Here is a 137,466-nt window from a genome sequence, read left to right as displayed (position 1 = left end):
TGTTCCTGTGGGTTTGTTGGGTTTGGGTCTCGGATATAGGTGTATGTCTATGTTGGTCTCTGGTTGTGAGTTGGGTACGTCTCTTCTTGACGGGGTGCTTTGGTGTGGTATCATTTTCTGCGGTGCACGCTTAGGTGAGTGGTCTTTTGGCCTTACGCTCTGGATGACCGGGTTTTGTGGATTTAGCTCCTGAGGCTTGTTCCTTATTTTGAATCGGTGGCACCCAGTTACGGTTTTGTTTCTTTTGGTTTTCTCCCCCTTTGTTTGGTGTTTCTCTCCGTCACTAGTTGTAGTCCCTCTCCGCTGCTCTGTTTGTCCTAGTGTATTGTCTGATGTTTTCTCCTGTTTTGCTCCCGATCTTTGGTAGGCATGGGACTCCTGTATGTCGTGCTGGGTGCTTTAGCTGATGTGGCGGTGGGTAGGTTTCGCTTTGAGTCTCAGTTTGTCTTTCCTCGTGGGTTCTTTTGTTTGTGGTGGTTTTCCGGAGGGGGATTCTCCTGTGCTCTACGCTTGTTGGGGTGTGGTTTGTTGCAGTCTTCCGCATGCCGCGTTGGCGTTGGTCTGCAGTTTTCCTGTGGACAGGGAGTGATTGCGTTTTCTCTGCTTTGGTTTCCTCGGGGCTCGCTAGGTGCCCCTGTTCCGGTCCTTGCTGGTTTACTGTAAGTTCCGCATGGAATATGGTTCTGGGCGGAGTTTTTTCCTGCAGGTTGTCTTTGGCCGCCGAGGGTGTCTGGTATTTGGGCCCCCGCATATGTGCCCCTGGTACGCTTTGGGCTGACATTTCGGTTGGTTGGGGTTTTTCAAGGGTCATGCGGTGGCCTGGCCTGCTTTCAGTTCCCTGCACGGGGAGCTCGCTTTGTTCTCGGATGTGGCTGGTTTGGTCGGTTGTTGGTGTGGTGTTTGGTTTTCCAATGGTGCTGTGGGGTGGTTTACCCCTGGGTCTTGGTAGTCAGTGGGTTTCTGCCATGCTTGGGGTTTTGTTTGTGCTTCTCCCTTGGTGTTGGTTGTGGGACTTTGGGTGCTTGCTTCGGCAGCTCATGTTCTAGGCTTGTAACGTTACTGTGTGGGTTGCAAGTCCCCTGCGCTTGGTTGCGCGCTAATTTTGTGATGCTTTTCTTCTTTTCTAGTGTGTGATTTGAGTGATCACGGGGCGTGTTTTCTTCCTGTGCTCTGTCTGTTGCATCTAGTGCTTCGCTGTTTGGAGTTACAATTTGTTTCAGGGCTATGCTCCCTGGGTCGGTATTGGGTGTTGATGCTTTGTCCTGTTTTCTCTGGCTGTAGTTCCGGAGGGTTGCTTGTGTGGCCGGCCCGTGGGTCATCGGGGAGAGTGGTGTAATTTGTGGTCCGCTTTGGTGGCTCCTGCGACTTGGTCGCACTCACGGTACGGTACTTGCGAGTGGTTGGTGTTGGTGTGGAGGCCGGGATGTCTATCTACAGTCGAGGAGGGTCCCGGAGGTTCTAAAGGGTCTGTGGACAGGGGATAAAAACATAAAGGAAAAAAAAAAAAAAAAAAGTAATAAATAAATATTGGTTTCGGTACCTGGAATGCCCTTTGAAGTGACCTTACGAGGCTAATGTTTGATTTCCTGTTTCGTTTTAATAGGATGTGATAACGGAAGTTATCTGCTGTGTCACCTCTCCAAGGAGGTTCGAGATTTGGGCAGTGTTCTCAGTGTATCCAAATAACATTCTGAGTATGTGATGTGGGATCTTCACCTGTTCATGTGAATCAGCTAAAAATAAAAATAAAATAAAAATAATAAATAATCTAAAAAAATAAATAAATAAAAAGTTGGGTGGCTTTCCCGCTGTGCTGCACGGCACATGGCAGGGGGTGATTTTCTTTCTGCTTTGCGGGTGGTGTATACCTAGGGGCTGGGCCCGCGAGTGGGTGGCCTTGCTGTCGGCGACCGGTTTTTCCTATCTGTTTTTGGGTCGCTTAGTGGCGGCTGCAGGTTTTTGGTTGTCGCTTTTGCGTAGTTTTTCTGATCCGAGTTTTTGCGCTAGCTTTTTTCAGGGCTATGTGGATGGGGCACTTTTTCTTTCTCCTCGTCTCCTTCCATGGGACTTGGGTGTCTGTGTTTTTGGGTGCCTATTTTGTGCGTTTCATGGTAAAAGTTTAAAAAAATAAAATAAAAAATAAAACTAATAAAGGCCCGTCGGTCCGAGACTGTTTAGGCGATCCGGGACACGCAGCTCGTGCTCCATGAGGGTCCGCGAATGACTGTTTTGTGAGTTCTGGATTTGCTCTCTTTTTGTATCGGGGCCGGCGGAGGTGGCTGGGTTTCCGGAGAGGGTAGCGCTGCACGACGGCCGCGGGCGATCTGCATGTTGTGTTGCTATATTCGCCCAGTTTGATGTTTCCCATGTGTGTTTTTGTTTTGAGAGCGGCTTTCAAGGTGGTGCGAGTGCTGCAGCACTCTTCGGTGTATGGGCGAGTCTGAGAGATGAGTTCACACGGGTTATAAAAAAATAAATAAATAAATTTAACAAATTGGTCCTGGTGGCAGGTACCCGGATTTCCTGGAGAGGAAAAGTGTTGAGCGGATTTCCTGGAGAGGAAAAGCGCTGAGCGGATTTCCTGGAGAGGAAATGTGTTGGGTGTGCTGGGGGGCTGGAGGTGGCCCCAGGTGTTGGCTATCCACTATCTCTTGGGTGGGGGTCGGAGCCCAGTGTAGGGCTAACTGGTCTCCTCTGTGGCGGTAAGAAGACGGTGAAAGCGGGGTCAACCCGGGGTAGACCTCCACACAGGACGGTGTGGCAGCACCTCTCGGGTTGGTAAGAAGCCAATCGGTGTCTTTGTTACAGTTAAATTGTTATTTATATAAGTAATTTTATAAATAAAGCTGTGGCCGATCCCCACCCACGGAAAAGTTAAATTGTTGTTGTGTCAGTTATTATTTAAGTATTTATTGTAGTAAGGGGGAGGGGTAGTTATAGCCTGCTAGGAGCTAATTGTGTCTCAGCAGTCTGGAGGGGCAAGCTGTGCATAACTAGCTTGCCCCCTGACTGGTGAGCAGTAAGAGGTTAAGAAATATACAGGCAAGGTTTTTAGCCCCCTCCCCCGCCTGTAAAACTTGCAAATGGCTACAGTGGTATGTCCCATGGGTGGGGGGGAAGGAGTGCACCAATCAGGGGTTTAATAGTTTCCCGGGCTTTCAGAGGCCCTCCCCTGGGTATTTATAGCTGTGGTGCCTCCCTTCCCCCCTCAATCTGCCCAGGACCCGGAGTTTTGCCCTCCCTCCCTCCCTTTTTGTATCTCTGTTTATTGTAAGTCACAGCTTGGCGGTAAGAAGACGGTGAAAGCGGGGTCAACCCGGGGTAGACCTCCACACAGGACGGTGTGGCAGCACCTCTCGGGTTGGTAAGAAGCCAATCGGTGTCTTTGTTACAGTTAAATTGTTATTTATATAAGTAATTTTATAAATAAAGCTGTGGCCGATCCCCACCCACGGAAAAGTTAAATTGTTGTTGTGTCAGTTATTATTTAAGTATTTATTGTAGTAAGGGGGAGGGGTAGTTATAGCCTGCTAGGAGCTAATTGTGTCTCAGCAGTCTGTTCACACTGCGGAATTCCCCGCGGAATTCCGCAGTGTGAACTTGACATTAGTGTGAATGGGTTTCCGCGAGACCCGTTCACACTGTGGAATTTCAGCGGCGGACAATTCCGCTGCTGAAATTGTTCAGCGCAAAGAAAGAACATGTTCATTCTTTGCGCGGAAATCCGCGAGCACTGCATAGCCGTCAATGGTGACGGCGCTGTGCCACGCGGTCCTTCCGCCGCCTGCCAGTCTGAATCTCCAGTCGGAATCTCTGATTCCATTCACACTCTGTAGTGCGAACATACCCTTATACACCTCCTCTCTATCTCTTTCTGTATACTGCTGCTATCTCAATGGAATCAGGATATATAGTCATTATACACCTCCCCTCCAGCTCTATCTGTATACTGCTCCTGCTATTTCTATGGGGAAAAGGATATATACACCTTTCAGCTCTATTTGTATACTGCTGCTGATCAATTCACTTAAGTGAACTCCAGCAACGGTAGCCTAATTAGATGACCAGGTGCCACTGCAGACTCCACACCCTCTCTCTGCACAGCAAGGGATTTTTTGAATTGTAGGCAACATAAGGAAATAAATTCAGTGATGGAATTGCATCCAGTATGAAGCCAAACCCATGCCTGCTACATCAGTTAAAACAGGTAAGCACAAGACATACACAAGGACCTCTACATTATTCTTTAATAATGGCCTATGCTGTGTTATATTAGTAAATAAACTCGCTCGAGTACTTCTTTTTACTTCTTCTATAATACATACACCAGTGTTATCCTCTGACTTACAACCTGATAGTTTACCAAGAGCTTTCAGACATATATTAATATATATTAAGATATCATCTTCCTTCCTTCCTGTTAATACATGTTAGTGCTATATAAAGGGTGTGATAAAGAAAGTACTGATATTTCTAATGCTATGAAAGTAGGTATGGTATAGTTACCCTAAGGTTATACATTTTGACCCTTGATTGCAAGGGGGACCAGGACAGCACCACAATATGCCAATCTATTCAGGGCTGAGCTAGAACAACGATTTCTAGATACACAACTACACAAACCCTACAGATACTACTGCTACATCGATGATATTTTCATTGTCTGGACAGACCGAATACTCCAAACTGCTGTACATGAGACATTTATAAAGACCTAGATTTAACGCTGAATTTAATGCTGACCCCTCGGTGACAGGTGACACAGTCTCAAATGGTGGTTGTACATTCATCATCATAGAAGTGAAAGCAATGAATGTGTCACTCATGCTCTTTTGTCCTCTGGTAATGTACATGTGGTGCCGGGGTGTGTGGTGCAAGAAAGATGTTGTTACCCTAGGGGCAGATGGCATTAACCCTTTGTATTCGTGACACCAGGACATGGTTTAGCCTATAACCACCCAAAGGTATACCGCTGGATCCTGGGCTAGGCACGGGGGCAATAAAGACTCTGACACCAAGTTACAGACAACGGTGGCTTTACTGAGGGTAGACAGATGGTAAAGTCTATACAGTTCAGCCAGGGCCCAAGGAGGTGACCAGTGACACAGAGACCTTAAGGGCTTGCTGGGACTTGTAGTAGGACTAGACCATTTGGTGCAGGCCACGTTGCTTGACAATTTGACAGAGACTGACTTGACTGATGACGGACAAAGCTGCAGGTTTACTTGCACTTGACTGTGGCTGCAGGACTTGAGGCCTCCAATACTCTGGACACACACACTAGGCACGACTGCACTGGACCTCAGCAAAGACTTGGTGCAAAAGAGAGAGAAGCTAAAATAGAGAGATTCACATGGTTTATCACATGGTACAACTCTTAAGGTGATAACACATGTTATACAGTAAAACATATTTACAATGGGGAAACAAATACAGGGGGTCTTGGGGACACTGAAGGAGGCTGCCCGACAGGTCAGTGGAGGTAGGGGGGGGAACACCTTCCGTACTGAGCCACCACATAGACTTGCACGACGGATGATCTCATGCACATTACAGAACTGAAATATCTAATTGAGTTTTTCCTTTGGAGACATGCCAGATCAATGCAGGTCAGCTGCACACGACGTACAGCAGGGCTTCTCAACCAGTATGCCTCCATCTGTTGCAGAACTACAATTTCCAGCATGCCCGGACAGCCAACGGTACACTGGTTGGAAAACACTGAATTATGTGTACGATGGCTTCTCGATTCTCTATTGACTCTGCATGTCAGAAGAGAGAAAGGTTGAGCAAATGGCCCCCTGCAGAGTACATGTACTTGTGTATGCGGGGATGGAGAGTGCATGCTGGGAGTTTTAGTTTTGCAACAGCCAAAGGCACAATAGTTGGGAAACAATGATCTATCTGTACAATGGCCTCTCGATTCTCTGTTGACTTTGGATGTCAGAAGAGAGAAAGGTTGAGCAATTGTCCCTCTGCAGAACACATGTGCTAGTGTATGCAGAGATGGGGAGTGCATGCTGGGAGTTGTAGTTTTGCAACAGCTGAAGGCACACTAGTTGGGAAACGCTGCCTTTCAGAACTATGCTGTGGGATCTTGCAAGAAGCAATATATCCTTCTATCTGATGCTGTAGTAATCCTAATATTTAGTATAATTGTATGGTTTTAAATCTAAAACTTCTATACATATACAAGGTGCAAGTGGAAAAAAACAGGAGAACAAAAGACCAAAAATTTCTCTCTGATGAGCAGACAAAGAAACAAACAAATAAATGATAAAAGTGAATACCGTATATACTCGAGTATAAGCCGAGATTTTCAGCACGATTTTTCGTGCTGAAAACACCCCCCTCGGCTTATACTCGAGTGAACTCTCCGCCCTCAGTGGTCTTCAACCTGCAGACCTCCAGATGTTTCATAACTACAACTCCCAGCAAGCCCGGACAGCCATCGGCTGGAGGTCTGCAGGTTGAAGACCACTGCGGCCTTCGACATCATCCAGACCCCCCACCCCCTTTAGTTTTGTACTCACCTCCGCTCGGCGGGACGTTAGGGTGCACTGCTCTGGTGCTGCAGGACTGTCCGGTGGGGAGGTCGTCCGGTGGAATAGTCGTTCCGGGCTGTCAGTCTTCACCGGGGGCCTCTTCTCCGCGCTTCGGGCCGGGCCCCGGAATAGTCACGTTGCCTTGACGACGACGCACAGGGACGTTCATTAGCAACGTCCCTCTGCGTCGTCACCAAGGCAACGCCTCTATTCCGGGCCCGAAGCACGGAGAAGAGGCCCCCCGGTGAAGATGGCAGCCCGGAACGACTATCCCACCGGACGACCTCCCCACCGGACAGTCCTGCAGCACCGGACCAGCGCACCCTAACGTCCCGCCGAGCGGAGGTGAGTACAAAACTAAAGGGGGTGAGAGGGTGGGGGGGCTGGATGATGTCGAAGGCCGCAGTGGTCTTCAACCTGCGGACCTCCAGATGTTTCAAAACTACAACTCCCAGCAAGCCCGGACAGCCGTTGGCTGCCCGGGCTTGCTGGGAGTTGTGGTTTTGAAACATCTGGAGGTCCGCAGGTTGAAGACCACTGTATCAGACATTGACAAGCGGTGATGATGAAGGGGGGGGGGGCTGATGACATGTGGTGATGATGACAAGGGGATGATGAAGGGGGGGTGGGGATGATGAAGGGGGGGTGGGATGATGACAAGGGGATGATGAAGGCGGGTGTGGGATGATGACAGGGGGATGATGAAGGGGGGTGTGGGATGATGACAGGGGGATGATGACAGGGTGATGATGATGAGGGTGTTAATGACGGGGGTCTGGATGATGACATGGGGGGGATGATTACAGGGGGGATGATGTATTTCCCATCCTAGGCTTATACTTGAGTCAATAACTTTTCCTGGGATTTTGGGGTGAAATTAGGGGCCTCGGCTTATATTCGGGTCGGCTTATACTCGAGTAAATTCTATAAAAAAAAAAAAAAATAATAATAATAATAAAAAGTCATCTAAAAACCAGTCCAGATATAATAAAAGAGGATTTTATGCAAAAATAGAAACAAAAACTAGCACTATCTGACAGAAGGAACTGAAGTTAGTGGTAGTAGTTGTTCACCTGAGGTCGTAGTAGTACAAACTCAACACATATTATAGTAACTACTTGCAGTTCACTTTAACACAGACATAAATATTTAGTCTAACACATGCAGAGGTTGGTGGTAGTAGTCCAATGGTGGTAGTAGTAAATCACAATCGATTCCTAAAAATAAATCATATGTATCTCCTATATAGATGTATAAATGCTGATGTTACAGTATAAAAATAAAAAATAAATAAAATAAAATGCTGAATGCTCATGTAAAAAGTCATTAGAAAACAAAAGACTAGCAGTGTATACAAAAAAAACTGTTGCCATGAAATGTGCCGGATACTTACTACTACCACCATCAGATAAACAACTACTATCACCAACTTTAATTGCTTCTGGGAGATAAGAATATACACTGCTCAAAACAATAAAGGGAACACTAAGATAACACATCCTAGATCTGAATAAATGAACTAATCGTATGAAATACTTTCCTCTTTACATAGTTGAATGCGCTGACAACAAAATCACACAAAAATTATAAATGGAAATCAAATGTATCAACCCATGGAGGTCTGGATATGGAGTCACACTCAAAATCACAGTGGAAAACCCCACTACAGGCTGATCCAACTTTATGTAATGTCCTTAAAACAAGTCACAAAGAGGCTCAATAGTGTGTGTGGCCTCCACGTGCCCGTATGACCTCCCTACAATGCCTGGGCATGATCCTGATGAGGTGGTGGATGGTCTCCTGAGGGATGTCCTCCCAGACCTGGACTAAAGCATCCGCCAACTCCTGGGCAGTCTGTGGTGCAATGTGGCATTGGTGGATGGAGCGAGACATGATGTCCCAGATGTACTCAATTGGATTCAGGTCTGGGGAACGGGCGGCCAGTCCATAGCATCAATGTCTTCCTCTTGCAGGAACTGCTGACACACTCCAGCCACATGAGGTCTAGCATTGTCTTGCATTAGGAGGAACCCAGGGCCAACCGCACCAGCATATGGTCTCACAAGGGGTCTGAGGATCTCATCTCGGTACCTAATGGCAGTCAGGCTACCTCTGGCAATCACATGGGCTGTTTACCCCCCCCCCCCCCCCCCCAAAGATGAACTTTATAGCAAGTATACCAGTGTAATTTGATAGAAGCAGCAGAAGGGAGGGATCAATATTCGAGAATATTCGCATATGTGAATATTCGCCCGGTGGTCTCACACAGTAGTATTAGAGTCTTCTTTAGACCACACAAGCTGGAAGCAGAGAGGGATGGTCACTGTGATGTGTACTGTGGGAAAAAAAAGCAAATATTCGTAATTTCGAATATATAGTGCCATATGTGCGAATATGCGATGTTCGCGAATAAAATTTGAATTGTGAATATTCGTGAGCAACACTACTCTACAACTCTCCAGTAAGTCTACAAGTCTATGTCTGCTGTCACTGAAGTTAGTCAAGTCCTGCACATAGTACAAGTCAAGTATAAATTACAAGTCAAGTTTATTACAAGTATTAGTCCAGCAAGCTGCGTGGTCCTCTGGGTCCTGGTCACCTCTCTGGGAATTCTGGCCATAGCTGTGAAGATAATTACACCTGTCTTCTATTCAGTAAAGCCTCCGGTTACCCTCAACTGGTTGTGGACTCTTTATTCACTACTAGCCTGTGGGATAGCATGGAATCCGGGCGTGTGGTGTTCCAGAACCCGAAAACCCCACTGGCGTCACGAACACATAGGGGTTCATACCATCCGACCCCCGGCGTTAATAACATCTGATTCCAACACTCATCATCGCAACACCCGTGGCCCTGCCACTCACCCTAGTGGCGCACCACATATTTTGGCATCCCACGAACAGGATACGGGTGTGTGCCTTAACCATTCAGTCATCAAGTCAAGTCCGGCCACCCATCTACAGTATGCGGGTGTGGGCAAAAGGCAAGTTGCCGCAAGTCCTACTACCCCCCACGTCTGAACTGTGTCTAATACCAAGTCGCATGTCTTTGCAGAAAGGTGTGCACCAGCCAAGTGTACGGGGCTGTGTCATTGAAATCAGTTTAAGTGCTAGTGCTGAAGAAATAGTGGGGGAGGTGAAGTTTACAGTATTGTCAGTGACGAGAAAGTTAACAAAAAGTGGATTTACAATGTGCAAGATAAGAATGGAAATGATGTTGAGCGCCAAAATGTCTGTTGTACCTGAAAAAGTTAAAGATCCGCTGGAAAAGCGCGCCAAATATTCCCACCAAGGCCAGGGTCCCGCCCCCTGGCATGGAAACAATGTTGTGGTGTCCAGCCCCAAGTGGAACTTGAAAGGTCCGCCCCCTGTTGCCAGGGGGGTGGATGAAGAGAATGCACCGCTGTGCCGCTACCAGTCCGAGGCCCCGCTGATGACGTCCTTCTGGCTGGCGGCCATCTTGTTGGAGACCAATATAAAAGGCAAGCCGGAGTTTGACCTCTTCAGTCTACAGGAAGTGCGGGAGAAGAGCAGCAAGATGGCAGAGGTCCAGCGATCCACGTGTACCGAGAGTCCCAAGATGGAACCGGAGCCTGCCCCCGAGGAGTCTAAAGATGGAAGATTCCCAGGTGAAGCTGTGCCACGAGTACCGGTGACGGCGCCCGGCTCCGGAGATCCAGATTGAGGACCCACTGCTGCGCAGACTCTGCCAATACTTCTATCAAGTAAGTTGTTGCTAGTGGAAGTCCCCGGTAGTCATCCTTTAGTGTCCAGCAGTCCGCCAAAAGACTTACACCCTAGGGGAAGAGCACTAGAAGGAGGATCCCACCTAGTCCAGCACAGGCCGCTGCAGCCTCAGCAATGCCATTCACAACCACCCTACCTCAGGCCCCGGAAGAGGTCAGCAACCTATAGGGGCACAAGAGAGGTAGTCCCCAAAAGAAAATGGTGGGCCAAAGTTAAAGTACATGCTGCCGCGCCGATGGCGGATGGCTACACCCTCTGTCTCAGTTATGCTGCCTCCTTAAAAAATTACACCATCCAAGGCAAAAAGACTGTCCCTTCCTCCCCTCAACAAGTCTGTCTGGTTTGCCGAAAAATGGTGGAGGCTCTGACCCGAGAGGTGCAACCAAGGGACCTAAAGGAGCTGGTCCACAAGCTGATTCCAGGCAGCATTAGTCAAAATGTCATGAGGGCCTGCCACAACATATGCCCCCTAGAGACTGTATACTTTAAAAGAATCAAATTAATCATCCAAGTCCCTGGGGGCCTGACCTGGCCCACTCCAGCAGCTACGGAGCTGAGGCCGGGTCTACAGGCCTCCGGGGGCGCTTGAAAGGGGCCAACTATGGCCCCACTTTACCTGTCCAAGTCAACAGGACCCGTTGGTCTCCTCCCTCCAAGTGTTGAAGGAGCCATAACCAAGGAGGAGCACCCTGATCTCTCAGTGATGGATCCCAAGCATCAAAGTCGTTCCAGTCAAGGTTCTTGTACAGATGTGCCCAGGCCTACTCCTGGGAGCGAGGAAGTTTGGCCTGACCACCGGGCACCAACTAATGTACCCAGGCCTACTCCAGCTGTCAAGGAGGTTTGGCCTAACCAACCGGGAACCCACGACAGTGCCTAGGCCCCCTCCAGTTGTCAAGGCGTGAGGAGCAGGCACCAACAAGTAATCCTTTTGTAGCGAAAGCCGCAGCAGTGCAAGTGGTGGTTACAGTCAATCCCACCATCACTAATTCCAGTCTGTTCCACGTGTCCTGGGACACCCACATTGACTCCATGCAAGGGGCCCAGTCTTGCAACCCTAGGTTCATCTCACAGCCTGGGACCCCACATGGTAGGCGAGACTGGGAGAGAAAGAAGGCTGTATAATTCACTTTGTGTACAGTAAAAATACCAGACTTGGTCGTCAAGACTAACTGACTGTCGTGCAGTAGCACCTTTTGTTGTTTCAGGTTTCCAGCAACAGTTCAAGAAATGTGCCTGACAAGACTGTGTTAAGAAAAGTTCTTCAAATTGCAACCAATCTCGTAAGTCATGTGCCCGGCTTCGGCCGAGAGACTACTTGCTGTAGGAGGTTCTATTAAGTAATGTTCCCGGCATAAGCCGAGAGGCTCCTTGCTTTAGGGGATTCTATTAAGCTGCATACCGGTCTTCTCAGGTTAGGGGACCCTGAGTTGGCTGAAAGATGAACTCCTTATGTCCATGAACTACTGAGCAGTACATGAAGCAATGTAATGTATTTTGGTTTGGTGCAAAGAGGGTCAAGGAGGTATACTGAGTTGTTGTGGTTGAAAAGTGACCTGTCTGTCTTGTATTGTTAATGTCAGTAATAAGAAAAAATGTATACCAAAAGTTGTACACCAAAAGTAATTGTGTACAGTCATGTATGATGTTTGGTTGTCTTCTTGCAGGGGTTTATCCTGACACAGTCGGGAGGAGCACATATTACCCCATCGCCAGCATCTAGTACAAACAAATGTAAATAGTATGTGTGTTACGCCGAGCGCTCCGGGTCCCCGCTCCTCCCCGGAGCGCTCGCTACACTTCCCTCACTGCAGCGCCCCGGTCGGTTCCACGGACCCGGGGCGCTGCGTTACTACCTCCGGCCGGGATGCGATTCGCGATGCGGGTAGCGCCCGCTCGCGATGCGCACCCCGGCTCCCGTACCTTACTCGCTCCCCGTCAGTTCTGTCCCGGCGCGCGCGGCCCCGCTCCCTAGGGCGCGCGCGCGCCGGGTCTTTGCGATTTAAAGGGCCACTGCACCGCTGATTGGTGCAGTGGTTCCAATTAGTGTTTACACCTGTGCACTTCCCTATATCACCTCACTTCCCCTTCACTCCCTCGCCGGATCTTGTTGCCCTAGTGCCAGTGAAAGCGTTCCTTGTGTGTTCCTTGCCTGTGATTCCAGACCTTCTGCCGTTGCCCCTGACTACGATCCTTGCTGCCTGCCCCGACCTTCTGCTACGTCCGACCTTGCTTCTGTCTACTCCCTTGTACCGCGCCTATCTTCAGCAGCCAGAGAGGTTGAGCCGTTGCTAGGGGATACGACCTGGTCACTACCGCCGCAGCAAGACCATCCCGCTTTGCGGCGGGCTCTGGTGAAAACCAGTAGTGACTTAGAACCGATCCTCTAGCACGGTCCACGCCAATCCCTCTCTGGCACAGAGGATCCACTACCTGCCAGCCGGCATCGTGACAGTAGATCCGGCCATGGATCCCGCTGAAGTTCCTCTGCCAGTTGTCGCTGACCTCACCACGGTGGTCGCCCAGCAGTCACAACAGATTGCGCAACAAGGCCAACAGCTGTCTCAACTGACTGTTATGCTACAACAGTTACTACCACAGCTCCAGCAATCATCTCCTCCGCCAGCTCCTGTACCTCCTCCGCAGCGAGTGGCCGCTTCTGGAATACGACTATCCTTGCCGGATAAATTTGATGGGGACTCTAAGTTTTGCCGTGGCTTTCTTTCCCAATGTTCATTACACTTGGAGATGATGTCGGACCAGTTCCCCACTGAAAGGTCTAAGGTGGCTTTCGTAGTCAGCCTGCTGTCTGGAAAAGCCCTGGCTTGGGCCACACCGCTCTGGGACCGCAATGACCCCGTCACTGCCTCTGTACACTCCTTCTTCTCGGAAATTCGAAGTGTCTTTGAGGAACCTGCCCGAGCCTCTTCTGCTGAGACTGCCCTGTTGAACCTGGTCCAGGGTAATTCTTCCGTTGGCGAGTATGCCGTACAGTTCCGTACCCTTGCTTCAGAATTATCCTGGAATAATGAGGCACTCTGCGCGACCTTTAAAAAAGGCCTATCCAGCAACATTAAAGATGTTCTGGCCGCACGAGAAATCCCTGCTAACCTACATGAACTCATCCATCTTGCCACTCGCATTGACATGCGTTTTTCCGAACGGCGTCAGGAGCTCCGCCAGGATATGGACTCTGTTCGCACGAGGCGTTTCTTCTCCCCGGCTCCTCTCTCCTCTGGTCCCCTGCAATCTGTTCCTGTGCCTCCCGCCGTGGAGGCTATGCAGGTCGACCGGTCTCGCCTGACACCCCAAGAGAGGACACGACGCCGCATGGAGAATCTCTGCCTGTACTGTGCTAGTACCGAACACTTCCTGAAGGATTGTCCTATCCGTCCTCCCCGCCTGGAAAGACGTCCGCTGACTCCGCACAAAGGTGAGACAGTCCTTGATGTCTACTCTGCTTCTCCACGTCTTACTGTGCCTGTGCGGATGTCTGCCTCTGCCTTCTCCTTCTCTGCTGTGGCCTTCTTGGACTCTGGATCTGCAGGAAATTTCATCTTAGCCTCTCTCGTCAACAGGTTCAACATCCCGGTGACCAGTCTCGCCAGACCCCTCTACATCAATTGTGTAAACAATGAAAGATTGGACTGTACTATACGTTTCCGCACGGAGCCCCTTCTAATGTGCATCGGATCTCATCACGAGAGGATTGAACTGTTGGTCCTCCCCAATTGCACTTCTGAAATCCTTCTTGGACTTCCCTGGCTTCAACTCCATTCCCCAATCCTGGATTGGTCCACTGGGGAGATCAAGAGTTGGGGGCCCTCTTGTTCCAAGGACTGCTTAAAACCGGTTCCCAGTAAACCTTGCCGTGTCCCTGTGCTTCCTCATGTAACCGGTCTCCCTAAGGCCTATATGGACTTTGCGGACGTTTTTTGCAAAAAACAAGCTGAGACTCTACCTCCTCACAGGCCTTATGATTGTCCCATTGACCTCCTCCCGGGCACTACTCCACCCCGGGGCAGAATCTATCCTCTGTCCGTCCCAGAGACTCTTGCCATGTCTGAATACGTCCAAGAAAATTTAAAAAAGGGCTTTATCCGTAAATCCTCCTCTCCTGCCGGAGCCGGATTTTTCTTTGTGTCCAAAAAAGATGGCTCTCTACGTCCTTGCATTGACTACCGCGGTCTTAATAAAATCACGGTTAAGAACCGCTACCCCCTACCCCTCATCTCTGAACTCTTTGATCGTCTCCAAGGTGCCCATATTTTTACCAAACTGGACTTAAGAGGTGCTTATAATCTCATCCGCATCAGAGAGGGGGATGAATGGAAAACGGCATTTAACACCAGAGATGGACACTTTGAGTATCTGGTCATGCCCTTTGGTCTATGCAACGCCCCTGCCGTCTTCCAAGACTTTGTTAATGAAATTTTTCGTGATCTACTATACTCCTGTGTTGTTGTATATCTGGACGATATCCTGATTTTTTCTGCCAATCTTGAAGAACACCGCCAGCATGTCCGCATGGTTCTTCAGAGACTTCGTGATAATCAACTCTATGCCAAAATAGAGAAATGTCTGTTTGAATGCCAATCTCTTCCTTTTCTAGGATACTTGGTCTCTGGCCAGGGACTACAAATGGACCCAGATAAACTCTCTGCCGTCTTAGATTGGCCACGCCCCTCCGGACTCCGTGCCATCCAACGTTTTTTGGGGTTCGCCAATTATTACAGGCAATTTATTCCACATTTTTCTACCATTGTGGCTCCTATTGTGGCTTTAACAAAAAAAAATGCCGATCCCAAGTCTTGGCCTCCTCAAGCGGAAGACGCCTTTAAACGACTCAAGTCTGCCTTTTCTTCGGCTCCCGTGCTCTCCAGACCTGACCCATCTAAACCCTTCTCTTCGTATCCCTAATGCCTTTCACGTCTCTCTTCTTAAACCTCTCATCCTCAACCGTTTTTCTCCTAAATCTGTTCCTCCCACTCCTGTTTCCGGCTCCTCGGACATCTTCTCTGTCAAAGAGATTTTGGCCTCTAAAAAGGTCAGGGGAAGAACTTTTTTTTTAGTGGATTGGGAGGGTTGTGGTCCAGAAGAGAGGTCCTGGGAACCTGAGGACAATATCCTGGACAAAAGTCTGATCCTCAGGTTCTCAGGCCCCAAGAAGAGGGGGAGACCCAAGGGGGGGGGTACTGTTACGCCGAGCGCTCCGGGTCCCCGCTCCTCCCCGGAGCGCTCGCTACACTTCCCTCACTGCAGCGCCCCGGTCGGTTCCACGGACCCGGGGCGCTGCGTTACTACCTCCGGCCGGGATGCGATTCGCGATGCGGGTAGCGCCCGCTCGCGATGCGCACCCCGGCTCCCGTACCTTACTCGCTCCCCGTCAGTTCTGTCCCGGCGCGCGCGGCCCCGCTCCCTAGGGCGCGCGCGCGCCGGGTCTTTGCGATTTAAAGGGCCACTGCACCGCTGATTGGTGCAGTGGTTCCAATTAGTGTTTACACCTGTGCACTTCCCTATATCACCTCACTTCCCCTTCACTCCCTCGCCGGATCTTGTTGCCCTAGTGCCAGTGAAAGCGTTCCTTGTGTGTTCCTTGCCTGTGATTCCAGACCTTCTGCCGTTGCCCCTGACTACGATCCTTGCTGCCTGCCCCGACCTTCTGCTACGTCCGACCTTGCTTCTGTCTACTCCCTTGTACCGCGCCTATCTTCAGCAGCCAGAGAGGTTGAGCCGTTGCTAGGGGATACGACCTGGTCACTACCGCCGCAGCAAGACCATCCCGCTTTGCGGCGGGCTCTGGTGAAAACCAGTAGTGACTTAGAACCGATCCTCTAGCACGGTCCACGCCAATCCCTCTCTGGCACAGAGGATCCACTACCTGCCAGCCGGCATCGTGACAATGTGTAAGTACACTACAGTACACCTAGTCCAGTATACACAAGTCAAGTATACTTCAGTCACATAAAGTAGAGCTGTATCACTCACATTACACAGTCTACTAACAGTAACATGTCTAATGTATCTAATGTCATATATCATCCTGTTCCTGTACAGGAAACTAACCTAAAGCACGTAAACAGTAAAGTTAACATGAATGTCAAAGTGTTATCTGTATCAAATGTCTAGCATAGAAATGTCTAGCATAAACTAAAAATAGTGTTCTGAGGAGAAGTCTTTTATGCCAAGGGACCCCAGTAGCCAAGGCATTGGGCAGAAAGCCTCCGGCAACCCATTCCTCAACTATAAGTCTACAGTCATAAGTCTAGTCATGTAAATAATGTCTAGACGTGTACAGTATGTCACATGCATAGTATGTCACGTCATGTCATGTCTAGTAACCAGTTATGCATAGTCCAGATATAAAGTGCATAGAAAAGGTCCTTACAAGTAAATGTATAAATGTACAAGTTATCTATAAACAACAATCCTGTTCATAGTCCCATTCATAAATCCTGTTCGCAATCCTGGTCAACTACAAAAGAGTGTATAGACTATAATACAAGGACTCTAATATTATCTGTTATTTCACAAGCCTGAAATGGATGTTTGTGCATAAAATGCCTCATGACTGCATATGGCCATGGGAGCCACTTCATTCCTCAAGCCTGACAGAACCTTATGTCGAGGACGACTTTTGTTAAGCGAGGGGGTTTATGATGTCCCACTACAGGTACATGGTACTGTACTACCTGTAGGCCCTGTCAGGTTGAGTCCCTCAGTGACCTGGGGGCTCCCCTGCAGGGACTCCCCGAGTTCTCTTGTTAATTTATTAAATGTGGTATGTGTATCTTTAAGAGCATAGACAGGATCCTTATGTCTAGATAGTAAACAGGGCCTGTGGAGGACTCAAGGACCTGTGTGAGTAATCTTGTCTCATGTTATGTTATGCAGTTATATGATTTGTTACATGTACTCCCAGAGAGCACCAGCTTTAACCTATGACCCACAGCTTGACTAATGGGCTATAGTCCAGCCCAGTGGCGTAGCTATACAGGTCGCAACGGTCGCCATGGCCGGGCCCATTAGCCAGGGGGGCCCACAGGGCACCCCTTGCCACAATCACATTATGGCCGGCACCGCCATCAATTAAGGCCAGCACCGCCATTAATTAATCAGTATGACTGCAGCCGCTGCTACCAGACCTGTCCGTCTGGCAGCAGCGCAGTCTACATGAGGAGGACCTGGGGTGGGACCTGAGTGACTATCCCACCCCTGCCTTTCCGCCGCATTAAGTGAGTGGAGGAGGAGGGGCATGGCATGTACGGCACCAACAGGAAGCCCTGCCGCTCTCCTTCCGCAGTGACTGCCCGTAATCTCACCTAGTCACACCGCCTGCAGGACCGTCAGTCACAGCCCGGTAATCTGCCAGCAGGACCGTCTGTCTGACTGCTTCCCTTTCCTCCGCCCGGTATGAGTAAACCCCGCGCATTATAAATGAACGGCGCTGCAGCGCGCAGCGCCGTTCATTTATGGCAGTGTTCTTCAACCTGCGGACCTCCAGATGTTGCAAAACTACAACTCCCAGCATGCCCGGACAGCCGTTGGCGGTCCAGGCATGCTGGGAATTGTAGTTTTGCAACATCTAGAGGTCCACAGGTTGGAGACCACTGATTTAAGGCATGCCTATGAAATTAGCGCAGGAACTCCTGCGCTCACTTCATAGTAGTTGCGCATAGTGACATCCTCTGATGTCAGAAGCCAGTGTTTTCCAACCATGGAGCCTTCAGCTGTTGTAAAACTACATCTCCCAGCATGCCCAGACAGTCTTTGGCTTTCCAAGCATGCTGGGAGTTGTAGTTTTGCAACAGCAGGAGACACAAAATTACAAATCCCAGCATGCCCAAACAACCTTTGGCTGTTTGGGCATGATGGGATTTGTAGTTTTGTGTCTCCTGCTGTTGCAAAACTACAACTCAAGCCAAAGGCTGTCTGGGCATGCTGGGAGTTGTAGTTTTGCAACAGCTGGAGGTGCCATGGTTGGAAAACACTGGCTTACAGTAAATGTCTTAAAGGAGTACTCCAGGATGCAAAAATTGTCATTCAGACTGCCAGCAGTAAAATAATAAATATACATACCTGCTGTCACTCCCCCGGTGCCTCCAGTAACCCACTCTGGCCTCCGCCCCGATCCTTTTCCTGGTTGCCGGTGGTCGGTGAGTCACACTGCCGCTCAGCCTATCGCTGGCCGAGGCAGGGCTTGGCTGAGTGCAGTATGACTCACCGACCACCGGCAACCAGGAAAAGGATCGGGGCGGAGGCCAGAGCGGGTTACTGGAGGCACCAGGGGAGCGACAGCAGGTATGTATATTTATTATTTTACTGCTGGCAGTCTGAATGGCAATTTTTGCATCCTGGAGTACTCCTTTAAGTTAGAGAAATATATATTGTGAAAACCCCTCTTATCATAAATCATCCTGTACAGATTAACATTAGGGTAGAGTTACATGTAACAGATCCGCAGCCTATTTTACGCTGCGGATCCACCGATGACTTGACTCTATAGCGTGCCTCCTGCTGTTTTCCCCCTTGTGTGCTGCTCACAACAGCAATCTGCCACTAACAAGCAGCCACACAGGGATCTGCGGGTCACCGCGGGCACATGCTGTGTACTCGGAAACATCATGGAGCGGATTGCTGCTGTAAGCAGGACATGGGGGAAAACAGCTGGAGGCACACTATAGGGTCAAGTCATTGATGGATCAGCAGAGTAACATACACTACTGATCTGTTACATGTGACCCTACCCTAAGGGTGCATTCACATGTGCATATTTTTGCTGCAGATTTGCTTCAGCAGATTTTGCTGCCCATTGACTTCAATGGGTAGCAAAATCTACCACAGCAAATCTGCAGCAGAAAATTTCTTGAATCTGTGGGGGGAGGGGGGGGGGCGATTTGTGGCCTGCACTCGTTCAGCCATCCTGAATAATGGTATCTGCTTGTTCATGAGGTGATCATAGAATTTGGGGTCCGGAGGCAGCGTGTGTATGTACTGTATGTATGATGTATGAATGATGTGTGTGTATAAATGATGTGTGGGTGTGTACTGTATCTATGATGTATGAATGATGTGTGTGTATGTACTGTATGTATGATGTATGAATGATGTGTGTGTATAAATGTGTGTGTATGTACTGTATGTATGATGTATGAATGATGTGTGTATGAATGATAGTTGTGTGTAAACAAGATGTATGTATAATGTGTGGAGATGTATTATGCGGGGGGATCTGGAGGCGGCGGGTGTATATATGATATGTGTATGCATGATGTGTGTGTATGTATGTATTATGCATGTGTGGGGTGGGGGGCGGAGGCGGCGTGTCTATGATGTGTGTGTATGTACTATATGTATGAATGGTGTGTTTGTGTATGTACTGTATGAGGCAGTATTATATTCAGAGGGTACATTGGGTGGCAGGATTATATTCAGGGGGTACATTGGGTGGCAGGATTATATTCAGGGGGTGCAGTAGGGAGCAGGATTCTATTCAGGGGGTACAGTGGGGGGCAGGATTATATTCAGGGGGTACAGTAGGTGGCAGAATTATATTCAGGGGGTACAGTAGGAGGCAGTATTATATTCAGGGGGTACATTGGGTGGCAAGATTTTATTCAGGGGGTACAGTAGGGAGCAGGATTCTATTCAGGGGGTACAGTGGGTGGCAGAATTATATTCAGGGGGTACAGTAGGTGGCAGTATTATATTCAGGGGGTACAGTAGGAGGCAGTATTATATTCAGGGGGTACAGTGGGTGGCAGTATTATATTCAGGGGGTACAGTGGGTGGCAGTATTATATTTGGGGGGTACAGTGGGTGGTAGTATATGCAGGAGGTACAGTGGATGGTAGTTTTATATTCAGGGGGTACAGTGGGTGGCAGTATTATATTTGGGGGTACAGTGGGTGGTAGTATATGCAGGAGGTACAGTGGATGGTAGTTTTATATTCAGGGGGTACAGTATTTAGCAGAATAATAATGATTATTGTCTTCATACAGAGGATGAGGAGCCTATGATGCCCGGGCGTCAGACTCTGCAGAGAAGACGGAGCTGGAAGACGTCCTGACGTCTGAACCAGATGAAGAAGAAAAGGAAAGACAACAGAGAAGACGTCACTCAGGTCAGTGATATCATTGTGTTTTCTCCTGACTGTCCTATCAGCTGGAGTCACTTATAAGTTCCACAGTGATGATGGGTGATGCTGTACCCTAATCTGGGGCTCTCCAGCTGTTGCAAAACTACAATTCCTATAATGCCGGAAGCTCTCCAGACATGATGGGAGTTATAGCTTTATAACAGCTGGAGAGCAACTGGAACCAGGGTGATTGGATGATTGGTGGGGGTTCCAGCAGTTGGACCCCCTCTAGAAAAATGGGCTGCTTATTCTTAAATTCCTGTTTTGTCTGTCTGGCCCTGCCTGTTAGTCACTTATATTGTTGTGTATTCTCCTGACTGTGTCCCATCAGTGCTGTAGTCACTGATATGTTTGTGTGGCCGAGTAAGGGGTCGTCCAAGATTGGGGAAGCGGGTCGTCAGGTGGTAGGGGGGCCCAAGGCAATTTTTCGCACCGGGGCCCCCTGGGTTTCTAGCTACGCCCCTGGTCCAGCCCCCTCACTATATAAAGGGGTGGCCATCTTTAATTAGCTCTCTTAGCTACCAGCTCTCTTAGCTTTACCACCGGGTGCGGAGAACAAGTCTTTGCTGAAGCAGCTACCAGAGACCAGAGTTCAACATCTGGAGGACCACAACTCTACAAGTCTCCAGTAAGTCTACAAGTCTATGTCTACTGTCACTGAAGTTAGTCAAGTCCTGCACATAGTACAAGTCAAGTATAAATTACAAGTCAAAGTCAAGTTTATTACAAGTATTGGTCCAGCAAGCTGCGAGGTCCTCTGGGTCCTGGTCACCTCTCTGGGAATTCTGGCCATAGCTGTAAAGATAATTACACCTGTCTTCTATTCAGTAAAGCCTCCATTTACCCTCAACTGGTTGTGGACTCTTTATTCAGTACTAGCCTGTGGGATAGCATGGAATCCGGGCGTGTGGTGTTCCGGAACCCGAAAAACCACACTGGCATCACGAACACATAGGGGTTAATACCATCCAACCCCCGGGGTTAATAACATCTGATCCCAACACCCATCACCGCAACACCCGTGGCCCTGCCACTCACCCTAGTGGCGCACTACACTATCATCTATTTATCTCTCTTTATCATATCTATTTATCTATCTATCACCCTTATCTACCTATCTCATATCTATCTATCTATTTATCTCATACCTATCTATATCATATCTATCTATCTCATATCTATCTATCTATCTATCTCACATCTATATACTGTATTTATCGGGGTATACCACACACCGGCCTATAACACGCACCCTCATTTTACCAAGGATATTTGGGTAAAAAAAGCTTTTTACTCAAATATCCTTGGTAAAATGAGGGTGCGTGTGTGTGCATGTGTATTCCCCGATACACTGTTTCTGACCCCGCAGAAGCCCCCAGGAAAGGCAGGGGGAGAGGGGCTGTCGCTGCCGGCTTCTCTCCCCCTGCCTTTCCTGGGGTCTAGAGCCCTGCTGCCGCCGCTTCTCTCTCCCTGGCTATCAGCGCCGCTGCCCCATTGCCTCCCCCCATCCCCGGTTGTATAATTACCTGTTGCCGGGGTCGGGTCCGCGCTGCTTCTGGCTCCGGTGCTGGTCTCTTGCGTCGTTGCTATGCGCGGCGGAGCGTAATGACGAATGACGTCTTCAATGCGATGTCACTCGTCATTACGCCGTGCCGCGCATAGCAACGACGCAAGAGACCAGCACTGGAGCCAGAAGCAGCGCGGACCCCACCCCGGCAACAGGTAATTATACAACCGGGGATTGGGGAGGCAATGGGGCAGCGGCGCCGGCAGTCTCTGGACCCCAGGACAGGCAGGGGCAGAGGTCTCTGGACCTGCAAAAGCCGCTGCAGTTCATTGATTTAAATCGCCCACTTTAACTCATTGAACTGCAGCGGTTTATCGGCGTATAACACGCTGGTAGACTTTAGGCTAAAAATTTTAGCCTAAAAAATGCGTGTTATACGCCGATAAATACGGAATCTACTTTAGTGAACATTCTCTTTAGTTTTGAAGCCATTTTTCCATGAAGGCGTCCCCTACCATGAATTAGGCTACTGAAAATGCTCTGGTGGTTTAAATACTGTGTATATATATATATATATATATATATATATATATAGCTAGCAGGTGGAGCAGCACTCAAAGGCTAGTAGGTGGGTGCAGGCTGTGGTTGGACCCTGGTCCTAGGTCCCTCTGGATCCAGCAACAACGAACACGGCAGCACTCCAGAAGTATTGGTGATAGTGGATAGTGAAAATATTATCACCAAAAAATGTACAGCGACGTTTCGGCCACCTCATGTGGCCATCATCAAGCACGTGACCCCGTGAGGTGGCCGAAACGTCACTGTACATTTTTTGGTGATAAAAAAGCCACTATTCACCAATACTTCTGGAGTGCTGCCGTGTGCATTGTTGCTATATATATATATATATATATATATATATATATATATATATATATATATATATACTTGTCTCTACAAAATCCTGTCAGTCCAATAAAAAAGGTATTACAAGATTCTGCAACATTTTTAAATTTTTTGATTTGCATCTATATTTATGTATCATGGTCTCTAGAATAAAAATCGTCCTGCGTTAAAATAAAAGTGACATAAAAATATTTTCACATATCTGAACATCCTGCACCAAAAATAGCTTTATTGTTTATCGCTGACGCCCCTCACAAATATCTTGCCAGAGTCAACTATAAAGCGGAAAGGCGATTGTATGTCGGACGCTGTTTGTGAGGAAAATGCTCTGATCTAATCTGAGGCTTTTCCTAGTGAACAAATATTGTTATAGGGAACTTTCCTTTCTGTCTCCTGAGCCGTCAATGTAGTATGTACAGTACTTCTATTCCCCATAAATAAGCATTTTCGTAGGATTTGGTGTTCTGCTGTCCCAGGCAATGCTGCCAATATCTTTAGGACAATGTTCCTGAACCAGGGAGCCTCCAGCTGTTGAAAAACTCCCAGCACACAACACTACAATTGGTGCCAGAAAGTTAAACAGATTTGTAAATGACTTCTATTTAAAAATCTTAACCCTTCCAGTACGTATCAGCTGCTGTATGCTACAGAGGAAGTTGTGTAGTTCTTTCCAGTCTGACCACAGTGCTCTCTGCTGCCACCTCTGTCTGTGTCAGGAACCGTCCAGAGCAGGATAGGTTTCTAGGGGGATTTGCTTCTACGCTTGACAGTTCCTGACACAGACAGAGGTGTCAGCAGAGAGCACTGTGGTCAGACAGAAAAGAACTACACAACTTCCTCTGGAGCATACAGCATCTGATAAGTACTGGAAGGATTAAGATTTTTAAATAGAGGGATTTACAAATTTGTATAACTTTCTGGCACCAGTTGATTTGAAAAAATGTGTTTACCACCAGAGTACCCCTTTAAGAAGTATAATAGACAAACTATATAAATTAGGTATCGTTTTAATCGTATTGAACTACAGAATAAATAGAACATGTCATTCTTACAATAAAGGGCACTGCAAAAGACCAAATCCCCTAAAAGTTGAATAAATGAAAATGTCCTGTGTCCTTAAAGGGGTACTCCGCTAAAAACATCTTCCATGTTCCCATAGACGTGAATGGAGGGGGCGTGGTGGCTGGTATCGCCATTCATTGGGCACGGAGCAGAGTTCGCACCAAATGACAGGGGTGCCGCAGCGGAGATTGCAGGACTCCCCAGCGGCGGGACCCCCGCGATCTAACATTTTATCCCCAATCTTTTGGATAGGGGATAATATGTTTTCAGAGGCGTACCCCTTTAAGGCAAAAATGGGCTGAGTCCTTAAAGGAGTAGTCCAGTGGTGACTCAGTGGTTTACAACTTATCCCCTATCTTAAGGATAGGGGATAAGTTTGAGATCGCGGGGGTCCGACCCCTGGGGCCCCCCGCGATCTCCTGTACGGAGCCCCGACAGCCTGCGGGAAGGGGGCGTGTCGACCTCCGCACCAAGCGGCGGCCGACACGCCCCCTCAATACAACTCTATGGCAGAGCCGAAGCGCTGCCTTCGGCAATCTCCGGCTCTGCCATAGAGATGTATTGAGGGGGCGTGTCGGCCGCCGCCTCGTGCGGGGGTCGACACCCGCTATCTCGGCGGAGAGCCGGGGCCCCGTACAGAGAGATCGCGGGGGGCCCCAGCGGTCGGACCCCCCGCGATCTCAAACGTATCCCCTATCCTTAGGATAGGGGATACGTTTTTCACCACTGGACTACCCCTTTAAGGGGTTAAGTGCAACATATAAAACACAGCCGAAAAAGTATTCCGATTGGTCAGGCCAACATCTCAATACTATGAATGGTTACATATGGTCCAAGCCAAAAACATACCCCCTCCCCCCCCCCCCCCCCTTTCTCTTTATCTTACTTTTTTTCTTACTTATCAAACTTTTTGTTCCCTTTTGAAGTTTTCGTAGACATTTGCTGTGTTCTCCGCCTACACCTCACCGCAGAACCTTTTCCTTTTGGTAACATATCTACTCTATCTGCTGACACGTCACATTGTTTGTAACTCTTGTGGCTGAATAAACAGGAAATGAGAATGTCGTAACACGTAATGTGCAGATAAGTGCGGCTATAAGAGAACCTTCTCACCGATATATAGGACACATTGGATACTTATCATTACTATTTGTTAGAACACAATCAATTTCTGTAGATTTATGAATGAATGTAGTGTAAGAGGTTACAGGTGGAGCCACCAGATTTAAAGGGGTACTACGGGATACTTTTTTTTAAAGCAAATTTACCATTCTGTCAGGTATAAAAAAAATAAACATCTACATACATACTCGCTGCTCGTCTGATGCCTCCGTTTTCCTGCTGCGGTCCCCGGTGAGCTCCTCTTCCAGGTTCCCTGTGGTCAACACTCCATGTCCTGCGATGTCCTGCCTCGGCCAGTGATTGCTGTGCGGCATTCTGACATATTAAGCCCGGGCCCCGGACTTCTTCCTGGTGCTGGGGCTCAATATGTCAGATTGCCGCTCAGGAATCACTGGCCAAGGTGGGACAAGGGAGGCATCGAGGGAGCGGCAGAAAGTAAGTAGATGTTTATCTGTTAATACAAAGCACCAACCAAGAAAAACAGGGGAATAACGAATCGGCAACTGGATATTAGGCTGTATCTAATGGATGGACAGCTAATATAAGGATATGCTGCTCCCGGACCAGAATAAGGGAGGGGCTTCACCATAAATAGAGATACTCCAAATGCAATAGTAACCAAGAAATTGAGGAACAGAGCACTCACCCGGTATGTCTCCTTGATATCTACCTCCTCCCTGCTGAAGTTGTATGGTACGCCGTTGACGATCTGGATATCAAGGAGACATACCGGGTGAGTGCTCTGTTCCTCAATTTCTTGGTGCTTATTTGTTTATCCCCAACAGAATAATAATAATAATAATAATAATAATAAAAACTATCCCAGAGTACTTCTTTAAGGAATTGCTGGACTGCAGACTTAGGTCTAGATTTAAGGAAAGGGTATGAGGAGGCCTCCATAGATATGAGATAGATATAGATAGAAAGATAGATAGATAGATAGATAGATAGATAGGAGATAGATTAATAGATAGATACATGTGAGATTGATAGATAGATAGATAGATAGATATGAGATAGATAAATAGATATGAGATAGATAGATAGATAGATAGATAGATATGAGATAGATAGATATGAGATAGATAGATAGATAGATAAATATATATGAGATAGATATGAGATAGATAGATAGATAGATATGAGATAGATAGATATGAGATAGATAGATAACTTAGGAAAAGAAGCAGCACATCCACAAGGTGCAGCAAAAAAAATGAGAAAGATGCACGCCGTCACAGGGGCACTGGTTAGGAGTCCCAACTTAAGCAGTACTGGAAAAAGACCGCAGCACACGCGATGTGTTCAATGTGATTAAGTGGATTTATTCCATAAAAACAGCAAGCAAAAAAAGAAAGATACGTTTCGGTAGTCTCACACCACCATCTTCAGGATGGTGGTGTGAGACTACCGAAACGTATCTTTCTTTTTTTGTTTGCTGTTTTTATGGAATAAATCCACTTAATCACATTGAACACATCGTGTGTGCTGCGGTCTTTTTCCAGTACTAGATAGATAGATAGATATGAGATAGATAGATATGAGATAGATAGATATGAGATAGATAGATAGATATGAGATAGATAGATAGATATGAGATAGATAGATAGGAGATAGATAGATAGATATGAGATAGATAGATATGAGATAGATATGAGATTGATAGATAGATAAATAGATATGAGATAGATATGAGATAGATAGATAGATAGATAGATATGAGATAGATAGATAGATAGATAGATAGATATTTCCAAAATACCAACAGAGCAGCACATCCAAAAAGGTAGATAAGTAAAACGGTGCCAGCGGCGAAATAGCCCGGTCAAGGTGGTCACACATCCAAGGTAGTAATCCGCAGCACTCCAGGAGTAGGTGCAAAAATAAAGTGCTTTATTCCATACTAATACAGAGCAACGTTTCAGCTGCCATGCAGCCTTTCTCAAGCATGCTTGAGAAAGGCTGCATGGCAGCTGAAACGTTGCTCTGAATTAGTATGGAATAAAGCACTTTATTTTTGCACCTACTCCTGGAGTGCTGCGGATTACTACCTTAGATAGATAGATAGATATGAGATAGATAGATATGATATAGATAGATATGAGATAGATATGAGATAGATAGATATATAGATAGATAGATATGAGATAGATATGAGATAGATAGATATGAGATAGATAGATAGATATGAGATAGATAGATATGAGATAGATATGAGATAAATAGATATGAGATAGATAGATAGATATGAGATAGATAGATATGAGATAGATATGAGATAAATAGATATGAGATAGATAGATAGATAGATAGATAGATAGATAGATATGAGATAGACGTATAGTGTAAACATGACTTCCATTTTATTTTTTAGCATAAAACAAAATACAGCCTTTATCTTTAGGCATAAAATGCTAAATAAATCCTGCTTGTGAAAGTGCGAACTATACAGAATCTTTCCTGACTATACAGGTGACTTTGTACCAGATACCTGACTAAACAGTAAACATCAGGATGTGTTACTCACATATTCAAGTGCCCCACAAGAGACTAGTTACACCTTGTTTTATAGCCCAGTAACCAGCTGTCTTCAGTACCTGTGCTGATTTAAGCCACACTGAGAACCTGGACTGGCCGGGAAAGGAATGAAAGGACCCACTACCAACCTGCTTTTTATTCCATAAAAATCCAGGCCCGAAAATTAACTTTACCAAAAATCCCTTATCCAGGGATTTAAACTATTCCTGGAATCCCCATATCTTACCCAGCTGTTACTAGAAGAGATATACGTTTTCTGAAACCTGCTTAACTACATGACAGGTATTTTGGGAAAATATAGTGATCCCTGACTACCCCTGTTTCACACCACCTAAAATTTTTTTTTTTTTTTTTTTAAAGCTGAACAGAATTTTAACAGTTAACAGGCGACTCTGTGACATCGGTGACCCCTCGGTGACATATGACGTAGTCTGGTATTGTGGTTTTACATTCGTCATCTTAGAAGAGGAAGCAGCGCTTGTGTGTGACAAGGTCGTGTTCGTGTGTCCTCTGGTAATGTAGACATGCACGGCGGATGATCTCATACACTTTACAGAATGGTAATGTCTAATTGAGTTTTTATTTGGAGAAATGCCAGATCAGTGCCAGCTGCACTTGACTTCTATAATACAGTGGCGCCGCCATCAGGGTTGGTGTAATTGGACCTAAAAAGAATGTACATTTTTTAGGATTTTTTTGTTTTATTTTTACTTTTTTTCATTCCAGCTCCTCCTAATGCAATTTTGTATCCACTGTTGTGTAAATATTTTGGCCTGTTTATATGTATTAAAGGGGTTATAAGATGTCTGAACGCGGGGGGCCCGCCGATGGGACCCCCGCGATCTCTTCATTCTATGCGGGGCTGTGTCTTCAGTCTTGGTTGTTTCCGGGACTGAAGACGTGATGTAACACCACTCCCCCACCATTCATGTCTATGAGAGGGGGCATGACAGCCGTTACGCCCCCTCCCATAGACATGAATGGAGGGGTGTGGTAAGACATCACGAGGGGGCATGGTATTATGTCACGTCGCCAGTCCTGGGAACAAAGGAGAGATATCGGGGGAGATCGCAGGGGGTTCCCTTTGAATAGGGGATGAGATGCCTTTGGCCAGATAACCCCTTTAAAAGCTTTTTTATATAGTCATCGTTGTTTGAACAAACTTTTTATAAATTTGCATATTAGAAACCTTTTAACATATCGTGCACCCCCCACATAAACTCATCATTCATAAACTGCACAAGCCTTTTTTACTAAGAGGCAAGACAAAATAGCAGCTCACTCTGGGATCAGTTTATATCTGTCCACATAGGTCTACAGAGACGGGAGGGGGTCAAAGAGTTAGAGGAGAGTAGCTGTAGAGTGATAGAAGTGAAACAGAAAGACCACAGGAGCTTACAGGGAATATTACATTTCACTCCAGTGCTAAATTCACAGCTTACACTGCTCAGCACTGCTCTATAATGTCCTCCATTCTGCTGCTGTTTCGCAGGGGGTGGTATGGAGATTTAGGGACCTCTTATTTGTGTGCAGTTTATAGAGACATCATAGCAGGTAAATTAAATAGCAACCCTTTAGGGGTTACTTATGGATGTTAAAATGTGGCCTCATTATTGCCATCTAAAACAGACCCTGAATACATTTAGAAATGAATTTCACAAGGGCAAGTGTTTCTCTGTTATTATGTTTCCTTTTTTAGTCAAAATCATGGCTAAACCTTAGCTGTGGACCATGACATGAAGAAATGACACAGCAACATCTCCTGTCCAGATAACAAAGCCGCACACCGCCCCGAGGGAGAGCAAAGTACAAGTTATAGAGTCACAAGCCGACATTGCAGAATATGTATTTCACAATAGGTATTAGGTATGGGAGGGGAATAATTATATTCTTCTATCAATCTACTACAGAGAAAACAAAGCCCCTGTCTATTACTAATGTAACAATAACTATAATTATTTCTAATCTGCTGATGAACGACACATTGTATTATCATTATTACTTCGTACAGGTGGAGTATGATATACAGGGGGGGGGGGGGGGGGGGGCATTTCTATGGATACACCTTAATACAATGGGAATGGTTGGTGATATTAACTTCCTGTTTGTGGCACATTAGTATATGTGAGGGGGGAAACTTTTCAAGATGGGTGGTGACCATGGCGGCCATTTTGAATCCAACTTTTGTTTTTTCAATAGGAAGAGGGTCATGTGACATCAAACCTATTGGGAATTTCCCAAGAAAAACAATGATGTGCTTGGTTTTAATGTAACTTTATTCTTTCATGAGTTATTTACAAGTTTCTGACCACTTATAAAATGTATTCAATGTGCTGCCCATTGTGTTGGATTGTCAATGCAACCCTCTTCTCTATATACTGCTATATACTACTATATACACCGCAGGAGAAATGCTAGCACAGGCTTCCAGTATCCGTATACACTGCTATATACTACTATATACACCGCAGGAGAAATGCTAGCACAGGCTTCCAGTATCCGTATACACTGCTATATACTACTATATACACCGCAGGAGAAATGCTAGCACAGACTTCCAGTATCCGTATACACTGCTATATACTACTATATACACGGCAGGAGAAATGCTAGCACAGGCTTCCAGTATCCGTATACACTGCTATATACTACTATATACACCGCAGGAGAAATGCTAGCACAGGCTTCCAGTATCCGTATACACTGCTATATACTACTATATACACCACAGGAGAAATGCTAGCACAGGCTTCCAGTATCCATATATACTGCTATATACTACTATATACACCGCAGGAGAAATGCTAGCACAGGCTTCCAGTATCCGTATACACTGCTATATAATACTATATACACCGCAGGAGAAATGCTAGCACAGGCTTCCAGTATCCGTATACACTGCTATATACTACTATATACACCGCAGGAGAAATGCTAGCACAGGCTTCCAGTATCCGTATATACTGCTATATACTACTATATACACCGCAGGAGAAAGAAACAAAACCACCGCTATTGGTCTGACACTAACCCACATTGGATAGATCCCTCCACTGTTGGAACACAATTGATGGTATGGTGTGGTATATGGGGTACAAAGATAGTGGGGCCATTCTTCATCAATGGAAACGTCAAGGCCACTGGATATGCGAAATTGCTACATGATGATGTGTTTCCCTCTTTATGCACTGAAGCTGACACGTTCCCTGAGTTTTTCCAGCAAGATGGTGACCACCACATTATGGGTGTACGGTCCGAGCATTCCTAGATGAACAGTTTCCTGGAAAGTGGATTGGTCGTCGTGGACCAGTTGAATGACCCCCAAGGTCTCCTGATCAGACCCCCTTAGACATTTATCTTTGGGGTCATCTGAAGGCAATTGTCTATGCTGTGAAGATACGAGATGTTCAGCACCTGAAACGGATACCTGAAGCCTGTGCTAGCATTCCTCCTGCGGTGTATATAGTAGTATATAGCAGTGTATACGGATACTGGAAGCCTGTGTTAGCATTTCTCCTGCGGGGTATATAGTAGTATATATCAGTTTATACGGATACTGGAAGCTTGTGCTAGCATTTCTCCTGCGGTGTATATAGTAGTATATAGCAGTGTATACAGATACTGGAAGCCTGTGCTAGAATTTCTCCTGCAGTGTATATAGTAGTATATAGCAGTGTATACAGATACTGGAAGCCTGTGCTAGCATTTCTCCTGCGGTGTATATAGTAGTATATAGCAGTGTATACAGATACTGGAAGCCTGTGCTAGCATTTCTCCTGCGGTGTATATAGTAGTATATAGCAGTGTATACGGATACTGGAAGCCTGTGCTAGCATTTCTCCTGCGGTGTATATAGTAGTATATAGCAGTGTATACGGATACTGGAAGCCTGTGCTAGCATTTCTCCTGCGGTGTATATAGTAGTATATAGCAGTGTATACGGATACTGGAAGCCTGTGCTAGCATTTCTCCTGCGGTGTATATAGTAGTATATAGCAGTGTATACGGATACTGGAAGCCTGTGCTAGCATTTCTCCTGCGGTGTATATAGTAGTATATAGCAGTGTATACTGGAAGCCTGTGCTAGCATTTCTCCTGCGGTGTCTATAGTAGTATATAGCAGTGTATACGGATACTGGAAGCCTGTGCTAGCATTTCTCCTGTGGTGTATATAGTAGTATATAGCAGTGTATACTGGAAGCCTGTGCTAGCATTTCTCCTGCGGTGTATATAGTAGTATATAGCAGTGTATACGGATACCGGAAGCCTGTGCTAGCATTTCTCCTGCGGTGTATATAGTAGTATATAGCAGTGTATACAGATACTGGAAGCCTGTGCTAGCATTTCTCCTGCGGTGTATATAGTAGTATATAGCAGTATATAGAGAAGAGGGTTGCATTGACAATCCAACACAATGGGCAGCACATTGAACACATTTTATAAGTGGTCAGAAACTTGTAAATAACTCATGAAAGAATAAAGTTACGTTAAAACCAAGAACATCTTTGTTTCTCTTGGGAAATTCCCAATAAGTTTCATGTGTCACATGACCCTCTTCCTATTGAAAAAACAAAAGTTGGATTCAAAATGGCCGACACGGTCACCACCCAACTTGAAAAGTTTCCCCCCTCACATATACTAATGTGCCACAAACAGGAAGTTAATACCACCAACCATTCCCATTGTTTTTTTTAAAGGTGTATCCATATAAATGACCCACCCTGTACTATAGAACAGTGGTCTCCAACCTGCGGACCTCCAGATGTTGCAAAACTACAACTCCCAGCATGCCCGGACAGCCTTTGGCTGTCCGGGCATGCTGGGAGTTGTAGTTTTGCAACATCTGGAGGTCCGCAGGTTGGAGACCACTGCTATAGAATATCATACAGCTGCAGATGATTGTACATTATCAGGTGTGTAAATTATCATTAATGTGATTTCAATGCTCTGTGAATGTAGAGAAATGTATTTCCTATCAATCAGTTGTGATGTAATAGGCTGTAATGTCCTGTCCGGCTGGATGTGACGGGTGTGACCCCAGCTCTGTATACATTATAAATAGAGCCACTGGTGTAACCTGTTATTTCTCATGGTTACACGAGACAGAAGCTTGTCAATCACTCTGTGTCTTTACATTTACTAAAGAAATGTCCCTGTGTAAACATAAAATACTGTTCACTATTGCTAAAGAATGCTTAAGGGGGTATTCCAGAAAAAAAAAAAAAAAAACTTTTTTGTTCTATATCAACTGGCTCCAGAAAGTTAAACAGATTTGTAAATTGCTTCTATAAAAAAAAAAAAAATCTTAATCCTTCCAATAATTATCAGCTGCTGAAGTTGAGTTGTTGTTTTCTGTCTGGCAACAGTGCTCTCTGCTGACATCTCTGCTTGTCTCGGGAACTGCACAGAGTAGAAGAGGTTTGCTATGGGGATTTGCTTCTAAACTGGGCGGTTCCCGAGACAGGTGTCATCAGAGAGCACTTAGACAGAAAAGGACAACTCAACTTCAGCAGCTCATAAGTACTGAAAGGATTAAGATTTTTTTAATAGAAGTAATTTACAAATCTGTTTAACTTTCTGGAGCCTGTTGATATATATAGATATATAGGGGCCTATATAAAGGGGAAGAGGAAAGCACCTACAAGAGTCTCTACAGCAGTGTTTCCCATATTTTTTCTAGCTCAGACACACCTTGCTGTAAAATATATGCTGCGGGGTACATCAACAAACCCTATGCAGTTTTTCCCCCAGAATAAGTACCCCCCATGTAAAACGGGCTCCCCTGTAGTTAGCTTCCCCCTGTAGGAACGACTCTCCCTCTACAGACTGCTACCACTGACTCCTCCCCCTGCAGGCTGCTACCACTGACTCCTCCCCCTACAGGCTGCTACCACTGACTCCTCCCCCTACAGGCTGCTACCACTGACTCCTTTCCCTATAGACTGCTACCACTGACTCCTCCCCCTACAGGCTGCTACCACTGACTCCTCCCCCTACAGGCTGCTACCACTGACTCCTCCCCCTACAGGCTGCTACCACTGACTCCTCCCCTTGCAGGCTGCTACCACTGAATCCTCGCCCTACAGGCTGCTACCACTGACTCCTCCCCCTACAGGCTGCTACCACTGACTCCTCCCCCTACAGGCTGCTACCACTGACTCCTCCCCATACAGGCTGTTACCACTGACTCCTACCCCTGCAGGCTGCTACCACTGACTCCTCCCCTTGCAGGCTGCTTCCACCGACTTCTCCCCCTACAGGCTGCTACCACTGACTCCTCCCCTTGCAGGCTGCTACCACTGACTCCTCCCCCTGCCAGCTGCTACCACTGACTCCTCCTCCCCCTACAGGCTGCTACCACTGACTCCTCCTCCCCCTACAAGCTGCTACCCTACTCCTTTCCCTATAGACTGCTACCACTGACTCCTCCCCCTGCAGGTTGCTACCACTGACTCCTCCCCCTGCAGGCTGCTACCACTGACTCCTCCCCCTGCAGGCTGCTACCACTGACTCCTCCCCCTACAGGCTGCTACCACTGACCCCTCCCCCTACAGGCTGCTACCACTGACTCCTTTCCCTATAGACTGCTACCACTAACTTCTCCCCCTACAGGTTGCTACCACTGACTCCTCCCCCTACAGGCTGCTACCACTGACTCGTTTCCCTACAGGTTGCTACCACTGACTCCTCCCCTTGCAGGCTGCTACCACTGACTCCTCCCCCTACAGGCTGCTACCACTGACTCCTCCCCCTGCAGGCTGCTACCACTGACCCTTCCCCCTACAGGCTGCTACCACTGACTCCTCCCCATACAGGCTGCTACTACTGACTCGTTTCCCTACAGGTTGCTACCACTGACTCCTCCCCTTGCAGGCTGCTACCACTGACTCCTCCCCCCTGCAGGCTGTTACCACTGACTCCTCCCCCTGCAGGCTGCTACCACTGACTCCTCCCCTTGCAGGCTGCTTCCACTGACTTCTCCCCCTACAGGCTGCTACCACTGACTCCTCCCCTTGCAGGCTGCTACCACTGACTCCTCCCCTTGCAGGCTGCTACCACTGACTCCTCCCCTGGCAGGCTCCTACCACTGACTCCTCCCCCAGCAGGCTGCTACCACTGACTCCTCCCGCTACAGGCTGATACCACTGACTCCTCCCCCTGCCGGCTGATACCATTGACTCCTCCTCCCCCCTACAGGCTGCTACCACTGACTCCTCCTCCCCCTACAAGCTGCTACCCTACTCCTTTCCCTATAGACTGCTACCACTGACTCCTCCCCCTGCAGGCTGCTACCATTGACTCCTCCCCCTGCAGGCTGCTACCACTGACTCCTCCCCCTACAGGCTGCTACCAATGACTCCTCCCCCTGCAGGCTGCTACCACTGACCCCTCCCCCCTACAGGCTGCTACCACTGACTCCTTTCCCTATAGACTGCTACCACTGACTCCTCCCCCTACAGGCTGCTACCACTGACTCCTCCCCCTACAGGCTGCTACCACTGACTCCTCCCCCTGCAGGCTGCTACCACTGACTCCTCGCCCTACAGGCTGCTACCACTGACTCCTTCCCCTGCAGGCTGCTACCACTGACCCCTCCCCCCTACAGGCTGCTACCACTGACTCCTTTCCCTATAAACTGCTACCACTGACTCCTCCCCCTACAGGCTGCTACCACTGACTCCTCCCCCTACAGGCTGCTACCACTGTCTCCTCCCCCTACAGGCTGCTACCACTGACTCGTTTCCCCACAGGCTGCTACCACTGACTCCTCCCCTTGCAGGCTGCTACCACTGAATACTCCCACTACAGGCTGCTACCACTGACTCCTCCCCCTACAGGCTGCTACCACTGACTCCTCCCCCTACAGGCTGCTACCACTGAATCCTCCCCCTACAGGCTGCTACTACTGACTCCTTTCCCTATAGACTGCTACCACTGACTCCTCCCCCTGCAGGCTGTTACCACTGACTCCTCCCCCTGCAGGCTGCTACCACTGACTCCTGCCCCTGCAAGCTGCTACCACTGACTTCTCCCCCTACAGGCTGCTACCACTGACTCCTCCCCGGCAGGCTGCTACCACTGACTCCTCCCCCTACAGGCTGCTACCACTGACTCGTTTCCCTACAGGTTGCTACCACTGACTCCTCCCCTTGCAGGCTGCTACCACTGACTCCTCCCCCTACAGGCTGCTACCACTGACTCCTCCCCCTGCAGGCTGCTACCACTGACCCTTCCCCCTACAGGCTGCTACCACTGACTCCTCCCCATACAGGCTGCTACTACTGACTCGTTTCCCTACAGGTTGCTACCACTGACTCCTCCCCTTGCAGGCTGCTACCACTGACTCCTCCCCCCTGCAGGCTGTTACCACTGACTCCTCCCCCTGCAGGCTGCTACCACTGACTCCTCCCCTTGCAGGCTGCTTCCACTGACTTCTCCCCCTACAGGCTGCTACCACTGACTCCTCCCCTTGCAGGCTGCTACCACTGACTCCTCCCCTTGCAGGCTGCTACCACTGACTCCTCCCCTGGCAGGCTCCTACCACTGACTCCTCCCCCAGCAGGCTGCTACCACTGACTCCTCCCGCTACAGGCTGATACCACTGACTCCTCCCCCTGCCGGCTGATACCATTGACTCCTCCTCCCCCCTACAGGCTGCTACCACTGACTCCTCCTCCCCCTACAAGCTGCTACCCTACTCCTTTCCCTATAGACTGCTACCACTGACTCCTCCCCCTGCAGGCTGCTACCATTGACTCCTCCCCCTGCAGGCTGCTACCACTGACTCCTCCCCCTACAGGCTGCTACCAATGACTCCTCCCCCTGCAGGCTGCTACCACTGACCCCTCCCCCCTACAGGCTGCTACCACTGACTCCTTTCCCTATAGACTGCTACCACTGACTCCTCCCCCTACAGGCTGCTACCACTGACTCCTCCCCCTACAGGCTGCTACCACTGACTCCTCCCCCTGCAGGCTGCTACCACTGACTCCTCGCCCTACAGGCTGCTACCACTGACTCCTTCCCCTGCAGGCTGCTACCACTGACCCCTCCCCCCTACAGGCTGCTACCACTGACTCCTTTCCCTATAAACTGCTACCACTGACTCCTCCCCCTACAGGCTGCTACCACTGACTCCTCCCCCTACAGGCTGCTACCACTGTCTCCTCCCCCTACAGGCTGCTACCACTGACTCGTTTCCCCACAGGCTGCTACCACTGACTCCTCCCCTTGCAGGCTGCTACCACTGAATACTCCCACTACAGGCTGCTACCACTGACTCCTCCCCCTACAGGCTGCTACCACTGACTCCTCCCCCTACAGGCTGCTACCACTGAATCCTCCCCCTACAGGCTGCTACTACTGACTCCTTTCCCTATAGACTGCTACCACTGACTCCTCCCCCTGCAGGCTGTTACCACTGACTCCTCCCCCTGCAGGCTGCTACCACTGACTCCTGCCCCTGCAAGCTGCTACCACTGACTTCTCCCCCTACAGGCTGCTACCACTGACTCCTCCCCGGCAGGCTGCTACCACTGACTCCTCCCCCTACAGGCTGCTACCACTGACTCCTCCCCCTGCCGGCTGCTACCACTGACTCCTCCTCCCCCTACAGGCTGCTACCACTGACTCCTCCTCCCCCTACAGGCTGCTACCACTGTCTCCTCCCCCTACAGGCTGCTACCACTGACTCCTCCCCCTACAGGCTGCTACCACTGACTCCTCCCCCTACAGGCTGCTACCACTGACTCCTCCCCCTGCCGGCTGCTACCACTGACTCCTCCTCCCCCTGCCGGCTGCTACCACTGACTCCTCCTCCCCCTACAGGCTGCTACCACTGTCTCCTCCCCCTACAGGCTGCTACCACTGACTCGTTTCCCCACAGGCTGCTACCACTGACTCCTCCCCTTGCAGGCTGCTACCACTAAATCCTCCCCCTACAGGCTGCTACCACTGACTCCTCCCCCTACAGGCTGCTACCACTGACTCCTCCCCCTGCAGGCTGCTACTACTGACTCCTTTCCCTATAGACTGCTACCACTGACTCCTCCCCCTGAAGGCTGTTACCACTGACTCCTCCCCCTGCAGGCTGCTGCCACTGACTCCTCCCCCTACAGGCTGCTACCACTGACTCCTCCCCCTGCAGGCTGCTACCACTGACTCCTCCCCCTACAGGCTGCTACCACTGACTCCTCCCCCTGCAGGCTGTTACCACTGACTCCTCCCCCTGCAGGCTGCTACCACTGACTCCTGCCCCTTGTAGGCTGCTACCACTGACTCCTCCCCCTACAGGCTGCTACCACTGACTCCTCCCCCTTGCAGGCTGCTACCACTGACTCCTCCCCCTACAGGCTGCTACCACTGACTCCTCCCCCTGCCGACTGCTACCACTGACTCCTCCTCCCCCTACAGGCAGCTACCACTGACTCCTCCTCCCCCTACAGGCTGCTACCACTGACCCCTCCCCCCTACAGGCTGCTACCCTACTCCTTTCCCTATAGACTGCTACCACTGACTCCACCTCCCCCTACAGGCTGCTACCACTGACTCCTCCCCCCCTACAGGCTGCTACCCTACTCCTTTCCCTATAGACTGCTACCACTGACTCCTCCCCCCTACAGGCTGCTACCACTGACTCCTCCTCCCCCTATTGTCTCACACCAAGAGCTGCAGATTATACTATGGGCCAGGCTTATGTAAGTAACAACTTAAAGGGGAGTAAATGGAGTGTCATGTGTGTAGGCATGTTATACTGTGTTTCTTTGTGTATGTACTTGTTGACGTGTGCCATATATGTCTGTTGGCAGTGTATACATAGTGGGAGATTCATCAAAACCTGTCAAGAGGAGAAGTTGATCAGTTGCCCATAGCAACCAATCAGATCACTTCTTTCACTTTTGAAAAAGGCCTCTGAAAAATGTAAGCGATCTGATTGGTTTCCAGGGCAACTGGTCAACTGGATTTGCATGTGTCCAGCATGTGTGTATATGTACAGTCAGGTGTGTGGTGTGTTTGTATACTGTATGTTTGTGTATATAAATGTAGTGTGTGTGTATATACAGTATATGTGTGTGCAGTCCAGTATACACATGTGTAGTATGTGTGTATAAATGCAGTGTGTATGAGTATATGTATTTGTGTGTGTAGTCTGGTATACATGTGTGAAGTATGAGTTTATATAATGTATACAGTGTTTATATGTGTATCTATGTGTGTGTGTGCAGTCTGGTATACATGTGTAGTATATGAGCATATATCATGCGTACTGGGCCACCACATATATCTATGTGTGTGTGCAGTCTGGTATACATGTGTTGTATGAGCATATAGTATGTATGTGTGTATAAATCCAGTGTGTATTTGTATATCTATTTGTGTGTGCAGTCTTGTATACATGTGTGTAGTATGAGCATATAATGTGTATGTATAAATCCAGTGTGTATATGTAGACTGCCCAGACTATGAAACCTGAGTAACTATCCCCTGACCCCTCATGAAATAATGACAGGACAACATTTTAACTTATAAATGGGTGGGGGGGGGGGGGGGGGGTAGGCCACAGCATTTATTTAAATAAATATAAATAACTCAGATAAGGTACTCAAACTGTAAACATAGGGTAATTGCTGTATGCTCCCCCAACTCCGGTGAACACGAATGCACTAAAAACCCATCCATTGTGCTAATAGCCTTTTAAAACCGCCATGAAGGAGCCCGTCTACTCCTACACCGGGCTCCGACTCCCACCCAGCAGAAACAGGGCCTGCTCCACACCGTCCTGCAGGCCGGACATGAATATGTCGAGCTCTATGTTCGTCAGGTGAATGCCATCGGACTTCAGCAAAGTTCTGTTGTCCCTTTCCAACTGGCGGTGCCTAACTACCACCTCGTACCGCAAACGGAAAAAACGCGAAACCCTCGCATTGACTGTTCGACAAGCCCGCTCAACCGCCACAGCATCCCGAGCACCAGTCCAGACTAACTGGGGCACTATCTCGGACCAAACTATAATCAGCTCGGGGAAAAAACAATAAAGGTGGTCCAAGTCGTAGTACATTTGGGTCAGCAATTCCGCCAGGTGCAAATAGCAAAGGTCGTTGCCACCAGTGTGAACTACCAGAACCACGGGCCCTGAAGACGCCGGCTCATGTCAACAACCTCGGGAAGGACCCGGGCCTACCGCAACCCACCAATACCCCACCAAGAAACCTCGATCCCGAGGAATCCCAGATTACAACCTCCTGGGTGAACTTCTGCATGTTGTGCCGCCCCAGCCACGTAAGAGTGACCCACAATCCACACAGCAGGCTGGGGAAAACCTAAGAGTGATTAAAATCCAACAGTAAGCCAGGTCTCATATAACGCATGTAGCAATTAGAGCGCCATCTACCCAACCGTTGAACCAAATCCTCTGAGAGGCCTGCACGCCGCTTCCATTGCAACGCCAATTTGGAACGAGTGAGTACCGAACTCCCCCAGAACCAGCCCCAGCTCCCACAAGCAATGCCTGAAAACAGCCAAAAACTGGAAGTGAGTTAATGGTGTAGAGTCCTCATATACCAAAAATTGCGAGCCCGCCCGTCAAGTGACAAATAGTCCAGGACAAGTCAGTCCACTCACACAGGACCCTCCACCGGAAGCAAGGGAATCCAAGACCCCCAGCTGGACTGGTCCGTCTTTGAGCGAGAAACTAGCAAACGAACGAGACTTGGCCCTGTAAAAACATCAGAAAACAAAAGACCCCGGGTTTGAATTTGGAGGGAGGGAGGAGTTCCCCGACCCTAAGGGCGGCAAAAAAGGAGAGAGCAAAGGCCGCCGAAAACAAGGCGGCCTAAAAAGCGGAGGAACACACCAACCTTGCGCACTCAACCAGGCAGCAAAGCAGGGCATAAGACACCGGATGCCTGGTGTCCGCCGTGGAGCTCTTGCGATGCCAACCGTTCAAGGCCTGGGAAATCAAAAAAGTCTTTGGGACATCGGGCCAATTGAGCATGCGAAAATAAAAGGCAACCCGGACATGCGCAGCTGCACCACAGAAGCCGACACACTACGCAAGTGCAAAGACTGCAGGTAGTCCAGCGTGACCTCCAAGCGAGCCGAGCCTGCTGTTAACACATCCCGGCCACCCACCAACTGCCTCCACTCTGTCCATGCTTTACCATGATGAGCCCAAGTAGCTGGTGCCACCGATGCAGGAACCAAATCCATCAGTTGCTCCCCACGATGTCCCACAACTGAGTCCTACAAGGGTACCCCTCCGGATCTGCCAGTGGATGAAGCAGACGAAATTCCTGCCAACGAAAACGGGACAAAGCATCAGCCACCTGATTCTGAACACCGGACACATGCTGCGCCCAAAACCAAACATTAAAACGAAGGCAAAGCAATGCCAAATGTCACAGCAGGGAGAGAACCAGGGGGGGGGGGGGGGTGAGTTGGCAGACAGGCTGTTAATGCACTGAACTAAACCTAGATTATCGGACCAAAAACAAATACGCCTGCCAGCCAACTCCTGACCTCAGATGTCTACCGCCACAACAATAGGGAACAGTTCAAGGTGAGTAAAATTCATGCACAATCCCGCCCTCTGCCAAGATTCCGGCCAAGAGTCAGTGCACCAACGAGAACCAAGAACAGCACCAAAACCCACGGACCCAGCTGCGTCCGTGAACAGGGACAACTCACTGCTGGTAACCAAATCAGTCTGAAAACAAGTCCGACCATTGAAAGACCAAAAAATTTTAGCCACATGGCCATATCAGCCTTGATACCCCATGTGACACCAATGCGATGGTCAGGACGCTTCGCACCCCTGGTTGCAAGAGACAGCCTACGGGCAAAAACACGGCCCATGGGCATGACCATGCAAGCAAAATTGAGGAGCCCCAGCAATGACTGGAACTGCGCCAAAGTAGCCTTGGAGGCAGCTACAAAGCCAGAGAGCATATCCCTCAACCGCTCAATTTTGTCAGCAGGAAGCCGGAAGACCATGGCATCAGTATCGATTTCAATGTCCAGGAAGGACAACACAGAGCAAAGGCCTACAGTCTTGTCCTGTGTCAGGGAAATGCCAAAGCGTGCCATGAGAAAACGGAAGGTATACAGCAAGAATCGACACTGACCCGTGCCATGGGCACCCACAAAAAGGAAATCGTCCAAATAATGTGTGACTGCCGATGAGACGTTCTTGTAACGGACAACCCACTCCAAAAAGGAACCAAACAACTCAAAATAATGGCATGAGATAGAACAGCCCATCGGCAGGCACACATCATAATAGTAGTTACCTTCAAAGAAACACCCATGTAAATGGTGACAATCAGGGTGAACCAGGAGTAGCCGGAAGGCCAACTCAATATCCAACTTGGCCAACAGCGCTCCACGGCCGGCATTCCTGACTAATTCCACCGCCCTGTCAACGAACACTTAAGTGACTGAAGCGTCCTCGACGAGAATGCCATCATTCTGAAGAACCTCCGATAACTCCCGAGCAGACTTTAAATTGGGCGAGAAAAAGTGGAAACTGATAAATTGAAACAGGATAAAGAAACCAAACATAAAACCAAAAGAAAGCTGACCAGCGACAGCCTTATTAGGATACTGGTCTAGCCACAGCCCCATCTCTGCCACTCTCACCAGGGTCCCACTGATCCCCTCAGCCGCCAGGCTTAACTGGCAGCTTGGAGGAGGGGTGGGGACACTTAACGACTGCGAGTGCTTCGCCTCAGGCGGAACACTCGTGTTTGTACTTACAGAGGCCAAAGAACCGGCAATGGCCTTTGTTGTACAACCAACACGCTCCTGAGCTGCGGACCGCCTTGCCCTGAAGTTGTAGCTGTGGCAGCGGCCCCGGACTAAAAGGGTGATGGCTTCTGCGACAGCATCAACCGGAGCCGTATGTCAGTCACCTTGACCCCCCCACCACATTTCCGGATGGAGAGGCAAGCGATGACGAAATTCCTTGTCATAGCGCCACCAAGCTGTGCCGCCATGAGATTTTTACGAGGAATAGATAATGTCCTGATACACAAACAACTCCGAACACAGTCGGGATGTTTCTTTCCCATAACACAACCTAAAACACAGAAAGCCTGCAACCAGTTTGAGATTGTCCTAGCTACCTGGGGCTTCCTGTCATATGGCTTATCACCAATCCTGCGCTCCCGATCAACGGTATGCTGAGCAGCTGAAATCAATGACCAGATGTCAACATAACAAGCACATTTTTTCCTTAGTCTCCTGATCCAAGTGGGCACCCAGCGGGCTAACCCCACAGAAATAAGACTCCATATGAGCCCCCTGCTAAACTAGGGACAGGTGGACGGAGGGGAATACTCATGCACTTCTTAGACAAGTGGTTGACCAAGGCCTTAAGGGCTGGGACCAAACCAGAACCCGCATCTGCCCCCAAGACCCAGAATAAACACACCAGGTCCAGACGGAGGCACAACAGGAGGATGAGCCACATCACCACCGCCAGAGGCATGGGGAACCAGAGGGCTAGCGGCCTGGTAAGATCCACAATGACGATGATGCCGACTCTGACTGCTGCGGCCCGCAGAGGAACGGTGGTGGCTATGCCTGCATGCCCGCGAGTAAGCAGAAGGGGGTGAGGACCGGGCACTATAAAATGACCCTTCCCTTACCACCCTAGGGGCAGCAGGAGGAAGGGGTGCACCAGGAGCAGACTGTGGCATAGAACCAGCAGTAGCTGGAGCCAGAGGAGCAGGAGGTAGGGACCAGGCTGCTCCAAGACCCCATGAACTACAGGAGAGTCAGGGAAGAGGAGAGGTGAAGCAGCAGCTGCAGCCACTGCAGGGGGAACAGGGAGGGCTGGAGGAGCGGGGGCTGGGGTAGGCTGGTGAGAGAGGAGATCCACCGACTCCTCACCAGAAGAAGCACTGCTCTGTCGAGACCCCATGGCTGCCATCTCCCGACGCACTCCGGAGTAAAGTAGACCACGTGCAAAGGCAGAAGGAGTGGAGCCCGCACGTCCGGTCGGCGGAGTCAACACGCTCCCTCCACCCTCTGCCCCCGGTGCTCCGGACAGGCCCCGAGCCTGGGTTACTAAGCCTGTCAGGAGGCTGGGAGGTCCGCGAGGACCACCAGCCGCAGGTGGCATACTTGGAGCAAGCCATCCCTCCCCCTCATGCCGCATCCGATCACGCAAAAGCTCCGCTAGATCCATAGGCACCCACCGGACAGCTCGGCGACAACCTCCGAGACCCTGTGTGCGGGTAGAATGGCGGTAAAATCTACAGGAGCCCATTATAAGGTAGGGGGAGGGGAGCCAAAGAACCCGGGAAAAACACCCTCCGTGATAGGCTGCCTGTGCTCTGGGGAACCCTTCCTCAAAAAGGTTGGGGGGGGGGAGAGGAAAGAGAGGGGAAGGGAAAGTACCAAACTAGCAGCATGAAGAGGGGGGCTCAGGGGGAGAAGTATGGCCGAATACCTGAGATACTGAGCAGTCAGAGGGTCCTGGGCGACAGCCATCGCTGGACCCTGACATATCTATGTGTGTGTGTATTCTGATATACATGTCTAGTTTGAGCATATAATATGTATGAGGGACATGTGTATTCCCCATGCTGCTGCTCTGAACATACTAACTGGGCATCTGCGTCTCTGTAAATCTTATAATAATAGAAATCACCTCATACCTTCTCCGTAGCTCTGATATGTACGTGTCCTCTGAGCTGGTGTATATTTACGCATATAAAAGGCCAGTTGTGCATTATTTGTGTGCTGAAAGTCCGCAATTAATAAATCGCTGTCCACGGTAAAAAGAGCTCTATGGCACACCTGCACGTACACAACAGAATGAAAAGTTCCACCAAACCCGCCGCACAGAAAAAAATCCCAAATACGACCACTGCACAAATTTTTGTGGAGAAAAATACATAGAAAAAACGTCTACAACCAATGATAAATTCCCCCCGATGTGTGTAGAAATGCCTGGACAGCCAATGGCTTTCGGAGCAAGCTGGTAGTTGTAGTTTTGCAACAGCTGGAGGCACACAGTTTGGAAAACACTGATCTAAAGTAAGTTACAGAAGAAACTCAGTGACCTCCAGAGGGAATCAGCAATGATGTCATTAACCATCGCTTGTTCATAGAGAGCAGAACGGAGGGGAGGGAGCAGAAGAGGCGGCTGTGTATATAGAAGTATAGGCGGAGTTCCAGATATGACAGCGTGCGTGACAACAATATTACTGCATATCTCCAGTAAATATTAACACTGTAGCAGCTCCCAGTCATCAGAGGATGAGGAGGGACCCGAGGCCGCCCAAACCATATCAGGAGAATAAGTGAGATTTTATTGGCTTCAGGGAGGAGGGACTGAGCACGTTTTCTCCATTAGCTTTGTTCTCTCTGCCTCTATTCCACAGTCCTCCTCCACATTGTAACATCAGGACTATACAAGGTCCCTCCTGGAAATACTTCTGCAAGTTATCCTATAGGAACCGCGCCGGTGAGTACAAACACCGCAGAGCCTAGAGATGAGTTTGTTATATGGCAAACACACTGGGATCTTATGTAGGACTGCGGTGCACTCAAATAACCCAATCAGCTCTGCTACATCTGATTACGGCTAGGTTCACATATACACGGCATCCGGCATAGGTGAACTCAGCCTATATCTCCACGCAACTGATGCCACAACTGATGACAAGTCCATTGTTTCTGGACGACGGACAGGGGAACGCAGGAAGTTGCGTTCCCCTGTCCTGTGCCCTCTGGTGTTTCCAACCATCCGGCATCAAAATTGAGACACTGGATGATTGTGAACTGTCCCATTCACATGAATGGGATCAGTTCTAGCATCAGTTTCCCTCCGGTGGACGCCGAAGGAAACTATGCCGGGCGCTGGATATATGTGAACTAGAGATGAGCGAACTTACAGTAAATTCGATTCGTCACGAACTTCTCGGCTCAGCAGTTGATGTCTTTTCCTGCATAAATTAGTTCAGCTTTTAGGTGCTCCCGTAGGCTGGAAAAGGTGGATACATTCCTAGGAAAGATTCTCCTAATACTGTATCCACCTTTTCCAGCCCACGGGAGCACCTGAAAGCTGAACTAATTCATGCAGGATAAGTCATCAACTGCCGAGCCGAGAAGTTCATGACAAATCGAATTTACTGTAAGTTCAATCATCTCTAATGTGAACCCAGCCTAACCATCCTCCAGTGCTCAAAGTAGGGATATAACACGTTTCCATGTATTTAATTTAAGGGTGAGTTCACACAGCGTTTTTGTCACCATCAGGCAAATTTTTTGGGGAGGTGGGGGTTTTTTTCGTCCTGAAAAAAGTACAAAATGACTGTGCAGTTTTTTGTTTTTTTTCGGACAAAAAACACCAGAAAAAACAAAACAAGTGGGAACTTATCCCGACGGAGACCAATATAGTGGATTTTAGTCTTAGGCGTTTTTTTTATTTTATTTTTTATGATTTTTCCCAATGCGTTTTTATCGTGACAAGTCACGTACTTCTTTTATCATGTGGCTCTCGGATTTCTATTGAAGAAATGGGGAATTTTTTTTTTTTTTTGCTTTCACATACTTCTATGGGAGAGGAATGCCAAGATTTTGTCCCAAAAAAAAAAAAAACCCACCATAGTCTCAACATGCTGCAATTTTGGAAAACTGTTGCTGAGACCAAAACCGCAAAAAACGCCAAAGATGAGCCAACAATTCCTTATTGACTTTCAGCTAATCTCTGTCCACAGTGTATCTGGTCACAGCTAATATCTGGGCACAGTGGGGGGGGGGGGGGGGGGGTATGTATGAAGGATTTTACCCTGTTTTTTTGACTGTGATTTGTCTCAAATTTCCTTTTATGTCACTTTTTGTGACAAACAATTGCGCCAAATGGTTTAGAACAAAATCACTGATTTCACTTTGTTAGTCGTGATTTCAGTTACAATCAATTCATTAATTGTGACTTTTCAATTTGGCGCAAGTTTAGGGGCAAATACCTTCATTTAGGCGCAAATCTACACCATGAATAAAGTGACAGAGAAAATAGCTACAACAATAGAACGTCCCAAAGTCAGATTTACTGCCTGGAATACTGGGGTCTGCACCTTTTGTAGGGCTACATTTGTGCCAAAACTACAAACTTGCGTACGACAATTAATAATTTTGGCGCAAATATGCTCCATTTGACGCAAAAAAAAAACATACATAAAATCACACATCGCTACACCATTATTGATACATGTCCCTCAGTGTATATGGTCGCAGCTCATTTCTGGCCACAGTGTTGTTTTCAGCCCCCCCCAAAAAAAATGTGTTCGGCTGGGTTCACACTACATTTTTGCCATACTGTTTTCAATCCGTTTTTCTAAAGAAAACCGTGTGGCAAAAAAACGGATGGAACAGTATGGAAAAAAGTAAACGGTATGGGTTTTTAAACTGTATACTGTTTTTATAAGTGCATACTGTTCCGTCAGTTTTTATAGAAAAAAAACCCATACGTTTTTGAAAATTTTGTCCATTTTTAATGTGATGGGTCTTGGGTGGGGACTTTAGGATTCAAATGCACATGTGCAAAGTAAAAACGTATACGTTTTTTCCGTATGGAACCGTATACATGTGCGTTTCTCATTGACGTCCATGTTAAAAAAAAAACATATGCGGTTACAGTACGGTTTTTAAACCGGAGTCAAAACTGTGGTTGACCACGATTTTGTCTCTGGTTTAAAAACCGTACTGCAGCCGCATACGTTTTTTTTAACATGGACGTCAATGGGAAACGCACATGTATACGGTTCCATACGGTAAAAACTTATACGTTTTTACTTTGCACATGCGCATTTGAATCTTAAAGTCCCCACAAAATTTTCAAAAACGTATGGGTTTATTTCTACAAAAACGGACGGAACAGTATGCACTTATAAAAACAGTATACAGTTTAAAAACCCATACGGTTTACTTTTTCCCATACTGTTCCATCCGTTTTTTTGCCATACGGTTTTCTTTAGAAAAACGGATTGAAAACAGTATGGCAAAAAACGTAGTGTGAACCCAGCCTTATGGTGTTTTTGCAAATAAACAAAAATAAAAACAAAAAAACAAGTGGAAATCTAGCCTTAGAGTAAGTATAAGTTTGCTGTATAGGAAAAAGTAGTCTATACAAAGGCATATATATATATATATATATATATATATATATATATATATATGTTGCAATCCGTTATTTATAAAAATTTTTTTTTTTTTATAATGTAAGTCAATGGGAAATTGATTCTGATGTATGACATACAGCAACATGCGATGTAGCATCCATTAACGTATACAGTTTTCTCCTTTTCAAATGTGTATAGAACAGCATATCCCAACCAGGGTGCCTCCTGCTTTTGCAAAACTACAACTCCCAGCATGCCCGGACAGCCGAAGGCTGTCCGGGCATGCTGGGAGTTGTAGTTTTGCAGTTTTGCAACAGCTGGAGGCCCACCGTTTGGAGACCACCACCATATATGAAGAATTTGTTACTGGGATCCTTTTCTTACCTGCTATGTATCTCTTTCTCATCTATAATTATTATTATAATTTTTTTCATTTATTTATTTTTAGTAATAAAACATGTCAAGCATCCGGAATAATGTCGCCAATGGGGTCGAGGAGAAAAGCCAAGCAAACGGCATGGAAGTGGAAGTGGATATCGCAGACCCCAGCACAACGAAAAGGTGACTTGAATATTTGGATTATTTTGCGGAAAAATGAGTGAATAAAGAAATAAAATAAATATTTCAATTAATAATAATAAAAAAATAAAATTAAAATAAACGTGAGTAGATAATAGAGGGCAATAGTGCGCTTCACTCCCTGGCTCGCAGCAGTATCCCTCCTGCTCCATCGGAGGTCGCTGTTAGCCAGGTAAAGTAAAATGTGCTGGTGACCTCTCACCCCTACCCGTTCTCCATATTCGCCATATTCGCCTTTGCGGCAAAGTGGCGCAGTAAATAACCATTTAAGAATATTTTCCCAGAGAGGGGGCGATGACAACGACACATATTTTGTCAACATCGCATTTTGTCGCACCAATTTAAATTTCTCATAAATTCTGGCGCAAAAAATGCAAATCGTGTCTCATGAGATTTTTAGATATTATTATTGCCTTCTTTAGAGACCTCGTACAGGTTTATGGTTCAAACATGGCTTGGGCTGTGTTCGTGGCATTTTATTAGCGGTACTGTCGCGGTAGAGCGTGCGTTTTTGGTTCATTGTTACGGAAAAATGACCTCAATTTACATCATCACTGTAAAATTGCGCATGATTACTAAGCTTCTACTTGTTGAGGAGGTAAATGAAATATTTGCCTATTCTTAGGCTGCGTTCACACATTGCATTCGATTTTCAGTACTGTTTCACTGCCGTGTTTTTATAACAATATTTTCTGAAATCCCAGTAAGAGATTTTTTTATACTGCGCCATTTTTACTGTCATTTCCTGCCAAAAACACATGCGGTACTGTGAAGGTACAGCGCACCAGGGGGTCTCAGACCCCATTCAAAAATAAATTAATATTGTGTAAAAATACTTATAGTAGACATTTTGCAATGTTAGGTTTAAAATGCAAGATGTTTAATATTGGAAAAAATATATGAATAATAATAATAATTATAAATATAAATAAATATATATATATATATATATATATAGTTAAGACTGATTTATCAGCCTGTGTTTGTGGGAGGGGCCAAGGCTCACCATAAATATGCTTCTGCTTCTCATCTCCGTCGCAGGTCTCCGGTCTGTGACCCACCCTCCCTCCCCTTTATTCTCACACTCCACCGTAGGGGATAAAGGTGCCCCCTTATAGGTTTTCCCCTCGATGATGGTTTGGGCAAACCGTCAACCATCCTAGTTAAGTACACGTATTTAGGGGTCATCATCGGCATACTGCTGTAGCCATGACCAATATATATATATATAGTGCGTGCAAGAGAAAACTTTAAACGCCAAAATTGAATTGAATATGTGTAGATAGGATCCAAGTAGTAAAATATAGTAACGTTGCGGTCTTAATCTTGGACCTTCATCAGACCGGTTGCTGCGGAGGTTAGAAATGGATCAGATGGCCTCATGCCATGAGAGAGGTATGGAGGATAATGCGACCTATAGTCGCTGATGTGGAGCATTATCCTCCATACCTCTCTCATGGCATGAGACCATCTGATCCATTTCTAACCTCCGCAGCAATCGGTCTGATGAAGGTCCATTATTAGGACCGAAACGTTACTATATTTTACTACTTGGATTGTTAATAAAATATCTACATGTAGTCAATTCAATTCTGGCGTTCAAAGTTTTCTCTTGCATGAGTACGGATTGGGATTCCTACTTCAGCGCCGACACGTTTAAGAGTGTGACGTATTATCGATAAATAAATAAATAAATATATATATATATATATATTTGAAGAAAAGTCGGTGGCACTCCAATACGGTGAAAAATAGGTGATCTTTTTTTCACTCCCAAGTGAAGCTACGTTTCGGCAACCTCACGCTGCCATTGAAAATGGCAGCGTGAGGTTGCCGCAACGTAGCTTCACTTGGGAGTGAATAAAAGATCACCTATTTTTCACCGTATTGGAGTGCCACCGACTTTTCTTCAAATATATTCCTTGGCTCCCTGACCAGGATCAACGGCGGCAGGCACCCATTCACCTTAGTTGGGAGTGCTACCTTCTCTATTACTATAGATATATATATATATATATATATATATATATATATATATGCAGTATATATAGTTTAAAATTACTTATTGTAATAGGCTTTTGCCATGTGAAGTTTGAAAATGCAATATATAATGTTGGAAAAGAAAAGAAAAAACATCCCATCCCATTTTCTTGTAAACAGGAATATAAGAAAAAATGTTCTGTAATCTAGACCAGTGTTTTCCAACTAGTGTGCCTCCAGCTGTTGCAAAACTACAATTTCCAGCATGCCCAGACAGCCATAGGCTGTCCATGCATGCTGAGAGTTGTAGTTTTGCAACAACAAGAGTAACGCTGTTTGGTAAACACTGATCTAGACACTATGTCTACTTTTGCAAAACTGGCGCCACGTGGTGTAAACTTTTTCTTTTCTCGTGTAAGCTTCTTTAAAAAATGTAGCGTGATTTTCATGTTATTTTTTATTACGTTTCTGGAAAAATATTCGGCTTGAAATGTGGTCAAAAGTGGCATGGAAAATCACTCTAAGTTTTGATTCTGTCCCCCAATGTGTTTATTTTAAAAGTTCGTTTTCTAAGGATATACACCGATTTTTCAGCTTCAACATACATGGGGGGAATTTCATCATTTGCTCAACTTCCTGTGTTTTGAGTATGTGGTTAAAGCTATTTTTAGACTGGTTTTCCCAGGGTGTGATTTATCATTCCTCAGACGTCTCCACTTTTTGGTAGGCAGGGCACAGTTTGCTGCGTGAGGCTTTTTTAAAGAATTGTTGCATCTTTTTCATTTTTTCACCTACAACGTCATATAGGAGGGTTTGTTTTGTACTCGAGCAAATGTACTTTGTAATGACTTCACTCAATTTACCCAAAAATTTATGACAAGGCCAAATATATATATATATATATATATATATATATATGTATATATATATATCTCAACAGAAGAAAACAGCAGCACACTGCTAGCAAAATGATACAGATAAAACATGAACTGCTATACAGCTATAGTGCAAAAAATGAAAAAAGAAATGAAAAAGTGAGGTACTTAGCTCGCAATTTGGCGGCCAAATAGTTTGGACCATCCCACCACGATAAGGTGACCTGATTGGGATGGACCCTACACTGTGAATGTGCCTCTGTGTAATCAGTTCAACAGGCATTGCAAGGTCTGAGACGTCCAAGCACCTTATATACATCTACTAGAGGTGGGTGGGGTGCAAGAGCCAACATGGAGGTAGCCACTCCTCCGTATGTATAACACAAACAAGGATAAGTTAGCCAGCACTACTGACACCAAACTACTATATGGACCTGGCATACAAGTGCACTCTGCTAGGCTAAATATACAGAAACAGAAGAATACAGCAGAACACTGCTAGCACAATGATACAGATAAAACTTTAACTGCTTTACAGCTATAGTGCATAAAATGAAAAAAATGAAAAAGTGAGCTAAATACCTCACTTTTTCATTTTTTGCACTATAACTGTATAGCAGTTCGAGTTTTATCTGTATCACTGTGCTAGCAGTGTTCTGCTGTATTCTTCTGTTTCTGTATATTTAGCCTAGCAGCGTGCACCTGTACGCCAGGTCCATATAGTAGTTTGGAGTCAGTAGTGCTGGCTAACTTATCCTTTTTTTTGTTTTATATATATATATATATATATATATATATATATATATATACATACATATATAAAATATTAAAAAAGTTTTTTATTTTTCGGTATACAGGCTGTATTAGAGTCATTTTTTGACCTGTACTTTTTATTGGCGCCATTTCTGTTTTGATGGGACTTTTTGATTGCTTTTTATTTATTTTTTTCTGGTATATGAAGTGACCAAAAATTATAAATTCTGGAATTTGGTATTTATATATATTTAGGCCATTCACCGCGCAGTTTTATTAACATTATATTTTAATAGATCGGACATTTACGCACGCAGTTATACCACATATGTTCATGCTTATTTTTGTTTACATTATTTTATTTGAAAAATTGTATAATGTTGGTGACTTAAACTTTTATTATGTAAGGGGCTTATTCACATTTATTACATTTTTTTATATTTAATACACAATTTTTTAGTCCCATAGGGGACTATTACATGCATTATTTCGAGTGCAAACACTGCTCAATACTATACCATAGCATAGCATTGATTAGAGTTATCGGTGCTCTGCTTCTCCAGCCTGTCGAGGCTGTCTGTATATTTAGAGCTGCCAATCCAACTACATAAAGTCAGGTGAGGGACCTTTGGCTGTCATGTCAGCAGGTCCCTATCAGCCCCCTGAGCTAGCCTGCACATGTATTTTTGCATTTTTTCCCCTGAAGTGTTAATGTATAGAGGTGGCCATCTTGTTACTAAGAGTCAGTCTGATGCCGTCACAGAGAAATTGAACAAGGTCAGTTGTGGCACCTGATCCAAAACATTGGTGCAGACCCATTATCAGTATAAGCGCCATACAATAACGTATATAAGGGCCACTTCACTGCACCACATTGTCTGCTGTTGGGGTTAACAGGGTAAAATAGAAACATAGAATGTGTTGGCAGATAAGAACCAGTCGGTCCATCTCGTCTACCCAATATCCTGAATCCCATGAATAGTCCCTGGCCCTGTCTTATATGAAGGATAGCCTTTTGCCTATCCCTATCTTATATGAAGGATAGCCTTATGCCTATCCCTATCTTATATGAAGGATATCCTTTTGCCTATCCCTATCTTATATGAAGGATAGCCTTATGCCTATCCCTATCTTATATGATGGATAGCCTTATGCCTATCCCTATCTTATATGATGGATAGCCTTATGCCGATCCCTATCTTATATGAAGGATAGCCTTATGCATATCCCTATCTTATATGAAGGATAGCCTTATACCTATCCCTATCTTATATGATGGATAGCCTTATGCCGATCCCTATCTTATATGAAGGATAGCCTTATACCTATCCCTATCTTATATGAAGGATAGCCTTATGCATATCCCTATCTTATATGAAGGATAACCTTATGCCTATCTCTATCTTATATGAAGGATAACCTTATGCCTATCCCTATCTTATATGAAGGATAGCCTTATGCATATCCCTATCTTATATGATGGATAGCCTTATGCCTATCTCTATCTTATATGAAGGATAACCTTATGCCTATCTCTATCTTATATGAAGGATAACCTTATGCCTATCCCTATCTTATATGAAGGATAGCCTTATACCTATCCCTATCTTATGTGAAGGATAGCCTTATGCCTATCCCTATCTTATAAGAAGGATAACCTTATGTCTATCCCTATCTTATATGAAGGATAGCCTTATACCTATCCCTATCTTATATGAAGGATAGCCTTATGTCTATCCCTATCTTATATGAAGGATAACCTTATGTCTATCCCTATCTTATATGAAGGATAGCCTTAAAGAAGCACCAAACGGTGCGATACGGCTGTGGCCTGACGCTGCAGGGCCCTGACGGGGAGCGGCGAGGTGGCAGATGTAATGGGGGAAACAGTCATCGGGCCATAGCCGTATCACAATCCCTTCTTTTCGTTTTTGTCAATGCTCCCTGTCTCTCGCAAAACTCCGGCAAGGGTATTGGTATCTTTTTTCCTGATGACAGCAAGGACAGTAGTGCCGAGGCCAAGGAAAAATATGCAGCCCCCTTCCATGTCGGAGTGGTACACTGAGATAATGTGTCTTCAGAGGATGGAGGAACTAATGGCTGATGCCATGTCATATCACCATTTGGCAGCCATGGATAAATCTGGATATGACCTATATTAGTCATCGAGATGGCTCCGCTTATTCCTACTAGTCATTGATGCTTTCTTGATGTGCTGTTTCTGGTGCCGCGGCTGTTTTACGTGCTATGTCCCGATGTTTACAGATTCCGGCTTTCTATTAATTTCAAGCTCTTACGTCCGACGTGATGCTGGTCTCAGGGACCGTTCATTCTCTGTTTTAGCTCTTCTGATAAAGGTGAATATCACTTAATATTCCATGTACACATGAGCATCTATCTCATATCTATCCATCTATCTCATATCTATCCATCTATCTCATATCTATCTATCTCATATCTATCTATCTATCTCATATCTATCCATCTATCTCATATCTATCCATCTATCTCATATCTATCCATCTATCTCATATCTATCTCATATCTATCTATCTATCTGTCTATCTCATATCTATCTATCTCATATCTATCTATCTCATATCCATCTATCTCATATCTATCTATCGATATATCCTTCAAAGAAGTCGCAGCACACCCAAACGGTATAAAGTGCAAAATAGTTGAGCTTTATTTGCCCATGTTTATATGTATGTATAAATATGTATGTATAAACATTTATTTGCCCATGTGTTGTATGTATAAACATGGGCAAATAAAGCTCAACTATTTTGCACTTTATACCGTTTGGGTGTGCTGCGACTTCTTTGAAGGATATATCGATGGACACGGTCTGCGATTGGGACCACAGTCATCGCTTGCACCCCTCTTACTTCATCTGTACTCCTGAGGTTGTGCTGCCTACCTTGTGTTTGTGTATCTATCTATCTCATATCTATCTCATATCTATCTATCTATCTCATATCTATCTCATATCTATCTATCTCATATATATCTGTCTATCTATCTATCTATCTATCTCATATATATCTATCTCTTATATCTATCTATCTATCTATCTATCTATCTCATATCTATCTATCTATCTCATATCTATCTATCTATCTCATATCTATCTATCTATCTATCTATCTATCTCATATCTATCTCATATCTATCTATCTATCTATCTCATATCTATCTCATATCTATCTATCTATCTCATATCTATCTATCTATCTCATATATATCTGTCTATCTATCTCATATATATCTATCTCTTATATCTATCTATCTATCTATCTTTCTATCTCATATATATCTATCTATCTGTGGTGGCCCAGTACAGGAGGTGTTACCCCGTACCCTTGCTGCCGTGTCCGGCAGCCTCCCTACAGTGTCACCTGGACTCCCTTGTACTTGTTTCCCCCCTTGTATATATGTTCTGCATTGTAATGTACTATAAAATGTTTTGGTGCTTTAAGAGTTGTCCCATGTGATATGTCATGTGATTGTCACCCAGGAGGTATCAGTGACCAGGTGACCCCAAGAGTGACCTATGGGCCCCTGCTAGTCTCCCCATATAAGCCCTGGGTGGAGCTTCTCTCTCTTTCTGCTGAGGTCCAGTGCAGTCTTGTCTAGTGTGTGTGTCCAGAGTGTTGGAGACCTCAAAGTCCAGTCCTGCAGCCGCCATCAAGTCAAGTAAGATAAAGTCACAGCTTTACGAGTCTAGTCAGTCCCTGTCATCTGTCAAGTCAGCGTGGTCTGCATTCAATTGTCCAGTACTACTACAATTCCCAGCAAGCCCTTAAGGTCTCTGAGTCACTGGTCACCTCCTTGGGCCCTGGCTGAACTGTATAGACTTTACCATCTGTCTACCCTCAGTAAAGCTACCATTGTCCGTAACATGGCGGTGGAGTCATTATTGCCCCCGTGCCAAGACCAGGATCCAGCGGTATAACTTCGGGTGATTATAGGCTAAACCATGTCCTGGCGTCACGAATACAAGGGGTTAATGCCATCTGCCCCTAGGGTAACAACATCTGCCCTCATCACACCCCGCTACCACATATCTACCTATCTATCTATCTATCTATCTATCCATGTACTGTCTATGGGATTGGTAGAAATACTCAAGTACAGTGCTTGTGTATTTCCAGCTCTCCTATAGAAAATTCATTGAGTAATAGCCAACATGTCATGAGACAGGGCCCTGTTCTGGAGATCATTGGGTGTCTCAGCAGTCGGACCCCCGCAATCAGACACTTATTGTGATCCTGCATATAGGGGATAAGTTTTAAAGTAGTGGCCTACCCTCTTAAAGTTATTCTTCTATTAAATTTCTGTGGACATGCATGAACGGTTCATTTGGACAGTGTTACTGAGTTTTTGGATTTGGATTGAGACTGGATTGAACCCCTCTGAAGATATTGCAACATTTCTCAGAATGTTGCCTTAGATCAGTGTTTCCCAACCAGGGTGCCTCCATCTGAGGCCAAACTACAACTCCCAGCATACCCGGACAGCCAAAGGCTGTCCGGGCATGCTGGGAGTTGTAGTTTGGCCACAGCTGGGGGCACCCTGGTTTGGAAACACTCTCTTAGATTATTAGGTGTTAGGTTATTCCAGGAAGAAAGGATATGCAAAGCAACCCTCACACCACTTTCTTCAAGTGGCTTTCCCTTAAAGGGGTTATCCAGGAAAAAATTTTTTTTTTACATATCAACTGGCTCCAGAAAGTTAAACAAATTTGTAAATTACTTCTATTAAAAAATCTTAATCCTTTCAGTACTAATGAGCTGCTGAAGTTGAGTTGTTCTTTTCTGTCTAAGTGCTCTCTGATGACACCTGTGTCTCGGGAACTGTCCAGAGTAGAAGCAAATCCCCATAGCAAACCTCTTCTATTCTACTCTGTGCAGTTCCCGAGACAAGCAGAGATGTCAGCGGAGAGCACAGTTGCCAGACAGAAAAGGACAACTCAACTTCAGCAGCTGATAATTATTGAAAGGATTAAGATTTTTTAATAGAAGTAATTTACAAATTACTGTTTAACTTTCTGGAGCCAGTTGATATAAATTATTATTATTCTTTTTTCCTGGAATACCCCTTTAACCTCTTAAGGACGCAGGGCTTATGGATACGCCCTGCATCCCGAGTCCTTAAGGACGCAGGGCGTATCCATACGCCCGTGGGAATTCCGGTCCCCACCGCTAGCCGGTTGGGGACCGGAGCCGGATGCCTGCTGAAATCGTTCAGCAGGCATCGGGGCATATCGCCCAGGGGGGTCATTATGCCCCCCCATGTCGGCTCAATCGGGTCTCCAGTGACCCGGTGACCCAGAATTACTGGCTGTTCGGGGCCGTCTTAGACGGCCCCGAACAGCAAGAGCCTGCAGGGGTGAGGTGGCACTGATGCCACCTCACGATCGCCCTGATTTGTCGGCCGGTCTTCCGGAGGGCGTGAGCGGGTGCGGTAAGACGACCCCGGGTGCTGGGGACCCCGATCCCCGGTGTCCATGTTGGGATCGGGGCCCCAGGAGCGACGGCGGCGGCGAGGGACTTTCCTGCGATGGAGCAGCAGCAGGAGGTGAGTTACAGCCTCCTGCTGTTGCTTAGCAACAGCTCCCAGCATGCGAAAAGGGCATGCTGGGAGCTGTAGTTATGCAACAGCAGGAGGCAGACCACCACAACTCCCAGCATTCCCTTATGGGCATGCTGGGACTTATGGTTTTGCAACAGCTGGAGGCACATTTCTTCTATGGAAAAGTGTACCTTCAGCTGTTGTATAACTACAACTCCCAGCTTGCACAAACAGCTAAAGTGCTTGCTGGGAGTTGTAGTGGTGCATCTGCTGGTTGCATAACTACAACTCCCAGCATGCCCGTTGGCTGTCGGTGACTGCTGAGAGTTGTAGTTTTGCAATAGCTGAAGGCACACTGGTTGTGAAACTTAGAGTTTTTTTTTTTCCCTAACTCAGTGTTTCACGACCGGTGTGCCTCCAGCTGTTGCAAACTACAACACCCAGCACCTTACACCATGCACCGTACATGCTGGGAGTTGTAGTTTTGCAACAGCTGGAGGCACACTGGTTTTGAAACACTGAGTAAGGTCACAAACTCAGTGATACATAACCAGTGTGCCTACAGCTGTTGCAAAACTAAAACTCTCAGCATGTACAGTCTGTCAGCGCATGCTGGGAGTTGTAGTTTTGCAACAGCTGGATGTCCCCCCCAATGTGAATGTACAGGGTACACTCACATGGGCGGAGGCTTACAGTAAGTATCCGGCTGCAAGTTTGAGCTGCAGCAAATTTTCTGCAACAGCTCAAACTGCCAGCGAGAAACTACTGTGAACCCCCGCCCGTGCGACTGTACCCTAAAAACACTACACTACACTAACACAAAAAATAAAATAAAAAGTAAAAAACACAACATATACACATACCCCTACACAGCCCCCCTCCCCTGCCCAATAAAAATGAAAAACGTCTGGTACGCCACGGTTTCCAAAACGGAGCCTCCAGCTGTTGCAAAACAACAACTCCCAGTATTGTCGGACAGCCGTTGTCTGTCCAGGCATGCTGGGAGTTTTACAACAGCTGGAGGCCCCCTGTTTGGGAATCACTGGCGTAGAATACCCCTATGTCCACCCCTATGCAATCCCTAATTTAGGCCTCAAATGCGCATGGCGCTCTCACTTTGGAGCCCTGTCGTATTTCAAGGCAACAGTTAAGGGTCACATATGGGGTATCGCCGTACTCGGGAGAAATTGGGTTACAAATTTTGGGGGGTATTTTCTGCTTTTACCCTTTTTAAAAATGTAAAGTTTTTGGGAAAAGAAGCATTTTAGGTAAAATGTATATATATTTTTTTTACATATGCAATAGTCGTGAAACGCCTGTGGGGTATTAAGGTTCACTTAACCCCTTGTTACATTCCCCGAGGGCTCTAGTTTCCAAAATGGTATGCCATGTGGGGTTTTTTTTGCGGTCCTGGCACCATAGGGGCTTCCTAAATGCGGCATGCCCCCAGAGCAAAATTTGCTTTCAAAAAGCCAAATGTGACTCCTTCTCTTCTGAGACCTGTAGTGCACCAACAGAGCACTTTTCACCCCCATATGGGGTGTTTTCTGAATCGGGAGAAATTGGGCTTCAAATTTTGTGGGGTATTTTCTGCTTTAACCCTTTGTATAAATGTAAATTTTTTGGGAAACCAAGCATTTTAGGTAAATTTTTTTTTTTTTTTTTACATATGCAAAAGTCGTGAAACACCTGTAGGGTATTAAGGTTCACTTTACCCCTTGTTACGTTCCCCGAGGGGTCTAGTTTCCAAAATGGTATGCCATGTGTTTTTTTTTTGCTGTCCTGGCACCATAGGGGCTTCCTAAATGCGGCATGCCCCCAGAGCAAAATTTCCTTAAAAAAAGCCAAATGTGACTCCTTCTCTTCTGAGACCTGTAGTGCGCCAGCAGAGCACTTTTCACCCCCATATGGGGTGTTTTCTGAATCGGAAGAAATTGGGCTTCAAATTTTGGGGGGTATTTTCTGCTATTACCCTTTTTAAAAATGTAAAACTTTAGGGAAACCAAGCATTTTTTTTTTACATATGCAAAAGTCGTGAATCACCTGTGGGGTATTAAGGTTTACATTACCCCTTGTTACGTTCCCCGAGGGGTCTAGTTTCCAAAATGGTATGCCATGTGTTTTTTTTTGCTGTTCTGGCACCATAGGGACTTCCTAAAGGTGACATGCCCCCCAAAAACCATTTGACGCTCCTTCCCTTCTGAGCCCTCTACTGCGCCCGCTGAACAATTAACATAGACATATGAGGTATGTCCTTACTCGAGAGAAATTGGGCTACAAATATAACTATACATTTTCTCCTTTTACCCCTTGTAAAAATTCAAAAATTGGGTCTACAAGAACATGCGAGTGTAAAAAATGAAGATTGTGAATTTTCTCCTTCACTTTGCTGCTATTCCTGTGAAACCCGTAAAGGGTTAAAACGCTTACTGAATGTCATTTTGAATACTTTGGGGGTGCAGTTTTTATACTGGGGTCATTTATGGGGTATTTCTAATATGAAGACCCTTCAAGTCCACTTCAAACCTGAACTGGTCCCTGAAAAAAAGCGAGTTTCAAAATTTTGTGAAAAATTGGAAAATTGCTGCGGAACTTTGAAGCCCTCTGGTGTCTTCCAAAAGTAAAAACTCATCAATTTTATGATGCAAACATGAAGTAGACATATTGTATATGTGAATAAAAAAAAATTATTTGGAATATCCATTTTCCTTACAAGCAGAGAGCTTCAAAGTTAGAAAAATGCAAAATTTTCAAATTTTTCATCAAATTTGGGGATTTTTCACCAAGAAAGGATGCAAGTTACCCAAAAATTTTACCACTAAGTTAAAGTAGAATATGTCACGAAAAAACAGTCTCGGAATCAGAATGATAACTAAAAGCATTCCAGAGTTATTAATGTTTAAAGTGACAGTGGTCAGATTTGCAAAAAATGGCCGAGTCCTTATGGTGAAAAAGGGCTCAGTCCTTAAGGGGTTAATCTCAGTGTTTCACTTCAAGTAGAAGTCTTGGAAACTGACTGGGAACGTATGCCAAGCCAAAGATCTCTCCAGAGGATAAGAATACCCATCTACAATCAGCAGCTTCAGGATTTTGCCCGTCATCAGTACAGAGAAGAGTGCTGGTTAGTGAGAGGCTTTTTGTTGTGGGACTAAAGAGGATATGTTTCTCCTTTCTCCATGTTCATGGTCACATAATCATAACCATAGATCTGTCAAGGCATTCTTTATCTCTATGTTTTCTGTATTTACAAGGCCTCGGGTAGGGACTTTATGACATCACGTGGTCGTTTATTATTGCAGAGTAAACAGCGTTTAGTGTTGGTTTCATTAGTTTTTCCACCACCTTACTGAATGTTTGCTTTTCTGCTATTAAAATAACATTACATTATCTGCTTTATAGAACCGAGACCATTATATCATAAATATTTATAATGATGGAGAAATATGTGGTCATTAACCCCTTGCCGCAAAACGCCATTTATAAACGGTGCTGCGGCACGGCAGGGTTATGATATCATACCCGCACGGTCCCAGCTGCTATCAGTAGCCAGGACCTGTGGCTAATGCCGGACATTGCAGTTCAGGCAGATGTCCGGCATTATCTCTTTAGACGGCCGCGGCGATCAACTTTGATCTAAAGTGAAATTGAAAGCTTCCAGGCAGCTCAGTCGGGCTGATCGGGACCATCGCGGTGAGGGTCATCAGGAGGGTGCCTTACCTGCCTCCTGCGCATCTGATCGGTGATTGATTACTCCAAGCCTGAAATTTAGCAATCGACTTGAGCAATCGACCGCCGATAACACTGATCAATGCAATGCAATGCAATGGCAGTGATCACTGTTTCCTGTTATTTTGAAAGTGTAAATGATGGAAATAAAATCTAACTTTTGTTGACATATTATAAGAATGTCTAATCTGTAATTTGATGCATTTTGGAGATTTTTCCATCTTTCCTTGGCTTCTTTATGCACATTAATACAAATTTTTAGATCTGTAAAGGCATTTCTTCCAAGAGTGTTCTTATTCACTGACAGCAAACAGAGATCTTGAAAATGGCGAAGGAATGGGAACAGAATGGATATTGGAAAATATTAGCTCTTCTCCTTTACACAGTGCTAAAGCTTTATCAGACCTTGAACATATATTATTAGATGTGTGGTGACCCATGGTGTATTGCGGGACCACGGGGTGTAGCGGTGTAGGGGCAAGATGGTATTAACCCCCGGGGCAAGGTGTTGTTAACCCCTAATGTTCATGACGCCAGAGTGGTTTTTGGGTACCGGAACCACACGAACGGTATCTCCGCTATTCCAATGACTAGGCAGTGAAAGGAGAGTCCACAACCAAGTTATGGTTTAACGGAGGCTTTACTGAGTTTAGATAGATGGAATTATCTTCACAGCTAGGTCAGATTCCCAGAGAGGTGACCAGGAACACAGAAGGACCTCGCAGCTTGCTGGGACCAATTAGACTGGTAATAGACTTTAGATAATTATCTTGAGGCTTGACTTTAGACTGGACTGGACTATTTGTAGTGACAGCAGACACAGACTTTTGACTTACTGGAATGGCTGTAGCTTTGCGGCCTTCCAGGTGCTGGTCACTAGCACTGAGGTATCTGTACTGGCTGGTCTCAGTAAAGAAGAGTCTGAGAGAATTGTAATGGCTGCCCCCTTATATAGAGGGGGCTGAGCCAAAGCCCATTGGTCAAGCTGCGGGTCATAGGTTAAGCTGGTGCCCTCTGGGTAACATGTGACAACATAAACATTACATGTGACATTTCACAGGTCCTTTAGACAACTGCTGGAGTCCTCCAAAGGTCCTTTATACTGACTATACATTAGGACACTGACTACCCATAAAATAAAATAGAGAACAGTACAGTAACAGCAGCGGAGACACTGCAGGAGAGCCCCCAGGTCACTGAGGGACTCAACCTGACAGATATTGAAAGAGCTTTATTCGTCATTCGGTCGTCATTACAAATCATACAACCTGACAGGGCCTAAGGGTAGTACAGAACCATGTTCTGTACTGGGACATTACAAACCCCCCTACTTAACACAAGTCGCCCTCAATGGAGGTTCTGTCAGAGTTGAGGGTAGTAATGGCCCTGGGGCCGGATGCAGTCCTGAGGCATTTTTGCACACAATTGTCCATTCCAGGCTGGTAAATTTCCTTTAATAAAACTGATAACATAAGAGTCTCTGTAATATTGACCATACATGCTCTGATATTTTTGGTTGCTCAACCGAGAAAACAATTAATAATGACTAGGACCAATACCTATAACTTCACTTTAAGGACTTTGACTAGGTATTTGATGATTTGACTATGCAAAACAGTGAATTAAAGGGGTACTCCGCCCCTAGACATCTTATCCCCTATCCAAAGGATAGGGGATATGATGTCAGATCGCGGGGGTCCCTCCGCTGAGAACACCCGGGATCTCGGCTTCGGCACCCCGCTTTCATTACTGCACAGAGCGAGTTCGCTCCGTGCGTAATGATGGGCGATGCTGGGGCCGGAGCATCGTGACATCACGGCTCCGCCCCTCGTGACATCACAGCCCGGAGATTGCCGAAGGCAGCGCTCCAGCTCTGCCATAGAGTTGTATTGAGGGGGGCGTGTCAGCCGCCGCTTCGTGCGGTGGTCAACACGCCCCCCTTCCCGCGGGCTGTTGGGGCCCCATACAGGAGATCGTGGGGGGCCCCAGCGGTTGGACCCCCCGCGATCTGCAACTTATCCCCTATCCTTAGGATGGGGATAAGTTGTTTACCACTGGATATCTCCTTTAATACTTTATACTAGACATTGGGTTGGGTTGCCTGAGGCTTTCTGCCCAATGGCTTGGCTACTGGGGTCCCTTGGCATTTAAAACACTTCTCCCCAGAACACTATATTAAGTTTATTCTAGACACTTTTATGCTACACAACTGATATAGATAACATATTGACATTTCTGTTACCTCATATTGACTACGTGCATTACTTTAGTATCAGGAATACCTTCTGGCCAGGAAAGTATCCTGTGCACGAACATAAGAATACATATGACATTAGACATTTGACATGGGACATTACAGATGTGTAGAGGAAAGCAGTGTTTGCTGTACATTCTTATAGATCAGACATACACAACATGGGGCCCGACAGGAGAGACAGTCCCAACGTGAATTTCCTGCATTGTTCTAAGGACTTTTACCAGTAAAAATAAGGGAGGCTGCTTGTTTTACATTACTTAGGGGGAGATTTATCAAAACCTGTGCCGAGGAAGAGTGGTGCAGTTGCCCATAGCAACCAATCAGATTGTTTCTTTCATTTTTAAAGAGGCCTGTGAAAAATGAAAGAAGCGATCTGATTGGTTGCTATGGGCAACTGCACCACTCTTTTTCTCTACAGGTTTAGATACATCTCCCCCAAAATGGCTACTGGGTAAAAAGCACCAACGCCAAGGCTGCACTACTGAGATATTGATTTGACTGTCTCCATGACAACACTAAACCTGTCAGGCTTCAGGCCTGCAACTTCAAGTTATCATATCACAGCAGAGATATAAGATATTGGGAAACTCTAAAAGGGTCTTCACTAATGTAAGGCTCAGTGACATATAAAGTGTTTTCTTGTGGTACATACAATACTATAGGGCAGTGGTCTCCAACCTGCGGACCTCCAGATGTTGCAAAACTACAACTCCCAGCATGCCCGGACAGCCGTTGGCTGTCCGGGCATGCTGGGAGTTGTAGTTTTGCAACATCTGGAGGTCCGCAGGTTGGAGACCACTGCTCTAGGGCATTGTTTTACAGCATCACTCACCCATTTTGTCATAGCCCCATGGTACCTCCTGTGTTTGCAGTTACATGTGGATCAAAGGCTACAACAACATGTGGCAGCATTGTATCCCATGTCACCATTTAGCTCCAGAATCTCCCAGAACTCAAAAAACAGACTAAGGCCTCATTCAAACGGCGGAATTCTGCTCGGAAAATCTGATGTAGTAGAGTCCCATAGTTTTCAATGGGATTCTGTTGCCCCATGTGCGGAATTTCTGTGGCGGCAACATCTGCTGCGGAAATTCCTAATTAATATAGAAATAATTGACATGCAGAATCCACTTGGAAATACATTGCCGTCTATGGAGATGGCGCATTTCCGGGTGGTCTTAGTGCCAGCATGTTCTGCTGGTGCTTGCCGTCTATGGAATGTCTGCCCGGAGATTTCCCCGGTGATCATTCCACCATGTGACCATAGCCTTTTAGGGGTATTCCAACTAAACACATTTATGGAATATCCCTAGACCAGTGTTTTCCAAAAACACTGCTGGGAGTTGTAGTTTTGCAACAGCTGGAGGCACACTGTTTGGAAAACACTGCACTAGTGTGGTGGCCCAGTACGGGAGTTGTTACCCCGTAACCTTGTTGCCCTGTCAGGCAGCCTCCCGTCAGTGTCCCCTGGGTCCCCCCTGCATCTATTCTACTGTAATTGTATATTATCCCCTATGTTATGTATATAAGAATGTTGTATCCTTAAGAAAGGTTAACATGTGATCACCAGTTGTCATGTGAGTTGTCATGTGATTATTACCCAGGAAGTATCAGTGACCATGTGACCTATGGGTGACCAATGGGACCCCACCAGAGTCTCCCCCATAAAAGCCCTGGGAGGAGTCTCTTCTCTCTCTTAGTTCCTGAGTCTTTGCTGAGGTGCAGTCGAGCCTAAGAGTCTGGAGTCATAGGAGCCTCAAGTCAAGTCTGCAGCCACAAGTTACAAGTCTACAGCTAAAAGTCACAGCTTAGTCTCCAGTCATGTCAGTCACTGTCATCTATTGTCAAGTCAACGTGGCCTGCACTAAATTGTCCAAAACCACTGCAAGTCCCAGCGAGCCCTTAAGGTCTCTGAAGTCACTGGTCACCTCCGTGGGCCCTGGCTACACTGTATAGACTTTACCATCTGTCACTCAGTAAAGCTACCGTTGTCCGTGACTTGGCGTCGGAGTCATTATTGCCCCCGTGCCTAGCCCAAGATTCAGCGTTATACCTTCGGATGGTATTGAGGATAAACCACGCCCTGGCGTCTCAAATAAAAGGGGTTAAGGCCATCTGCCCCTCGGGTAATTCCATCTGCCCTGCATCACACCCCATACCACAACTAGACAATGAGGAGGAGAAGAGGTGAGTACTGGAGGAGTCGGCATTTACAGTATGTGACTTTCTTCATTGTGGTCCCAGCAGGTTACGGAATCAGCTTTGGTCATCTTGAGAACTGGGGTCCTAAGTCTCCCATTGTAATGGAGTGGTGGTCACGAGCGTGCTGCCACTACTGTCATTGTCTATGGGACCCAGTGGAGGTGACCGAATGCCGTATTAGGCGACTGAGCGACAGTGTGCACGTGTAATTTCTGAGTAGACACTCAGGACCCCCGTTCTCAAGATGGCGGGTGACCCCAAGTGGTCAGCTTCCCACTATCATACACTTATCCCCTATGTGTGGATAGGATATAAATGTTGATATAAAGGCCCCTTAAAGTGGCTTCCATCGGGATAGCAGGGAACAAGCAAAAATATTTTCTAGAAATTATTGTAATTTTTCTCTGTCTCTTCCTGTTTTCCATTTATTCTCTGATGTGGATTTTATCAGAAATAAAACCTCCATCCTGAACCTCGGGGGTCCGATTGTTGTGGAAAAAAATGAGTCAACACAATAGTGGGCAGCACCTGGTGGTCTGTGAAGGTCATCTGTCTCAGGGACATTAAAAGGTTTTTTAAATTGCAATATTGAGGCCTATCCTGATGGAAGGTAAACAATAAAGGGTATAGGTTAGAGAGTCACGGCTGCATCCACCCAACTGATCAAAAGGATGATGGGAGTTGGACCCCCTACCACCACCATTTTGTAGCTTGTCCCTTTCATTTTATTCTTGCAAATGTAAAAAATGTATGCATCCTTCTGACAAAGGGTTATCAGCTTCTAAAAGTAAGCAATGCTTTCAGTCAGTGACAGCAAGCAGAGGTGTTGAGAATGTTGAGCAATTTAAACTTAAATGGGCGCTCTCATTTGCAAAAACTTTTTTATGTCATGTAGATAATAACATTATATGTATATTTGTACTATAAGTTGGGGAAAAAAAATTGTATATTTTTGGGTGAAAAAATGCTCCTTACTTCTTACTGTGGTAGTTTTGGGTGTTGCGGTGATAGTGTATGGTATATTGGTGTTAAGTTAACCCTTAATTGTCGTGACGCCAGGGTGAGGTTTCCTCAATGTAATGGTCCTACCGCCAACCGTCCCACAAACGTCAGGGAGAAATAACGGAATGTCCACAGCAGATTTTATGAAGTAAACTTGAAGTAACTTTACTGTATAATTTATGCAAGGGCATGTAACATAACAGTCTTTGAGAGAGAGAACCGTGGTACAGGTTCCTCACAGGTTTGCTGGGACTCCTTGATCAATGAGCTTTGATATTAGCCACCGTGCTACTATTTTTGGGAGATTTGAGTTTCTAGTAGTCACACAGGATTTGTAGGATTGAGCTTGGATAACTCACGGTTTTGTGGCTGCTGGACTTTAGGCTTGAGGCCTAGCTTGATTTGATATTTGTGCTGAGATGTGCTTGGCTTTATAATCCGGAACTAAGAGAGCGAATTTAGTGGCTACAGCTACTTATATATTAAGGGGGCGGGACAAAGCTCATTGGTCAGCAGAAGCTGTCAGTCCTGACCAAGTGAACTCTGGGTATCACATGACCCAAAGGTCCTTAAAGGACAACTGCAGCAGCATTACACTTATCCCCTATCCACAGGGGATAAGTGTTTGATCGCGGGGGGTCCGACCGCTGGGACCCCCCCCCCCCGATCTCCCTAACGGGGCGCCGCCATAAGCGCTCATGGTGACGTAGCATCGACCTAGAGGTCGACGGTGACACCCCGTCTCCTCCCCGTCTCCTCCCCGTCTCCTCCCCGTCCCCATACAGTTCTATGGGGGATGCGGGGAGGCATGAATGCTGCCTCCCCACCTCTCCCATAGAGATGTATGGAGGAGGCGTGCCGGCCACAACGTCATGCTGCGGCTGGCACGCCCCCTGCATGGGAGAGCAGCGGCCCCGTACAGGAGATCGCCGGGGATAGGGGATAAGTGTTTGTAATGCTGCAGATAACCTTTAAACCATAATACAATTTAATTAAAGGCACGTGACCTCTAAGGTCCTATACAGAGGTATTCCTATATAACATATTAAATATATATATATATATATATATATATATATATATATATACATTAAATACCATTTATATGAGGCGACAAGGGGTTAGCCCTACAGGAGAGCCCTATTGACATGGAGGGACTCTGGCTGAGGGGACTTTAGACAAAGGGACTGGACCAGGTCCTGTACCGGGACACCACATTACCACTAGGGGCCCGTTCACTGTCCAGGACACTGTCTCTGCAGCTATTGCCTTTGTGTCTCCATACCTAGACAAAATACAGGAAGTGTGGGCGGGACAAGCAGGGCTCAGGCCGCAAGGGTCTCAAAATCGCGGCCCGCGGAACAAAATTTTGCTGCCCGCTGTACAGTGGCGTAGTAAGGGGGGCATACTCTAGCATGGTGGAGCGGAAGCTGTAAGCTCCCTCTCTTCCATTCACTAACCTTCCTCACACACTGTGACTATGTGAGGGGCGCATGATGGGGGCATTATATATGAGGGGCACATGATGGAGGCATTATATGTGAGGGGCGCATGATGGGGGCATTATATGTGAGGGGCACATGATGGGGGCATTATATGTGAGGGGCACATGATGAAGACATTATATGTGAGGGGCGCATGATGAAGACATTATATGTGAGGGGTGCATGATGGGGGCATTATATGTGAGGGGTGCATGATGAAGACATTATATGTGAGGGGTGCATGATGAAGACATTATATGTGAGGGGTGCATGATGGGGGCATTATATGTGAGGGGTGCATGATGAAGACATTATATGTGAGGGGCACATGATGAGGGCATTATATGTGAGGGGTGCATGATGAAGACATTATATGTGAGGGGCTCATGATGAAGGCATTATATGTGAGGGGCACATGATGGGGGCATTATATATGAGGGGCACATGATGGGGGCATTATATGTGAGGGGTGCATGATGGGGGCATTATATGTGAGGGGCGCATGATGGGGGCATTATATGTGAGGGGCACATGATGAGGGCATTATATGTGAGGGGCACATGGTGGGGGCATTATATGTGAGGGGCGCATGATGAAGACATTATATGTGAGGGGCACATGATGTGGGCATTATATGTGAGGGGCGCATGATGGGGACATTATATGTGAGGGGCGCATGATGAAGACATTATATGTGAGGGGCACATGATGTGGGCATTATATGTGAGGGGCGCATGATGGGGACATTATATGTGAGGGGCACATGATGTGGGCATTATATGTGAGGGGCGCATGATGGGGACATTATATGTGAGGGGCACATGATGGGGGCATTATATGTGAAGGGCGCATGATGAAGACATTATATGTGAGGGGCACATGATGGGGGCATTATATGTGAGGGGTGCATGATGGGGGCATTATATGTGAGGGGTGCATGATGGGGGCATTATATGTGAGGGGTGCATGATGAAGACATTATATGTGAGGGGTGCATGATGGGGGCATTATATGTGAGGGGTGCATGATGAAGACATTATATGTGAGGGGCACATGATGAGGGCATTATATGTGAGGGGTGCATGATGAAGACATTATATGTGAGGGGTGCATGATGGGGGCATTAAATGTGAGGGGCACATGATGGGGGCATTATATGTGAGGGGCACATGATGAAGACATTATATGTGAGGGGCACATGATGAAGACATTATATGTGAGGGGCGCATGATGAAGACATTATATGTGAGGGGTGCATGATGGGGGCATTAAATGTGAGGGGCACATGATGGGGGCATTATATGTGAGGGGCACATGATGAAGACATTATATGTGAGGGGCACATGATGAAGACATTATATGTGAGGGGCGCATGATGAAGACATTATATGTGAGGGGCGCATGATGGGGGCATTATATGTGAGGGGTGCATGATGGGGGCATTATATGTGAGGGGTGCATGATGAAGACATTATATGTGAGGGGCACATGATGAGGGCATTATATGTGAGGGGCGCATGATGGGGACATTATATGTGAGGGGTGCGTGATGGGGGCATTATATGTGAGGGGCACATGATGAGGGCATTATATGTGAGGGGCACATGATGGGGGCATTATATGTGAGGGGCACATGATGAGGGCATTATATGTGAGGGGCGCATGATGGGGGCATTATATGTGAGGGGTGCGTGATGAGGGCATTATATGTGAGGGGTGCATGATGAGGGCATTATATGTGAGGGGTGCGTGATGGGGGCATTATATGTGAGGGGTGCATGATGAAGGCATTATATGTGAGGGGCGCATAATGGGGGCATTATATGTATGGGGCACATGATGAGGGCATTATATGTATGGGGCACATGATGAGGGCATTATATGTGAGGGGCACATGATGAGGGCATTATATGTGAGGGGCACATGATGAAGGCATTATATGTGAGGGGCGCATGATGGGGGCATTATATGTGAGGGGCACATGATGGGGACATTATATGTGAGGGGCACATGATGGGGACATTATATGTGAGGGGCACATGATGAGGGCATTATATGTGAGGGGCACATGATGAGGGCATTATATGTGAGGGGCACATGATGAGGGCATTATATGTGAGGGGCACATGATGAGGGCATTATATGTGAGGGGCACATGATGAGGGCATTATATGTATGGGGCACATGATGAGGGCATTATATGTGAGGGGTGCATGATGGGGGCATTATATGTGAGGGGCACATGATGAGGGCATTATATGTGAGGGGCACATGATGAGGGCATTATATGTGAGGGGCGCATGATGGGGGCATTATATGTGAGGGGCACATGATGAGACATTATATGTGAGGGGCGCATGATGGGGGCATTATATGTGAGGGGAGCATGATGGGGGCATTATATGTGAGGGGCGCATGATGGGGGCATTATATGTGAGGGGCACATGATGGGGGCATTATATGTGAGGGGCACATGATGAGGCATTATATGTGAGGGGCGCATGATGGGGGCATTATATGTATGGGGCACATGATGAGGGCATTATATGAGAGGGGCGCATGATGGGGGAATTATATGTGAGGGGCACATGATGAGGGCATTATATGTGAGGGGCGCATGATGGGGGCATTATATGTGAGGGGCACATGATGAGGGCATTATATGAGAGGGGCGCATGATGGGGGCATGTGACAGAGCCTCACTGCACAGAGCAGACAGTTGTCAGCTCTGAAGAGTGAGAGGGAGAAAGTTTCCACATGAGATGTGAGGGCAAGAGGGGAACGCCCCCTCCTCATCAGTGAACTGCATGCAGAGTGAGCAACATAAACAAGGGGATTAAGAGCCATAAAAGGATGAAAACCAGGGACAGGCACACTTAAATACTCAATATACATAAAGTTACTGAACTTTTGCTTTAGACTAAGATCTAAATATTAGTGGTTTCCTAACTGAGAAGTATAAATATCATTTTAGAAGGCTTTTAAAATGTCATAGAGACTGTCTGGGCATGCTGGGAGTTGTAGTTGGTGGTGCACTGGTTGGGAAACACTACTCTACACCGTCCAGAATAGGACAAAGGTCTGTACTTCTCCGGGACAGTAACCTGTATCTTATCAACCACGTAGTATACACATGTGTCCAAACATTTCTTAAAATAGCTGTAGTAAATCTTGTAACTATTTCACTTGTGTAATGGAATGTGTGTAGTGATATGAACTAGAAATTAAATAAGCACTACAGAATGTTTTTATTTTTTCTTATACAGTGCAGCATAGGCTTTTATTAGAGAATAATGTAGAGGTTCTCGTGCATGCCTGGCGTTTACCTGTTTTAGCTCATGTGGCAGGCACGAGATCAGCTCCATACTGGATACAAATACATCATTGATATGGATTCTTCATGCTGCCTACTTTTTCCATGAATCCTTTGACTTTGCAGAGAGAAAAGTAGAGAGAGGGGGGCTAGCAATCCACTGAGGTTTTGTCCCTGCTTTTTTTTTTAGGCTTAAAAATGCCAGAAAAACTGCCACTGACTTTCCCTGCATTTACGCTTTCTTTGGGCGTTCTTGACTGAAAAACCTTAGTGGAATTCCAGCCAGATAGAGAAAGAGAGGGTGTGGTGTTTGATCACCACATCTGGTCATCTAATCAAGCTTCTGGTGCTTGAGTTTACCCAGGGGAACTAATTAGACTCATAAGTAGGTTAGGGTTAGTTCGCATTATGTGAAGTTTTGATTTATTTATTTATTTAGCTGCTTTATGAAGATTTGATGCCTTTAGGTAGTGTTCACATGTTAAATCTCAACTGCATGTTTCACTCTTTACTACATTTACTGCACTTTTTACTGCATTTCGGCTGTCTTTGCTGCTATTTCCCAAAATTGCAGCACAAAATGAAAAATTGTTTCTTATTTGCGCAATTGCTGTAAAATGGCACAATTTTTGCCACAAATTTTTGGAAAATCATGTCAAAAACTGAAATAATGCAGAAAGAAATATAACACAGCCTCGGGGGAGGGGTGTAACTACTATATATCTTGATCCCATAGAGATAGCAGCAACAGTATACAGATAGAGCTGGAGGGGAGGTGTATAAATGCTATATGTTCTGATCCTATAGAAATAGCAGCAGCAGTATACAGATAGAGCTGGGATAGGAGGTGTATAACTACTATGTATCCTGATCCTATAGAAATAGCAGCAGCAGTATACAGATAGAGCTGGAGGGGAGGTGTATAACTACTATATATCCTGATCCCATAGAGATGGCAGTAGCAGTATACAGATAGAGCTGGAGGGGAGGTGTATAACTACTATGTATCCTGATCCCATAGAGATTGCAACAGCAGTATACAGATAGAACTGAAGGGAAGGTGTATAACTACTTTATATGCTTATCATATAAAGATAGCAGCAGCAGTATATAGATAGAGCTCGAGAGGAGGTGTAATTACTACTATACTTCCTGATCCCATAGAGATAACAGCAGCAGTATACAGAGAGAGCTGGGAGGGGAATAGTTGGGATGGGTCTGAGAATTAGCAGTAGCAATTTAACAGATGATTATGGTAATGCCCAGATGTTAGTTTATTCATGCATTTCCAATAGGAATAACAGAGGAATGGCACAGGTCAGCGTTCCAAAGACAGAGGGGGAGAGTTATTAAAACCTGTGCAGAGGAAGAATGGCGCAGTTGCCCATAGCAACCAATCAGATCGCTTCTTTCATAAAAAAAAAAAAGTCCTCTGAAAAATATAAGAAGCGATCTGATTGGTTGCTATGGGCAACTGCCCCACTTTTCCTCTGCACAGGTTTGGACAAATCTCCCCCAGAGGCTCCAGAATTGTAATTTAATGGGAAATATAAGTATGTTTTCTAAAACTTTACAGGAAAGTAGACAGATCCTCTTTGTGGGATCATAAAAATCAAGTACGGGAGTCCTTTATTCACTGTGAATTAAAGGGGTACTCCCCTGGAAAACATATATATATATATATATATATATATATATATATATATATATATATATAATTGTATTTTTATTTTTTTAATCAACTGGTGCCAAAAAGTTAAACAGATTTGTAAATTACTTCTATTAAGAAATCTTAATCCTTCCAGTACTTATCAGCTGCTGTATGTTCCAGAGGAAGTTCTTTTCTTTTTGAAGAATTTCCTTTCTGTCTGACCACAGTGCTCTCTGCTGACACCACTGTCCATTTTAGGAACTGTAAGGAGCAGGATAGGTTTGCTTCTACTCTGGACAGTTCCTATAATGCACAGAGGTGTCAGCAGAGAGCACTGTGGTCAGACAGAAAGGAAATACAAAAAGAAAAAGAACTTCCTCTGTAGCATACAGAAGCTGACAAGTACTGGAAGGATTAAGATTTTTAAATAGAAATAATTTACAAATCTGTTTAACTTTCTGCCACCAGATGATTGAAAAAAAAAAAGTACCCCTTTAAGACGCCATTATTTTCTACAATACCCTGCTGACTTCCTGACTGGTAATTCCACTGACGGCCCAGCTGCCCATCACTCTCCTCAATCTGCAGGCCTTTATACCCTACAACAGTGTTTCCCAACCAGGGTGCCTCCAGCTGTTGCAAAACTACAACTCCCAGCATGCCTGGACAGCCGAAGGCTGTCCAGGCATGCTGGAAGTTGTAGTTTTGCAACAGCTGGAGGCACCCTGGTTGGGAAACACTGCCCTATAATCTAATAGTGCCTTCCTTTACTGAGGCCTGAGCTATTCCAGTATCACTTAGCTATGATTTTATTACGTCTGACATCACGTGATGCTATGATCTGACCAGATTATGTCATTTTCCATTCCAGCAAGAAAAAAAAATTTGGCTGGTCAAAGAAAAAAGAAAAAGAGGAAAAACCGAAGATGGTCAGCCCCTTCACAATGGTAAGAAGCTTTATGGATCTACCACAGAATGGCGTCCACCATTGCACCGTCCAATCATCATTATCATCATCTCATACACAAGTTATAGGCCGGGTTCACACTACGGAATTTGCTGGCAATGGGATTCCGCTGCATAGTGCACACTACGGAATTTCATCGGTGGACGTTCCACCGCCAAAAGAATGAACTTGTTCACTCTTCAGGCGGAATCCGTCCGATCCTAGCTGGCCGCACCCGGAATCTCCGACCGGAATTTTTCCGGTCGCGGATTCTGTAATGTGAACCCAGCCTTAAAGGGGTACTCCGGTGGAAAACATTTTTTTTTTTTTTTTTTTTAAATCAACTGGTGCCAGAAAGTTAAACAGATTTGTAAATGACTTCTATTAAAAAATCTTTACCCTTCCAGTACTTTTTAGCAGCTGTATGCTACAGAGGAAATTCTTTTCTTTTTGAATTTCTTTTTTGTCTTGTCCACAGTGCTCTCTGCTGACACCTCTGTCCATGTCAGGAATTGTCCAGAGCAGCATAGGTTTGCAATGGGGATTTTCTCCTGCTCTGGACAGTTCCTGATAGGGGCATCAGGTGTCAGCAGAGAGCACTGTGGACAAGACAGAAAAGAAATAAAAAAAAAAAAGAATTTCCTCTGTAGCATACAGCTGCTAAAAAGTACTGGAAGGGTAAAGATTTTTTAATAGAAGAGATTTACAAATCTGTTCAACTTTCTGGCACCGGTTGGTTTAAAAAAAAAAAAATTTCCACTGGAGTACCCTTTTAAAGGAGTTGTCCCACGAAGGAAAATTTTACCCCTATCCAAAGAGTATGGCAAAAGTGTCTGATCGTTGAGGGTCCGACCGCTGGGACCCCTCACTTATTGAGTGGCTGTTAGCAAGAATCCTCTAGTCATTTCTATCGGAGAGCCAAAAATTAATGAGCGCTGTACTCATGTATCTCTGGCTCTCCCATAGTAATGAATGGAGGACTTGTGCTGATCCCCGCTCAGTCCATGAACAAAGCCAGAGCACCGTACTGGAGATTGAGGGGGTTCCGATTGGTTGTGGTGTCCCAGCACCAAAGGCTGTCCTGTGGCTTCGGACTTCCTCAGGTAGACCTGCGGCACAGGTGTTGGGCCCACTAAGGGACTGGTTGTCATGTTGAAGCACTTTATCGAATGGTTAATCTATTTTCATATGTATTATATTGTCTGTTATTTATGTGTATTTCTATATATGTGTTGTACCTATAAGAGAGGAGCTGTGTAAGCCCCCGTGACCCTGCCTGCCATTGGGAACCCCTAAATTATTGGCCATATAGTGCCCATGCCCTGGCAATTCATGCCCTAGCGGAGAAAGCTACAGGACCTTCACAGAACCCTAGTTATCTGGAACAATCTTCAGTCTCCTTACAAGTCAGTATCAAATCTATTGGGTGAAAAGCACCACAAGTCCCAGCAAGGCAACAGGGCTCCCAAGGGGTTATGCTGCATCCTCTCCACTCTGTACCATACTGTTGGCGTGTTTTAACATCTGCACCTGCTTAGTAAAAGACAGTTATCCGTAACCCGATGTCGGTGTGTTTCTTTACTCTCCGTGTCTGGCCCAGGAGAAGCTGTCTCCATCCTCGGACCGTGTATAGGCTAACGGTGCCCTGGTGTCACGAAGTGATAAGGCATTTTCTAGCACCCCCATGGCTACCATAGTCGCACCACCCGTGATTAGTCACTTATCCCCTATGCTTTAGATAGGGGATACATTTTCCTACGTGGGACTTCTCCTTTAATATAAAGACGTAGAAAAGCCTAAATCTGCATAGTGGAGATGAGTTTGTCATTTGGTGACTGACATTGCAATTTATTATGTGTTTTTTTTTCATGGTACTGATGGTAGATCTGCATTATTTTAAAAGAGTTTTCTTTGTTTATTTCTGACCACAGACTTGTGTATCGGTGCTCGCTTATTGGGCCCTTGCGCGGCTTGATTAGGAATGCAAACAATCCATGAATCATTTGCGTGGCAAATAACAATGATTTTTGGCGCCGCACAAAAGATGCGATCAGCCAACGAACAAGTGTTTTTCTCTGGCACTTTTATATATAAACTGGCTCCAGAAAGTTAAACAGGTTTGTAAATTACTTCTATTAAAAAAATATTAATCCTTTCAGTACTTATGAGCTGCTAAATTTGAGTTGTTCTTTTCTGTCTAAGTGCTCTCTGATGACACCTGTCTTGGGAACTGTCCAGAGTAGAAGCAAATGCCCATAGCAAACCTCTTCTACTCTGTGCAATTCCCGAGACAAGCAGAGATGTCAGCAGAGAGCACTGTTGCCAGACAAAAAAGAACAACTTAACTTCAGCAGCTGAAAATGATTGGAAGGATTAAGATTTTTTAATAGAAGTAATTTACAAATCTGTTTAACTTTCTGGAGCCAGTATATATATATATATATATATATATATATATATATATATAAGTTTTTTCCTGGAATACCCCTTTAATAACCTAGTACAGAGTTTCCCTGGTTGTCTTAGTAGAAAAAGTTGATAAAGCCCCTCATCTAATATTCTGTCAAAGAGATTTTCTCTCTTATTCATTTCAATGGGTAACATGGTGGCTCAGTGGCTTGAGTAGTTTGTATGTTTTCCCTGTGTTTTGTGTGTGGTTCCTCACATACTGATAGAATTTGGAATTTAGATTGCGGGGGCCCGGGTGATGACAGGCTCTGTACAGTGCTGCAGAATAAGTTTGTGCTTTATAAATAAAGGAATTATTAATGGACGTGTAATACTTAATTTGCCCTGTGGTGGTGCTGTAGGGAATTTGAACACTTTCAGGCCGGGATCCCACCTCAGGTGATCAGTGGGATCGCCCCTTGATAATCACATTTTTGGAGGTTCTCCTAAGCAGACCATGCCTGTAGCTCAGGGATATTACGGTATTATTGAAAAATGTTGCTCTATTACACCTGTACTTATGCTCTACCTCTCATCCATTTACTTCTAGGGTGAGGCTGGGTTCACACCACGTCTTGCAATACAGTTCCCATGTACGTTTTCAGTTTGAAAACCGTACGGAACCGTATTGAAAACCGTATGCATTGACTCTCCATTGAAAACCGTATGCCAAAAGATGCATCAGTTTGTGTCCGTTTTGCATCCTGTACGGCCTTGTCAGTTTTTTCCCATACCCAAAACTGTAGCCTACCACGGTTTTTGGTCCAGGTGAAAAACCGTATTGAAACGTATAAAACATTTTTTTTAAACATGGCAGTCAATGGGAACCGTATGTGCGTACGGTTCCATCCGGTTTGCACCATACAGTTTTTGACTTTGCACAGTTTTTTTCTTGGAATTTCAATCAAACAAGTGAAACTTTATTCATAATGGAATGAAAAGTTAAAAACGTTAACGTTTTTTTTTTCTTAAAAAACGGATGCAGCCGGACATCATTTTACGGTTTTGAACTGTATACGGATTAAAATTTGTACAAACATTTTGATACAGTTTAGTCAGGTTTTGAGGAATCCTTTTTCTTTTTTCTCAAAAACCCGATAAGGAAACTGTATTGCAAAAACGTGGTGTGAACCCAGCCTGACACTTTTGTACAATGCAAGAAATAGAGAAAACAGGTTTTATATATATATATATATATATATATAACAGTATATATAATTCGAAAGTCTTCTAAACTTAACTTCTGGGTATTACAGTGGGGATCAAAAGTTTGGGCACCCCAGGTAAAAATTTGTATTAAAGGGGTTCTCCCTTGTTTATACTGTTTTTTGTTGTTATGTTTGTGTGTTATGTGTGTATAAGTATGTGTTTTTTTATGTGTGTTGTGATTATGTATATATGTATTTTCTTACCTTTTGTGAAGATCCGGAAGCTGGCCCCTTTTTCTTCCAGTGGCTTGCTGTGTAAACTCGGCCTCCACCATGTTGTGTTCGGTAAGTGGGATGTCGGGGGGGGTGTTCTTGCTTCTGTCCTTCCTATCTTCTGACGTCCAAGGCGAATCTTTTCTTCCTGTTTCTTCCGTGGCTCAGCGACGAATCTGCGGCCTCTTCCGGCGCATGCGCAGGTATTTTTATTTTTTTTTACCAATAAAGATTTTTTTGTCTAATTGACAAACTGTCTGCGCATGCGCGAGTACGCAAGTGCTACGCTAACAGCGTAGCATACGTTAGGTCTACGCTAATAGCGTAGCTTCGCGCAAGCGCAGACAATTTGTCAATTAGACAAAAAAAACTTTATTGTTAAAAAAAAAAACTACCTGTGCATGCGCCGGAATAGGCCGCAGATTCGTCGCTGAGCCACGGAAGAAACAGGAAGAGAAATTTGCCTCGGACGTCAGAAGATAGGAAGGACAGAAGCAAGAACACACTCCCCGACATCCCACTTACCGAACACAACACGGCGGAGGCCGAGGTTACACAGCAAGCCACTGGAAGAAAAAGGGGCCAGCTTCTGGATCTTCACAAAAGGTAAGAAAATACATATATACATAATCACAACACACATAAAAAACACATACTTATACACACATAACACACAAACATAACAACATAAAACAGTATAAGCAAGGGAGAACCCCTTTAATGTGCATAAAGAAGCCAAGGAAAGATGGAAAAATCTCCAAAAGGCATCAAATTACTGATTAGATATTTTTATAATATGTCAACAAAGGTTAGATTTCATTTACACTTTCTAAATAACAGAAAACTAAAAAATGGTGTCTGCAAAAGTTTGGACACCCTGCTAAATTTATAGCATGCACTGCCCTCTTTGCAAAGCTGAGACCTGCCAGTGTCATGGATTGTTCTCAATCATCATCTGGGAAGAACAGATGATGTCAATCTCAAAGGTTTTAAAGGGGTATTCCAGGCCAACTAGCTCCGGAAAGTTAAACAGATTTGTAAATTACTTCTATTAAAAAATCTTAATCCTTCCAATAGTTATTAGCTTCTGAAGTTGAGTTGTTTTCTGTCTAACTGCTCTCTGATGACTCACGTCCCAGGAGCTGTGCAGTTCCTATCGGGATATTCTCCCATCATGCACAGCTCCCGGGACGTGACATCATCATTGAGAAGTTAGACAGAAAACTTCAGAAGCTAATAACTATTGGAAGGATTAAGATTTTTTAATAGAAGTAATTTACAAATCTGTTTAACTTTCCAGAGCCAGTTGATATATATATATATATATATATATATATATATATATATATATATAAAAAGTTTTGCCTGGAATACCCCTTTAAATGCCTAGACTCATCTGACCTTGTCCCAACAATCAGCACCATGGGTTCTTCTAATCAGATGTCTTGAAATCTGAAACTGAAAAGAGTTGACGCTCACAAAGCTGGAGAAGGCTATAAGAAGATAGCAAACCGTTTTCAAATGTCAATATCCTCTGTTCGGAATGTAATTAAGAAATGGCAGTCATCAGGAACAGTGGAAGTTAAAGCAAGATCTGGAAGACCAAGAAAAATATCAGACAGAACAGCTCGCAGGATTGTGAGAAAAACAATACAAAACCCACATTTGACTGCACAATCCCTCCAGAAAGATCTGGCAGACACTGGAGTTGTGGTACACTATTCCACTATAAAGAGATACTTGTACAAATATGGTCTTCATGGAAGAGTCATCAGTAGAAAACCTCTTCTACGTCCTCACCACAAAAATCAGCGTTTGAACTTTGCAAATGAACATATAGACAAGCCTGATGCATTTTGGAAACAAGTTCTGAGGTTAAAATTGAACTTTTTGGCCAGAATGAGCAAAGGTACGTTTGGAGAAGGGGAACAGAATTTAATGAAAAGAACCTCTGTCCAACTGTTAAGCATGGGGGTGGATCAATCATGCTTTCGAGTTGTATTGCAGCCAGTGGCACAGGGAACATCTCACGAATAGAAGGAAAAATGGATTCAATAAAATTTCAGCAAATTTTGGATGCTATCTTGATGCCATCTGTGAAAAAGCTGAAGTTAAAGAGAGGATGGCTTCTACAAATGGATAATGATCCTAAACACAGCTCGAAATCCACGGGGGATTACATCAAGAGGCGTAAACTGAAGGTTTTGCCATGGCCTTCACAATCTGCTGACCTCAACATAATTGAAAATCTATGGATAGACCTTAAAAGAGCAGTGCATGACAGACAGCCCAGAAATCTCAAAGAACTGGAAGACTTTTGTAAGGAAGAATGGGCAAAGATACCTCAAACAAGAATTGAAAGACTCTTGGCTGGCTACAAAAAGCGTTTACAAGATATTAACTCTGCAGGGTGCCCAAACTTTTGCAGACGCCATTTTTTTGTTTTCTGTTATTTTGAAAGTGTAAATGATAGAAATAAAATCTAACCTTTGTTGACACAATGTCTAATCTGTAATTTGATGCCTTTTGGAGATTTTTCCATCTTTCCTTGGCTTCTTAATGCACATTACGGTAATACAAATTTTTACCTGGAGTGCCCAAACTTTTGATCCCCACTGTATTTGGTTGGCACTCATTACGTGTTTCCTCCCAGGACGTCTTGAATTGCTCGGGCCTAATGTCTGATTGAATTAGTTTAATTGCTGCTAATGTCCTTTTATCACTAATGATTCAGGCTTAGATCTCTAATGGGCGCACACTGCTACAGGCGCCGTCCATTTCCTGGCGGGGTAGAATTGCAGGTCATTATTTTAGAACAGAATGTAGAATGTTATTGTATCTGATACTCGCTCATGTTTATATAACCATAAATCATAGGACAGTGTTTCCCAAACAGGGTGCCTCCAGCTGTGGCAAAACAACAACTCCCAGCATGCCTAAGGCCCAACTGCGAACCCAACTGGGAACATCCTATGTTATTCGGCATTAGATGCAGAATTGGCCAATGTTCTTGAAGATCCTTTTAGTGATATTGCAACTTTTTTTTTTCCAGTTCCGATATTCCGGAGGAGTCGACAAACTTCTAATGTTGGGTGGAACAATAGCAGCGATGGCGCATGGTGCCGGCCTACCGCTCATGATGCTGGTCTTTGGAGAGATGACAGACAGCTTTGTGGATGCCGGGAAAAATATGACTAGTGAGTATATATATATAATAATAGTATACTGTAAATAAGTGTTTCCCAACCAGTGTACCTCCAGCTGTTGCAAAACTACAACTCCCAGCATGCCCGGACAGCCTTTGGCTGTCCGGGCATGCTGGGAGTTGTCGTTTTGCAACAGCTGGAGGCACACTGGTTGGGAAACACTGCTATAAATGATGTCATAATTCACATTGCATGTCTAGTATACCAAAACTGCCTCTGGTGAGGTGACCTTGCCACCCATAGGAAACAGTCAGCAATCAGGCTTCTTTATATGAAACATTGATCATCATTGACCAATATTAAAGAAGAGAAAAACGGGGCACACACCTGTAGGTGCTGCTGTGTTGGTTTATTCAATGTTCATATGTTGAACAGAGACATCCCTTCACCCCGTGATCCGAGCAGAGCTGGAGTAGCAGGAGCTTGCACCCGGACAACAGCTGCTGTTTCACGCCGTAAGGTCACTGGTGACCTGATGAAACGCCTTACGGCATGAAACAGCAGCTGTTGTCCGGGTGCAAGCTCCTGCTACCCCAGCTCTGCTTGGATCACGGGGTGAAGGGATGTCTATGTTCAACATATGAATGTAATGTCCCAGTACAGGACATGGTCCTGCACTACCTTAGGCCATGTCAGGTTGAGTCCCTCAGTGACCTGGGGGCTCTCCTTTAGTGTCACCCCTGCTGTTTATAGACTGTCATTTGTTGTCATAGGATTATAGTCAGTACATTAATGTATAGTTAGTCTACAGGACCTGTGAGAGGTCTGAAGGACCTGTGGAGTGTCACATGTTATGTTGTGTTGTCACGTGATGTTCCCCAGAGAACACCAGCTTAACCTATGACCCGCAGCTTGACCAATGGGCTTTGATCACTATAAAAGGGGCGGCCATTACAATTCTAAGATCCTTTTCTTAGCACCTACTACTGAGAACAGCAACCACCAGAGATCTCAGTGCTAGTGACCAGCATCTGGAAGACCACAAAGCTACAGTCATTCCAGTAAGTCAAAAGTCTATGTCTGCTTTCACTGCAAATAGTCAAGTCCAGTCTTTAGTCAAGCCTGAAGTCAAATCTCTAAAGTCTATTACCAGTCTAATTGGTCCCAGAAAGCCGCGAGATCCTTCTGGGCTCCTGGCCACCTCTCTGGGAATCTGGCCTAGCTGTGAAGATAATTCCATCTCTCTTAACTCAGTAAAGCCTCCGTTAAACCATAACTTGGTTGTGGACTCTTTCCTTAACTAGCCATTGGAATAGCGGAGATACCGTTCGTGTGGTTCCGGTACCAAAAACCACTCTGGCGTCACGAACACTAGGGGTTAAAAACATCTTGTTAATACCATCTGGCCCCACCACCTACACCGCTACACCCGTGGTCCCGCCATACACCCGTGGGTCACCACATGAACATTGAATAAACCAACCCAGCAGGACCTACAGGGGTGTGCCCCGTTTGGTTATTGTTCACACACACACTTCTATTTCCGTGTAGCACCACTATATTGGGCCACCATTTGACACACACCCCAGTTTTGAATATAGCCCAATCACCTCTTCTTTTGGACTGGTATTGGTCATCATTGGTTGATAGGGGCAATAAGCTTGTTTCTTATTTAATTTTTTTTATATTTGGAGATATGTTGTCAAATGAGAAATACAATTTTTATGTTCTCTACAGTTGAAGCCTTGATAAACGCATCCAACCAGCTCCAAGATCAAATGACAACGTAAGTGCAGTTTTACTTCAACCCACTTGGCGGTAAAGATAGTAAAAAACGTATTATCGGCTGATTGTTTTGCGGCCATTATAACACAATATTAGACAAGTGCATAAATAGCAACTCCATAAGATGATGTTACTACAGTGATCCCTCAACATACAATAGTTTCGACATACAATGGTCTTTTCTGGACCATTGTAACTTGAAACCAGACTCAACATACAATGCTACGGACAGTTCAGATCTGTGAAACGCGTCAATGGCTGACAAATCAGAATGGACATCACTGGTAAACCCCTGTATTACTGAAGTGCATGCACTGACTGGTGTCTAGTAGCGCCCCCTACAGTATAGGGAGGTATTACATGTTCTGTACTACTCTTTACCTATTTTTTTAGGACACTGGGGGAGATTTATCAAAACCTGTGCAGAGGAAACGTTGCCCAGTTTCCCATAGCAGCCAATCAGATCGCTTCTTTCATTTTGCAGAGGCCTTGTTACAAATGAAAGAAGTGATCTGATTGGTTGCTATGGGCAACTGGGCAATTTTTGATAAATCTCCCCCATTGCGTGTACTGTACAGGACCCTGAAGAAGCTCCTGTCCTCTACATAGACAGTGATTTACAGCTCCCAGCAGATCTTTATTACTTTTATATATAAGGACTTGCTTTATCTATATTAGTTATCTACTTATTTTTCTTTAAAGGGGTTATCCAGGAAAAAACTTTATATATATTATATGTATATATATATCAACTGGCTCCAGAAAGTTAAACAGATTTGTAAATTACTTCTATTAAATCTTAATCTTAAACCTTTTAGTACTTATGAGCCGCTGAAGTTGAGATGTTCTTTTCTGTCTAAGTGCTCTCTGATGAATTCACTGTCCAGAACTGTCCAGAGTAGAAGCAAATCCCCATCGCAAAACTCTTCTACTCTGTGCAGTTCCCGTAACAAACAGAGATGTCAGCAGAGAGCACTGTTGCCAGACAGAAAAGAACAACTCAACTTCAGCAGCTGATAATTATTGGAAGGATTAATGTTTTTTTTTATAGAAGTAATTTACAAATCTGTTTAACTTTCTGCAGCCAGTTGATATAAAAAAAAAAAAAGTTTTTTCCTGGAGCACCCCTTTAATCCTCACTATTTTTGGATGACATTTTGGGGCTTCAGAACCAATTGCCAGGTTTCCATAGAGTTCTGGTCTCAACATACAATGGTTTCAACATACAATGGTCGTCCTGGAACCAATTCATATTGTAACTTGAGGGACCACAGTATAAGACAATGGTGATACAATAATAATCTTAATTGCCGTGTGGGATATCAAGGTTTTTTTTTCTTCTATTATCTTACAGTAGGTATAAAACCAATAGCTTTAGCTCTATCACATGTTATCAAATGACTGGACCATGCAGAGAGCGATCATGGAGGCTTATCTCCTGCCGGAACGTGCTAAAATTCAACATTTACTGTAAGGTGGAGACGGCGCATTTCTGAGCAGTCCGCCTGCTGTAGACAAAATTTTCCAGCCAGACAAATGTGGTGAGCCACGGGGTGGGAAGGTGAGGTGTATGGGGCAGATGTTATAGCCCAGGGGCAGGTGTTATTAACCCCTAAATGTTTGTGACGCCAGGGCGTGGTTTTCCTAAGTAACCACCCGAAGGTAGCTAAGCTATCCCAAGGTTAGGCAGGGCAATAATAGTCCAAGACCAGGTTAGGGTTAACGGTAGCTTTACTGAGGTAGACAGATGGAAATAGTCTTTACAGCTAGGTCAGGATTCCATAGAGGTGGCCAGTAACACAGCAGGACCTCATAGCTTGCTGGGACTTGTAGTGACTTTGACAGACTTTAGGACAGCCACGCTGACTATAATAGACTTGACTATAGACTTGACTTGACTGTAGGTAGAGACAGCAGGCATAGATGACTTGACACACTGACATGTGGCTACTGGTTAGGCTTGAGACCTCCAGATGTGCTGGACACTTGTTCTGAGATGTCTTGTCTTTACTGTACCCCAGCAGAAAAAGAAAGATTGTAATGGCTGCCCCTCTCATAAAGGGGGGCTGATCCAGAAGTCCATAGGTCAAGCTGCAGGTCACCTGGTTAGCTGGTGCTCTCTGGGTAACAAACACGTCATGTGGACACATTATCATGTGACTAACCCAAAGGTCCTTTATACATAACACACATAACACTATAGATAATATATATTCCTATGGGGGAGATGCTGCAGGAGAGCCCCTAGGACACAGAGGGACTCAACCTGACAGGGCCTGAGCACTGTACGGGACTATATCCCGTACTGGGACATCACACACAAAATGATGGCAAAAAATTACCCCGTGCACATATAGCCCAACTCTGCAGCTGTTGTGAAACTACGATGCTGGGATCTGCAGCTTTACAACAGCTGAAGACACCCTTGTTGCTGATTCTCTGACCTGTAAAGACACGTTATGAAACAGAATTCTGTATTTATTATCATTTGAAAATACTGTATGTGAACATATCCTCTAAGGGAAGTGCAGGAGTCGGCTTCCTTATGAGCTCGGAGAGTGGTGGTGGGTGGGGGACTTCCTTTCATTCTTCTTTTTTGTTTATTTGAAAGTTTTTTCTAGGCCAGGATCCCAGAGAGGTGACCAGTAACACAGAAGGTCCTTGCAGCTTGCTGGGACTTTTAGTGACTTTGACAGACTTTAGGACAGCCACGCTGACTATAATAGACTTGACTATAGACTTGACTGTAGGTAGAGACAGCAGACATAGATGACTTGACTTACTGGCATGTGGCTGTAGGTTAGGCTTGAGGCCTCCAGATGTGCTGGACACTAGTCTGGTCTTTACTGTGCCTCAGTAGGAAGTGTGGTAGAATAGCAAAAAGAGGCAGATTGCAGCTCCTCCCTTCCTTATAATGGGGGGCTGAGCAAGGAGTCCATAGGTCAAGCTGCATTGAGGGGCGGAGGCATGACGTCACACGCCGTCGGCCCTGTGGTTGCCGGTAATCAGACCCGGAGCGAACATGCTCCGGGAACTGATTTTAACTGGGGTGCTGCGTGTAAGATCACGGGGGTCCCCAGCGGCAGGACCCCCGCGATCAGGCATCTTATCCCCTATCCTTTGGATAGGGGATAAGATGTCTAAGCGCCGGAGTACCCCTTTAAGTGTCTTACCTATGTCTTAAATACTGTACAGTATGACCAAGGGATCGCCTGAGGTGAGATGCTCATCTCACCTCATTTTTTGTGCCCTAATGTAATAGGGGATTGGTCTTCCAACCTACCATAGTTCATTACTGATCCATAGACATAAGATCAAATAAGTTATTTTCTTGTTTTTCATCTGCCACTTTAAATATGGTTTATTGGGTATCTCAAGGTACAAAGTACAAGCATTATAGGTTCCAGGTTATCTATTAACAATAAAATATTTCCACAATACATCTACAGGATTAGCCGCCTTGACTATACAGAGAGATGAGCAGAACAAACTTAGTTACATGGCCGTAAAAGCAAAAGGCAAAGGTCATTGCTGAATGGTAACATGATAAAGAGCGTTCTTACATGCTGAAAACATGTCGGATTTTGAAGCCTGTATTACTGCTGAGGATTTTAATAAAGACCCACACATTTCTACTCACAAAGATGGATTTCTGGATTTCTATACTATCTGTATAATATTTTTTGTATAGTATTTAATTAAGACAATTACACTTTATTATAGCACAAAATGGAAAAATATTGTGAAAGGGTCTAAATATTTTCCAAATGCAACGAACCCCGTATAGTATAATGGCTACTATCCATCTTTACAGTACTTATCATTACAACAGTTGGCTCATGAACATCATCATGTTTGTGTATGTGTAATGGGAAAAGGATAGTACGGTATGTGTTCTTTTTAACACCGTATTTCCCTGTTGCAGGTATGCCTATTATTACTCGGGGTTAGGATTTGCTGTGCTTCTTGCTGGTTATGTCCAGATCTCGTTTTGGACACTGGCTGCTGCCCGACAGATCAAGAAGATAAGAAGGAATTTCTTCCATGCGGTGCTGAGGCAGGAGATCGGCTGGTTTGATGTCAATGATGCTGGAGAGCTGAACACCAGGCTGACCGAGTGAGTCCTCATTGCCACTATTACTATCACTGTTTACAGCTAAGCTGTTATATACATCGATCAGTGTTACAGCTTGGCTCCAAAATGGCATAAGTAGTAGCTCCACCTTGGACATTAGGGAATTGCTTGGGTCAACCCTCAGTGACTATCCGGGGATTAAATTGGGACAACTGTTCAGGGGTCATTTTTTGACAGCTTGTAAAGATGTCATTACCATTCCTTCAGAAATTGACTAATAAAAGCACCCCCCCCCCCCCCCCTTGCATAGACGGAAGAACTGTATGGAGGAGGTCAGGGAAACAGGTCAAGACACGAAGGTTAAACAAGCAAGAACAAACAAAAAGGGAACCAAGGTAATATATAACAGCAGGTATATAAAGTATAAACTAACAGGTTCAGGACTAAAGTAATACGGCAGGTATAAGAGAAATGACAAGCAGGTTACGAGGAAGATATAACGGCAGGTTTATCAGGAATGAAGGTGAGTGAACAGGTAACTGAAATCGGGACACTATACAGATGAGAATTAACAGGTTCAGGATTAAACAAGGCTAAACAGAGGTACAGAACACCAGGCTAGGGGAAAAGCAGAAAGCAATAGATCAGGACCTATACCATGGAGTACAAAGCACAAGTCAAAATACAGGTTTAGGTTCAAACAAAGAAAAGCAGAAGTACTACACACAAGGATAGGGACAAAGCAAGAGAAGCAAATCATCAGGACCTTTACAGTGGTGGAGTACAGAACATAAACAAGTCAGAATACAAGTGAAGATTTAAGTAACAGACAAGAATGAACAGAAGTACGATACACAAGACTAGGAACCAAGCAAGAGAAGCAATGGATCAGGACCTATACCGAGTACAAACAGGTCTGAATACAAGTCAGGATACAGGCTCAGGTAACAGATACAAACTAGCCATTAGTACAGACAGATCACGAGAAAAGGCTAAAAACTAGACGAACTGGTCAGAAATACAAAGGCCATGGCAAATTCAAACTAAGACGTCAAAACTGAAACAGACAAGACTAAAAATCAGGAGAAAGCTAAAATCAGAGCCAGAAAGGGTAGGGAGAAATACAATACCCCTTCGCAGCTGCTAAATGGCCCAGGCCTGTAACTTCTTGTTGACCATAGCGCAGCATGCAAAGCCTGGCCAGGTGCTATCGTTACATTAAGGCTGTGTTCACGTGATGCAGTTTTGATGCATTTTCCAGTGATTCTGGCAAAAAATGCAGCAATTACAGAAATTAGGCAAATTCCAGTAAATAATGCCCTTATTGCCTCAATTTCGCCAAAGCACAGCAAAATTGCTGGAAAAACACACAAAAAAATGTGGAAAAACTGCACCGTGTGAACAAAGCCTTATACAGAGATGTTGTGTTGGTTGGTAGTATGAGTTCTGAGTATTTATGATCATTATTGAAATAAAAAATATATATATTTCATTATTTTCATAATGATAATTCAGTTCAGTTCATTATATATGCACAGGTAGCAGAGACACTATGGCAGTGTTTCCTAAACAGTGCACCTCCAACTGCTGCAAAACTACAACTCCCAGCATGCCCGGACAGCCAAAGGCTAGGAGTTGTAGTTTTTGCTACAGCTGGAGATACACTGGTTGGTAAACACTGTACTATGGTGATCTGTCTCATCGTTGAAGCGCCTTGTACATAATTACCTCATTTGTTTCTATGGTTACCTTTGGAGGATGTGATTATCTCTCATTCATCTAACTTAAAATAGATCCTGCACGTTGTATACAAGGCAGAGCAAGCGGTAATAAGAAAACATGGACAGTTCATCAGCATTATAAAAAATAAAAATGTTTAAATAAATAAAAATAAAAATGAATGTATAACACAACTAACTATAAATAATATCATTATTAATCATTTTTATAATAATAACAAAAAACTAAAATTATTATATACATTACATAGTTTTAGACTAGAGACTGTTTGTAGAAAAATCACCTAAAATATTCACCACGAATGGGTTTGTCTCACATGGGTCTTGATATGGTTGGTGCTTCTGTTCTTTTGAGTACCCACTTAAAGGGGTGCTCTGGGGTGTCTGATCGCAGGGGGGGGGGGGGAGGGTGTCTGGTGGCTGGGACTGAGGCTTCCGTGTTTGTGATGTCACAACCTTGAGCAGTCTTTGCACTTGTTGGTCTTTTTGAAGGTATATCAACCCTCCTACATTTTAACTTTTTTTTTTTTTTTTTTTAAAGGGGTACTCCGGTGGAAAACTTTTTTTTTTTTTTTTTTAAATCAACTGGTGCCAGAAAGTTAAACAGATTTGTAAATGACTTCTATTAAAATATCTTAAAAACCTTCCAGTACTTATTAGCTGCTGAATACTACAGAGGAAATTCTTTTCTTTTTGGAACACAGAGTTCTCTGCTGACATCATGACCACAGTGCTCTCTGCTGACACCTCTGTCCATTTTAGGAACTGTCCAGAGCATCATATATTTGCTATGAGGATTTTCTCCTACTCTGGGCAGTTCTTAAAATGGACAGAGATGTCAGCAGAGAGCACTGTGCTCGTGATGTCAGCAGAGAGCTCTGTGTTCCAAAAAGAAAATAATTTCCTCTGTAGTATTTAGCAGTTAATAAGTACTGGAAGGGTTAAGATTTTTTAATAGAAGTCATTTACAAATCTGTTTAACTTTCTAGCACCAGTTGATAAAAAAAAAAAAAAAAAAAAAAGTTTTCACTGGAGTACCCCTTTAAATGTTTTTTTTTTTCAATTCTATTTTTGTTTTAGTGATGTTCAAAAAATCAACGAAGGCATTGGAGATAAAATAGGCCTGCTGCTCCAGTCACTGACTACTTTCCTGGTTGGGTTTATTATCGGCTTTATTAAGGGCTGGAAGCTGACCCTGGTCATCCTGGCGATCAGTCCTGTTATGGCACTTTCTGCGGGTATTTGGGCAAAGGTACAGTAGAAACATTTTGGCTCCTATTTCTTTCTCTAAAACCAGTCAGCACCTTGTGTGTAAATCTGATTATTGTTCACAGATATTGTCAGCGTTTACTAACAAGGAGCTGACGGCTTACGCCAAAGCTGGAGCGGTGGCCGAGGAGGTTCTTGCAGCCATCCGGACGGTTATAGCCTTTGGGGGACAAGATAAGGAAATTAAGAGGTGAGTGAGGCTTTCTTATCGTATTAATCTGGCCTGGAGCTGGATAGGCATTGTTACAACATCAACGACTAACCTGCTTAAAAGGGTACTCCGGTGGAAAAAAAACATTTTTTTTAAACCAACTGGTGCCAGAAAGTTAAACAGATTTGTAAATAACTTCTATTAAAAAAATCTTTACCCTTCCAGTACTTTTTAGCAGCTGTATGCTAGGGAGGAAATTATTTTCTTTTTGAAAATTTTTTTTGTCTTGTCCACAGTGCTCTCTGCTGACACCTCTGTCCGTGTCAGGAACTGTCCAGAGCAGCATAGGTTTGCTATGGGAATTTTCTTCTGCTCTGGACAGTTCCTGACACGGACAGAGGTGTCAGCAGAGAGCACTGTGGACAAGACAAAAAAGAAATTCAAAAAGAAAATAATTTCCTCTGTAGCATACAGCTGCTAAAAAGTACTGGAAGGGTAAAGATTTTTTTTAAACAAAAGTCATTTACAAATCTGTTTAACTTTCTGGCACCAGTTGATTTAAAAAAAAAAAAAAAAAAAGTTTTCCACTGGAGTACCCCTTTAATCCCTTGTGTAACCTGCATGTTTTTCAGGTATGAAAAGAATTTAGAGGATGCGAAAAACATAGGTATCAAGAAGGCCGTCACAGCTAACATATCGATTGGATTTGCCTTCTTGATGATATATGCGTCCTATGCCTTGGCCTTCTGGTATGGTTCCACTCTGATTATAGAAGGAGGCTACACTATCGGGAATGTTCTAACCGTAAGTAAAGACGCCCATTATTTTTTTTTTTCTTACAAAAAAAAGTTACAAAATTGTGATTTTGCATATGCCAGGAAGAGCCTTGGTATTAAAGGGGTACTCCGGTGGGGAAAAAAAAAAGTCAAATCAACTGGTGTCAGAAAGGTAAACAGAGTTGTAAATTACTTCTATTAAAAAATCTTAACCCTTCTTGTACTTATCAGCTGCTCTATACTACAGAGAAATTTGGAGGCTCTTTTCTGTCTGACCACAGGGCTCTCTACTGACACCTCTGTCCATGTCAGGAACTGTCTAGAGCAGGAGAGGTTTTCTATGGGGATATGATTCTAATCTGGACCGTTCCTGATACGGACAGAGGTGTCAGCAGAGAGCACAGTTGTCGGACAGAAAATAAATTCACAAATGTCTCTGTTTTATACAGCAGCTAATAAGTACTGGAAGGATTCATATTTTTAATAGAAGTCATTTACAAATCTGTTTAACTTTCAGGCACCAGTTGATTTGAAAACATTTGTTTTCTACTTGTTTCCACCGGAGTTCCCCTTTAAAGGCTGCGGCAGTGGGTAGGTTAGTGAATCCCAACCAGGGTGCCTCCAGATGTTGCAAAACTACAGTTCCCAGCATGCCTGGACAGCCAACGGCTGTCCAGGCATGCTGGGAACTGTAGTTTTGCAACATCTGGAGGCACCCTGGTTGGAAAACTCTTGTTCTTAGCGCAGTTAGTATTTTGGCTCAGTTTTTTCTGTACCCATAGGGGGAGATTTATCAAAACCTGTTCAGAGGAAAAGTTGCCATGTTGCCCATAGCAACCAATCAGATTGCTGCTTTCATTTTTAACAAGGCCTGTGCAAAATGAAAGAAACGATCTGATTGGTTGCTATGGGCAACTGGGCAACTTTTCCTTTGCACAGGTTTTGATAAATCTCCCCCATAGAGATTAAATGGAGCAGTGGGCATGTGTGCATGTTGTGGCTTCGATAACTCAAGGGGACAAGAGGCTTTCATTAGTGTGGTCGGTTGGGGGCCCACCAGTTGGGCTCCCACTTATCAGCTAGCTATACCATATCCTGTGGGTAGAGGGTGACTTCAAGGGGTACTCCACTGGAAAAAAAAAAAATTCAAGTTAACTGGTGCCATAAAGTTAAACAGATTTTTATTTTTACTCCTATTTAAAAATCTTAATCCTTCCAGTACTTAACAGCTGCTGTATACACCACAGAAAGTTCTTTTCTTTTTGAATTTATTTTCTGTCTGACCCCAGTGCTCTCTGCTGACACCTCTGTCCGTGTCAGGAACCGTCCAGATCAGGAGAGGTTTGCTATGGGGATTTGCTCCTGCTCTGGATAGAACCCTGTCCACCCTCCAAGCTATTTGTTGCCTGCACTCTGTTTCAATATCTGCTGCCAGCAAACTGTATGCCACGGTGTCCTCTTCATTAGCCACGCTTGCGCTAAGGATCCACACCGCTAGGAGTACTGCCCCGGCCGGCGGTGTCTCTATCAGTGTATCCAGCTGAGGTATAGCATAGTCTGTAAGAGTGAGTGACGTCATTACTGGTTCTCGTTCAAACCCCAAAGCCCCCAACATGTTTCCGAAGGGGCAAAGCCTTTCTTCGTCAGAACATAACCCCTTTAGTCATCAAGGTGTAACCCCTTCCGAAACGCATTTGAGGCTTTGTGGTTTCATCAGGGACCAGTAGTGATGTCACTCACTGTTACAGACTTTGCTATACCTCAGCTGGATACACTGGTAGAGACGCCACCGGCCGGGGCAGTCTACCTAGCTGCGTGGATACTTAAAGAAGAGAACTCCGCGTGATACAGTTTGCTGGCAGAGGATATTAACAGAGTGCGGGAAACAAATAATGTACTTACTATATCACCTGCCAGTACCGGTTTCCGCATTCACTCAATTGCGACTGTAGGGGTGGAGACCACCTAATATAGCCCGTTTATGCGCTGTCTACATTAAGATTACAGCACCGGAATCTATATATTTTGTCCTTCATATTAGGATATACTGGCAAATGTCTCAATTTTAAGATCAGTGTTGAGGGATAGCCAATGTCACTGTATACATCCGGCCCGCATCTCATTCAGATAGTGACTCATTTTTGCCCCGTATCTGGTCTTGTGACCGGACCTAAAACCGTGGTGTACCAGCCGGATGTGAGCCCAGCCTTATATAGGTAGAATGCTTTATGGTATAAACTGTTTTGAGTCGTACACTCAAGCACAATGGGGGAGATTTATCAAAACACGTGCAGAGGAAAACTTGCCCAGTTGTCCATAGCAACCAATCAGATCGCTCCTTTCATTTTCCAGAGGCCTTGTTAAAAATGAAAGAAACGATCTGATTGGTTGCTATGGGCAACTGGGCTGCTTTTCCTCTGCACAGGTTTTGATCAATCTCCCCCAATATACTTACTCTAAGACCCTATTGTTTATTGGCGTGCTATAATGGTGGGACTCTACGTAGACATTATGAAGCGCTTCTGAATTGCCGGCACTGTACCATAGATTTCAATAAAAACCATTCATATCATACCTTTGAATATAACCGCCATGTCTTTAGGTTAAAAAAAAAGTGATGAATGACCTTCCGGAAGTTTCTCCCATCAACATACAGGATCTTTAGAGTTCAGCCAGTTTGATGGGGAGGACAGCTCTAGGAATAGTCCTGGTTGTCCCAAAAGTCTTCTATTTAAAGGGGTACTCCACCCCTAGACAGCTTATCCCCTATCCAAAGGATAGGGGATAAGATGTCTGATCGAGGGGGTTCCGCCCTGGGGACCCCCGCGATCTCCCTACTGCATCCGGCGTTCGTTTAGAGCGTCGGGTGCATTCCTGGAGGCTCATGATGCCACGGTCACGCCCCGCTCGTGATGTCATGGTCACGCCCCCTCAATGCAAGTCTATGGGAGGGGGCGTGACGGCCGTCACGCCCCCTCCCATAGACTTGCATTGAGGGCTAGGGCGTGATGTCATGAGGGGCCTCAAATAGACTTGCATTGTGGGGCGTGGCCATGATGTCACGAGTGGGGCGTGACCGTGGCTTCACAAGCCTCCGCCCCACATGGCCAGTCATTCGGCACGGAGCAAAGTTTACTCCGTGCACCAGATGACAGGGGTGCCGCAGCCGAGATCGCGGGGGTCCCCAGTGGCGGGACTCTCCGCGGTCAGACATCTTATCCCCTATCCAAAGGATAGGGGATGAGATGTCTAGGGGCAGAGTACCCCTTTAACTAGGGAACTCTCAGTGCAGCAGAATTTCTTTGTACCCTTCTCCAGATCTGAAGCGCTACACAATCTTGTCTCTGAGGCCGCAACGTAATAAAATGTGAAAAAAGTCTGAAGACTTTCCGAATGCATTGTGTATCTAAAATGTCTCTTTTATGACTCTCTTAGGTTTTTTTTGCCGTCATTATCGGAGCTTTTGCGGTTGGACAAGCATCTCCGAATATTGAAGCATTTTCAAATGCCAGAGGAGCGGCGTTTACAGTGTTTACCATTATAGACAATGTAAGTTTTTTTTTATTTGCAGAAATCATTATTTTGTCAATTTGACCACATGTACAATACCTTTTAATAAGATCTAAAGGATAGGGGGTTAGATGTCTGACCGCGGGGGTCCCTGATCTCGACTGCGGCACACCAGACATCCAGTGCACGAAGCAAAGTTCGCTCCGTGCTGGATAACTGCCGATGCGGGACGAGGCTCGTGACATCATGGGTATTGGCCACACCCCCTCAATGCAAGCCTATGTGAGGGGGCGTGACGGCCGTCACGCCCCCTCACATAGGCTTGCATTGAGGGGGTGTGGCCAATACCCATGATGTCACGAGCCTCGTCCCGCATCGGCAGTTATCCAGCACGGAGCGAACTTTGCTTCGTGCACTGGATGTCTGGTGTGCCGCAGTCGAGATCAGGGACCCCCGCGGTCAGGGACTCCCATAGGCTTGCATTGAGGGGGCGTGCTGTGACGTCACAAGCGGGCGTGCACGTGACATCACGAGCCTCCGGAGCTGCACCCGACACTCTAAACGAACGCCGGGTGCAGCAGGGAGATCGCGGGGGTCCTCAGGGGCGGGGCCCCCGCGATCAGACATCTTATCTCCTATCCTTTGAACAGGGAATAAGATTTCTAGGGGCAGAGTACGCCTTTAAGGGTGAGGACATTGATTGTAAGGAAAGCTACCTCCAGTAGGTAGCACTGTAGAGCAAGTTCTGCAAATAATCTACTTTGCATATTCTTTTCCCATGGAGCATTGCACTGCATGGCTTGTAAGACTCCATATTCTGGAGTCTTTCAATATTAATAAAATAACACAGACTCTCATCGTCTAGAAAGAGGCCATGTTTAAAATTTTTGGCCAATAGTCAAATAAAAGATCTTTTGTTTAAAAAGGAAAGTTCTCAGAATGTTTGTCCTTTCCCTGGTGTGACTGATGATGTATAGCCGGTTTGAACAACCCTAATGACAAATATGGACTAAAATGTTTATGGCTGTGTCTGAAAAATGATTGTTCGTCAGCCAATAGTTGAATGGTTGTTTAACAACCGACTGACTTCTACAACATCGTTTGTGTGGCTACCTTTAATAACCTGTTAATTCAAGTAATTTACATATGACTACACCATTTTTGTAGACAATCTAGTCACAAGGCCCCCATAGGTGCAGGCCTACATTGCCTGTACATAAATCCAGCCCCGGTAAACCTGCATGCTGTTTGTTCAGCCTGTTCTTCTTAAAGGGGTACTCCCGTGGAAAACTTTTTTTTTTAAATCAACTGGTGCCAGAAAGTTAAGCAGATTTGTAAATTACTTCTATTAAAAAAATCTTAATCCTTCCAGTACTTTTTAGGGGCTGTATACTACAGAGGAAATGCTTATCTTTTAAGATTTCTCTGATGTCATGACCACAGTGCTCTCTGCTGACCTCTGCTGTCCATTTTAAGAACTGTCCAGAGCAGGAGAAAATCCTCATAGCAAACATATGCTGCTCTGGACAGTTCCTAAAATGGACAGAGGTGTCAGCAGAGAGCACTTTGGTCATGACATCAGAGAAATCTAAAGAGATAAGCATTTCCTCTGTAGTAAATAGCCCCTAAAAAGTACTGGAAGGATTAAGATTTTTAAATAGAAGTAATTTACAAATCTGTTTAACTTTCTGGCACCAGTTGATTTAAAAAAATAAAAATTTCCACGGGAGTACCCCTTTAAAGCACATCATCACTGGAGCTACTCTTGGTTTAATCAACTTAAAGGGGTACTCAGGTGGAAAACTATTTTTTTTAAATCAACTGGAAAGCTATTCAGATTTGTAAATTACTTCTATATAAAAATCTTAATCCTTCCAGTACTTATCAGCTGCTGTATACTCCAGAGGAAGTTGTATAGTTCTTTCCAATCTGACCACAGTGCTCTCTGCTGCCACCTCTGTCTGTGTCAAGAGCTGTCCAGAGCAGGAGCAAATCTTCATAGCGAACCTATCCTGCTCTGAACAGTTCCTGACTTGGACAGAGGTGTCAGCAGAGAGAACTGTGGTCAGACTGGAAAGAACTACACAACTACACAAACTATACAAATCTGTATAACTTTCTGGCACCAGTTGATCATTTTTTTTTCCCCCACCGGAGTACCCCTTTAAAGGGTCCATAAAAGGGTTAATTCTTTTTCTTGATTTTCTACAGGAGCCCAAAATAGACAGCTTCTCCCCTGCTGGGCATAAACCTGACAAGATTAAGGGTGACATAGAGTTCAGAAATGTGAAGTTCACCTATCCCTCCAGACCTGATGTCCAAGTAAGTAACTCATCTTAGGGTCCTAAGCAGTGTCCATCATTCCTCCGACCAATAGTTATGACTGATGCCAGTTCTCGGCACCTGTCATACCATGGTAAAAAAAAAAAAAAAAAAAAAAAAACACTTATACCATGTGGTATAAGTGTTTTTTTTTACTGGATCCCACTCAATGGAATAGCTCAGAAGTCTCTGCTATTCCAGTGGTCTTCAACCTGTGGACCTCCAGATGTTGCAAAACTACAACTCCCAGCATGCCCGGACAGCCAACGGCTGTCCGGGCATGCTGGGAGTTGTAGTTTTGCAACATCTGGAGGTCCGCAGGTTGAAGACCACTGTGCTATTCCATCAAGCAGGCCTTTCCACATGCATTACAAATGGAGGCCAAATTGAAACACTTTTGGCCTATGTTGGGATAGATGGAGGTAAATTATGCGATTGTGTAATGTATAATGGCATTATTTATGTGTACAGTATAGCAGTGTTATTAATATGTAATGTATAATGGCATTAGTTATGTGTACAGTATAGCAGTGTTATTAATATGTAATGTATGGTGGTATTAGTTATGTGTACAGTATAGCAGTGTTATTAATATGTAATGTATAATGGCATTATTTATGTCTACAGTATAGCAGTGTTATTATTATGTAATGTATAATGGCATTAGTTATGTGTACAGTATAGCAGTGTTATTAATATGTAATGTATAATGGCATTATTTATGTGTACAGTATAGCAGTTTTATTATTATGTAATGTATAGTGGCATTAGTTATGTGTACAGTATAGCAGTGTTATTAATTTGTAATGTATAATGGCATTAGTTATGTGTACAGTATAGCAGTGTTATTAATATGTAATGTATAATGGCATTAGTTATGTGTACAGTATAGCAGTGTTATTAATATGTAATGTATAATGGCATTAGTTATGTGTACAGTATAGCAGTGTTATTATAATGTAATGTATAGTGGCATTAGTTATGTGTACAGTATAGCAGTGTTATTAATATGTAATGTATAGTGGCATTAGTTATGTGACCAGTATAGCAGTGTTATTAATATGTAATGTATGGTGGTATTAGTTATGTGTACAGTATAGCAGTGTTATTAATATGTAATGTATAATGGCATTATTTATGTGTACAGTATAGCAGTGTTATTAATATGTAATGTATAATGGCATTAGTTATGTGTACAGTATAGCAGTGTTATTAATATGTAATGTATAATGGCATTAGTTATGTGTACAGTATAGCAGTGTTATTAATATGTAATGTATAATGGCATTATTTATGTGTACAGTATAGCAGTGTTATTATTATGTAATGTATAGTGACATTAGTTATGTGTACAGTATAGCAGTGTTATTAATATGTAATGTATAATGGCATTATTTATGTGTACAGTATAGCAGTGTTATTATTATGTAATGTATAGTGGCATTAGTTATGTGTACAGTATAGCAGTGTTATTAATATGTAATGTATAATGGCATTAGTTATGTGTACAGTATAGCAGTGTTATTAATATGTAATGTATAATGGCATTAGTTATGTGTACAGTATAGCAGTGTTATTATTATGTAATGTATAATGGCATTAGTTATGTGTACAGTATAGCAGTGTTATTATTATGTAATGTATGGTGGCATTAGTTATGTGTACAGTATAGCAGTGTTATTATTATGTAATGTATAATGGCATTATTTATGTGTACAGTATAGCAGTGTTATTAATATGTAATGTATAATGGCATTAGTTATGTGTACAGTATAGCAGTGTTACTAATATGTAATGTATATTGGCATTAGTTATGTGTACAGTATAGCAGTGTTATTATTATGTAATGTATAATGGTATTAGTTATGTGTACAGTATAGCAGTGTTATTAATATGTAATGTATAATGGCATTAGTTATGTGTACAGTATAGCAGTATTATTTATATGTAATGTATAATGGCATTAGTTATGTGTACAGTATAGCAGTGTTATTATTATGTAATGTATGGTGGCGTTAGTTATGTGTACAGTATAGCAGTGTCACTAATGTGTAATGTATGGTGGCATTACTTATGTGTACAGTATAGCAGTGTCACTAATGTGTAATGTATGGTGGCATTACTTATGTGTACAGTATAGCAGTGTTATTATTATGTAATGTATGGTGGCATTACTTATGTGTACAGTATAGCAGTGTTATTATTATGTAATGTATGGTGGCGTTAGTTATGTGTACAGTATAGCAGTGTCACTAATGTGTAATGTATGGTGGCGTTAGTTATGTGTACAGTATAGCAGTGTCACTAATGTGTAATGTATGGTGGCATTACTTATGTGTACAGTATAGCAGTGTTATTATTATGTAATGTATGGTGGCATTACTTATGTGTACAGTAGGGCAGAGTTATTAATGTGTAATATATCATGGCATTAGTCATGTGTACAGTATGGCAGTATTATTTATGTACACGGCTCAGTGACATGTCTAATGAGAATATTATTTGTCATTGAAGGTTCTGAACGGTTTGAACCTTACGATTCCCAGTGGTCAGACGGTGGCCCTTGTGGGGAGCAGTGGTTGTGGAAAAAGTACAACGGTCCAGCTCATTCAGAGATTCTACGATCCAAAAGAAGGCATGGTAAGAGCGGTTTATACATTTATACATAAACCCTTCTGTCATAGTAATAAATTAGCACAAGAAGTCTTTTCCAGCCAATCTTCTCATAGTCGTGGATACATTTTCACGTCATGTCTTCTCCTTACAGATCACTATTGACGGACAAGATATTCGTAATCTGAATACCAGATACTTACGAGAGATCATCGGTGTGGTGAGCCAGGAGCCCGTCCTGTTTGATACCACTATAGCTGAGAATATCCGCTATGGCCGGGAAGATGTAACCATGGAGGAAATCGTACAAGCCACCAAGGAAGCCAATGCCTATAACTTCATCATGAAGCTTCCAGATGTAAGTGCTTATCAGATTCTATAGGAGAATAGGAAGCTCAACAATAAAGGGGGAGATTTATCAAAACCTGTGCAGAGGAAAAGTTGACCTGTTGCCCATAGCAACCAATCAGATTTCTTCTTTAATTTCTCAGAGGCTGATTCAAAATGGATTTTGGTTTTCTATGGTTTTATATATTTGTATATCTGTAGTCTTGATTTCCCTATGAAAAAGCATATGTCATGGAGACAACCATTATTCGTATAGTCTACTAGGCCATGAGGGCAACGTAGAGTGTCCTAGGCTTCTCTCTATGAGCTACCCAGAGCACTAAAGGGGTACTCCACCCCTAGACATCTTATCCTTTGGATAGGAGATAAGATGTCTGGTCACGGGGGTCCCGCAGCTTGGACCCCCGCAATCTATGTGCAGTACCCGGCATTCATTTAGAACGCTGGGTGCGGGCGGCAGGACGTCACGGCTACGCCCCCTCGGGATGTCACACCGCGCCCCCTCAATGCAAGTCTATGGGAGGGGGCGTGACGCCCCCTCCCATAGACTTGCATTGAGGGGTGTGGTATGACATCACAAGGGGTGTGGCCATGACATCACGACCCCCAGCGTTCGGAACAAAATGGGGCAGCGGAGTACCCCTTTAATGTCTTCTTTGGGCTGTATCTAGACAGTAATCTTTGAATACCCAGTGATACAAAGCTGTATATAACTTCTTTCCAATAACAATTTGTCTATGTGGGATTTGTCATTTGACATTACATTTTTCTGGGGACTCATGGCCAGTGTCAGCACGGTAGAGATCCTTTTCAATCCACTGCTAATATTAAAGCGTGGTGGCGGGTTAGTAGGTAGAACTAGAAATGCGGTAGACATGGGGCATCTCTTAGTCTATACTCCAGGTATATACTTGACAAACATACTGTATATTTATTAACCATGTTTTTATGAATTTTCAGAGATTTGACACTCTTGTGGGAGAGAGAGGGACGCAACTCAGCGGAGGTCAGAAGCAGAGAATCGCCATTGCCAGGGCACTCGTTCGCAACCCTAAAATTCTCCTTCTGGATGAAGCCACATCTGCCCTGGACACCGAGAGCGAAGCTGTGGTCCAGACAGCTCTGGATAAGGTATTTTACTACATTATACTTCTACCTCTTTTTTGGGGGCACAGTGGCTGATATTTTGCACAGACATCTCCAACTTGTTTTCTTCTTAGGCCATGTTCTCACAGCCAAAAATATGGACGAACATTCCGCACATTTCATGATCCTGCGGGCACTAGGACCTCTTGGAAATGTGCTGTCTATTCTTTTCGCTGACACCTAAATTGTGATTTCCACGGATTATGTAAATTCCGTGCGCACAGTGCAGCAGAATTTCATTGAAATCAATGGGACTCTGCTGCAGTGGAATGTCCATGTGGAATATTCCTGGGGAATTCCTCACGGTCATTCCGCCGTGTTAACATAGCCTTATGTCCGCAGAAAGAATAGACATGTCAATTCTTTGTTGAGTCTGCACAGAAATGCATTGAAAGGCTGCATTTCTGAGCAGTCCTAGCGCCAGCATGTTCTTCCGGCACTCCTCTGTCGGGGGAATGTCCACACGGAGATTTTCTATGCAGACATTCGTCCATGTGAACATAGTCTGTATAGTTACAGAACTATTCAATTGGACTGCCTCTTTGGGCCCATTCACACTATGAATTTCTGAGCAGAAACTCAGTCCGGAAACTCCGGTGCGGCAGCCTCTTATTGTTTTCATTGGGATTCTGCTGCACCATTCACACTGTGGATTTTTGGAAGTTTCGGAAATTCTGCACTCCGAACTTAGATGTTGATTCTTTTGGTGTAATCTACACGGAAATGCACTGTCGTCAATGAAGACCTCACATGCCCGAGCGATCCTAGCAGACAGAATGGAATTAGAGATTGCACATGACTGATCCTAGCAGATGGTATTCTGTAGTGGCGATTTTGCAGTATGAATAAGCCCTAAATGCTTAACTTTTTACTTATATTGTAGGCTAGAGAAGGCCGGACGACTATTGTCATTGCCCACCGATTGTCAACAATCCGGAACGCAGACACCATTGCTGGATTTTCTGAAGGTGTCATCACTGAACAAGGATCCCATGCAGAACTCATGAAACGCGAGGGGATTTACTATAAGCTGGTCACAATGCAGGTCAGTAGAAGTTGGTAAAGCCTATACATACAGTATACATGTCTACATTTCTCTAAGAAGTTAATGGGAAATTTACATTTATTTTTTTTTAAATATGACTGTGCGATTGGATTGGAGGACCTGACAGATATCCAGACTTCCACTCTATATGTGGTTGTTTCCCAACCAGGGTGCCTCCAGCTGTTGCAAAACTACAACTCCCAGGATGCCCGGACAGTTAAAGGCTGCTGGGAGTTGTAGTATTTTTTCAACAGCTGAAGGCACCCTGATTGGGAAACACTGCCCTCTGTGATATCAGTTAACAATTTGTATTTACTGTCATTCTTAGACACTTTCTGCAGAGGAAGATAAGGAAAGCCAGGAAATAAAGGGCAATGAATACGAACACATCAAGGACTATGAGAACATTACAGAGACCAAGATAGTGAGGAGAAAGTCAAGTCGTCACAACAGTGTCAAGAGATCGCCTGAGGATGAAGAAAAAGGGAAGAAAGACAAAGAAGAAGAAGTGAGTGCCAGGATATACCAGCCTATGCCCAATAGACACCTTTTCTATTTTAGTTAAAAAAAAAACAATGTATGAAAAACATGAGGCTAGGAATATATGAGCAACACCCAAGTGTTTTAAGGAGAAGGTTCGCCGTGATAACTGATGTATCTGAAATCAAAAAGAAGCAACTTGGCTTAAAGGGGTACTCCTTTGCTCAACATTTGGAACAAACTGTTCCAAACGCTGGAGCCATCGCCGGGAGCTCGTGATGTCACGTCCCGCCCCCTCAATGCAAGTCTATGGGAGGGGGCGTGACAGCTGTCACGCCCCCTCCCATAGACTTGCATTGAGGGGGCGTGGTGTGACGCAATTAGGGGGCGGGCTATGACATCACGAGTCCCCGACGCCGGCTCCAGCGTTTGGAACAGTTTGTTCCAAACGCTGAGCAGCGGAGTACCCCTTTAAACAATGTGCCATCTTTTTGTGTCAATAGCTGAAATGCAGACAATGCGTCTCCATGGTAACAGACTACAAACAAATTATGTGTAGTCTGATGATATGCATCCTCTCCCCTTACTTTCTTACAAATTTACCAAATGTATGTTAGCAAGAAGTAGGGAACAGGTTCAAGTAATTGTTGCAGCAGGACCCGGCCACACATGGCATGTTCTGCATCTCAGCTGTAGACACAAAAATAGGCTTCAACCCCTGTTCCTCCTCCTTCCTGTTTGACATTAAAAAGATATTTTTTAAGGAAGACAGCAAACCTTTCATTTTTTTTCATTTAGTTCAGCAGAACTTGGAGGGCCACATGACCTAAAGTGCCACTGGTTACTGTATCATGTAAGATAGGAAATAACTATCAGGCAAAGCTTTCTAAAGGTAGTAAATCCAACAGTGACACCTGGTGAATATAAATGTACACTACACTCCATAAAACATACTAAAGAGAAGAATATGACATATTGATTTTATAAAATTCTTGTAACATATAGCAGGGAATAGTGCAACCCTGAGCTCCCATACCGTGGATCCACAGCTAGGCGGCGGTCCCTGCACTATATAAGATGCAGGGGCGTCACAAGTCAAAATAATAGATCAAACTATTTCGAAGGTGGGGGAAACAGGTCAGGACACGAAGGGTAAACACACAAGAACAAACAGGAAAACAAGGTAATATATAACTGCGAGTATGCAAAGTAGTAACAAACAGGTATCAAGAAGCTATAATGGCAGGTATATAGGGTACTAACTAACAGGTTCAGGACCAAGGTAATACTGTAGGTATGAGAATAATGACATACAGGTTTAGGAAGGTAAGCGGCAGGGTTAGCAGGAACGAACAGGTAATTAAAGTCAGGACACTATACAGATGAGAAATAACAGGTCCTTTACTGAGGTGATGTACAAAACACAAACAGTTCAGAATACAAGTCAGGATACAGGTTCAGGTAACAGACACTAGACTAGACAGGATAAAGCCAACCATTAGTACACACAGATCACAAGACAGACAGGACCAGGCTAAAATTAGATAGTGTAAATGGGTCAGAACTGCAAAGCCACGGCTAAATCAAACTAACTAGACAGAACTGAATCAGACAAGACTGAAATATAGCAAATTTAAAGCCAAGTCAGAAGGCTGGGGAGGAATCTAAATACTCTGCCTCTGCTGCTGATTGGCCCAGGCCTGTAACTCTCTGCTGACCAAAGTGCAGCAGGCAAAGCCTGGCAAGGTGCGATCTTTACATTTCTAATGCATTTATTATATAGGATGATTAATTCAAATAAAAATGTGTGTGAAAACAGAAAACAAATTTCTTTCCTTCCCTATTCATATATATGACATGTATATTTTAGGTTGAAGATGTTCTACCAGTCTCTTTTTTCAAAATTATGAGGTTGAACAAACCAGAATGGCCGTACTTTTTTGTTGGGATCATTGCTGCCGCTATAAATGGTGCCACACAACCAGCCTTTGCTATTATATTCTCCAAAATTATTGCGGTAAGTAAATAGCAACTGTTTAAGTGAAGACATATTGCAGGTTTCTCACCATATTTTCTAGTACGGCACAGGACACAGTGGACAGGCTTTTCCTAGTGTGACATCTGAGCTGTGCTCTGACCAGTCAGCTGTAATAAAGATTTGTAACAGGGTTGATGATTCTGGAGGGATACTCCAAATGGAAAATGATTTAGGTAAACTAGAAGAATGGTCAGAACTCTGGATACTGACATTTTATATGGATAACTGCAAAATAATGGACCTAGGGCGTAAAAACCCAAGGGCGGAATATAGAATATGTCATACATTCCTTACTTCGGTATCTAAGGAAATAGATTTTGGGGTCATAATATCAGAAGACTTGAAGGTAAGCAGAAAATGTCACAGAGCAGCAGGAAATGCTAGCATAATGCTTGGTGTATAGGGAGAGGTATTAGCAGTAGAGGGAAATGCTCATTGTTGTATAGGGGGAGGTATTAGCACTAAATGGAAGTGCTCATGGGTATATAGGAAGAGGTGTTAGCAGTAGAGAGAAGTGCTCATGGCTGTATAGGTAGAGGTATTAGTAGTAGAGACAGAAGTGCTTATGGGTGTATAGGGAGACGTATTAGCAGTAGAGAAGGAAGTGCTCATGGTTGTATGGAGAGAGGTATTAGGACTAGAGGGAAGTGCTCATGGGTTATAGGGAGAGGTATTAGCAGTACAGGGAAGTGCTCATGAGTGCATAGGGAGAGATATTAGCAGTAAAGATGGAAGTGTTCATGGGTGTATAGGGAGAGGCATTAGCAGTAGAAAGAGTGAAATGCTTGATTGTGTCTGTGGACAGGTGTCTTTCATATAGGTAACAAACTGAGATTAGGAGCACTCTCTAAAAGAGAATGCTCCTAATCTCAGTTTGTTACCTGTATAAAAGGTACCTGGGAGCCATAAATTGGCTGATTGATGGGGGATCAAATCAGTTCATAACTTAATTAAAATGTGTTTTTTGGATTTTATTCATTGTTATTCTTTTCTCTCACTGTTCAAATGAATTGACCATTAAAATTATAAAGACATGTCAAAAGTTTTGAGCTGGAATCGGTAGAATGAGCTGGAAAAGTGTGCGCTTAGCCTGTTCTTCCCAGCCTTATGTCATGACGTGACCGAGCTGGTCTCACAATGTAAGTCTATAGTTCTGTCTTGCTCACACCGACACAGAGCGAGGAGAGAAGCGTGCGGCAGTGTGCTTCTCCCCCCATTCGTTATACTGTTTGGTCTGGGTCTGGTAAAAACTTTTGACAATTAACAAGGACAATTGAAAAGTTTTTTTTATAATGACACACATTACACATTAAGCTTTACACTCTTCATACTCTGAAAATGTGCACAGAGCGCTCGGTAATCATCACTTTTCTTACTTTGTAGGTATTTGCTGGCCCTGCGGATGAGATGCGCTCCAAAAGCAACATGTTTTCTTTGATATTTCTGGGACTGGGGGGCGTCTCTTTTATAACATTTTTCCTTCAGGTAATTGTACGGCAGTAAAATATTACTTAACATTATTAGAAATAAGGAGGATGCGATCCCGAACCACTCATAGATACTTTGAATGGTATTTATAATATAGATGCTGAAACCACATACCCGTGCTCAGTAGAAAAAGACAGAGTCAGAGAGTCCACAATTTCACACGAAGAAATGAAGCTACAGCACTGGGTATACTTTGCAGTTAAACGCCTTCTTTATTGCAGCATAGTGGGTCAACGAGGAGCTGGACCAAGACGCCGACGAGCGCTGGTTTCACGTGCAATCACGCTTTGTCAAGACAAAGCGGGATTGCACGCGAAACCAGCGCTCGTCAGCGTCTTGGTCCAGCTCCTCGTTGACCCCCTATGCTGCAATAAAGAAGGCGTTTAACTGCAAAGTATACCCAGTGCTGTAGCTTCATTTTTTCGTGTGAAATTACAATAAGATAACCAGATTCCACATCATATTGAAAATCCAGTCCAGTCTGTGGGCAGCATTTCACTGAGCAGGAGGAGCTGATTCATATACATATTAGTGGGAAAAGCGTTATTATAATAAGTAATTTATTCTTTTGAATCTCTGCTGCTTCTGGGCTAAGGAGTCCAGTGGGCGGTCCTAATGAGTTAGTCATAAATCGCTTATTAGAAATTCCCACTAGACTCCTTAGGCCAGAATGAGCAAATTACTATGTCTACTGAATCTTTTCCAACAAACAATCTGCTCAGGTCCTTTTGCTCTAAAGCATGCCATCTGCAGATCGGGCAACACTCTCAACAGGACAGTTTCCCTTTAAATCTGCATTACAATTTGAACATTTTTTTTTTTTAAAGCTTTTGTCACCGATTTTTGATTTATTGTACTTATCTACATTTACATCCATAGCTGCTGTTAAATTTCCACAAGTTGCCATTGGAAACAGGCAACAGTTAATCTCCTCCACTTTGTCAGACATGTGACTTGACAGGTCCTCACATTCGATAGTCGTTTGGGCCCCCCAAAATTGGCAGGGTTGAACAACTCTCTGATGGTTATGAAGGCCATGACTCTTTCCTGACAGACATTCATGTGTATGGGGTAAAAGGGAAAGACAATTATGGGCCGAAGGAATGTTTGTCCGACAGCTATTGAAGGTGTAACTGTGTTATTGTCATCAATGAGCTCTTCCCGCATGCACTGCTTTTTACATAGTTAGTACGGTCGAAAAAAGACATATGTCCATCAAGTTCAACCAGGGAATTAAGGGGTAGGGGTGTGGCGCGATATTGGGGAAGGGATGGGATTTTATATTTCTTCATAAGCATTAATGTTGTTTTGTTCCAGGAATGTATCTAATCCTGTTTTAAAGCTGTTAATTTTTCCTTCTGTGACCAGTTCCTGAGGTAGACTGTTCCATAAGTTCACAGTTCTCAGGGTAAAGAAGGCGTGTCGCCCCTTGAGACTAAACTTTTTCTTCTCCAGACGGAGGGAGTGCCCCCTCGTCCTTTGGGGGGGTTTAACCTGGAACAGTTTTTCTCCATATTTTTTGTATGGGCCCTTAATATACTTATATACGTTTATCATATCCCCCCTTAAACGTCTCTTCTCAAGACTAAACAATTGTAACTCCTTTAATCGCTCCTCATAGCTAAGATGTTCCATGCCCCATATTAGTTTCGTCGCGCGTCTCTGAACCCTTTCCAGCTCCACAGTGTCCCTTTAATGGACAGGTGCCCAAAACTGAACAGCATATTCCAGGTGAGGCCGTACCAATGCTTTATAAAGGGGGAGTATTATGTCCCTGTCCCTTGAGTCCATGCCTCTTTAGATACATGACAATATCCTGCCGGCTTTGGAAGCAGCAGCCTGACATTGCATGCTACTCTGTTTTTGTTTAAAGAATACTTGTTAGATACGCATGATTTTACATACTGGCCCCTGGGACCTGACAGGTCAGGAGAACAGGTCTGAATTCTATTTGAGACAGGAACAGAGAAACATGGTAGATCCCCCCCCCCCACAGTGCAAAGTTTAAGGGGTTATCTCAAGATGCAAGGTTATCCCCTGTCTACAGGATTGGGGATAATAAACTGATTGGATGGGGCTTTTGGCCATTGGTAAGCGCTGAGCTCCATGGGGGAGATTTATCAAAACCTGTGCAGAGGAAGAGTGGTGCAGTTGCCCAGAGCAACCAATCAGATTGCTTCTTTCATTTTCCACAGGCCTCTAAAGAGGCCTGTGGAAAATGAAAGAAGCAATCTGATTGGTTGCTCTGGGCAACTGCACCACTCTTCCTCTCCCCAGGTTTTGATAAATCTCCCCCAATGTGTTTATCTTCCATAGAGAACGAACCGAGCTCAGACCATCCCAACTGTTTAAAGGACATGTGGTGGGGGCCCCAGTCACTGGATCCCAGCTGATCCTGTTTACAGGGGATAACTTTGGATCTGGGGATTAACCTTTTAAAGCTAAGTTTATGGGTCACATGGCTGATAGCTAAGAAAATAGTCTAGAGGAAGCAAAACAAAATAACTTCATAGTTCAAAATCTATGAAATGTAGAGATTTCCCGACAGCACGTGGTAATATTTTCTGTTTGTTCTTTTACAGGGATTTACATTTGGAAAAGCGGGAGAGATTCTTACGATGAGACTCCGGCAGTTAACCTTTAAAGCCATGCTGAGACAGGTATGATGATGTATAACATGTTACAATTATTTACTATAGAGGAACTAACAGCCCTTTAAAGCTGTCACGCCCCCTCCCATAGACTTGCATTGAGGGGGCGGGGAGTGATGTCACGAGGGGGCAGAGCTATGACATCACGAGCTCCGGCGCCGGCTCCAGTGTTTGGAACAGTTTGTTCCAAACACTGAGCAGCGGAGTACCCCTTTAAGCATACCTGTCTTTTCACAAGATTTTTAAAAGCCTACATGGTTTGGTTACATTAACCCTTCAAAGTGGAGACAAGGTGATTTTTGTTCTTTTAAGTACACTTATCCATGGTGCACAGCTATTTCTCATTCTGTCCATTTAAAGGGGCCAGAGCTGGGCTGTTTGCCAGTAGTACACATACATGGACTTCTTTTCCTCTACTTCTCTAGCCAGTCACAGCACAGCACATACTCCTTGTTGCTATGCTATGACATAGTGCTAGTGAAAGTGAACTGAACAGGTTGGCACTATGCTAGGCCTATGATTTACACTGGTCAGTACTATAGATGGCATTTTAAAGGAGAAGTGGCTTCTGATTCACTGTCTCTACAATGTACTATGTGTGCGGAAAGGAAAGAAACAGCAGGAGCACTTCAAGGAAGGGGTTACACAAAGAACTGAACTACTGCTGCTGCCGCGAAGCTAAAGAGAAATGGGGGGGGGGGGGGGAGGGGAGATAACACTGCTCCACAGTGGATATACAGCAGAGGATACTCTGGTATTTACACCTGGCTGCCCAGAGCTTCATGAGTGGTGAGAGTTGAGATGGAAGCCTCAATCTCTTTTTCTGGAACAGTCATCTTCAGCATGCAGACTGGCTGAACTTGCATTAACATAGCCCAGGCTCTTTCCTGCACATAGCACATGCTAAGCCCTGCCCCCATGTTTCTGTTTTCTGTCTTAGTCTTTGTGACTAGAAACAGACTGAGCCTAACAACAGGCAGTGGACAGCAGATTGCAGAGAAGGGAGACCCAAACTTTAGAATTTTTTTCCATTAAGGGTAAGGAGTCCCTTTTGGTAAATTAAGTGATTTACAAATATGTTAGGAGTCACATAGGCTGTGATGTGAAGGTGTGTGAAATGACAATGGCCATTTAAAGGAAAACATTTTTTTAACTTAACTGGCGCCAGTAGGTTATACATATTTGTCTGTCCAGATCTGTCCAGAGCAGGAGAAAATCCTGATAACAAACCTCTCCTGCTCCGGACAGTTCCTGACAGGTCTCAGCAGAGAGCACTGTGGTCAGACTGGAAAGGACTAGACAACTTCCTCTGGAGCATACAGCAGCTGATAATTACTGGAAGGATTAAGATTTTTTAATAGAAGTAATTTACAAATCTGTATAACTTTCTGGCACCAGTTGATTTGTAAACTTTTTTTTCCCCTCCGGAGTACCCCTTTATGGCATCTGGATAGTGGTTGTCTGATGCAGAATACCCCTTTAATTAAAATTATATACTATGAAAAATGTTGATAGGTCAGTTTCTGTTTTGTATAGTTTGTATCCAAATACTGATCTATAAATATAATCTAGAATTAGTTCTAACCATTCTGTTGCCTTTGGCAGAAAGGTAGGAATAGTTAAGCTGGCCATATAATTAACATAGTGGTCAGAGGCTTGTCAGCCTTGGTCCGAATTCTGTCTATAATACCATGTGTCAATCCTGGTTTAGATGGCTGAAATCAATTAATTCGGCAAACATTTGTCCATTGTTTATTCCCTCTTCTCCTTTGCATATTCTGGTCACAACATGAAGGCCACTGTTGCTTATATTATCAAGGCCATACACATAGCAATTCTCATAGTATAATCTAAAAAACAGGGATGTCCGATACCTTTGTGCAGTCCACTGCGTACGTACCATAGTGGCAGACAGTGCTGCTGCCATGGGGCCCTTGGAGAGAAGGGTTGGTCCCATTTCATGTTCCATTGGTAAGAAAGTGTGCAGAACTCCTCTCTCTAGTCAACCAATTAATGGAGGGGGGTATTGACCATTGGATAATGAAAATAAAGAAACAAAAATTAGGCCTTTCTGTCCTGGAGGGCAAAATCAGAAGCCATAACGGGAGGCTCATTTCAACGTTTTCTTTGGGGCCCCCTCTCTCTCAGGTACACCACTGTATGCAATGATATGTGGAATATCTTACAAAATGCTGCCTCCCTGCTGGCAGGGAAGAGTAATGCTGATGATATGTGCACTTTAGCACGTATCATTTTATGGTCTTATGAACTTATGGCTAAGTGAGGACATTTATTAGAACTAAATCTTATATGTATTAAATTATTTTCTTTTGTCTTCCATATTTTAGGAGATTGGCTGGTTTGATGACAAGAAGAATAGCACTGGTGCTTTAACTACAAGACTGGCTACTGATGCTTCCCAAGTCCAGGGGGTATGCACTAATATTTGACTTTTCTCAAAACCACAGCTAGAAAAGAGCCGAGAGATGGTAGACCCCCGAACATAAGAGGCCAGACCCCCCAAACACAAGAGGATAGACCACTAAACATAAGAGTACAGACCCCCGAACATAAGAAGACAGACCCCCGAACATAAGAGGAGAAACCCCTAAACCTAAGATGAGAGACCCCCGAACATAAGACAGACCCCCAAACATAAGTGGACAGACTCCTAAACATAAGAGGACAGACTCCTAAACATAAGAGGACAGACCCCCGATCCTCAAATTTAAGAGGACAGATTCCCGACCCCCGCACATAAATGGACAGCAGTACAATAAGTGCTACATATTTGGGGAGTGGGAGAAAAGTGTGTATGAAAAAGGAACATCAGGCCCAGGAGCTTTAGGTTTTGCTTCTTCTTTGAAATCTACATCATAGTGTACACGCAATGTTATGTAAAGTCTTCTTCACTTGTCAATGTCCCAAGTCTTTAGTTATAGCCAAAGTAACACTGTGATCTTGCTGAATTCCCTAGTGTATAAAATTAGGAAAATTATTCAACATATTTCACCACTTTATTACAGGCGACAGGATCCAGACTGGCCCTGATGGCTCAGAACATTGCAAATTTGGGCACCGCAACCATAATATCTTTCATCTATGGATGGCAGCTAACCCTCCTTATCTTGGCCATTGTACCAATCCTCGCAGTATCAGCTCTACTGCAAATGAAAGCTTTTGCCGGACATGCAAAGAAAGACAAAGAGGAACTTGAAGTAGCTGGAAAGGTGAGATGTCGGCTGTAATATGTCATCTGTAACATGCCGACCAGTGCAGGACAAATTTTGATATTTCAGAATTGAGGAAGACATTTGCCTACCTGAGACCTAGGATGATCCGCCCCTCCCTACCCCCATAGATCCCACACCCCTCCCGAATACAGATTGCGTTGTTTTTGCGACTTTGTTTTTTCGATAATGAGTGAATGTTAGTGCAGCATGTGGTACAGTGGAACCTGTGCTGTATATTGTACTATTATGTATGATTGTAATTTATTGTATGACTTGTAATGATGACTGAATGTTCACCCAAGCTCTTTCAATAAACTAGAATATCCCCTTGCGGCAGTACGTTGACAGACTATGGATTGCATATATGTTGTCTGCATTCTGCTGGCGGGGCTTGTACTACACCAAACCAGAGCTTCTCTTTATGAAATGTTATATACCGTGACATTGGAAAATATTTGTAAATATTGTTAGGACTAAGTACCTAACAGCTAAGAGCTGCCAGTACCAACCTGATGGTTGTCATTATAGTTTCTGACATGTTTTCCCCAGTGATAACATGGGGGAAGATGGTAATCTAAATCTGTCTAATGAATAGATTGGCCAGGCTGGAGCATTCACTGCACGAAAGAGGAATGACTTTGAGCTGAAGGAGTCACTGCAGGGTGGTGGAGTGACTGCAGGGTGGGGGAGTGACTGCAGGGTGGGGGAGTGACTGCAGGGTGGGGGAGTGACTGCAGGGTGGAGGAGTAACTGCAGGGTGGAGGAGTGACTGCAGGGTGGAGAAGTGACTACGGGGTAGAGAAGTAACTGAAGGGTGAAAAAGTGTCTGCAAGGTAAAGGAGAGGCTAGGGTCTGGAGGAGTGACTGTAGGATAGAGGAGTAGCTGCAGGGTGGAGGAGTAACTGCAGGATAGAGGAGTGACTAAAGGTTGGAGGAGTGACTGCAGGGTGGAGGAGTAACTGCAGGATGGAGGAGTCACTGCAGGGTGGAGGAGTCACTGCAGGGTGGGGGAGTGACTGCAGGGTGGAGGAGTGACTGCAGGGTGGAGGAGTGACTGCAGGGTGGAGGAGTGACTACGGGGTAGAGAAGTAACTGAAGGGTGAAAAAGTGTCTGCAAGGTAAAGAAGAGGCTAGGGTGTGGAGGAGTGACTGTAAGATAGAGGAATACCTGCAGGGTGGAGGAGTGACTAGAGGTTGGAGGAGTGACTGCAGGGTGGAGGAGTAACTGAAGGGTGGAGAAGTGACTGCAGGGTGGGGGAGTGACTGAAGGGTGGAGGAGTGACTGCAGGGTGGGGGAGTGACTGAAGGGTGGAGGAGTAACGGCAGGATAGAGGAGTGACTAGAGGTTGGAGGAGTGACTGCAGGGTGGAGGAGTAACTGAAGGGTGGAGAAGTGACTGAAGGGTGGAGGAGTGACTGAAGGGTGGAGGAGTAACGGCAGGATAGAGGAGTGACTAGAGGTTGGAGGAGTGACTGCAGGGTGGAGGAGTAACTGCAGGGTGGAGAAGTGACTGAAGGGTGGAGAAGTGACTGAAGGGTGGAGAAGTGACTGAAGGGTGGAGGAGTGACTGAAGGGTGGAGGAGTGACTGAAGGGTGGAGGAGTGACTAGAGGTTGGAGGAGTAACTGCAGGGTGGAAAAGTGACTGCAGGGTGGGGGAGTGACTGCAGGGTGGAGGAGTTACTGCAGGGTGGGGGAGTGACTGCAGGGTGGAGGAGTTACTGCAGGGCGGGGGAGTGACTGCAGGGTGGAGGAGTGACTGCAAGGATCAAAAGCTAGTATTCTTTAATTCTTTTCAACATCCAACAACACAAATTTATCCATAGGTGGGGTTAGAGTCACTGCCCAGTCTTTGATCTATTTTCCTACTAAATATTTTTTTTATATTTTATTAACTCTATTTTTTTTTCGGTTATTATTTTCATTTTGCCTCTATTATAGATCGCCACTGATGCTGTAGAAAACATTCGCACTGTGGTCTCACTAACACGAGAGAGAAGGTTTGAGACCATGTATGAGGAGAAACTGGTGGGACCCTACATGTAAGAGAGCACATTGTATGTGCATGTATGTGTATGTCTGGCAGAATTATATGGATGTTTGTGACCTGCTGAGATACGGCAAAGAAGATCCATCATCTCTCATCAAATAATTCATTGTCTCTTTGTCTAGGAATTCTATGAAGAAGGCGCACATTCATGGACTGACTTTTGGACTATCCCAGGCAATCATGTTCTTTGCTTATGCCGGGTGTTTCCGATTTGGCGCATGGTTGATAGCAAATGGTCACATGACTATGGAGGATGTATTCTTGTAAGTCTGTCTATCTAAGATCTATCCATCCATCTCTCTAATATCTATCTATCCATCCATCTCTCTAATATCTATCTATCCATCCATCTCTCTCTAATATATATCTATCTATCTATCTCATATCTATCTATCTCATATCTATCTATCTCAGATCTATCTATCTATCACATATCTATCTATCTCATATCTATCTATCTATCTCATATCTATCTATCTATCTCAGATCTATCTATCTATCTATCACATATCTATCTATCTCATATCTATCTGTCTGTCTGTCTATCTTTTTATGTATAGTGGTTGGAGATCACTATATTTCCCCATGTTACCAGTCATATGTAGATTTTAGGTATCAGGTAGCACATATTCTATCTAGGCAAAGCTGAGTGAGATATGAGAAATTCAGTAAAGACTTAAATCTCTTATCTTCGGGCCTGGATTTTTATGGAATGATTGGCAGTGGGGCTTTTCATTCCGCTTCCTGGGTCAGTCTAGGTTTTCACAGTACCCCAGATCAGCACGGGTGCTGGAGTGACCCTGCTGGTCACTGGGTGTTAAAACTAGCTGGAAGTTAGTCTGCTAGAAAAGTGAAGAGGAATCTGGAACTCAGAGGGGACTTGAATGCTACAAGACTGCAGCCTCAAAAGTGGATTTGGTGGTAATTGCCAATTGTGTAAGGTGACACGTTGAAAGTTTGTTATGTCGAGTGGCAGGTAGTAAACCACTTGTATAGTGAGGGCCAATTAAAAGTGTTTAGTTTGTGCTGGACCAGCAGGTTTTTGTTTTATGCTAATGTGAATACGGTGGTATTTAGTTTTTTGTCAATAAACTGCAGAACAAGCCCTGAACTTGATCTATGTCCCTGTCTCAGACGGCTGTTTACTGCCTTTTGCCCATCTCTACCAACATAAACTCCCAAAATACATAGACAGCTATCTACATATATATATATATATATATATATATATATAATTATTATTATTTTTTTCAGGGTATTTTCAGCCATTGTATTTGGTGCTATGGCATTGGGCCAGACCAGTTCCTTTGCGCCAGACTATGCAAAAGCCAAGACGTCAGCAGCTCATATATTCAATCTGCTGGAGAGGACTCCTCTTATAGACAGCTACAGCGCTGCCGGCCATAAACCTGTAAGTACAACTAAGCTTATCTAAATATGTTATAATTAATATTGTATCTACTTTATGTGGTGTAGAGCAGTGGGTTTTAGCTTAACAAATACCCCCTAGGGGGTCTACGGGCACTTAATTATTCAACAACAACCTTGGGGATATATGTCACCTCAGGGAAACCCTGAATAGAGACCCTCTGTGGTCTAAAACTTAGCTTTTAATAAATTCCAAAATAATAACTTTTGTGTTCAAAATTACCATTAGGTGGCAGTGTGTGCTTTAAAATTACAGTCCCTATTTGTAATAGTTTTTATCGCATTCTATGCGGGGATGAAACCGATCACGGAGCTCTGTTTGCAGCGCTCTGCTCTGACACCGTCTACAGACATAGTGTCACAGCGCACCGTGATCCATCCATATTATAAGTACGGGGACTGAGCTAAAACTTCCTCCTCTGGCTCAACGTTTCGCTAGTTGGACCTAGCTTTTTCAACAGTATGAGGTACGAGTATCAGTGTAGAGCAGTGGTCTTCAACCTGCTGTTGGCTGTCCGGGCATGCTGGGAGTTGTAGTTTTGCAACATCTGGAGATCCGCAGGTTGAAGACCACTGGTGTAGAGGGTGCAATAGTACAAAGGCTCTGATATCTTTAAAGGGTTATTCCAGGAAAAAATGTTTTTATATATATCAACTGGCTCCAGAAAGTTAAACAGATTTGTAAATTACTTCTATTAAAAAATCTCAATCCTTTCAGTACTTATGAGCTGCTGAAGTTAAGGTTGTTCTTTTCTGTCTAAGTGCTCTCTGATGACACGTGTCTCGGGAAACGCCCAGTTTAGAAGAAAATCCCCATAGCAAACCTCTTCTAAACTGGGCGATTCCCGAGACACGTGTAATCAGAGAGCCCCTAGACAGAAAAGAACAACCTTAACTTCAGAAGCTCATAAGTACTGAAAGGATTAAGATTTTTTAATAGAAGTAATTTACAAATCTGTTTAACTTTCTGGAGCCAGTTGATCTATAAAAAAAAAAAAAAAATTTTCCCGTAATACCCCTTTAAGGCTGGGTTCACATCACGTTTTTGCCATACTGTTTTCAATCCGTTTTTCTAAAGAAAACCGTATGGCAAAAAGACAGATGGAACAGTATGGGAAAAAGTAAACCGTATACTGTTTTTAAAATTGCATACAGTTCCGTCCGTTTTTTTTTTTTTTTTAAACATACGTTTTTGAAAATGTTGTCCATTTTTAATGGGAGGGGTCTTGGGTGGGGACTTTAGGATGCAAATGCGCATGTGCAAAGTAAAAACCGTATACGGTTTCCCATATGGAACCTTATACATTTGCATTTCCCATTGACGTCCATGTTAAAAAAAAAACATATTTGGTTGCAGTACGGTTTATAAACCGGAGACAAAACCATGGTCAACCATGGTTTTGAGTACAGGAGAAAACCGTATTGCCAGCAAACCGTACACAACCGGATGCATCCGGGTGCATACGGTTTTCAATTATTTGTCTGTTTTAATACGGTTCCATACGTTTTCAATAATAAAACTGTATACGGGAAACGTACTTAAAAAAACGTGATGTGAACCCAACCTAACAGGGATGTGCAGTATTAAAAAAGCATAGCCATTCTCTTGAGCTATTCATCAAAAACAGCATTACCCCATCTACAGTTTGTGTCTGGTATTGCTTGCCATCCCTCGTTACTTCAAAAAAGCGCGACCATGATGCCAGACATAACCCATAGACAGGTATGGCACTGTATCTATAGGAAACAGCCATGTTTTTATATTCCTGTGCTGCCCCTTTAAGTGTTGACGGTCCCATGAATGCATTGAATGACACAAGACAATTTCTATTCACTGTAGTCGAGCTGTGATGGAAACGTCAGATTCCGAGGAGTCCAGTTCTATTATCCAACAAGACCAGATGTGACGGTGCTTCAAGGACTGGACATCAGCGTGAGCAAGGGAGAGACCCTGGCACTGGTGGGCAGCAGCGGGTGCGGGAAAAGTACCACAGTCCAGCTTCTGGAGAGATTCTATGACCCGTTTGATGGCGAAGTGGTAAGGAATTTAATGGAAGACTCAGTGCCCATCGGGAACTCCCGGTGTCCTTGTAGTGAAGCCCAGTGTTCAGTCTCTCCCATCCAGTCATCATTATGTGTCTTGTAGAGTGTGGACGGCTCTGACGTGAAGGCTGTGAACATCCAGTGGCTCCGGGCACAGATGGGCATTGTATCCCAGGAGCCCATGCTGTTTGACTGCAGTATAGCTGACAATATCGCCTATGGAGATAACAGCCGGGTGGTGCCGTTTGAAGAGATTGAAAGAGCGGCCAAGGGGGCCAATATCCAGAGCTTCATTGAATCACTCCCAGATGTAAGTTTTTAATTTCTGTGTAATTTTTAATGCTTACCTCTCAATAGAGACATTTGCTTATGCAATGGTCGCAGTAAAACTGGTCATTGATCAACCTCAGAAAAGTTGCAGTCAAAGGGGTAGTCCAGTGGTGATAAACGTATCCCCTATCCTAAGGATGGGGGATAAAATTCAGATTGCGGGGTGTCCGACCGCTGGGGCCCCCCATGATCTCTCTGTACGGGGCCCCGGCTTGCTGGCCAGATAGCGGGTGTCGACCACCACATGAAGAGGCGACCGACACGCTCCTCAATACAACTCTATGGCAGAGCCGGAGATTTCTCAAAAGCAGCGCTCCGGCTCTGTCATAGAGTTGTATTGAGGGGCTGACGGGGCCCCGTACAGGAGATCGTGGGGGGGCCCCAGCGGTCGTACCCCTGCGATCTGAAACGTATCCCCTATCCTTAGGATAGGGGATACGTTTTTCACCACTGGATATCTCCTATGACTTGTGATGGTTGCAAAAATTCTGATCATGTCATGCAGTTGTGGCACAGCTCTTTTCCCACATAAGGGGAGCTGCAGCTAAGAAGTTAGGTAAGTTTTGTCTCAGCTGCTATGGGGGTATATTGTCTGTACCTTAAAGGGGTACTCCGGTGGAAAACTTTTTTAAAAATCAACTGTTGCCAGAAAGTTAAACAGAATTGTAAATTACTTCTATTAAAAAATCTTAATCCTTCCAGTACTTATTAGCTGCTGAATACTACAGAGGAAATTCTTTTCCGTTTGAAACACAGAGCTCTCTGCTGACATCACGAGCACAGTGCTCTCTGCTGACATCTCTGTCCATTTTAAGAACTGTCCAGAATAGGAGAAAATCCCCATAGCAAACATATGCCGCTCTGGACAGTTCCTAAAATGGACAGAGATGTCAGCAGAGAGCACTGTGCTCGTAATGTCAGCAGAGAGCTCTGTGTTCCAAAAAGAAAATAATTTCCTCTGTAGTATTCAGCAGCTAATAAGTACTGGAAGGATTAAGATTTTTTTAATAGCTTTCTGGCACCAGTTGATGTAAAAAAAAAAAAAAGTTTTCCACCGGAGTACTCCTTTAACAGCTAACTTCCGTTTGCTTAAAGGAAAACTGTCAGCCTGTTCATACACACTAAACCCAATACATTGGGTTATAATGTGGGTGAACAGGAGTCCAATAAGGGGTCACTTACTTTTTCATTAATTTTTAATTTAAAATATCATATCTCTCCTACAGAAATATAACACCCGTGTCGGAGATAAGGGGACGCAGCTCTCCGGGGGTCAGAAGCAGAGAATCGCCATAGCCCGAGCGCTGGTCCGTCAACCCAAAATCCTGTTACTGGATGAGGCCACATCTGCTCTGGATACAGAGAGTGAGAAGGTAAAATACCGCAGCATAGACGGTCACAGCGCAGTGTAGTGAGCGCAGAAGGAAAGGCGTGAGCTGCGGCAGCAGATGAAGAAAACACCTGCAGCGAGGCCGAGACCAATGGTTTTACAGCCCTGACATGGTTATAGTTAGCAGGACGAGTAATGGAATGTCGGCTACTCACCAAGGAGGAGATCTATCAAAACCTGTGCAAAGGAAAAGTTGCTGAGTTGCCCATAGCAACCAATCAGATTGCTTCTTTCATTTTCAACAAGGCCTCTGCAAAATGAAAGAAGCGATCTGATTGGTTGCTATGGGCAACTCAGCAACTTTTCCTCTGTACAGGTTTTGATAAATCTCCCCCCCCCTGTGTGTCCACAAGATTGTATTGATGTATGCTCTTGCAATAAAGAAGAGTAAGAAGATTTGGTGAGTGGCCGACGTTCCTTTACTCTTCCTGCTATGTTAATTAGTGATGAGCGGCATTGCCGATATTCGATTTCGCGAATATATAGACAAATATTCGTCCTATATTCGCAAATTTCGCGTATTCATTCTATTTGCATATTCGCGTATCCAAGGAAGAAAACAGTGAGGGGTGGGCAACTTTACTATTGGTTGCTAGGGATGTTGTTGATAACCTCTGACAAGTGTATTTGCATCATTCTAATTGGCCCACAAGTGAAAAGAAGGAATATGCGCATATGCGGAAAAAAGCGGATATTCACAATTTCAAATTTGCGATATTCGCGATAAAAATTTGAAATGCGAATATTCGCACCCAACTCTAATGCTAATATGACTGTTGTGTCAGGTCAGAGCACCACCTACCTTCAAGTGCCAGTTTCCTTCCCACACATGGTATTGTGACCCGTATCCAGCAGTGCCGAACATTCTCTTTTGTTTATGGTTATGGTAAGGATGGCAATAGGGAGCATCACAGAGCAATCCCATGCGCCAATTGTAATCGGTTCATAGGTGGGAGCAGTTAGTTGGTAGTAAAGTGTCTTGGTCTGGCTGGTTATATGTAGTGCACTAGTCCCCTAATTCTTTATCTTTTCTAAAATAGCTGTTGTTACTGGATGGCTCCCAGTGGAGTCCCATAAAGTAACTTTATTCACACTTGTGCTGCAATTCCCATATGTGGCATGCAGGTCTTGAAGTGGTAGCTTGGGCAGTTACTCCTCCCTTTGCCTGGTCAACAAAGGTCCTTAGCTCTTTCCTATGAAGTACAAGTAAAAAACTTCTCTTCAGATGTAGGCCTTTTTTTTTTTTTATCTCTCATTAAGACAGAAATAGAAAAATGTCTCTTTTTTTTTTTTTTACCTTAAAGGGGTTATCCAGGGAAAAACTTTTTTTTTACATATCAACTGGCTCCAGAAAGTTACAGATTTGTAAATTACTTTGATTAAAAAATATTAATCCTTTCAGTACTTATGAGCTTCTGAAGTTTAGGTTGTTCTTTTCTGTCTCAGTAATCTCTGATGACACGTGTCTTGGGAACCGCCCAGTTTAGAAGAGGTTTGCTATGGGAATTTGCTTCTAAACTGGGGGGTTCCCGAGACACGTGTTATCAGAGATTACTTAGACAGAAAAGAACAACCCTAACTTCAGAAGCTCATAAGTACTGAAAGGATTAAGATTTTTTAATAGAAGTAATTTACAAATCTGTTTAACTTTCTGGAGCCAGTTGATATATAAAAAAAAGTTTTTCCTGAAATACCCCTTTAACTCAAATGCTTTTCTCAGCACATGACCCGAAAGATTTAATAGGGGGACCCCAAGCTATCCTGGGTTCTTTGAGCCTAATAGGCCTTCTCAAGAGTGAAAAAAAATTGCAGACTGTAGCTAATGCAACCTCTCAGCTCAAGATGGAGATTCAGGAGACTCAGACTCCCTTTAAAGGGTTACTCCGCTGCTCAGGGTTTGGAACGCTGGAGCCGGCGACAGGAGCTCGTGACATCATAGCCCCGCCTCCTCATGACGTCACGCCCCCTCAATGCAAGTCTATGGGAGGGGGCGTGACGGCCGTCACGCCTCCTTCCATAGACTTGCATTGAGGGGGCGGGGGTGTGACGTCATGAGGGGGCGGGGCTATGACGTCACGAGCTCCCGGCTCCAGCGTTCGGAACAGTTTGTTCCAAACCCTGAGCAGCGGAATACCCCTTTAACTTAGTTAGTATAGTATAGTATAGTTAGTATGGTTGAAAAAAGACATACGTCCATCAAGTCCAACCAGGGGATTGAAGGGAAGGATGTAAGGGGATAAGGGAAAGGGATGTAGTTTTATATTTCTGCATAAGCATTAATGTTATTTTGTTCCAGGAATGTATCTAACCCTGTTTTAAAGCTATTAATTGTTCCTGCTGTGACCAGTTCCTGAGGTAGACTGTTCCATAAATTCACAGTTCTTATGGTAAAGAAGGCGTGTCGCCCCTTTAGACTAAACCTTTTCTTCTCCAGACGGAGGGAGTGCCCCCTCGTCCTTTGGGGGGGTTTAACCTGGAACAGTTTTTCTCCATATTTTTTGTATGGGCCATTTATATACTTATATATGTTTATCATATCCCCCCTTAGACGTCTCTTCTCAAGACTAAACAATTGTAACTCCTTTAATCGCTCCTCATAGCTAAGATGTTCCATGCCCCATATTAGTTTAGTCGCGCGTCTCTGCACCCTTTCCAACTCCGCAGTGTCCCTTTTATGGACAGGTGCCCAAAACTGAACAGCATATTCCAGGTGAGGCCGTACCAATGCTTTATAAAGGGGGAGTATTATGTCCCTGCCCCTCGAGTCCATGCCTCTTTTTATACATGACAATATCCTGTCGGCTTTGGAAGCAGCAGCTTGACATTGCATGCTATTCTGTAGTCTGTGATCTACAAGTACACCCAGATCCTTCTCTACCAGAACTTTCTTTGGAGGCATTCCTAACAGACTCCTCCTTAGTCTTCATTATTAGATATCAGAAGATAACCGAGAAGTACACGATAATTCTATCATACGACTATATCATTGCAGATCATTTGTTCCAATCACTATAAAGCTACATAATCAAACGACTTGGACATCTTTTCATAAAGAAATCAAAATTGGGTTCCATTTTGGATTAGACATGTTTAAAGGGGTATTCCAGGAAAAAACTTTTTTATATATATCAACTGGCTCCAGAAAGTTAAACAGATTTGTAAATTATTTATATTAAAAAATCTTAATCCTTTCAGTACTTATGAGCTTCTGAAGTTAAGGTTGTTCTTTTCTGTCTAAGTTCTCTATGATGACACCTGTCTCGGGAAATGCCCAGTTTAGAAGAGGTTTGCTATGGGGATTTGCTTCTAAACTGGGCGGCTCCCGAGACAGGTGTCATCAGAGAGCACTTAGACAGAAAAGAACAACCTTAACTTCAGAAGCTCATAAGTACTGAAAGGATTAAGATTTTTTAATAGAAGTAATTTACAAATCTGTTTAACTTTCTGAAGCCAGTTGATATATAAAAAAAAAGTTTTTTCCTGGATAACCCCTTTAAGCTATTTTTTTTTGTACTGTACACTATGTATTATATTCATTGTATTTGACTATAATGTTTCTGTTTCCCTCTTCCCCCTTCCTCAGGTTGTACAAGAAGCTCTGGACAAAGCCCGGGAAGGCCGCACATGTATCGTCATCGCCCACCGGCTGTCCACCATTCAGAACGCAGATAAAATCGCCGTCATCCAGAATGGGAAAGTGGTAGAACAGGGGACACATCAGCAGCTCCTGCAGATGAAGGGGGCGTATCATTCACTGGTCACAATACAGCTCGGACCCACATGACAAGACCGGACCCTGTCACCCCCATCAGGGGAAATATGACGTCTAATGTGAAAGACTATTAAAGGGCCAGTACTATAGACAGTGCCCGACAAGCCGGACCATACTGGGCGCTGATCTCTCTTTATTACCGTCCTACAATAACTAAATGTAAAATTACAAAAATGTATGTTATGTTGTATAAGAATATGTTCCTTTTTCAAGGCCTATGCAGTATGGGGGAGGGGGGAGGAAACAAAGGTGCTGGGAAAGGCATCGGTATAGGGAGCAAGAGAGAGAGCGGCACTACATGATGGGAACGTTTCCTTTTACACATAAAGGTTAGAAATGCCAAAGAGTTTGTTTGTTTGTTCATTCGTGTGTCTATTGCTATCCCACCAAAGGAATGTAAATTAAAGGGTCTTCTGGGATTAGAATTAGGAATTAGAATTAAAGGGGGTACTCCACTGGAAAACATTTTTTTTTTTTTTTTTTTTAAATCAACAGATTTGTAAATTACTTCTATAAAATAAAATAAAAATCTTAATCCTTCCATTACTTCTCAGCTGCTGTATGCTCCACAGGAAGTTCTATTCTTTTAGAATTTCCTTTCTGCCTGACCACAGTGCCCTCTTGCTGACACCTCTAGGAACTGTCCAGAATAGGAGAAAATCCCCATAAAAAACCTCTCCTGCTCTGGACAGTTCCTAAAATGGACAGAGGTGTCAGCAGGGAGCACTGTGGTCAGGGGGAAAAGAAATTCAAAACTTCCTGTGGATCATAGCTGATAAGTACTGGAAGGATTAAGATTTTTTTTTATAGAAGTAATTTACAAATCTGTTTAACTTTCTGGCACCACTTGATTTAAAAAAAAAAATGTTTTCCAGTGGAGTACCCCTTTAAGGGTGGGCTGTTTACCCCCCCCCCCCCCCCCAAAAAAAAAAACAGCACCACTCTTGTACACGGGATGTGTTTGGTATTGCAGCTCGGCCCAACCCCAGTTGCAATACCGGACACAATCTATGGAAAACAGTGGCACTATGTCTGGATGAACACAATACTTTTTAGTATATTATCAGATGACCCCTCTAATGCTCATATATATATTTTTTATAAATAATTTCCTTTAATATTTTAAATCCCGTATTATATACCTCTTATTTAATAACACGTTTTGATCACTTGATAATTTTAGAGACAGAGATGTCAGAGAATGTTTTACTGCTGCTACCTCTCCATGTTTTATCACTCCAGCACTGGAATGACGTTTTGTTAAATAGTGTTTTCGAAGATAAAAAAATAAAAACTTTTCCTTTTACATTTCAAGTTTGTTGTTTCTTATTATATTATATTATTTTATTATTATAATAATATTATTTGTTTATTCGGACACAAAAGTAGAACAAGCTGTGTCTGGCACTGGTATGTACATGTCTTTAGCCCCTTAAAGGGGTACTCCGGTGGAAAACTTTTTTTTTTTTTTTTTAAATCAACTGGTGCCAGAAAGTTAAACAGATTTGTAAATGACTTCTATTAAAAAATCTTAATCCTTCCAGTACTTATAGCTGCTGAATACTACAGAGGAAATTCTTTTCTTTTTGGAACACAGAGCTCTCTGCTAACATCACGAGCACAGTGCTCTCTGCTGACATCTCTGTCCATTTTAGGAACTGTCCAGAATAGCATATAGGTAAATGAAGAAAGGTAGTCCAGCAGTCCCTTAAAACGTAGATCCTTTATTTCACTTTTCTTTAAAAATACAGAGCACACACCATCCACCTTCACCTGGTCAGCAAACAACTCCTAAGTAGGAGTTGTTTGCTGACCAGGTGAAGGTGGATGGTGTGTGCTCTGTATTTTTAAAGAAAAGTGAAATAAAGGATCTACGTTTTAAGGGACTGCTGGACTACCTTTCTTCATTTACCTACAAGTTTCAAGCCTGGCCGGGCTCGGGTCCTTGCAGACCGTGGAGGAGGTGAGCTGAGAGAACTTTATTTCTTATTCAGAACAGCATATGTTTGCTATGGGGATTTTCTCCTGCTCTGGACAGTTCCTAAAATGGACAGAGATGTCAGCAGAGAGCACTGTGCTCGTGTTCCAAAAAGAAAAGAATGTCCTCTGTAGTATTCAGCAGCTAATAAGTACTGGAAGGATTAAGATTTTTTAATAGAAGTCATTTACAAATCTGTTTAACTTTCTGGCACCAGATGATTTAAAAAAAAAATGTTTTCTACAGGAGTACCCCTTTAAGGACCCAGCCCATTTTCACCTTAAAGGGGTAGTCCAGTGGTGAAAAACTTATCCCCTATCCTAAGGATAGGGGATAAGTTTGAGATCGCGGGGGGTCCAACCGCTGGGGCCCCCTGCGATCTCTCTGTACGGGGCCCCGGCTCTCCGCCGAGATAGCGGGTGTCGACCCCCGCACGAAGCGGCGGCCGACACGCCCCCTCAATACATCTCTATGGCAGAGCCGGAGATTGCCGAAGGCAGCGCTTCGGCTCTGCCATAGAGTTGTATTGAGGGGGCGTGTCGGCCGCCGCCTCGTGCGGAGGTCGACACGCCCCCTTCCCGCCGGCTGTCGGGGCTCCATACAGGAGATCTCGGGGGGCCCCAACGGTCGGACCCCCCGCGATCTGCAACTTTTCCCCTATCCTTAGGATAGGGGATAAGTTGCTCACCACTGAATCACCACTGGACTACTCCTTTAAAGGAGTAGTCCAGTGGTGACTCAGTGGTGAGCAACTTATCCCCTATCCTAAGGTTAGGGGATAAGTTGCAGATCGCGGGGGGTCCGACCACTGGGGCCCCCTGCGATCTCCTGTACGGAGCCCCGACAGCCCGCGGGAAGGGGGCGTGTCGACCTCCGCACAAGGCGGCGGCCGACACGCCCCCTCAATACAACTCTATGGCAGAGCCGAAGCGCTGCCTTCGGCAATCTCCGGCTCTGCCATAGAGATGTATTGAGGGGGCGTGTCGGCCGCCGCTTCGTGCGGGGGTCGACACCCGCTATCTCGGCGGAGAGCCGGGGCCCCGTACAGAGAGATCGCAGGGGGCCCCAGCGGTTGGACCCCCCGCGATCTCAAACTTATCCCCTATCCTTAGGATAGGGGATAGGTTTTTCACCACTGGACTACCCCTTTAAGGACCAGAGCATTTTTTGCACATCTGAGCACTGTCACTTTAAGCATTAATAACTCTGGGATGCTTTTACTTTTTATTCTGATTCCGAGATAATTTTTCGTGACATATTCTACTTTATGTCAGTGGTAAATTTTTGTCCATACTTGCATCATTTCTTGGAGAAAAATTCTAAAATTTGATGAAAAATTTAAAAATTAACTTACATTTTTTAACTTTGAAGCTCTCTGCTTATAAAGAAAATAGACATAACAAATAAATTATATGTTGATTCACATATACAATATGTCTTCTTTATGTTTGCATCATAAAGTTGACGTGTTTTTACTTTTGGAAGACATCAGAGGGCTTCAAATTTCAGCAGCAATTTTCCAATTTCTCCCAAAATTTTCAAAATCGTAATTTTCAGTTTTGAAGTGGATTTGAAGGGCCTTCATATTAGAAATACCCCATAAATGACCCCGTTATAAAAAACGGCACCACCCCCCAGAAAGTATTCAAAATGACATTTCGTAAGGGTGTTAACCCTTTAGGTGTTTCACAGGAATAGCAGCAAAGTGGAGAAAATTCAAAATCTTAATTTTTTTACACTTGCATGTTCTTGTAGTCCCAGTTTTTGAATTTTTACAAGGGGTATTGGAGAAAAAGCCCCCCAAAATTTGTAACCCAATTTCTCCCGAGTAAGGAAATTCCTCATATGAGGATGTAAAGTGCCCTGTGGGTGCACTAGAGGGCTCAGAAGGGAAGGAGCGACAATGGGATTTTGGAGAGTGAATTTTGCTGAAATGGTATTTGGGGGGCATGTCACATTTAGATAGAGCAAAAAAAAAAAACACCTGACATACTATTTTGGAAACTACACCCCTCAAGGAACGTAACAAGGGGTACAGTGAGCATTTACACCCCAATGGTGTTTGACAGATCTTTGGAACAGTGAGCTGTGCAAATGAAAAATTAAATTTTTTATTTTCACGGACCACTGTTCCAAAAATCTGTCAGACACCTGTGGGGCGTAAATGCTAACTGTACCCCTTATTACATTACATGAGGGGTGTAGTTTCAGAAATGGGGTCACACGTGTGGGGAGGGATGCATTGTTCTGGCACCACGGGGGCTTTGTAAACACATGTGGGTATTCATTTTTTTGTGTTTATGTCAGAATCGCTGTAAAATCAGCCGCCCCTGTGCAAATCACCAATTTAGGCCTCAAGTGTACATAGTGCGCTCTCACTCCTGAGCCTTGTTGTGCGCCCGCAGAGCATTTTACATCCACATAATGGGTATTTCTGTACTCAGGAGAAATTGCGTTACAAATTTTTGAGGTCTTTTTTTCCTTTTACCTTTTTACCTGAAAATAAAAAGTAAAGGGCAACACCAGCATGATAGTGTAACATTTTTTTTTTTTTTTTTTTTTTTTTACATTAACTAGCTGGTGTAGACCCCAACTTTTCCTTTTCAATGGATAAAAGGAGAAAAAGCCCCAAAAATTTGTAACGCAATTGCTCCTGAGTACGGAAATATATGTGGCCCTAAACTGTTTCATTGAAATTCGACATGCACATTTGAAATGCACATTTGAGGACTAAATTATGGATTGCATAGGGGTGGACATAAGGGTATTTCATGCCAGTGATTCCCAAACAGGGTGCCTCCAGCTGTTGCTAAACTCCCAGCATGCCTGGATAGTCAGTGGCTGTCCAGAAAGGCTGGGAGTTGTTGTTTTGCAACAGCTGGAGGCTCCATTTTAATTGGGGGGGACAGTGTAAAGGGGTGTATGTTTAGTGTTTTACCCTTTATTTAGTGTATAGTGGTCTCCAAACTGTAGCCCTCCAGATGTTGCTAGGCAACAACTCACCGGCTTCCGTAGTCTGCACCAGGAAGCCGCACCTCATCGCAACCCGCCGCCACCGGTAAATGACCACCGGTCACATCACCGTTCCCCCATTCTGCCCGGACTACCATGGGTAGGCAGAGCAGGGGAACTGAACTTTAAACTACCCCCCTGCCCCCGATCTGCTATTGGTCGGTCACTTCTGACTGACCAAAAGCAGGGATAGGAGGGGTGGCACTCCTATCCCTTCAGGGGGATTGTGGGTGTCTTGGACAGCCCCGATCCCCCTTATTTTCTGGGTCATCGGAGACCCGTATGACCCAGAATCTCCACAGATCGTTGGACGGAATTGATATTGGGGGGTCTCAGGATCCCACCAGGGGTTTGCACGGGGTACCTGCTGAATGATTCATATCTGTATGCCCTTGGTCCCTAAGTGGTTAAGAAAAATGATCAGTGGCTGAGGTAGAAAAAACTTAACATCCCTGCGTCCCGAAAAAAAATTATTGGGACACAGGTACAGCGGTCCGAAAACCAGGACTTTCCCAGTGAAACCAGAATGTCTGTTCACCTTGGGCAGAGTTCACACCTGTCCTTGCTTTTGTCTGTTCTGGCTTCAGGAAAACAATACGAAATGATTTGATCCCGTTGATTTAAGTTTTAATATCAGTCAATGCTGGGAGTTGTAGTTTTGCAACAGGCGCCAGGCACCCTTGGGAAACACTGACCTAGCCTTATAATGTCCCTTCTGGGAACTATTAGTGCAATAGTATTGTGAGAGCCTGGGGGAGTAGGGTATGGGGAGTATAGCTGTGCGGTGACTAAAGGGTGCTTGTTAACCCTTGCTATTCGTGACGCCAGGGTGGGGGCTCCTCAGTAATGCTTGTCCTACTGCCACCCTTCCCAAGAGTGATAGGTAGGTAGATAATAATGGAATGTCCACAACCGGAGAGTTTGCTGAAACAGTTGTAACTTTTACTGAAGATTTTATGCAAGCTTTATAACCGGAACAGTTGCTATACATGCAAGCTTCCTTTGGAGATTGACAAAGGTTGGGACTTTAGCAATTTAGAGTCTTTAGGTCAATATGCGCTGTTCCACTGGATTTAGGGGATTTAGTTGCGGTCCAGTAGTCAAGCTAGCTTTAGCGGGGAGTAGTTTAGAACTCACGGTTTAGTTTAGGCTGAGGCCGGCAGATTTTTGGCCTAGCGTGTCTTTGAAAGTTGCGCAGATCCGTCCTGCTAGTCCGGCATCCACGGGAGCAGCAACCCAAGAGAGCGATAATTGGCTACAGCTCCCTTATACGGGCAGGGGCTGGACTAGTGCAAATTGGTCCAATACTTGTGTCAATCCCCATTACAAAGGATTATGGGTAACACGGTAACACGTGACCCAAGGACCTCCAAAGGTCCTCCAACATATCATAGAGGAAATTAACATGGTCACATGACCGAAGGTCACATATAATGTATTAACATTATAGAATTAGAGTAGAGGAGAGGCGACTAGGGGCTGTCCCACCTGGGGGACCCTACCTGAGTGTAGTTACTCTGACTTTGGGGACCACCACACTAGGTACAGTATGCAATACGGTACCGGGACACCACAGTATTATAACAGAGAACTTTCAGGAACAGTTTCCCAGTTAGTTCTGAATATCAGAACAACAGCTCCAAGCAATGTCTACTCATTTCTTATTGGAGTAAATTTGGTATTACACTAGCATTCGGTTTGAGGATACAGAATTTAGGTTTCGGAGAAGGAGAATCCTTCTCTGATGCAGATTAGTGTTCAGTGGATTATTCTGGGGATCAGAAGAGGTGGGTACTGCTCCTGGATGATCAGAAGAGGTGGGTGCTGCTCTTGGATGATCAGCAGAGGTGGGTGTTGCTCTTGGATGATCAGCAGAGGTGAGTGCTGCTCTTGGATGATCAGAAGAGGTACGTACTGCTCCTGGATGATCAGCAGAGGTGGGTACTGCTCTTGGATGATCAGCAGAGGTGGGTGTTGCTCTTGGATGATCAGCAGAGGTGAGTGCTGCTCTTGGATGATCAGAAGAGGTACGTACTGCTCCTGGATGATCAGCAGAGGTGGGTACTGCTCTTGGATGATCAGCAGAGGTGGGTACTGCTCTTGGATGATCAGCAGAGGTGGGTGCTGCTCTTGGATGATCAGCAGAGGTGGGTGCTGCTCTTGGATGATCAGCAGAGGTGGGTGCTGCTCTTGGATGATCAGCAGAGGTGGGTGCTGCTCTTGGATGATCAGCAAAGGTGGGTACTGCTCTTGGATGATCAGCAGAGGTGGGTACTGCTCTTGGATGATCAGCAGAGGTGGGTACTGCTCTTGGATGATCAGCAGAGGTGGGTACTGCTCTTGGATGATCAGCAGAGGTGGGTGCTGCTCTTGGATGATCAGCAGAGGTGGGTGCTGCTCTTGGATGATCAGCAGAGGTGGGTGCTGCTCTTGGATGATCAGCAGAGGTGGGTGCTGCTCTTGGATGATCAGCAGAGGTGGGTGCTGCTCTTGGATGATCAGCAGAGGTGGGTGCTGCTCTTGTATGATCAGCAGAGGTGGGTGCTGCTCTTGGATGATCATATAACACATATATACTTTTTTTTGTTTGTTTGCAGGATTTAGAAGTGTGGTCTGCAAAGTTTTTAACTTTCTCAAACAAAGTGGACGTTCTGAAATGGACTGAATGCAATCACTTGTTGGCTTTGTTTAGTCTGTTAAAGTGGATGGGCCCATCATGTGAATGCCACAGTATATGTCGTCATACCATTTTGCATGTACGCCACAAATGTGGAGCCCTTTTCCAATCTGAATCTATCTAATCAGAGCAGTCACTTGTAGCTTCTGGGCCCCGATGCAAAATCTTTAACAGGGCCCCATGTGCCAATTATATTACTGGTCTCTTATGGGGCAGATGTGCTTTGGGGCCCCCTTAGGCACCAGGACCCCGGTGCGACTGCTATCTCTGCACCCCTATAGCTACACCCGTGTATATAATCCAAGAGGATCCCTAACAAGAATAGTACAAAAGTTTTACATGTTGTGACAATACCCAACAAGTTGCGACATCCATGTCTGACCGCAATGATATCACATTATAACAGGAGTCGGACAGTGATATCAGCGCTTTCATTTCTGTTTCTCAGGAGATTGACCAATCTCCTCGTCATGTGTCTGTTTATCTATGAAACGTCTCAAATTGAAATATGTGAACCCAGCCTAATGGCTTCTACTTTCTAAACAATTTGAGATGCAACATATGACCTGCAACCAAACATCCATCATGGTTATCTAATGGTTGTCAATAATAATTACTTATATATCGACCGATTATCGGTATGATACAGGAATTTAGGTGCACTACTGTGGTAGATGTAAACAATACATTGGCTATCCCTCAACACTGATGTTAAAATTGAGACATTCGCCAGTGTATCCTTATATGAATGACACACCAGAGCCCGCACACCAACGCCAAGGTTTCTCAAGATGGTGCGGGACCTAACGCTAATCCTACCTGTGCTTGATAAGCAAAACAGGGGCCAGTGGGCAATTACGGCAGCATTCGGTCGACTCACAACTTCCTCCCAGATACCCTCCAGCGTGACTGAGCACACATGCAATGGGAGGAGGGAGGCAAGCTGCAAGCCCCACCTGAGTTGGCTAATATGGGTGCCTGGCCTCACAGGTGCTACCTTAATGCTGCCTTGTAGATATTCAAGGCGCATTAATGTTGGAGCTTACACACCTCCAAATATAAAATTTAAACAAACAACAAAAAACGTGGTCTCAAATGGCTGGAGGTGCTCAACCCCAAATGCGGTTGTGCATTTATACTGGGGGAGCAGATCCTGCCCTTGTAGTCCTTTGCTAGGGGCGACGGACTCCCATTGCATGTGTGCTCAGTCATGCTGGAGGGTATCTGGAAGGAAGTTGTGAGTCAACCGAATGCTGCCGTAATTGCCCACTGGCCCCTGTTCTGCTTATCAAGCACAGGTAGGTTTAGCGTTAGGTCTCGCACCAATTTGAGAAACCTTGGCGTTGGTGTGCGGGCTCTGGTGTGTCCTTCATATAAGGATACACTGGCGAATGTCTCAATTTTAACATCAGTGTTGAGGGATAGCCAATGTATTGTTTACATCTACCACAGTAGTGCACCTAATCCCTGTATTGTATTCTAATTGTTACACATCCACACCGTTTATCTGGTGTAGGATTCTATTGTGGCACTTGTAGTCCGCTGCAGGCATCCTCCATTGTATGCATTTTTATGCTGGGGATCGCCCCTAGCAACGGACTACAAGGGCAGGATCTGCTCCCCCAGTATAAATGCACAACCGCATTTGGGGTTGAGCACCTCCAGCCATTTGAGACCACGTTTTTTGTTGTTTGTTTCGATTATCGGTATGGCCGATATTATCGGCCAATAATCACGATTTTGGGCATTATCGGTATCGGCAATTACCTTGCCGATAAGCCGATAATGCCCCGCCCCCCGCACCGTGACCGCCCCGCCCACCGCACCGCGACCGCCCCCCCCGACCCACCGCGTCGCACCCCCCCACCGTAGTGCTGGGCGGTATACCGGTATGAACCGGATACCGTTTTTTTTTCCCCACGGTATGGATTTTTGCCCATACCGCTATACCAGTCGGGCCCCTCCCCCACCCTCCGAGTCAATAAAAAAAAATTAAACTTACCCGTAATGGGGGTGGTCCGGGCCATCTGGGGGCATTCCGGGTGGAGGGTGATCCGGTCCAGGCTGTCCTTCTTCTCCGGGGGTCATCTTCTCCACTCCGGGCAGGCTCCGGCCTAGTAACGCTGCATAGACGCCGCTACGCCGTGACGTCAGGTGCGTCGCTGCGCACGGGCATCACTGCGCAGCGGCGTCTATGCTGCGTTACTAGGCCGGAGCCTGCCCAGAGCGGAGAAGAGCACCCCCGGAGAAGAAGGACAGCCCGGACCGGTTCACCCTCCACCCGGAATGCCGCCGGACACTACAGGAAGGATGGATGGCCCGGACCACCCTGACAGGTAGGGGGAGAGAAGCGGGTGGCGGCGGCGGCCTATGGCACCGCAAAAACCACTGCAGTGCATTGATTTAAAGCGCCCGCTTTAAATCAATGATCTGCAGCGGTGTCACGGGGGGATAAATAGCCGATAACTTATACTGGAATATCGGTATAAGTTATCGGCTATCGGCCCTAACCTCCACCGATTATCGGTATCGGCCCTAAAAAACCGATGTCGGTCGATCCCTAATAATTACCATTATCTAATAATAATAATCTAAAAATAATTATCCAATAATCCATTACATTTAAAAAAAAAGTTAATAAATTAATTATATATTTCTGAACATAAAGTATATAAATAAATAAACATAAATAGACATAATAATATATGTGTGCATGTATATATATATATATATATAATAATATATTTATACTACATTGATTATTATATATTATATTTATATGGTTAGATTATATATTTATATCAAATAATATTTAATATATATATATATATATATATATATATAAAATAATAATAAGAATAAAATATAAATAAAATATATAAATGTGAAAACATAGTGTATGAATTAATAATTATATTATTACATTATTACATATTTATACTAAATAATATTTTTTATTTATAATATAAATATATATATATATATATATATTATAATAAAAAATTTAATGTTAATAAATAAAATATAGATTACACGTATAAATATTAAAACATAATGTTTGCATAAATAATATTAATAATGATTAGATGCTATATTGCAATGCAACCAAAATCCCTGATTAGCCCCAGCCTCATCGGGACATGTCCAGACATCACTCCTCTTTATGTAATGGATTATGACACACAATTTGGCACAGAGCCACTTTATCACCCTTCAGGATTGTGAGGCGAGTACAGTGTGAGGTCATCGTCATTGTCATTACCCATGTAAACTTTTATGTACCGCAGAGCAAAAACGAAAAAGCACAGATCTGATAATATGTTACTAGTAGGAGTATTTTTGTTTCCTCATTCACTCAATGCCCAACCGTGAGCTTATCTATTCTAAATATTAACACACATCACACGCTCTCCTTCAGTAAAGGAACATGGGGCCCAATGACATTATGTAACTACTACTGTGTAAGGAATATGGAGGGACATTTATCAATGTTTGCTTATGTATTCTTTTTTTTAGTAATTTTTTCCTTACTTTTTTTTTGCTTATGTGTGACTTATTTATCAACTGCTTTCAGCCCGTTGATAATTTTCTTTCACGTAAGCAATTTTTCCTTTTTTCCTTTGGTAGTAGCTTTTTCTGCTCCATGTTTGAGCTGGAGTAAATTTAGTCAATTTTTAACCCTGTTGCGACTTTTTTTTGGCGCAGTTGCGACTTTCGCAGTTAATAAATACCTGACTACCCGTAGTCCATTTTAAAATGATTACTACGTAGTTCATTTTTGGAAAACTTGCTTTTCTCGCTTTCCAGTCAAAATGTCGCACGAAAAATCGCGTAGTCGCAGTTGCGACAATTTTGCAACAGTTATAGTAAAGAAAACCTGACTAAACCCGTTGATAAATGTCCATAATAATGAGCACTATTACTGACAGGCAGCACTGAGATCACTGTTATAGTATATGTGGGCACTATTACTGACAGGCAGCACTGAGATCACTGTTATAGTATATATGGGTGCTATTACTTATAGGCAGCACTGAAAAGATCACTGTTATAGTATATGTGGGCGCTATTACTGACAGGCAGCACTGAGAAGATCACTGTTATAGTATATGTGATCGCTATTACTGACAGGCAGCACTGAGAAGATCACTGTTATACTATATGTGGCCACTATTACTGACAGGCAGAACTGAGAAGATCACTGTTATAGTATATGTGGGCGCTATTACTGACAGGCAGCACTGAGAAGATCACTGTTATAGTATATGTGGGTGCTATTACTGACAGGCAGCACTGAGAAGATCACTGTTATAGTATATGTGGGCACTATTACTGACAGGCAGCACTGAGAAGATCACTGTTATAGTATATGTGGGAGCTATTACTGACAGGCAGCACTGAGAAGATCACTGTTATAGTATACGTGGGCACTATTACTGACAGGCAGCACTGAGAAGATCACTGTTATAGTATATGTGGGAGCTATTACTGACAGGCAGCACTGAGAAGATCACTGTTATAGTATACGTGGGCACTATTACTGACAGGCAGCACTGAGAAGATCACTGTTATAGTATATGTGGTCACTATTACTGATAGGCAGCACTGAGAAGATCACTGTTATAGTATATGTGGGCGCTATTACTGACAGGCAGCACTGAGAAGATCACTGTTATAGTATATGTGGGAGCTATTACTGATAGGCAGCACTGAGAAGATCACTGTTATAGTATATGTGGGCGCTATTACTGACAGGCAGCACTGAGAAGATCACTGTTATAGCATATGTGGGAGCTATTACTGACATGCAGCACTGAGAAGATCACTGTTATAGTATATGTGGGCACTATTACTGACAGGCAGCACTGAGGAGATCACTGTTATAGTATATGTGGTCACTATTACTGACAGGCAGCACTGAGAAGATCACTGTTATAGCATATGTGGGAGCTATTACTGACAGGCAGCACTGAGAAGATCACTGTTATAGTATATGTGGGAGCTATTACTGACAGGCAGCACTGAGAAGATCACTGTTATAGTATATATGGGTGCTATTACTTATAGGCAGCACTGAGAAGATCACTGTTATAGTATATGTGGGCGCTATTACTGACAGGCAGCACTGAGAAGATCACTGTTATACTATATGTGGGCACTATTACTGACAGGCAGCACTCAGAAGATCACTGTTATAGTATATATGGGCTCTATTACTGACAGGCAGCACTGAGAAGATCACTGTTATAGTATATGTGGGTGCTATTACTTATAGGCAGCACTGAGAAGATCACTGTTATAGTATATGTGGGAGCTATTACTGACAGGCAGCACTGAGGAGATCACTGTTATAGTATATATGGGCTCTATTACTGACAGGCAGCACTGAGAACATCACTGTTATAGTATATATGGGTGCTATTACTTATAGGCAGCACTGAGAAGATCACTGTTATAGTATATGTGGGCGCTATTATTGACTGGCAGCACTGAGAAGATCACTGTTGTACTATATGTGGTCACTATTACTTATAGGCAGCACTGAGAAGATCACTGTTATAGTATATGTGGGTGCTATTATTGACTGGCAGCACTGAGAAGATCACTGTTGTACTATATGTGGTCACTATTACTTATAGGCAGCACTGAGAAGATCACCGTTATAGTATATGTGGGAGCTATTACTCACAGGCAGCACTGAGGAGATCACTGTTATAGAACATGTGGGAGATATTACTGACAAGCAGCAGTGAGATCACTGTTATAGTATATGTGGGCGCAATTACTGAGAGGCAGCACTGAGAAGATCACTGTTATAGCATATGTGGGAGCTATTACTGACAGGCAGCACTGAGGAGATCACTGTTATAGAACATGTGGGCGATATTACTGACAGGCAGCAGTGAGATCACTGTTATAGTATATGTGGGCGCTATTACTGAGAGGCAGCACTGAGAAGATTACTTTTATAGTACATGTGGTCACTATTACTGATAGGCAGCACTGAGAAGATCACTGTTATACTATACGTGGGCTCTATTACTGACAGGCAGCACTGAGAAGATCACTGTTATACTATATGTGGGCTCTATTACTGACAGGCAGCACTGAGAAGATCACTGTTATACTATACGTGGGCTCTATTACTGACAAGCAGCACTGAGAAGATCACTGTTATACTATATGTGGGCTCTATTACTGACAGGCAGCACTGAGAAGATCACTGTTAGGCCATGTTCACACGTCGGAATTTCCTTGCCGGATTGCCACATTGGAATTTGGCATGGAGATTCCGCTGCAGCCCCATTAAATTCAACAGGATTCTGCTGCTCTGTGCACAAAACAGAGTCCGCACAGAATGCATAACTGTCTATTAGACAACGCATTCCTGTCTGGCCCTAGCATATTATGCCAGTGCCCCATAGTTTACAGAATGCCAGCATGCAGATCCTCTGTACGGACATACATGTGTGAACATAGCCTTATAGTATATGTGGGCGCTATTACTGACAGGCAGCATTGAGAAGATCACTGTTTATCTTTGTGCGGTGACTATTACAAGAACAAGGTGACAATATTAGGTTAGGGCTACATGGCAAAAATGGGTCGCACAGTCAAAGATCGCCATGTTGTTCTCCTTGAATGGTGCTGAATCTCAGCTAATGTAAGTAAATGTGGTCACACATAGAGAAATCCAGCGCAAATAAGTTCTTGCTCTTCCGATGGTTTATAAAACCCGTAAAACATCATCATACAATGTATGGCTGTCTGTGACCCTGTGTTTTCCTGTGACCATACATTTTGTGATGCAGTTTTGCGCTGGATTTACCTACGTGTGTCCTTACAAATTGCTGTTGCTCCACAGGTGTCCGTGCACTTCTTTCTTGGGGGGAGCTGAGCTGATTTGCACTAAATGGGGTCACATTGTGACCCCCAAATTACTGCAGCCACAAATTCATCCTTGATGGAATTATTAAGTTTCTCATGTTGTAGTCACAGCCATTTGTGGTTTGCAGCACAATCTCATTTACTCACATTAGCCGAGATGCAGCACAATTCAGGGAG

At 44.5% G+C, this 137,466-nt stretch overlaps 1 pseudogene; it reads left to right on the top strand.

Annotated features, from left to right (window-relative positions):
- Nucleotides 1–38,072: 38,072 nt before the first annotated feature.
- LOC130273009 (ATP-dependent translocase ABCB1-like) lies at nucleotides 38,073–123,890 on the top strand (annotated as a pseudogene).
- The last annotated feature ends 13,576 nt before the right edge of the window (nucleotides 123,891–137,466 follow it).

This window comes from Hyla sarda, chromosome 5 (genome assembly GCF_029499605.1).
Source record: "Hyla sarda isolate aHylSar1 chromosome 5, aHylSar1.hap1, whole genome shotgun sequence".
Taxonomy (NCBI): Eukaryota; Metazoa; Chordata; class Amphibia; order Anura; family Hylidae; genus Hyla; species Hyla sarda.
This window is presented reverse-complemented; position numbering and strand designations above follow the sequence as displayed.